Source organism: Neovison vison, chromosome 10 (genome assembly GCF_020171115.1).
Source record: "Neovison vison isolate M4711 chromosome 10, ASM_NN_V1, whole genome shotgun sequence".
Classification (NCBI taxonomy): Eukaryota; Metazoa; Chordata; class Mammalia; order Carnivora; family Mustelidae; genus Neogale; species Neogale vison.
In genome coordinates, this window is record NC_058100.1 from 46,677,270 (window position 1) to 46,799,576 (window position 122,307).

The 122,307-nt window shown below is 40.7% G+C and overlaps 3 protein-coding genes across 7 annotated transcripts; 1 reads left to right on the plus strand and 2 right to left on the minus strand.

Annotated features, from left to right (window-relative positions):
* Positions 1–39,443: 39,443 nt before the first annotated feature.
* LOC122918577 (torsin-1A-interacting protein 2-like) lies at positions 39,444–81,053 on the minus strand. 4 transcript variants are annotated; one of them, XM_044267210.1, is made up of 5 exons: positions 80,981–81,053; positions 52,294–52,472; positions 48,610–49,089; positions 45,674–45,775; positions 39,444–42,739 (listed from the first exon to the last, which is right to left on the minus strand). In XM_044267210.1, exons 2-5 carry the CDS (start codon positions 52,325–52,327, stop codon positions 41,973–41,975), a joined length of 1,383 nt encoding a protein of 460 aa, XP_044123145.1. In that variant the 5' UTR covers positions 52,328–52,472; positions 80,981–81,053; the 3' UTR covers positions 39,444–41,972. The 4 variants fall into 4 exon arrangements, with proteins under 4 accessions (XP_044123145.1, XP_044123143.1, XP_044123144.1 ...); XM_044267208.1 differs by lacking the exon at positions 80,981–81,053 and adding an exon at positions 76,406–76,483; XM_044267209.1 differs by lacking the exon at positions 80,981–81,053 and adding an exon at positions 76,402–76,471.
* Positions 60,892–63,181, minus strand: LOC122918578 (torsin-1A-interacting protein 2). Its single transcript, XM_044267211.1, has one exon. It carries the CDS (start codon positions 62,684–62,686, stop codon positions 62,291–62,293), a length of 396 nt encoding a protein of 131 aa, XP_044123146.1. The 5' UTR covers positions 62,687–63,181; the 3' UTR covers positions 60,892–62,290.
* Positions 80,604–120,919, plus strand: TOR1AIP1 (torsin 1A interacting protein 1). 2 transcript variants are annotated; one of them, XM_044267204.1, is made up of 12 exons: positions 80,604–81,140; positions 82,987–83,064; positions 85,128–85,187; positions 86,094–86,138; positions 96,759–96,800; positions 97,620–97,706; positions 100,297–100,353; positions 103,475–103,516; positions 104,038–104,106; positions 115,154–115,198; positions 115,561–115,617; positions 118,489–120,919. In XM_044267204.1, exons 1-12 carry the CDS (start codon positions 80,663–80,665, stop codon positions 119,271–119,273), a joined length of 1,845 nt encoding a protein of 614 aa, XP_044123139.1. In that variant the 5' UTR covers positions 80,604–80,662; the 3' UTR covers positions 119,274–120,919. The 2 variants fall into 2 exon arrangements, with proteins under 2 accessions (XP_044123139.1, XP_044123140.1); XM_044267205.1 differs by lacking the exon at positions 115,154–115,198.
* Positions 120,920–122,307: the final 1,388 nt, after the last annotated feature.

Sequence of the window (122,307 nt, forward strand, 5' to 3'; positions counted from 1 at the left end):
AGAGGTGGGAGGGACATAATTCCCAGTGTTTCAGCATGGCTGCTGGGAAACGGGGCCACTTGAAGTTAAGACATTTTAGGGACTTCAAAGGCAAAATAGGTCCCAGCTGTTCCTTGGACTAGGCTCTTGTGCTTTTATGGAAAAATGGGTGAACTTTCGGATATTTTGAAATTATAATGGCCATTCTGGAGAACCCCTGTTTTAGATAAGTCCATCTTAAGGGGTACCCTTAAAAAGAGGAGTCTAAGCCTCTCAGACACAATGGAATGCATTCTTTGATTGACATGTAGAATCTTCTAAAAGATAAAAATGACTCTAACAACAATTCTGAAAGAATCCTTACAGTATACAAACTTCTGTCACGGAGCTCATACCCTTAGCTTACTAAACCATCTGTCAGAAATACAGCCTGGATGCAATTATTTTCTTCTGATTTATATACCTGAGACATGTTTATTTTTTTTTAAGATTTTATTTATTTATTTGAGAGATGGGGGGGGAGGGCCCCCCCCGGGACCCTGAGCCAAAATCAAGAGCTGGTCACTTAACTGACCAAGCCACCCAGGCCCCCTGACATGTTTAACAAAAGCTATGAGATCTCTATGCCTACCTACGTGTTACATATTTCTATACTATATGTGTTTTAGGTACATCATATTTTTCTATCTCTAGATGGTATGAAATTTAATTATTAAATTACTTTAAATTCAATTAATTTAATTAAAATTAAATTGAATTAATTAAATTAAAGAGCTCTAAGTAATTGGCCTAAAGAAAATTAAGAATTTATAGAAATCAGGGGTGCCTGGATGGCTCAGTTGGTTAAGTGGCTGCCTTCGGCTCAGGTCATGATCCCAGGGTCCTGGGATCGAGTCCCGCATCGGGCTCTCTGCTGAGCGGGGAGCCTGCTTCCCCCCCCCCCCGCCTGCTTCTCTGCCTACTTGTGATCTCTGTCTGTCAAATAAATAAATAAATAGTCTTTAAAAAAAAAAAAAGAATTTATAGAAATCAGATATACTCTAAAGAACTATAGAAACCATCCCAAATCCTCTTCAGGTTCATATGATCTTAGATAATCTTTCATAAATAAAACCTAAATTTTAAATTGTTGCTTTAATAAAAACGGGCATGTCCCCAGGGTTATTTTATTAGGTTTATTACACTTAATGTAGATAAACAAATTTTTCTTCCTGGGTTTACAAATCAAATAAGTGAATACTACATGTTACAAAATTTGTCAGTAAGAGAAATAAGATGGTGGTTAGCTGTTTGATGAATAATCCAAGTATAAGAATTGAAAGCAAATAATTCAAATAAGTATAAATAAGATCACAGTTTGTATTAAATTAAACTAAATAAAGGATAGCCATTGAATATCTAACTTGTTTCCAAATAAGACAAACATTAAAGGCTAAACGTAAGTTTATCTTCATCATGAGCACACTATAAAAGCACACACGTGAGTTGTGCCTTTCCACAATGTCCATTTTATTCGCTCATAAAGCAAAATGAATCACAATTATAAAGCAGAATCTGGACCCCAAATTCAGTAGCAGTTCACCATGTAATTAAACCTGACCTTTTTGGGTTTGGTTTTGTTTCAGGCACACGGGTCTGTGATTCATCCGTCTTACAGAATGCGCAGAGCTCATCCCAACGCATACCCTCCCCAGTGCCCATCACACAGCCACCCCGTTCCTCCTGATGTGTGGAATGTGAGAAACAAGGCAGAGGAAGAGAGGGGAAAAAAATGAAACAAGATGAAACCAGAGAGGGAGACAAACAGTAAGAGAATCTCGGGAAACAAACTGAGGGTTGCTGGAGTGGAGGGATGTGGAAGGGATGGGGTGGCTCAGGGATAAACTTGACTTCTTACACAGCACACAGAGCAGAGCCCAAGACAAGCCAGGTAACAGAAGGGTGTAGGAAGTTAGGGAACCAAGTGCAAAGTCCGCCTGTGGGTGCGCAGTGGAGATGAGGCCTCGGTCCGGTCCGGGTCAGCACTGGGCACTCACTGCTTCTGATGCTGAGGCAGTGAAGGTTCTCGGCTCTCTTGCAGATCAATGCAGCAGAGCCTTCCAGCTGCTTTTTTTTTTTTTAATGGTCAGACATAGAGCGCTCAGTGTCTGGAGAGGCTGACAGTTTGTTGCAAAAACCTTCCCCTTTTCAAAGGGACTGGATGGGTCTGGGGCCCCTGCGGACCTGCTGTGCCTGTGCTCCCGATCAGCCCTGGGGTGTCGGCAGCTGGTGCTGGTCTCAGCGATATCTCTGGCTGCAGTGCCCGTAACTGCTGCTGTCACGGCTTGACCCCGGCCCCTGCTGGACATCAGACACTCCAGCTTGCTCTCTACAGGCTTTTTAGGATTTACAGAGACCAAAAATATTTGGATCTATTAATAAACATGTTTTATGCCACACTGAGAAAAATGTGTTGTAGGGAAAAATACGTTTCAAACAAAGGTGTAAGTGTCTTTAAAGTTTGCTAATCTACTACGGGATCCTAATATATGGTAGTTCATAACTGCCTGCTTCCTGATTTTCACAATATAAAGTTAACCTTTAAAAATTGTCAGAACACTTAGAATAATAAGCATAAACTAACCTTGCACAAACTCTGTATAGTAGTGCTGAAAGAAAGTAAGCAAAGCAGCAGACGCCCCTTTGGGGAGTAAGAAATGAGGGTGCTCCTAAGAGAACTTTCTCCTACTATGGAAAGATTTACTGTAAACCCTTCGTTTGCAGACTGTAGTCACAGACCACTGATGAATTACGATTATCATTTTTAGGAAAATAGAAAATACACATATAGGTAGGTTATGAAGAAGTACAGCTTCAGGGTTTTTTCTTTTTAAAGATCAGAGAGAGAGAGAGGGAGAGAACACAAGCAGGGGGAGTGGCAGGCAGAGGAAGAGGGAGAACCAAGGACATGCTCCCAGGACCCCGGGATCACGACCTGAGCCAAAGGCAGACACTTACTGACTGAGCCACTCGGGCACCTGATATATCTTCAGTTTCATCTATAATCTATAAAAGGATTTATTATCTCTAGATAAATTAAAGGGAATAATTTCATATTATGCAAAATAGAAGATACATGTCAGTTAAATGTTTATTTCAATGTTACACTTCTGGTTTCCCCTATGGAGGTATATGATGAGCCGTGATACACGCTGAGGAATGATCCAGCGTGTTTGAAAGCCACTGTTCTTCTATCACAATCAGTTGAGCAACAAAGGTTCTGTGCAGCCAGCTGAAATGCGGAATGCAAACACCCAGTCTGCCCTGTATGAACACAGCGACCCCAACTCAAGGCCAAGGTACATTTGCTCTGAGAGCCTCGTACTTAGCTGCTTTGTCTTTTCAGATTCGCAGCCAGGCAACAAACATTACCTAAAAGGACTTGCCACGTTTCTTCAACAGCAGCTTGCAAGGCTGAGAATTCTGGTGGCGGGCCCCCCTCCCCAGACAAAGATCTGCCATCAGCATTAAAGCTGTCACGTTTTGCAAATCTTGATTCTGCTGACTCAACTCGGGGCAACCTCTTCAACAATCACGTGGGGGCCCTGTTGCCCCTGCCTGTTCTGCCATTCTTAGTCCAACAGAACCTTGTGAGAGAATGAGACTGTGAACAAAGTGAATCTCATCATTCATTTCCATAAAGCAGGCAGGTTATCAGAACTGTGTAATGTTAAAGGAATTGACATTCATTTAATGTGATCCATAAGCCATTTTGCTAATCTTTAACCTTTGTACTATAAAAATTGCCTTATATCCTTTCTAGATCAGTTGCACAAGATATTGGACATGACCTTTAAACTGATAAATATGAAATTGTCAGCAAAAGAAGGGAGGAGCTTTTTTGTAATGTATGGTGGTATGTATGTGTATATGAATTTTTTTAAGATTTTTTTTTTTTTAAGTTTATTCATTTGACAGAGAGAGCACAAGCAGAAGGAGCAGCCTCCCTGCTGGAGCCCAACACGGGGCTCGATCCCAGGGTTCTAGGATCATGACCTGAGCTGAAGGCAGATGCTTAAGCCACCCAGGTGCCCTGTATGTATGTACTTATTTAATTTTAAGTAGCTCCATGTCCAACATGGGCCTTGAAACTCCCCATCCCAAGGTCGAGTTTGGCTTGGGCTGTCCCTCTGGAGGGCCCTGCTGCCTCTGGCACCGGATGGGACCTGCAGTTCGTCTTTGCCTGGGAGCTAAAATCCTGCAAGTGTTGGGATAAGCCTAGTTCCGAGCATCGCCCTATGTTATCGTAGATGGCCTCCCCCTCACCAGGCACTACCTACAATTGTGAGAGATTGCTCCAGAGTTCAGAGGTGGAGATTTTTCCATTCCCTTGGCAGGGGTACTCTGTAAATATAGGTCAGAGTCTCTTGCCGGGATGGGACTTTGCTCTTGACTGAAATATGTTACAATGAGGGACAACTAGGAGCCTGATCCTGACCCTGTTTTGGTATTCTGAGGGCTTTTTACAGCTCTGCCTTCACAGGTATAAGCTTACTTTTGAAGTTAGACCCTTGAAATGAGGAAGATGCTTTGTGACGCCAAGATCCTGCTTCTGCGACGTGGCCTTCCCATATCCGTGCTGCTTTCCATGTTTCTGGCTATCCAGAGCCCCATTTTCTAGGCATGCACTATTCATCCCCTTTAGCACACAATAGGCAGTGAGGCCCTCGGGCCCTCCAAGCCACGAGAGCTGTGCCTGGCATCTGTCACTTACAGACCCCAGTGTTGGGTGGGCCGACCATGAAACCCATCCTGAAGCCACACAGGCAGGTTACAGACAGTCCATCTTTGGAGTTAGTTCCTGAGGGGCCTGGGGTTTCTTCTGCAACCTGGGCTCCTGGAAACCTCTTATTAGATGATACCACGCCAGCCTTTTCTGCCAATTCAGTTCATTAATTTTAACTCTGCATTCAGAAGGAATACTGAACACGGGTCAGATGGGGCTGGTGAATATTCATTTGCCTTGTCCCCTAGAGACATTCCTCCAACCCAGCCTCTCAAGACCATTGCCAGATTCTAGGTCCCTCCTATCTGAACTGTGCCATACCTCCGAGGACAGTTCACACCTTCAGCTTGCCAGAGCAGCAAGGGCCCGATACGCAGTGAGAGCTGGGGCCTGTCCCCAGGCTCCTGCATAGCTTCTAGAATGGATTGGACCAACCCTCTGGAAATCGGAGATGGCAGCATTCAACTGGCAACAGTTTATCCCTATGTCGACTGGTTACTTGATGGGGTCCTGATTCCTGGTAAACCCACGTTTCTCAGGTGTCCCTCAGTGAAGAGTACCCCAGCCAGCCGCCCCGCCCAGCCTCATCCTGTCAAAGCAGGCCAGATTCCTCCAGCTTTACCTTTGTTCTGTGTTAATTGGCATGATTTCAAATCCACTTTTTTATGACAAAGACAAGAAGTGTTTTTAGAGGTGGTTTTCCTAGAGGAATGAAGTAAGTCGTGCCAAGATGTCATCGTCTCCTCCTTCTCACTCATGAGAACTCAGTAGCTGAGCTGCTGAGAGACCCCTGTGAGGGACTTACCGATAAACACCTAAGAAGAGGCAAATGTGGCAGGACGCTCCTGCTACAGGTACTGAGATTTGGGAGAATTATCTAAGAGACTTCAGTCTGGACAAAGCTACTCTTTGCTGATCAAAAATAGGTCTCCAGGGGCGCCTGGGTGGCTCAGCCGGTTAAACATCTGCTCAGGTCGTGATCCTGGGATCCTGGGATCGAGCCCCGCATCAGGCTCTCTGCTCAGTGGGGAGTCTGCTTCTCCCTTTCTCTGCCCCTCGCCTTGCTCATGTTCTGTGCTCTCTCTCTCTCAAATAAACAAATAAAAGCTTTAAATATATATATAAAATGTAGTCTTTTACCCCCCCAAAACATGACCAAGGCTAAAGTACAGTTTTAAACTATCCCAAGCACAAGACCTTTTTTTTTTTTTTTTTTTTTTAAGTAGGCTCCACACCCAATGCGGAGTCCAACACAGGGTTTGAACCCACAACCCGGAGATCAAGACCTGCACCAAGATCAAGGGTCCAACACTTAACATACGGATCCGGATCCACCCATGCACCCCAAGATGTGACCTTTTAAATATCAAACTGAAATTTGCTTATTATCCCCGAGGGAGGTAATCTGCGTGAGAGAAAAACCAAGATGTTCTCTTCCCCACGAAAGATGTCCTGAAACATTCTTTTCCTTTGTAAATAGCTTCCTTACAACCCCTCCTTCCTATAAACAAACAAACAATGAACCAACCAACCAACCAACCTTACAGGTGTGCAACGCCCCCCAGCATCTCTCTACTTGCTGGATGGGATGCTATCTGAAATGTGAATTGCTTACTGTAGACAATTAGATCTTCAAATTTACTCGGTTTAATTTTGTTTAACAACAGGTACAGCTCAACTAAATTTGAACTTTATTCCTTTCACTTCCCCTTGCCTGAAACAATAGTGTGATTAATCTGTCATTTGTTTGGAATATGTTATTTCTTTGTTGGCTTATTAAAAGACATTATCCTTAATGCTATTGGCTCATGAAATTCCACAGTGAACCTGTGCTGACTATATTTTTGGCAAAGACAAAATCAGTCTCTGAGTGTTAATTTGCCTCCCGAAACAAAACATTTGGCGATGTCAGCAACCCAACCCAAAGTAATAATTAACATTGGTCAGTGCCGTGGGATATATCGTACTTCACGCCAAATATGAAATTATAAATATAAATGATGAATTATCTTAAATTTGTAATTGACAAAAATCTGCTAGAGCCCATTACTGGGGTTTAGGTTTGCTCTTTGGGTTTGGGTTTTGGGTTTGACAAACTTTAAATTTAATATACTGTTTACCATCTATAGCAACCTCCTGAAATTATAAACAGTTTTTTTTTTTAAGATTTTATTTATTATTCATTTGACAGACAGAGATCACGAGTAGGCAGAGAGGTAAGCAGGGAGAGAGGGGGAAGCAGGCTCCCTGCTGAGCAGAGAGTCCAATGTGGGGCTCAATCCCAGGACTCTGGGATCATGACCTGAGCCGAAAGCAGAGGCTTTAACCCACTGAGCCACCCAGGTGCCCCTAAACAGCTTTTGAATAGGCAAAACTGATAGAGCTGTTTTATAGTTTGGATGCTAATGTTGACCACAATAATTTTTTTTAACAAGACTACATCAGATTTAAAAGCATACAGACAGAAAATCCACACAGACGTGGAAATTCGAAAGACGGGCAAAATGAATTATTTATGTCATCTTGAATTAAGGAGAAGTTAAGGACCTGTGTCTTCAAAGGTAAGGAATGTCATCCTCAGAAAGAATTAAAAAGAGTAAATGGTAAATAAATGTTTACTGGGTGACCAGAAACAATGGGGCAGAGAGAAGATCATGATCTAACAGGCCCTGCTAGGTTCCTCCCTGTCCACCATACCTAGCTCATAATGTAATGTAGTTATCTATGGTGATAGCCCTCGTCCTGAAGTAGGTTCTCCATTTAATTTCTTTTTTAGGTAGTTATGGGAGAGGTAGAGCTTTTCCTGAATCTGCTGGGATTTGATTGCTTTTTATTTATTTATTTATTTTTAAAGATTTTTATTTATTTATTTATTTGACAGAGAGAGAGACCCAGCGAGAGAGGGAACACAAGCAGGGGGAATGGGAGAGGGAGCTATAGGCTTCCCACAAAGCCAGGAGCCCGATGTGGGGCTCCATCCCAGGATTCTGGGATCACGCCCTGATCTGAAGGCAGACGCTTAACGACTGAGCCACCCAGATGGCCCTTGATTGCTTTTTAACTCAAAATAATCTTCATGCCAAAGTGGCCTATCTTAGGGTAGCCCACACTTGGCCCCTACAGTCCCTACTCCAAAGCATCCTTGAAGTTTCACAGATAACCGATTGAACTGGTAGATAGCTTCATCTTGTTGAACCCACAGAAATTATCTTAATACTGCTTTAGTATATTATAAACTATTTGGAACTTTCTATTAAGCATCTCTGTAGGAGTGCCCACAATACTGACTCCATTTTTGGCCCTCCGTCTTGCTCATGATCACATGATGACCTTTCTTTGGGCTATGCGTTCTGGGCCCCTTGGAGATTAGTAGACATACTTTAGAAATATCCACCAAGGCCAGGATAGGGAAGCTTGCTTTGATCTCCCATGAATCTATTAGAGATAACATAATCTTTCCCCGTTCCTGATGCACAGATGGTGCCACAAGATCTAATTAAAGGTTAGCTGTCAATTAGGTGCGTGCAAACTTTAATCTCACTACAGTGCCCTTCTGATGTCTCCTCACTCTGTAAAATTGTTACTGAATGATCTATCACAGCTACTAACTTAGGAAACAAATGGTAAGTCTTGGCATGCTGCCCTGGCCAACTGCTCCATCCTAGAGAATCCCCAAATTCTGGACAAATAAAAACATAGTTCTTGGATGGGTTTGCCAACAATGTTACTGAACAAACTTGGAAAAACCATTGCAACAGAAGCCAGTGACTCAAGAGATGAGGGTTTGGAAAAAGAAAAAGGGAGCAATTTATTTCACGTGCCCCCAATCAGGGGAGGTGGCAGGCTCAGGCCTTAACAACCAATGCCTCCACCACCAAGATAGACACCTAGAGTTTTACAGAGATAAGTTTGGGAAGGGGGACTTGTATATGCAAGACAGCAGCCAGAGAGCATGGTATCATGGGTGGGTATCAGTGTATGTTCAGCCCATAATCGTAGGCAGGGAAGGGATCATGCAGGGTGTGGTCTTCTAGGCATTCAGTCATTGCTATCTGGGAATTTACAGTCTGGTGGGTGGAATGTTCTAGTCATTGCAAAACATCTTCATCAATGTCTTAAGGTCTAAAGTGCGATATGAAATATTCACAATGGGTTTTAGTTAGAACATGAGTTAAGTGGTTTTGTCTATTTGTGGTTCTAATTACTAGGGTCTATAGTTGAGTAAGCGGGTCCATTGACAAAATCTGTAGACTAAAGTCTGGACTTTGCAGAGAATGTGCAGCTGCCACAGAGAGCCATCTGCCTGATTTCTTGTCCGTAAGTTACCTTGAATAAAACTCTGTGCTAAGTGTATGGGGTTATCTGCTTCGTGTTCTGGTCCCAAAGTGCCTTCTCAGCTTGGGGGATACATTACTGTCTCTCCCCCACCTTCTAACAATCTTCATAAGAAAATGTATTTGGAGCACTATTGTAAAAGGCAAGAGGACAATACCAAACATGGCTTCCTCATTAACCCTACAAAATTACTCAAGAGGTGGTTAGAGATAGAACAGGCTATGTATATTGATTTTTGAGCATCCCTGGAGTCTAAAATGTACAAAGCACATGACTTCATCATTCTTTCACTCTCAATTTCATTATTGAGTCTCCATGCACATATAACCAAATTTGGGGGGTTCTTCCTCCTATTGATCTCTTTCATGTCAATTTCTTAGACCAACTAGAAGAGCCTTGAAAAGTAGACGAAATTTTCTCATCCCCAAAATCTGGAATCAAGCCTCCCAGTTTTAAGACTTTTTATTTATTTATTCGACAGAGAGAGATCACAAGTAGGCAGAGAGGCAGGCAGAGAGAGAGAGGAGGAAGCTGGCTCCCTGCTGAGCAGAGAGCTCGATGCGGGACTCGATCCCAGGACCCTGAGATCATGACCCGAGCCAAAGGCAGCGGCTTAACCCACTGAGCCACCCAGGCACCCAAGACTCCCAGTTATCTTTTAATGAAGGATACCCCAGCTAGCCTACTTGGCCCTGCCCTAGCAAGATGGTTCAGATTCCTCCAACTTTGCCTTCAGAGGAAATATGCACATTTGTTGAATTTAGGGCTTGAAATAGGAAATGCCATGGAACCCTATGGCCCATTCCTGAGATCTGGCCTCATCCTAAACTTGGTCTGTTCCATCCCCTGCCTACCATTACCTGTATGACCTACCATGACATATGCACCCTACACACCTTGTCAGCTGACCCTTGGCCGCCATGGTACATTTGTACATTTGCAGGCCTGGCAGAGATTTGTTACGTAAATGTAATGTCACTCTAAACTACAAAGAAAAGAGTGTTTTTATTTCCTTGCCATCAGACCAAGCCCCAAATTTTGCTTTTACGGTGTTAAAAAGAAAACCACAGGCCTAAAATGACATTACTTAAGCCAAGTCCAAAAACCAAGACTTACTACCTAACTGAACTGCAGGTTCACTCCCCAGGAGGGTAAACTTTCATCAGTCGGCAAGGAAAATCTGGGTCAATACCAGCATAGACCACTTCCACTCCACTTGAGGAGGACAACGTTTCCTACACAATGCATTCCTTGCTAACAAATTCCTTCTTTCTTTCTTCCTTCCCTTCCTCTTCCCTTCCCTTTCCCCTTTCTCCTTTCCTTTCCTTTCTTTTCTTTTGCCTTGTCCAAGGAACATTTCTTTTAATAACTTTCTTGTCCCATCCTTCTTCTATAAAAACCTTCCATTCTGTACAACTCCTTGGAGCTCCCTTCTCCTTGCTAGATGGGATGCTGCCCAATTCAGGAATCATATAATAAAGACAATTAGATCTTCAAATTTATTCAGTTGCCATTTTGTCCTTTTAACATCTTTGGTGATGGCGAACTTCTGTCGGCAGTTGGGAATAATGAGAGACACAGGAGTGGTGCTGTCTGTCAAATAAATAAACAAAATCTTAAAAAAAAAAAAAATTCTTTCTAAGAACACTTGTAAGTCCACTGTCTTTCTCACCATTTCTGAGAGCTGTTGGTAAGCCCCTCTCCATTTCAGCTCTGTTATTTTGCATTCAAGCTACCCATCTAATTGGCTTTCCGGTCTAGGTTAATGGGTGAGTCTAGATTGACAGGAGGCTCTAACAGAGCCCTGGTCCTTAGCTCTTGGTTCAGTCCACAATTCCACTTTGGAATCTTTGTCCCAATTTTCCATCTACAGTCTCCCTGAAGGGAGTCCGCTGGTGTAGCCCATATTGGGAATTACTCGTGGTGCCTATGGCCTTCTCTTGGCGAGTCTGCCATGACATTTTAGTTACTGGTGGTATGTTGAGGTGTGCATGTTTGTCTTGTGTTGTGTAAATAAAGGCTAATGCTAGCTGAGATCTCAGAAGTGAAAAAGCCATAAAAATTGGGAGACACAGCTACCCATCTAACTGATAACAATTAGCTAACACTTAGGAGTTATTAGAGGGCCTACCACCTCCAGAAAACTCCCATGTTAGATTAAGTTTATCACGGACTGGATTTGATTGACATTAGGTCATCCACCAACTAAGAAAACTACTATGCAACAAAATGCACTACAAAACATGCGTGATCCCGAGCCCCACAGCAGCTGCTCCTAGTTTTAGTTTGCCTCCGAGAAACCCAAAGACCTAGTTAAAAGAGATGGGATTCGTTATATCCAGAAGTGAGGAAAGGGATTCTTTATATCCAGTACCTTCTGGCACACTTACTTGTTTTATGTCTCAGAATAGAAACATTGTACTGAAAACAACATGGAATTACAGTGGCCATTATGGGTCATTCCAACTAGATAAGATCATTTAAAAAGTGTGGTTGAAAGCCATTCCCAAATTAAATGGAATGGGACACTTGTTTTAACTGGCAAGCAGAAGCCCCCCAAAGGTTTCAAAATTCCAAAAGTTTCATTAAAAGATTCATTGCAAAAAGTGAATGAGAAAGGGAAAGGACACCTAAACAAGACTACAGGACTGACATAACTCCTCCCACTGCTCCCCTCTGTCCTTTGATGCAGGCTTTCCTTCTCCTCCCGTACCTGTGGTTCTTGGTCACACCACTTCGGAGAATGAAGAGGTAGACCAGACAGAGAGGAGGACAGCAAAGCAAGGTTTATTAAGAGATAGTAAAGTTTATGGAATGATAGGGTAAAAAGCTCCCAAAGGGGGAGGGGACCTAAGAGGGCTGCCACTGGAGTTTCTAAGTTTAGAGGTTTATAGTGGGCTGGTTGGAAGGTTATTTTAATCTGATTCATCCTCCATGTGCCTGTCATCCAATTAGGTTTTTGTCATCTATTTGTCACGTGAGAGGATGGGGGTGGGGGTCCTTCCAGGAGGGTGTGAGAGCCTTGTAAGGGTGGTTTCCTCTTAGGGCAGGGGCCCCTTGATCCTGCCTGCCTTTCTTCCAACTATCCTCATCAGTATTCATCCTAGGGATCCTGTCTGAATTGCTTTTCTACTCTTGAGAGGCTGGTAAAGTTAATGTTTGTTTGTTTGACTGTAAGTACGGTCCACAGCAGCATGGAGTCCAACCTGGGGCTTGAGTTCAGGACCCTGAAACTAAGTCAGATGCTTCCCAGACTGAGCCACCCAGGTGTCCCAAAAGTTACCTTTTAAAATAAGATCCTGTGAAGAAAAAAAAGACAAATGAGAAAATTTATTAATTAATTTGTGGCTTGATTAAAATAAGACCCCCTCAGGCTACAGGTGCTCTTCAGATCTATGTTGCTTAGTCAACTTAAAGCATTTCTTAAACTTCAGGAGGATTCTCACAAGGTTGGGGGCGGGGGGGGGGTTGAGACTTTTCTTTTTTAATTTTTAAGTAATCTCCACACCCACCATGGGGTTCAAACATATAACCCAGAGATCTAGAGTCACATCCTGTACTGACGGAGCCAGCCAGGCATACATAGCTGTTTGTCTTGCTTGTTTGTCTCATTTTACACCGTAAGAACATGGCTTGGTTTCTGCCTGCTTGGGATGGGTTCTGTCTGTGGTTGCCTTTGGGAGTGACTCTAGATCTTACAAAGATAGTATCTTTCACACTCTCTTTAAGGACACCTCTCTGGTTCATGAGGTTGTTTGATACTGCCAGAAATATTAACTATTTGTCCTGGTTGAAAACCTGGTAAGATAGTTTAAAGGATTTAATAATTCTATAATCAGAAATCTGGCCAAATCGGAAGCTGATAGTCAGAGCCTTACAGGAGGTTTTATTTTGTTTTGTTTTGTTTTGTTAGGTCTTCTTCCCTAAATTGTATATACCCAGAGGGAAAGAAGGCATTTTCATAGATGGATGGCTAAGTCTGTCCTTTGATACCATTTAGGTGGCAGTCCAGTTCTTTGAGGAATTAAAAAATAGTTGTCCTTGTTTTACAAATCTGGTGTTCAAGCAGGATCAGAGGTGTAGTTCCAGAAACAATTCAAAGACCACATATCCTTTTTACAGATTCAAAAACCTTGCCTTTTTTTAATCTCAAACAGCTTGGAAGTATAAAGATTCTGGTCCTAAGGGAACACAAGTCCCTCTAGGGAAAACTTGCATTATTTTCCCCTGTGCTTTTAAAATGTAAATGTTCAATATTCTGCCTGGGACTCTCCAGGAACTCTATCTAATGCACCTCTTTTAAATGCAAATTACAAGGAGGTAATTCTTATCAAGAAAAAACAAACGGGGGTGGGGGGGATTATTTTGGAACTCAACTTGCCAAGGACAAATAAGACTCTTAAGTGTCTTCTCTACAAATGGAAAAATAAGAAAGCTTTAGCCATCTAAACAGATATTATCCCATCCACCAGGAAAACAAACTCAGATCCAACTTCTGTAACTAGTAAATTTTGTACCTTTTTCAATATGGCAATAATTATAAAACAGAAGCTGTAAATTCTCTATATCTGTATATTCATCTGTGTGTGTATATATATATATGCATTGTAGTTACGTGGTATTTTCTACCTCTAGATGGTATTGCTAAAAGTAATTTGTAAAAGAGTTCTATTTAGTTGGTTTGGAGGCAAATGCTTGTAAGGATTGGGCACTCTGAAACTTCAGGCAGTCACCTGGGTGGCTCAGTTGGTTAAGTGTCTGACTCTTGATTTGGGCTCAGATCACCCTCTGAGTCCTGGGATAGAGCCAAGAGTCAGGCTCCCCACTCAGCGGAGAGTCTTTCTCTCCTTCTTCCTCTGCCCCTCCCTCATTTGAAATCCCCCCCCCTCAAATAAATAAGTAAATAAATCTTCATTAAAAATAAAACTCCAGGGGCACCTGTGTGGCTGAGGTGGTTGAGCATCTGCCTTTGGCTCAGGTCATGATTACCAGGTCCCCACGTCGGGCTCCCAACTCAGCGGAGAGTCTGCTTCTACCTCTCCCTCTGCCTCTTCCCTGCTTGTGCTGTTGTCTCTCTCTCACTCAAATAATCAAAATCTTAAAAAAAGAAGAAGAAGAAGAAGAAAATACACTCCTTGTACTAAGAAGTAAAAAGACATCCTTCTCACCAGAGATAAGAAGGACTATAAAGCTATGAAAACTATAGAAAAAACTTTATGACCTTTTCTCTAATCTACGACCTCAGCCCAAATTCTGCTTAGAATTCCTTATGAATAAAAGCTTCCAAACACGCTTTCTTTATCCTGCCAATGTCTCACAAATTTATTGTCTGTTTGTCTAAAGTGCATAAATACTGCCTACCTTGGTCATTTCTTTAGTTCTCAACTTCATTATCTAGCTTCTGGGGGCTAGATAATAATAAAACTTTGGATTTTTTTTTTCTCCTATTAATCTTATATGCATTTCTTACTCCAACTGGAAGACCATGAAGGGTATAGAAAGAATTTTTCCTTCCCTGCGCCTTAAACTCATCAGCCATACACACACACACACACACTACTTTTTTTCTTTCTCCTTTAAATAGGCTCTAGAACCAAAGTGGGGCTTAAATTCGCGACCCTGAGATCCAGAGTTGCATGCCCTGAGTGAGCCACATGCCCCATCAACTAATCAGGCATGATATGTAAATTACACGGAAAACATTGTCAAATAAGTAATACTAAGCCTTCTTTCCACTGTATTTTTGAGATGTGGCACATGTGGATAAAGTCATTCTGCTTCTACAAAATCCGGTCCCTGTTGCCAGACTTTTGCCATTCTGGTGTCCTGGTAACAGTCTCCTTCTAAATTAGAAAAAATAAGGTACATAATCAATAGCTACAAATTAAACAAATATTTGGAGCTATGGAAACCCCTAGGTGGTCACTTGGTTCTCCCCGGCTCCCTGGCAAATACCGTTTTCCAATTTTTGCATTACGTTACCTTCCAGGGGGCATTAAGATGAACTCAAATTATGAATTGATGTTGGTAGACTTCTATAAAACTGTAGAAATAGTTTACCAGCAATGTTGGATCTACTGGCCCATATTACTGGAAAGATGATTTTTGTTTGTTCCCAGAGGCCTCCTCCCTCTGGACCCCTGAAATACCTATAGCGAGTCTTCATTCCGTTGCCACTTAGCATGGGTTATCAATATGTTCCTGTTATGATGCGTGTGTTTTCTGGATAGATTAAAGCCTTCCCCTACTGCAAGGCTGATGCCCCCACAGTAGCAAAACAACAATAACTTATAAAGTATATTTCCTGCTTGGGGAAATGATCTCCTGTGATTTAGCACCCACTCCCCTGGAAAAATCATCTGACTCTTAACAAAAACCTTGCAAACTTCTTGAAATTCTATCAGGGTGCAACCTCCCACCGACCCTTCTTTTTCTTCTTTTTTCTTTTTTTTAACATTTTATTTCTTTATTTGACAGAGAGAGACACAGTGAGAGAGGGAACACAAGCAGGGGGAGTGGGAGAGGGAGTAGCAGACTCCCCACCGAGCAAAGAGCCCGATGCAGGGTTCAATCCCAGGACTCTCATGACCTGAGCGGAAGGCAGCCTCTTAACCAGCTGAGCCACCTAGGCCCCACTGCTGACCCTTCTTGTCCCCTGCTATGATGCTCAGCTACCGTAACTCTGTAATGTCTTAGCCTCAAGCCAGTCATGCACAGGTCAGAGAGGCCTCTCTGGATTCCAGTTCAAAGCAACCTGTTGGTCACAGCCTGAGTCTGGTGGCTGGTATTCTAGAAACATCATCAAAGGAAGACAGCCTTGAAGCGCACTAAGAAGGGACCTTACCAAGCTCTCCTGCACTGACGCTGCAGCAAAATGTAAAATTGCTGGAGACCTAAATCAAACTGATGAGGAAGAGGAGGAGCGGACTTCCAGGTAGACTCCTTTCAAGACAGGTCCAAAATGACATATCAAGACTTCATACTTTATTTTTTAAATTTGTATTTATTATTTATAATTTTATTATTTAAAAAAATTTTTTTTGAAGTCTTCATACTTTAAACATAAAACCCTTTCTCTTTTTCCTTTCTTTTACTCTGACGTTGCCCTGGAAAGATAACGCCCTTATCTTTCTCTCCCAAGCCATTGCTGGGGGCAGCGCTGGGGGGGGGGGGGGCAGGGATTAGAAAGTGGGCGACCTGTGGAATTTAAAACAACCTTTTATTTTAGCCTAGGAGAAAATCTAACTGTGCCCCTAACTTTTCACAAGCAAAATAAGACCTCTCATTGGTCACCTACCCTTAATTTACATTGTTGAGCTTAAAAGGACCTACCAGGAGGCTTTTCTGATTCAGGATTCACTCCTTTTGGCAGGTCCTTTTGTCCCTAGTTAGAGACAAATGTAGATGAGGCTATGATCAAGACCTTCTCCTTAACTCCTGAAATTACTGCAAAATCTACCGCTAGAGCAATCGCAGCCCAGCAAAGAGCCTCACACTCTCTAGCCAAAGTCATCCTTGATAATCGAAGAGTGTTGCTTGTCTGTTAGCTAAGCAAGAAGTTATCTGCGCTATGGCTAGTACCTTCCAGGCCTGGATTAACACTTCAGAAGAAGTGAAAACTTGATTACATAAAACCAAGGAATAAATCACTTGGTCTAAAAGGGTGACTCCTTCTGTAGAGAGCAAGATGGAATGTCTGATGTCCAGCAGGGGCCGGGGTCAAGCCGTGACAGCAGCAGTTATCGGCACTGCAGCCAGAGATATTGCTGAGACCAGCACCAGCTGCCGACACCCCAGGGCTGATCGAGAGCACAGGCACAGGAGGTCCGCAGGGGCCCCAGACCCATCCAGTCCCTTTGAAAAGGGGAAGGTTTTTGCAACAAACTGTCAGCCTCTCCAGACACTGAGCCCTCTATGTCTGACCATTAAAAGAAAAGCAGCTACCCCTGAAGGCTCTGCCCCATGGATCTGTTAAAGAGCCCAGACCCTTCACTGTCTCAGCGTCAGAAGCAGTGAGTGCCCAGCGCTGACCCAGACCGGACCGAGGCCTCATCTCCACTGCACACCCACAGACGGACTTTGCACTTGGTTCATTAACTTCCTACACCCTTCTGTTACCTTGCTTGTCGCCTGGCTTGTTTTAGATTCTGCTCTGTGTGCTATGTAAGAACTCAAGTTTAGGGGCGCCTGGGTGGCTCAGTGGATTAAGCCGCTGCCTTCGGCTCAGGTCATGATCTCAGTGTCCTGGGATCGAGCCCCACATCGGGCTCTTTGCTTGGCGGGAGCCTGCTTCCCCCTCTCTCTCTCTCTGCCTGACTCTCAGCCTGCTTGTGATCTCTCTCTCTGTCAAATAAATAAATAAAATCTTTAAAAAAAAAAAAAAAAGAACTCAAGTTTAATTACATGGTGAAATGTCATTGAGTTTGGAATCCTGAACCTGCTTTCTACTTGTGGTTCAGTTTCCTTTACGAGTGAAGAAAGCTGCGGACGTTGTGGAAAGACACAGCTCAGGCGTGTGCCTTCCGAGTGTGCACATGACACTTTCCATGAGTCTTTCTTTGATTATTTGATTTTGATTTGCTTGGGTCTTGAGACAATGGCTCTAAAGTGCAGCCCAGGGATGCCTGAGTAGCTTAGTCAGTGAAGCGTGGGCCTTCGGCTCAAGCCCGGATCCCAGGGTCCTGGGATGGAGCCCCGCCTCAGGCTTCTTGTTCAGTGGGGAGCCTGCTGCTTCCTCTGCCTCCCCTCTCCCTGCTCTCTCTCTTTCCCTGAGAAACAAGTAAATAAATAAATAAAATCTTTTAAACAGTTTTTAAAAAGTAAAGTGCACTCCAAATATTAGGAGTAATTCTGTTTATAGTAATCATGATAATCCTGCCTGCACATTGCTTTCTCTCAAAAGCTGTAACCGCCTGATTGCCGTCATTAACCACCAAGTAAATGATCTGAGACGGCAACGTGTAAGGAACAAAGAGAACGACCAACTTAATATGAAACTGAAGCCCTGGGGTGCCTGGGTGGCTCAGTGGGTTAAGCCTCTGCCTTCAGCTCAAGTCATGATCCCAGTGTCCTAGGATTGAGCCTCACATCAAGCCTTGCATCAAGCCCTGCATCGGGCTCTCTGCTCAGCAGGGAGCCTGCTTCCCCCTCTCTCTCTGCCTGCCTCTCTGCCTTGGGATCTCTGTCAACTAAATAAAAAAAAAATGTTAAAAAAAAAGAAAGAAAGAAAGAAAGGAAGGAAGAAAGAAAGAAACTGAAGCCATGACCTGTGAATATCAAGGAAAGAAAGTCATGATCCTGATGGGAGTTGATATTGGGGTCTGACAGTGAATTGTCAAGAAAGAATTCTTGAGACGGTTTTGGTGCAAAACGGTGGTTTCATTAAAGGACGGGGGCGGGACCTGCAGGCAGACACAGCTGCGCGGGGATTGTGAGGAATGACTGATTATATACTTTTTAGTTAGTGGGAGTTAGGGATAGGGTTTAGTCTCTAAGGAATTTGGAAAGAGGGCTCCCGGGGCCTTGAAAGGCGAGCTGTTGCTAAGATAAGGTTATTTACTACTGTCTAGTAAAACATTCGGCATGAGCCCCTTCGGGAGTGTATCACTGGGTGGGCCATACGCTTGGAGGATGACTCCTAACATATATCTTGGTGGTGGGGTGGGGGGCAGGTTTACGGTTGTCAGAGTGAAATTACATTAAGCAGCGCAAAGCCGCAGTAGGTCAAACATGAAAGGAAATCCTTGAGGAAGGTGTAGGAGTGTTAGCGTCCGAGAGCCTCCAGAATCCTGCTTGGAGACCATGCACCACGGCAAAGTCTGGCCTTTGTTCCCTTTTCCCCCATCCATACCACTCAAAAGAACAACAAAAACAGTGAGAACTTCAGTGGTAGCCAAGAGGGGCGCTACGCCTTAAATTTTGACCACGTCTTTCAATTCAGCAGAGAACTGATCAGAAGGGGTGAATTCCTAAAAAGAAAATCACAGACCCAAAATGGCATCACTTAGGCTGAGACTCCAAACTGGGGCTTAATACATCATCTCGTTGGAGTCTCAACCTCCTCCAGAAAAGTAGTTTTAACTGGTTAGTCAGGAACTTTTTTTTTTTTTAAGATTTTATTTATTTAACAGATGGAGATCGCAAGTAGGCAGAGAAGCAGGCAGAGAGAGAGGAGGAAACAGGCTCCCTGCTGAGCAGAGAGCCCGATGCGGGGCTTGATCCCAGGACCCTGAGATCATGACCTGAGCCGAAGGCAGAGGCTTTAACCCACTAAGCCACCTAGGTGCCTGGCACCATGGGTTCTTAAATTCTGCAGGTATTTCTATCACTAATGGGCGTATAATTGCTATTTGCCTTCCTTCTAAAATCACTGTTGTTCACTGTTCGGCCCATATGAAGGAAATGGATGCTAAATCTTTAGGAAACAATAGGGCTGACAGCTGCTAAGTATGAACCCCAGATGAGCCCCCTTATCCTTTCTCCACTCAATTTTCAAACCTACCTTTATCCCCAACTGATATTATTATTGGGCAGGTGCCCCACAATCTGAGAAAGACAGTTGACACAAAAGGGTGTTGAACAGTTATCAGATGGATCACACACTGGGCCAAGCAGAGGCCCTATAGCTCTACTTTTGTTAACCTATTGACTTGCCACCAAATGGGATACAAGCGCTGATAGGAAATAGTTAAGGAACTAAAAAAAAATTGGTTTTGTCTGTCCTACACGCTATTTCTGACCAAAATACTTGTCAAGTTGTGTACGATCTCACCAAAGTTCTGGAAGAAATCAGCATACCTCAGGAAAGTTTTCCAGCACTCCAAATGGATTTGATAGGTTTGCCACCAGTCTCAAGGCTATTCTTGCCGTCTGGATATCGTCTGCCTGTTTAGTGGATGGTCTGACGCTCACCAATCGGACATGCTCCTGCCTCAGCAATGGTAAAGAAATTAGTAACTGAGAGGCACCTGGGTGGCTCAGTGGGCTAAAGCCTCTGCCTTCAGCTCAGGTCATGATCCCAGGATCCTGGGATGGAGCCCCGCATCAGGCTCTCTGCTCGGCGGGAGCCTGCTTCCCCCTCTCTCTCTGCCTGCCTCTCTGCCTACTTGTGATTTCTGTCTGTCAAATAAATAAATAAAATCTTAAACAAAAAAAAAAGAAATTAATAACTGAGATTATTCCTCATGTTGGCATTCCTTTATGGATTGAATTAGACCAAAAAACTCACTTTATGACAGAGATAAACCACTTGCTTACAAAAACTCGGGGTCCTCATGAAAATTTCATACTCCATATCATCCTCAATCATGATGGCGAGTAGAACATAAAAATCTAGACATAAAAGGGACCTCAGGAAAGTTTTGTCAAAAAAATTGGACTAACATTTTAGTCATGTTAATCACTATGTTTAGTGATTTAACATTCAGCAATGCCAGAAGCATTGCTGTTGGCCCTTCTAAGACCCAGAATACTCCAAACAGGAGACACTATTTTGAAACAGTGTTTTGTTCCCCCAATACCTACTGACATGGCTGAACCTGTCGATGTGACTACCTGGTGGATAAAATATAGAAGATGGATAAATGACAAGGTATGATGTCCATGACCAGAAGAACATTTCCCCTGATGAGCTACTTGGGATTTAGACAATCTCTACAGAAGCTCAAGGATTATCCCTTGACTTAATATTGACAACAGTCAAATTTTTTTCCCCTTTGCATTGAAAACAGACCCACCATTGGACTTCTCCTGAGAGATACACCAAGACTATATTGCAACCAAACTCTGTGGTTTAATGCTAAAAATGGCATCTTCATTTTTTTTAAATTAGATTTTAAAACTTGGGTATAGTTGACACACAATGTTACATTAGTTTTTGGTTTACAACTTAGTGATCTGGCAAGTTTATACATTATGCTACATGTACCAAAGTATAGCTACTATCTGTCTTATTACATTGCCAATATGATATCATTGACTATATTCCTTTAGCTCTGCTTTTTATTCCTGTGACTTACTACTCATTCCATAACTGGCGACCTATATTCCCCTCTCTCTTTTATCCATTATGCCCAATGTCTCATCCTCCTCCCCCCGGCCACCATCAGTTTGTTCTCTGTATTTATAGTTCTAATTCTTCTTTTCACTTGTTTATTCATTTTTTAAATATTCCATTTATGAGTGGAATTATATGGTATTTGTTTTTCTCAGTTTGATTTATTTCACTTAGCATTAAAAAAAAAAAAACCTATTTCACTTAGCATAATACCTCTAGGTCCATCCATGTTGTCCCAAGTGGCACAATCTCATTCTTTTTTATGACTATGTAATATTTAAACACACACACACACACACACACACACACATTTTCCTTATCTAATTATCTATTGATGGACACGTTGCTTCCATGTCGCGGCTATTGAAAATAATGCTGCAATAAACATAAGGGTCCATTTATCTTTTTGAGTTAGTATTTTCATTTTTCCTGCATAAATACCCAATAGGGCAATTACTGGATCATATATTTCTATTTTTAATATTTTGAGGAAGCACCATACTGTTTTCCACAGTGACTATACCAATATACATTCCTACAAACAGTTCATGAGAGTTCCTTTTTCTCCACATTTTGCCTACAGTTATTGTTTTTTGTCTTTTTGATTTTAGCCATCCCCACCAATGGTGAACGTGACGCCTTCGACTCTGACAAGAGTAAAAGTAACTGTAGCATAGAAGTTTGCCAAATCACCATCTATTTTACAGATCAGCCCTGTACAATATGGGGTGGCTCGGCTGATGCCTTGTTAGATGGCCCAATGCTACAGATTATATTTGCCTGGATCAAAATTCTGGTCTGATTAGGCCAGGTGACAAAACTAAGCTGTACAGCTGCCTGAACTGAACCACGGGCCTCCTACATCAGATGCTTCTCAACTGGTTTTGCTCTCACAGATTGACAGAAGCACATGAAAAAAAGGAGATGTATGGATGTTAACATTATCAATAGAAAAGGTCATGGAATGCTCTAGACCTTGAAGAGTATAGGCTCCAACCTAACCTTCCATAAACCGCACTAGTTTTTTTTATTCCATGGATCAATCAAGTATATACAGAGTTCCTACCTTTTTTTTTTTTAATTTTATTTATTTGTCAGAGAGAGAGGGAGAGAGAGCGAGCACAGGCAGACAGAGAGGCAGGCAGAGGCAGAGGGAGAAGCAGGCTCCCTGCCGAGCAAGGAGCCCGATGTGGGACTCGATCCCAGGACGCTGAGATCATGACCTGAGCCGAAGGCAGCTGCTTAACCAACTGAGCCACCCAGGCATCCCCAGAGTTCCTACCTTAATGGTCAGGGTGATGTAGAGTTGGATACCTAGCTCCTTCTCTCACTGCATACTCCACTCCAAACGCCAGCCAAATTACAAATGTGGGCTCCTTTATTCATGAAGTTGTACCACATGAATGTGCCATTTGAGAACTTGTAGAAAACTGCTTGTGTATCACAACTCCAAGGTTTGTTTGTTTGTTTTTTTCCCAACCTTAAGGGTCTTACTCCCAATCTTCAGAGATTATGAATTGAAACAAGCCATCCTAAATCTCTCTATGGTAATGGAATAAGAGTCAATACCACCATGCAAACTTTGAAAATACTCTAGTCAGAAGCTAACAGCTTAGCCTCTGCGGTGCTTCAGAGTTGTCACATCTTAGCTACACTAACTGCCCAGCAAGGAGGAGTCGGTGCAATTGTCAGTGAAAACTGTTTCTTCTGTGTAAACTCAACGGGACAATATCTAACTTAAATCTACTACGGGAAAGGATTAAAAATTTTCGTCAGGTAAATGAAATACAGACATTCTATTGGACTAATCTATTTCCAGGGTGGGGGGCGGGGACTGATTTAATGGGGTGTGGGGAAATGTGTTTTGACTTGTTCTTTTCTTTTGTTCATCTTCATTCTAATTGGTGATCTTTTCTCTGTTTGCCAATCTCTTACCACTCAATTACTAGCTCGATTTCTTTCTCCACAGTGACCACCTCTGCTTTCAGTATAGGAAACTTCCAGGAAAGTTTCAGAGGAGAGAACTGTCCAGTCCCAGGGTGGGCTGCCTCAGGAGGTGCCCCAAAGGCATATTGATTATGTTGAGTTCAAATTACTTAAGAAATGGCCAGTGTAGGAAGCGCACTCTGACCTTCCTTTGTTTCTAGGAACCAAGAAATAGATCTCCCATGTGAAAAGTACCCTTCCCCTTCCAAGAGGTAGAAAGAAATAGGGAATTCAGGGCTGAGAAGGCTGTATAAACCAACCTCGTTGCTTTACCAATTTACAACCCAGCCCCAAAACCTGTTTAGAATTTCTTACTATTTGAAGCTCTCAAATGTAAGTTTTCTTTGTCCTATCAATTCTTTACAAATGTATTGTCTCTTTGTCTAAAAAGTATATAAGCTAGATGTCCTGGTTATTTCTTGGTTATTCAACTTAATTCTTAGACAAGCTGGAAGAATATTGGAGGGAAGAGTAAAAATTTTCCTCCCCAACAGGGATAATAGTAAGACACATTTATGAAATAACAGAGAAGAGTGGGGAATTTAGATGGACAGAGACTCAAAAAACAGCCTTTACTTATTTGAAAAATGCTCTCAGAACTGTTACTACATTGGCACTAACTAATGAGGACTTTAGTGCCTATACTCGCAAGAATTTGCAACATGTTCACCGTGGACTAAAACACCACAGGACCAAAACTCTTATCCAATTGCATTTTGGACTCAGAAGTTCCCATAGAACAGATAACAGATAACCCCCAATTCAAACATTCATCTGGGCATCCTATAAAGTCCTACAAAATGCAGAGCCACTAACAGAAAATAAACTAATTACACTTGAACTGCAACACCCCATCCTGGAGTGGGTAAAGCAGACCCCTGACAAACAAGGGGAACTCTTCCTGACAATAAGGTGCTAACATGAAAATGTTATATTTCCAAGCAAGGCATACAGATGGAGGGTTGACCCTCCCAAATAAATAAGGAAATCTCAGCAATGTTGATGGTAGATTTTTCTGGGATATCGAAGCTCAGGCCATTGGGCAGTTGGGACTATCCTGGTCCATGACACTCAACAAGGCATGGTTTACAGATGGGTCAGTCCCCATAATGCCACACGGAGTACACTGACAAGCTGTGGTCTAATGATGGTCTGCTCAGGAGAATCAGTTCAATATGCTGAACTAATAGCCATAAAATTGGCTACAGATCTATTAAGGAGAATCAGAATAAGATAATTTCTTTTCTTAGACTCATGAGCAATCACTAATGAAAGAACTCTTTGGTCAGGAACATGGTCAGAAATCAAGTGGAAAATAGGAAATAGGAAAATATAGGTAAGAACATATGGCAGAAAATATCACTGGCTGAATGCTCAGTTTCTTCACACGAGTCTCTGCAAATCAGAAGAACAAGTCTGAAGTAACCAAGTTTAATAACCAGGTAGACAAACTTACTAGGAAAATGAGTGAGGTGAAGATTCCTGAAGTTTATGTTTAAAAAACACACTGAGGGACACCTGGGTGGCTCAGTGGCTTGAGCCACTGCCTTTGGCTTGAGTCATGATCCAGGGGTCTTGGGATCGAGTCCCACGTCAGGCTCCTTGCTCTGTGGGGAGCCTACTTCTCCCTCTCTCTGCCTGCCTCTCTGCCTACTTGTGCGTGCTCTCTATCTCTGACAAATAAATAAATAAAATCTTTAAACAACAACAACAACAACACACTGATTTGTGGCTGAGGAAACCAATTAAAAATGTAACCATGCATGGGGGCATCTGGGTGTCTCAGTTTCTTAAGCATCCAGCTCTAGATTTCGGCTCAGGTCATGATCTCAAGGTTGTGAAATTGAGCCCCTTGTGGGACTCTGTGCTGGACATGGAGCCTGCTTGAGGTTCTCTTTCTCCCTCTCCCTCTGCCCCTTCCCCCTGCTCACCATATGCATGTGCACATGTACTCTATTTCTTCCAAAAAATACATTATATATAATGTATTTTATGTATACCTTACATAAAATACATTATATATACATATTATAAATTGTATATTATATATATAGATAAACCATACACAAGAAGGGCAAGGGATCATACAACCTGAACAGAGATATGCCAAATGATAGGGTCCTTGCGTGGGCACCTCAGCAAACAGCTCACGCTGGGACACGTACCACTAGAAATGATTAGAGAGAAGAAATATGTACCTACCAAATACCTCCAAATTCAAATTAAGAAATGTGATCGGTACTGAAAATTTAAAGCTTGGAGTCCTTTAATGAATACTCCAGATGTCACGAAACTGACAGACCCCTCCAAAATAAACAAATTGATTCTATAGGAGCCCTGCCTAAATCGGGATAAAGTATACACGTGCCCCATTGTAGACACGTGGTGAGGAATAGGATTACTCAATCCTTACAGGAAAAATGATCAAAAATGCACCATCAGAGCATCAAATATCTAGATGCTTGCTGTGGTATCCCAGCCATCGAAAAATCAGACCACAGCACCCACTTCACAGGAAGGGGAATATAAGAAAGCGCTATGGAACCAGGCCTAATATGAAACTTCCTCTTATCCATAACCCAACTGCTTCTGGATCAACGGAATGGTATAATGCCTTATTTGAGCAGAAGTTCAGGTTGCTTACTGATAATCTAGATCTGAGAGCTTATACCAAAACAATCCGGAAGGTGGCAAGAGCTCTAAACCACAGATATAGAAAGGATGGAAAAATTCCTATTGAATTAGTATTGCAGGCACCCAAGAGAAAAGAATTAGCACTAACTAATTAATCTAAATTAATACCCTAGAATCTAAATTAAAAGGTAAAGAACTGATTGTTCTTAGCAGCACATGCGACTCATAACACCTTTAGGGAGATTAAAGGAGAAAGCATATTACAACAACTAAAGACAATAATTTGATGCCACAATAAAAATTTCAGGTATGGGGGCACCTGGGTGGCTCAGTGGGTTTAGCCGTTGCTTTCGGCTCAGGTCATGATCTCGGGGTCCTGGGATCGAGCCCCACATCGGGCTCTCTGCTCAGCGGGGAACCTGCTTCCCTTCCTCTCTCTTTCTGCCTACTTGTGATCTGTCAGATAAATAAATAAAATTCTAAAAAAAAAAAAATTTCAAGTATGAAAAACCCCATCTTTGACAGTAGATGCCCAATATTTAGCCTAGCAGAATGCAGGGCAACTGTGCTTGGGCCATCATAACAACCGATTTTCTTGGGCAGCAAGAAGAATAACAATAAAGAATAAAAAATGGACACTATTAAAATAGGATACTCCCTTGATGTTGCAGGCAGGAGACTACGCTGCATGGTTAGCTAAGTGGGTCGGCACAGCACGCTCCCTACCACTTGCTATTAGCTGCCATGCCCACTGCGGCTACCGAGACTGGCCATGCCGGCAAGAGCTGTGTTCCACAGTTCCAAAGTGTAATGCCACCTTCGGGTCCAGATTCAAGGCCACTGTCTGTGACATCCTCATTTCCTTCACAGATCACCGTCCTGGTCACCTGATTACCAATGAGGGCTCAGCATCACCGACATCGCCAGCGTTACCAAGCCCAACCTCCCCACTCCCCCCTTCTTTACCAGCACTGCCGACTTGCTGGGGAACCTTCGCTCGGTGGAGAAACCAGATACTTCGGGAAGCTGATGGAGCAGGGCAAACCTCCACTTCAATCTCTGCAAGAATCAACAGGGATCCCGAACGTGGAAAAATGCCTACTGGATTAGTATCGCAGGCATCCACAGTGGTAAGAATAAGCACTAATTAGTTCATCTAAATGAATTCCCCGGAATCTAAATTAAAAGGAAAAGGGTTTTGTGGTTTTGTTTTTGTGTTTGCGTTTGTTTTTGTTGAGAGAGGGAGAGTGCATGAGCATTAAGGGGCAGAGGGAAAAAGAGAGAAAGAATCGTAAGCAGGCTCCATGCTCAGCGTGGAGCCTGATGCGGGACTCAGTCTCAGGACGTGATGTCATGACCTGAGCCGAAATCAGGAGTCAGAGGCTTAACCAACTGAGCCACCCAGGCACCCCCCAGAGGAGAAGTATTGATTAAAAAACATAATGATACATATAGTACTAGGGAAATTATAGCACCTGCTGCTATAGTACCCCCAAAGGATACTGAGGTGTGGGATAAAGATTGGCCTGAAATACTAACTGGCCTTTGGTCGTATGACCCAGCCCAGATACCAAGACGACAGGCAGTGACCTTTGTACTTCTCCCTCATCTTGCTGAAGCAAGAGGAACACTGCACACATGGCAAGAGACTCCATAAAAATGACCCCAACTTAATTCCCAGTTTTCATTATGTTCTAGCATTTCGTTGGTGAAAGAGCAGCGGCTGATTTAGATCTTTAAATATAAATAGGCCAAAAAATGGCTCATATATGCACTTTTTAATCTATATCCACTGTTAGAAAAATAAGAATAGATCCTTAGTCACTATATTGAGACATTAAAAGAGCAGGGACACCCTGTAAAGCGTATGGAGGACTCATAGGAAATGCAGCATAGAACACATATCTGCTGTCATCTACATTTGTTTATGTCCAATTTATACTCTATGACCAAACCAGATTTGCTAAAAGGAAAGAAACACATATGGGTGCCTGCATGGCTCAAATGGTTGAGTGCCTGCCTAAATTTAGCTCAGGTTATGACTCCAGGGTTCTAGGATTGAGTCCTGCATTGGACTCCCCACTCAGCAGAGAACTTGCTTCTCCCTCTCTCCCTGCCTCTCCCCTTACTTGTGTTCTCTCTCTCTCTCAAATGAATAAATAAAATCTTTAAAAAATAAAAATAAAGGAAAGAAACACTTATAGTTCCTTATTGGACTTGTAAGAGTTTTAATTGGAGGAACAATGACAGCCACTTTTTCTCTATTTCAAATTGATCAAATCACATTTGATTTTAAAAATTTTGAAACCTGCGGCGCCTGGGTGGCTCAGTGGGTTAAGCCGCTGCCTTTGGCTCAGGTCGTGATCTCAGGGTCCTGGGATCGAGTCCTGCATCGGGCTCTCTGCTCGGCAGGGAGCCTGCTTCCTCCTCTCTCTCTCTCTACCTGCCTCTCTGCCTACTTGTGAGCTCTCTCTGTCAAATAAATGAATAAGTAAATCTTTAAAAAATATATATATTAAAAAAAATTTTTGAAACCAATCTCAGTTGAACACATATGCATGGCAGCTTTGTCAACGTTGTGTACACAGATGGATAAAATTAGCACTACATCACAAAACAGAAATGAATACCACATGGAAGTAAATAGAGCAATGGAAATTTGACATAAAGCAGTTGGAGAAAATGCTGAAAATAATGAAACACATTCATAAACTATGAATGTTCGTAAGTTCATAAACTATGTTTCTCCAAGTGTGGATTGTCAATATGAAGGTTGCAATTGGCTCCATAGCTCAGGGGTTAGAGCACTGGTCTTGTAATATGAAGGTTAAGCTTGGTTGATATATGAAATTTTTAAAAAGCTGTAATCTCAGGGCAGTGTTGGTCACCTGAGATCATAGACAGCCCAACGAGAAGCAGAGTAGACACCACACATCCCTAGTGGTTCTGATTCCTAGGGCAACTGTGAAATCAGATATTGACACCTGAAGGATGAAACGTGACATTGGGTCCCAACTTTTGCAGTTCCCCAGTATCGAAAGGGAAGGTGGAGTCTACAGGCCACAGAAAGATCCCTTACGAGAGAAGGAAAACACATTCCTGAAGGTATGTTGTTGGAATGGAACCAAAACACCTTTATGACTGTTGGACTTTGGGATACTCATACCTATGAAACAGGGACTGGTGATCATGGCCATGGTGCCTCCTCCACCAGTTAATACATAACACAGAAACTAGACCAGGATAGGAGGCTCTCAGCCAAATCTCATGCTAGCCTATTGGGGTCAGGAAAAAATAAGGAACATAACATGATAGGATGTGTAAAAATAGAACAGGTAATGAACGCATCAGTAGAAGAAAAAATATATTTGAGGTCAATGGGTGATAAAGGAACTATTAAAATAACCAGGGAAATATTTCACATTAGACCTCCTAAAATTAATCTAATAAATATAGGGGTACCTGGCTGGCTGTTGGTGGCATATGTGGCTCTTGATCTCAGGGTCATGAATTCGAGCCCCACATTGGGTATTGACATTAAGGAAGAAAGGAAAAAGGAAGAAACGAAGGAAAGAAGAAAGAAAGGGAGAAAGGAAGGAAGGGAGGTAGGAAGGGAAGAAGGAAGGAAGGAAAAAAGAAAGACATTTTGTTTTTAAAAAGATCTAATAAAGACAAATCATACATTAGAAGTAAAATTGTTTTGCTATTGATTAAGGAAAACTTCAACTTTTAAATTTTTATTTATTTTTAAGTTTTTATTTATTTACTTGACAGACAGAGAGAACACAAGCAAGGGGAGTGGCAGGCAGAGGGAGAAGCAGACACCCCCACTGAGCAGGGAGCCTGATGAAGGGCTTGATCCCATGACCCTGAGAAGGTGATCTGAGCTGAAACCAAGTGTTGGACACATAACAGACTACACCACCCAGGCACCTTGACATCTTCAACTTTTAATATTTGCAGGCTGTGTTCCTAGACTCCCAGGGAAGCTTTCCTTCCACATTTAACAAGATCACAGTGACTTGGCAAAACCTCAAAGCACGGGCTCTCATGTCTCCCCTGAGCACACAGTGTTCATCTACTACGTTAAAGAAAGTAACCAAAAAGGAACATTCTGAACACAAAAGAAAAAGGAAGAAAGTTCCCTGATTTCCCCACGACTGAAGTCATTCAGCCCCGCCGTATACTAGAAACTCAAGGTCTGCAACTTTATGAAATGTCCTTTGTCTAATAGTTTGTAACTTTTTATGTAAAAAATGTGGATAACCCTACCCCCAAATGTTCCTTTCCTGGATTTTTGTGAAGACTGTGTAGCCTGAGCAGCAGCTTGGCTGGGCTTAGGCTCCAACAAAACTCTCTTCTTTTTTTTTTTTTTTTTTTAAGGCATTCTAGAAGGGTTGTTCACTTGGCACTGACAATACAAACACGAAGTAAAAGGTGTCAGGATGTCCTCATCTCCTCTGTCCTCATGGACGAGATCTCGGTCCAACAGCTGCTGAGGGGCCTGCTGGGGTTTGTCCAAAGCGGATGAAGAAGTAACTACGGCAAGGGGACGTGTAGGCGGCAAACACGGAGTTTGTGAGGACCTGCCGGCAGTGTTTGGTCTGGGCAAGCCTCCATTTGTTCATCTGAAATCGCGACCTGAAAACCACGGGTCCTGGGGAGTAAAGGCAGCTCTTTCACGAGCAGGGGCCAAAGCCATGCTGCGGCTCCCGGCAGAATCTCTCACCCATCAACACCATCCCCCTCGTTCTCTAGCAACGTGCGCCAAGCTCGGTCACGAGGGACATTTACTTCTGCACGGGCCGAACCTGCTCCCCCAAGGCCAACTCATGTAAAGGCGCATCTCAGCTAAAGCTGGACTTTATTTCTTTCATCTCCCTTTACAGGGGTGTGATTAATTGATCATTGGTTTGGATTAGGTCTTCATGGTTTATGAAGAGACATCCAACGGGCTTGTGAAATTCACAAATACAGTGCATGGTGTACATTAATTTGCCTCCCCAAAGAAAATAGTCTTCAGCAGGAATATGTGCATTTGTGTTTAGGGCCCAGGATTACTCGGATGCCCTGTGCCATCAGCTGCATCAGTGGCCTGCCCTCACTCAACAACTTTCTCTGTAAATTGGTTTCTGGCTGCTGTGAACGGGGAGGCCCATTCAGGTACCGGGCACACTCCTTGGGTCGGCCAAGGGTAATCAGACCCTCCTCGCCTGTGGAGCCTGGACCATCCCCAGGTATCTGCATAACCTCCTGGCCAATGGATTCCAACCTCCCACCCCCCCTCCCAAAAAAATCCTTCTGTGGTGGTACCTTTAAACTGGTGACAGTCCCATCTGGACTGGCCGCCTGGTGGGATCCCAGACTTACCAATAATCAAGATGCCCAGGTGTCTTTTTTTTTTTTTAAGATTTTATGTATTTATTTATTTGAGAGAGAATGGGGGAGGGGCAAGGAGAGAGAGACTCTGAAGCAGACTCCTCGCTGAGCTTGGAGCTCGACCCCACGACCCTGAGACCACGACCCAAGCCATAATCAAGAGTCAGACACTCTGAGTCTCGAAGGTGCCCCTAGACTCTCAGGTGTCTTTTCGTGAAGGACCCCCAGAGCAGCCCACGAGGCCCCACCCTGGCCAGGTGGTCCAGATTCTTCCAGCAGAGTCTTCTGAGAAAGATGGAATATCTGTGTAGATCAGGGCTGAGAATCAGGCAGGTGGTGTGGACAACCAAGAACCCACTCGGAGTCCTAGATTCTCCATACACTTCCCCAGTTCCAAAATCCTGCCGGCCCTGTCCTGCATAGCCTGCCTATGAGTGACACACATCCCGTTAACTGGATCTGGGCAGCCAAGGCCCTCAGCCTGCGGAACTCAGGCAGTCCCGGCCCTCTGTAGAGGCTCCGTGGCAGAGTAGCCCACTCACTGAATGTCTTCCTAAAGCAGCACAGAGAGAGCACACATGCGAGAGTGAGCGAGGGTACCATCAGGGGCAGAGGGACGTGGGACTCGATCCCAGGACCCTGGGATCATGACTTGAGCTGAAGGCAGATGCTCAACTGACTGAGCTGCCCGGGAGCCCCTAAAGCAACAGCTTTAAAGGGCCAGCGCTCAGGCCCCATGTGGTCTGACTGCTGAATGAGGGTCCCAGGTTTCTGTTGCAATCAAGTTGCTAGGAGTCTCTGAGGTGCTCTCGGAATGCAGTGCTGGCCAGGCAGGCCAGATTCCCCCAGCTCTGCCTCCCACACTATTCTAGATCCCCGGCTGTCCTGACCTGTGCAAACTGTGCGTGCACAGCCCACCCTGTGTCATTGGGCCTTGGGCTACATGGGGCTCTACCCGCCTGGTGGGCTACACCTGGACCCCACCCAGCCCTGCCCTGTTTGGCCTCATGGCAGAGGGAGCCCATGCTCTGAAATCTTTCTGAGACAACAGCTTTAAACGGGTGACAGTTGGTCCCCATATGAACTGGCTGCTTGAGGGGATCCCAGGCTTCTCCAGCATTCAAGGCTCCCAGGCATCCCTTAATGAAGGGTACCCCAGCCATCCTGCCCAGCCTCACCGTGGCAAGGCAGTCCAGATTCCTCCACCACTGCCTCAGGGGAATATTCACATTTGTGTAGGTTAAGCCTTAGGATTAATCGGATGCCGTGTTCTCCCAATACCCTCTTTTGTGACCTGGCCTCACCCGACATGGCTCTCTCCCAGGTCACCGGCTCTCCAGGCCTGCAAGGCCCGCTCATGTGCAGTCCGCACTCTGTCAGCATTTCTCTGGCTGCCGAGGCCCTCTGGCCCCTGGAGCTCAGGCAGGATGCCCACCATCCTTTACAGTGGAGGAAGCCACCTTCAGCAACTACTCTGAGCCCACAGCTGCACACGGTGCCAGTGCGTATGTGGACCTGCTGCCCGATGCGGTTCCAAGCTTCTCTACAACCCAGGGTTCTCAGGTGTCCCCAAATGGAAAATAGAATTTCCTGCCAGCCTGGGCCCTGCCCGGCCCTGCTGAGAAACCTCCAGCTCTGCTTTCGAGGGAAATATTCCAGCATGGGTGGATAGGCCTTGTGCGTCAGACCTCTGCCTTCTACCCACCCCAGCCTCCTCCTCTGACCTGGCCTCACCCAGCCCTGCCCTGCCCCAGGTCACCGGCCCCACTGACTTCCATCCACACAGAGCATACATCCGGGAAGTTGGCCTCGGGCTGACCTGGTCCTGAGAGCTTATGAATCTACCACAAGGCCCCAACGTTGGGGAAATTGCTTCAAGCAAACAGCTACAAATGAGAGACAGTGAATCTCAACATGCATTTGCCGCCCGATGGGGTCACAGGTTTCACAAGGAAACAGGCCTCCCGGCTGTCTCCCCGTCAAGAGCTTCTCTGTCCTGCCTACCCAGCCCCTCCTTCACGAGGCAGCTGTAAAACCTCCATATCGGCCTTTGGTAGGTAAGCCACGTGATTAGGCCAACATTCTGGACCCCTATCAGCCCTCTCCTGGACCGCGGCCTCTCCTGATGCCTGCTCTGTTCCAGGTTCCAGGCAAGCCTCACCTGCACGTCCCCTCAGCCACCACTGGGTAGCCAGGGCCCCCCAGGCATGCGGAGCTAGGACCCAGGCCCAATCACCTGCATTGCCTCGGGGTGGAGGTAGACCACCCCCCATGAAAATCAAGGGGACTGAAGGGGCTACCATCAAGCCCATCAAGCCCCTGGAGGACCGGCTGCCGATGGGGCCCGAACTACAGTGGCCACCAAGCTCCCAGGTGTCTCTTATTGGCAGATGCCCCAGTCAGCCCACCAGATCCAGCCCTGGCAAGGCAGCCCAGATGAGCCCAGCTCTGCTTTCAGGGGACTATACCTGTTTGTGTAGCTTAGGGATCAGGGTCAGGAAGATGCCAGTTATCCCCCATAACGTCCAGGCCTGTCCCAACATTGCAGTGTTTCAAGACACCTGGCTATCTGACCTTCAAGGCCTACTCACATGCAGTCTAACGTCCTTCCCTACAGGGCCGCTCCAGGCCTGCGGAGTTCCACCCCGACCTCAAGCACCGGCTTGGCCTCAGGGTGCAGAAAGCCCACCACCCGAAAATCTTCGAGAGGCACCAGCTTTACACCAGCCGCAGTCAGTACCTGTCTAGACTGGCTGGCTGAGGAGGTGAGGCTCCCACAGCAAGTAGGGCCCCCAGGCGGCTCTGACTGGAAGGTACCCCAGCCCTCCTGCCCTGCCGCCTCGGCCCGCAGCACACATCCCTCCAGCTCGGCCTCCGGAGGGAACAGACACATTGGTGTAGAGTGGGACTTGGAATCAGGCGGACGCCAGGTACTACCAATAACCTGGTCTTGTGACCAAGCCTCTCCCAACACTCGCCTTGGTCCAGGCCCTGGGCCAGCCTGTGCTGTGTGTCCCGTGCATGCGGCGTCCAAATCCGTCAGCCACTCTCCGGCAAGCAGGGCTCTCCACGCCGGTAGAGTAGGGCCCACCCCCAACCGCGTGCATAGCCACAAGGATGGAGAGAACCCACCCCCCAGGGCTCACTGCGGCAGCCGCTGAGATGGGTGAAAATCAATGTCATGTAGCCTGACCGTCCGCGGGGGGCCCTGGCTTCAGCAGCAGGCCGGGCTCTCAGCTGTTCCTCTTTGGAGGCGACCCCGGCTTGTACAACCCACTCCGGCCAGGCAGCTCGGGTGACCCCGGTTAGGTCTTCAGTAGGAAATTGCACATTTGTGTAGGCTGAGCACCGGGCAGTTGCCCTGTCACCCCAGGAGCCCACCCCAGGTCTCTTGCCCGGTTCGGATCCTTAGCTACTGTGATCTGCACCATCCGCGTACGTGCCGCGTGCACCTGTAAGACACCTGGCAGCCCCGCCCTGTGAGCCTGTGCACCCCCGCCCGGCCTCACTTACCATCGCTCTGGGGTGGCTGCGGCAAGAAAATGGGTAACAGTCCGTCCCCATGTGGTCTTATCGCCTGACGGGGTCCCCGGCTTCACAGGTGACTCCTAATGGACCGATACCCTGTCTTGCCTGGCCTGCCGCTTCCTCACAAGGGAGTCAACAGCCTTCAGCTGTGACTTAGGGCGGGGCAGGGGGCCATACTCCACAGTGGTAGGTAAGCCTTGCCCTAAGGCCGAAGTTCCGACCCCTAAGGGCCTTCTCTTGTGACCCGGCCTCTCCTGATAGGTGCCCTGTCCCAGGTCCCTCACAACAACTATCTACTCATCCTGGAGGTGCACATTTCATATCGCATCAGCCGCCCTTGGGCGGTCGGGGGCCCCCACACCTGTGGAGCTACAACCTGTCCCCAACTACTGGCTCAGCCTCAAGGATGGAGGGGGCCCACCACCCCCTAAGGACATCGCTCTGTGGTGGCTGCTGAAATGAGTGACACTCAGGGCCCACATGGACTTCCTGTGACTCCCACATGGACTTCCTGTGACGCCCACATAGACTTCCTGTGACGCCCACATGGACTTCCTGTGACTCCCACATGGACTTCCTGTGACGCCCACATGGACTTCCTGTCTGCTGGCTCCCGGGCTTCTGCAGCAGCTGGGGCTCCCAGGTGGCTCTTAGTGGAGGCTACTCGGCCCGTTTGGTGGATCTGACCCGGCAAGGCATTACAGATGATGCCAGGGAGGCATTCCGCGGGAATAGGGACATTTGCATCGGTTAGGCCGTAGAGTCAGGCAGTTGCCTTGTAACCCCAAGAGCTCTAAATACCTGAATTCTCCTCGCCCGGCCGGCTCACTGGGTACCCCGACCACTGCGATCCACACACGTGCACACTTACACTGTCAGGGGCCTTGGGCAGCCTTGGCGCTCCAGGCCTGGAAGCTTAGGCTGGGCCCCCATCAATTGCATCTCGTCTCGGGTGTCAGGAGCCCATCCTCCAAAATCTTTCTGACTTGGGGCACCACACTGGCCACAGTAAGCCCCTATGTGCAATTTATTATGACTTTTGGGTCCTGGGTGGATCCGTTGTCAAGGTTCACGGGTGTCCCTTAGTGAAGGACACCCAAGCCATCCCGCACACCCTGCCACACCCTGGTAAGACCGTCCAGATTCATGGAGCTCCGCCTTCAGGGGTCATATGCGAATGTGTGTGAGTTGAGGCTCGCAATTAGACAGGGGCCTTGTATTCCCAACAGACTGTCCTCATTACCAGGATTCTCCCAACGTTGCCCATCAAGGGCCGGGCTTCCTGACCTGCAGGGCCCACCCACGGGCAGTCTGCTCTCTTTCAACAGTTTTGAACAAGTGGGGGCCACTCCTAGTCTGTGGAGCTCAGACTGGTCCCCAACCATGTATATAACGTCCTGGGTGTAAGGAGACCACCCTTTCAAAATCCTCTTGAGGCGGCGGCTTTATCCTGGCAACATTCTGTCCTCATTCACGCTGGCTGCAGAATGGAGTCTCTGGATTTTCCAGTTATCAAGGCTCCAAGTGGCTCTCAGTGAAGGAGACCCCCAGTGGGTGGGCCAGGACCAATCCTGGAAGGCCAGTCCAGATTCCTGTAGTTTCATTTTCAAGAGAAGTATGCCCATGTGTGTATGTTAGAGCTTGGAAGTAGGAAGAGACCATGGACTCCCAAGAGCCAGCTCTGGCCCCTTGATTCCCCTGATGTTGCCCAGTCCCAGCCCCTGGTTTTGCTGATCTGTATGATCTGCGTGTGTGCAGTGTCCAGCCCATCAGCCCCCCTGTCCGCATCACGGGTCTCCGGGAGCCATGGCCCAGGCCAGCTAACGTCATGTAGTGTCAGGTGTGGAGTGAGGCCGCCCCCCCATTCAGTGCTCTGAGGCAGCTGCTGAAATGGGTGAGCCTGTCCCTTTCGGACTTCCTGCTGGCTGGGGTCCCAGCCTTCTGCAGCAATCAAGGCTCCAGGTGTCTCTTACTGGAGGATATGTGGGCCAACCGCATTTTCCACTCCCTGCCCTCCACAGCCCTGACAAAGCAGCCCAGAATCCCCAGTGTGGCCTTTGCAGAGAATATATACATTTGTGTAGGTTAGGGTTTAGAATCAGGCAGATGACTTAGACCCATGGTGGCCCGCTGCCGCCCCTGGCCTATCCTTACACTTACCCTGTGCAAGTGCCCGGTGATCTTGACTGCCATGAACTTCGCGTGCACAGTATGTGCCCTGCCATTCACACTTGGGCAGCCAGAACTCTCCAGAACTGTGGAGCTCAGGTTCATCCCTAGTCATCTGCATGGCCTGAAGTGTGGAGGGAACCCACCTGAAAATCACTCTGAGGCATCAGCTAAAATGTGTGGCAGTCCCCTTGTGGACTGGCTGGCTGTCGGGTCCTGGGCCTCTGCTGTGATCAAGGCTCCCAGTTGTCTCTTACTGGAAGATACCCTGACCAGGCCTTGAAATCCAGCCTGGGCAAGGCAATCTACACTCCTCCAGCTTTGCCTTCGGGGGAAATATTCACATTAGATGCCACCGATCCCCAAGAGACCCTCATTGAGATCTTGCTTTCCTGTCACTGCCCAGTTCCAGTGACCCTGGCTGCCCTAATGAGCACAGACCCTATCAGCAGTCCTTCCCAACCATCTGCACAGCCCCCGGGCAGAGGAGAGTGGCCCCTGGGAATCTTTCAGAGGTGACAGCTTTAAACTGGCAACAGTCCCCATGTGGACTGGATGCCTACTGGTATCCTGGGTGTCTCTCGGTGAAAGCCATCCCAGCCAGTGTGCCCACCCCATCTTGGCAAGGCCGTCCAGGGTCCTCCACCTGTGCCCACAGGGCAGTATGTGTGTGAGCGTAGATAAAGGCTCAGAATTAGGCAGAGGCTTTGTGCTCTCAACAACCCACTCTGGGAGCAGCCATCCCCCGGCACTGCGAGGAAGTCCGTTCACACCCCTGCAGCCTGCCTGGGGCAGTGGAGACCCTCCAGCTCTGCAGAATGCTTACTGGTCTTTAACCATCTGTATGGGCTCCATGGTGGAGGGAGCCTGCTCCCTAAAATCTTTCTTAGCCATTTGGTTCATACTGGAGAAAGTCCCCATTTGCTGGCTGCCTGATGTGGTTTCCAGTTTCTCCAGCAAAGCTCCCAGGTGTCTCTTCACGAAGGCTAACCCTACCAACAGCCCTCCTTGGCAAGGCAGGACTGAGTCCTCCAGCCTTATCTTCAGGGGAACTACTGAATTGCAATTGTGTAGCTTAAGGACTTAGAACCAGGCAGATGCCACAGTGCCCCAAGAGCCTGCATTTTAGACCCGGCCTCTCCCAACACTTGCCAGTGGCAAGTTCCGTGGTTTCCTTGACCTGCACCGCCCATACACGCACAGCACAAGCTGCTGGCCAGTCTTGGGCAACTAGAGCCCCTGGGCCTGTGGCGTTCAGGCCCATCCCCCACCACCGGCCCTAACTTGATGTAACATCAAGTCCTTGTTTTGACTGCTTGATGGAATCCAGGGCTTATCAGAAATCTAAGGTCCCAGGAGTCTCTTGGAGGATCTCCCCGCTAGCTTGCCCGGCCCTGCTCTGGCAAGATGGCTCAGATTCCTCCAGCTTTGCCTTCGGGGGGATATGCATATCTGTCGAGGTTAGGTCTTGAAATAAGGCAAATGCTGTGGATGCAAATGCCCCATGGCCGGTGGGAGCCCACCTACAAAAATCGTGGAGGCTGCCTTTTAAAACTGGCAACAGTCAGGGGCACCTGGGTGGCTCAGTGGGTTAAAGCCTCTGCCTTCGGCTCGGGTCATGATCCCAGAGTCCTGGGATCGAGCCCTGCGTCAGGCTCTCTGCTCAGCGGGGAGCCTACTTCCTCCTCTCTCTCTCTGCCTGCCTCTCTGCTTACCTGTGATCTCCGTCTTTCAAATAAATAAATAAGAAAACAAAAACAAACCTGGCAACAGTCATTCCCCGTTGTGGTGGGCTGCCTGATGTGGTCCCAGGCTTCTCCAGAAATCAAGCCCCTTGGGTGTCTGTAATCAGAACATACCCAGGCCAGCTCTGCAGGTTCAACAGGGTCATGAGCTGGAGGGGGATAGGTCCCAGGCTTGCTGAGCCTTACCACAAAGCTTGGAGGCTTTCAAAGGAAATATATTTAAACTATTTTATTAATTTTTTAAAAATACAAACAGAAACAATAGCGCTATTACTTTTAGTGATAGGAAGTCCCTGGAACTTCTCTGCCAATCTTTGAAAACGAACTGGGAAACTTAAATTTACCACAAAGGTGAAAAACCTCCAAAGTTCCGAGACAGTGTCTAGTTCTACACCAGTTTCTTCTAGAAGTCTGGTATCACTCAAGAAGTAATTTGTCTTTTTTTTTTTTTTTTAAAGATTTTATTTATTTATTTATTTGTCATAGAGAGAGAAGCGAGAGCAAGCATAGGCAGACACAGTGGCAGGCAGAGGCAGAGGGAGAAGCAGGCTCCCTGCCAAGCAAGGAGCCCGATACGGGACTCGATCCCATGACGCTGGGATCATGACCCGAGCCAAAGGCAGCCGCTTAATCAACTGAGTCACCCAGGCATCCCAAGAAGTAATTTGTCTTAATGCAGAATGTAATTAGAGTTTTTCTGTGATAATAATTAAACAGTGATGTATGGTATCAGATGCCCACAAGTCCCTGTTCTAAGTAAAAAAAAACAGACTCCAAAAGTAATAAAAGATTAACTACCAGATACACAAAAGAAAATCTGGAAACTTGAAAAACAAAACAACTGAATAAAAATTAACTTAAGAGGACATTAGATAATAAATTTTAATTATTTCACATTTAAAAAATATAAAGTTTTGTTTTAAAAATAATCATTTTATTCATGAACAGAGCCAAAAGTAATATACTGCTTCTTTTTAAAAAGTAAGTTTTGAAATAGTAGATAGAAAACTGACAATAGTTTTAGTTGATTGCACTTAGACAAGGAAGGAAAAGTGTTTAACAAAGCCTGAACATTAAAAAAAAAAAAAAAGTGCCATTTTAAAAGCTTTTGCTAAATTATATTGAAAGGAAGTGATGAAAAACCATATTCAACTGAATGAAGAAACAAAAATTCTTGTTTCATTGGTGATTCGAATCACTGATAGAGGAAATAGCTATACACATTTCATACTGGTTCTTCATAGATCTGAGGTAGCACAGGTCAGCAGGCCAACAGAACAATTCTACAAGGCACTATTGGTTTTGTGTGACAGAACACTAGCTGGCACCTGAGATCTAGAAATACAGAAAAAATTCAAATGTGGTATTATAAATTTTTCTTCAGTTTTCTCTGATTTTATATTGGATTGATACTGATATGATATTTACTAAGCTTTGTCTTTTTGTTGAGGCAGGTCTTTCCTCAAATCTACTTGAGAGATTCCTTCACAAAGTTGCAAATGTAAGTAGTTCTTTCAGGTATGTCTCTACACTCAACTGAACACCACCTTAAGGCCCTGGTTAGAAGAGATTTATATGTTTTTCCTGTGACAGGTATTTTCCAATAGGTTCCTCTCCCTTGTCTCCGTAATCTCCTCTTCAGGATCAATAAAGATCCCTGTATCTTCCTAGTGTTTCAAAAACTCCTTCCATGTCGTAATCATGTGACTTCCTTCATGCTTTAATCGTCAAAATGCTTAAAGCATGAAAGAAGTCACATGATTAACGGATGGAAGCATTCTGGAAACACTAGGAAGACCTATATACATACACACACATATATACTATATATACATACATATTCCGCTCTCACAACAGCAGAGGCCAAAACCTAGTTGTAATATTCCAAGATCATGGTAACAGTCCCCAGGTATGCCGTGTCATGGAACAGACCTTTCCTTAGGTCAAGATAATTTTAGTAGAGTTCTGCCTTCAGAGCTGCAACGCCAATCAACCTCTATCTCCATGAACACTGTTCTCAATCTTTCTTACAATCACAGAACACGGTTCAACAACTAATATTGGTCACTAAAACCTCTTAGAATCTATTTTACCATGTCTGCTTCCTTTTACAAAGTCTAACACCTCTTGCATTTCTTTAACTGTTAGCCTAATGGTATTTCTAACCATCTAGTTGAGAAATGAGCCGCATTATATAATGTTCCATCACTGTGCAACAAGTACAGAGCATGGTGCAGTTAGTTACTGTACCCATATAAAACCTACTGTTCAATTAGTTCCTAAAAATCTGTTCTGCTTAAATGGCACTCAAACTCTCATCCTAGACAATTATAAAATTCCATTCAGGGGAGACAGAAATGATGATCAACAGAAATTAACAACAGCGTCAGAAATATGCTTACCAAATACTAACTTATACATGCTTCTTTTCATCTGTACGTCTTTATCTTTCATAAATAGCATGTCTGTACAATAAACCTATATTTCATCTTCTTCCAACTTATAAGATTTAATACATTCATTATTTTCCTATCTTCTAAGTTTTTTTTTTCACTTAATCAGCAATTTTCAAATTTCGTTATCAGTGGAACTCTTTGTTCCAAAGAAGTCCTATGGAGGGAGACTCCCACTATATAAAGTGGTCAAAAGCAGAACTGCTCTGATCAGTAGGGGAGGGCTGTCAGTAGACAGAGCTTAGAAATCACTGCTCTAAAACATTCAAGAAGCTGAAGAAAAGATATCGCCCACTGGAACTTCTTCATTTCCATGATTATAAACAATCTCCCCCTTGTTTCCACTTTTTAAGAACATTTCTTAAGGACAGCTACTTTTACCTCAGCCCATTAATGGGATAAAAAGCATAGAGTCTTACATATAGCTGAGTATTTGAATTCGTATTTCTTTTCAAACTATTCAAAAATGCAAATTAGTATAAGATGTGATCCCATGACTGGTTATTAGAATCAGTTTAAAATTATTTAAGATGTGATAGAAAAAAGTTTTTAATTACCATTGCTTCATAACTGTAATTGCTCTAGTCCAAGTCCAACACTAGCCAAAAGGCTCGCTATCAAGGAAACAAAAATCACTCTGTAGTCATTCTGAGGTTTTATCTTCTCATGTAATGATTCTGTGGCTATATTTTTGGATTAAAAAAAAAAAGCTTCAGTTATATATTCTATGCATATTTTAAACCCGATTGGCTTGAAAGGCCAGGAAAAGAGGTCACGTTTTGTCAAACTGAGAAAGAAAATACAAAAGTTAAAAAATGAAAAATTTTTTTTTCTAAAATAAGCTCCTTTGTGCTTGCCAGGCTTTTCATCAACCTCCTTCCACAGAAACAGGTTTTTAAACTGACTTTTTAATAAATCCGTGCCTTCTGAAAGCGACTCGGTGCTTAGCTTATAAAAAAACACCCCTGTTCTTCTATGTTCCTCACAGGCTGGACGGGCAGCACCAGGTGTGAAATGCGGCTCCAGAGCCCACTCAGCTTGTCCGAGTCCATGTGGTTGAAGGAGCGGGGAGTGTCGGAGTTGGTAAACCTGGCCCAGAGTAAATCTCTCACTTTTTCCTCAGTTTCCCTTGGGCCAACACTTGCTTCTAATGTTTCCTCCTCCAGCAGAACAGTCAGCACCAGGGCCACGTCTTTGAAGGCGGCGTTCTCATGGTCACAATACTTGTAGAAGATCAGGGTAGAGCCCGCGGGAAAGGATTCGAAGTGGTGTACCACAGCAGCCTTCTGGCCATTCTCGAATCCCGAGCTCAGCTCCACGTCAACCAATTCCTTGACTGTGTCACTGTCCTCCAAGGTTCTTCCAGCCCCGTCGATCTGAATGGCGGAGACTTTCTGGAAGGAGGTGTAGGCATCTGCGACGAGGTGACTCAGGCACTTCAGGGTCTCTCTTCCCTCTTGAGCTGCTGTAAATATGATGGTGGCTGGCTCGGTGGGGTTCGAAGCATTGAGGTGCTTCTGGAGAAATTTACGTCCTCTCTGCCACAAGAAGGAGCTCTGGCCTGGGAATTTATCCTTCAATTGGCTAAACTGAGCCAAAAAGGCCTCTAAAGCTGGATTTTTGGGCACTTGCTGGGCTGGAGAGGAACGGTAGCTATTAACAAAACTTACCAAAACAACAGTCATAACCATGAAGCAAAGAAAGATGGAGCCTGTCAGAAAATAGGATAATAAAATACAAAATTAGAACATCGACCAGAAACAAAACATGTGGTAAACTGAAATGCATTAGAAATACTGTCAGATTTTACTAATTGTGGAGAGTTTCTTTTGCCTATATCCTCTCAAGTTTGAGATATTAAGGTCTACCAAAAATACTTACTCTCTAATTTCTTAAATTATTTGAAGATAAAATATTTTTGTTAAAAGGTGAAAGTTAAGTTTATGTATTTGTTGATATTACTAACGATGTGACTTGGAACTATCGGTACAGTCTTCCACCTTCTCAAAGTACTTGTTACCCACAATAAGCCAATTCGTTCTTTATGGGTCAAAATGTGGAAATGCCACTTGAGAAGTTAAAAAATACTCTGTAATAAAAAGCAGTTTTAGTTTCTTATTTATGAAAAGCCTTTCCTCCGATGGGAATTCCCATTTTGTTAAGGATGGTGAAATATCTGCCAGGGCCCCTAAAGGAAAAATCCTTAAAATTCTATTGCTCTATTTCACTATTAGTTATTATCAAACACTTTTTAAAAACATATTAAAACAAGCCACAGTAATTAGACACCAAAGATAAATAAGAGGCTTCTAAATTGGTAAGGAAGACGTAAAACTTTCACTCTTTGCAGATGACACAATATTTTATATAGAAAACCCTAAAGATACCACCAGAAAACTACTAGAACTCATAACTGAATTCAGTAAAGTTGCTGGATACAAAATCAATGTGCAGAAATCTGGTGCATTTGTATACACTAATAATGAGGCCGCAGAAAGAGAAATCAAGAAAACAATCCCACTTGCACACCAAAAATAATAAGATACTTTGGAATAAACCTAACCAATGAGGTAAAAGACCTGTACTCTGAAAACTAAGGAACACTGATGAAAGAAACTGAAGATGGCACCAAGAAATGGAAAGACATTTCATGCTCATGGACTGGAAGAACAAATATTATTAAAATGGCCAACTGCCCACAGCAATCTACAGATCTAATGCAATCCCTATCATAACATCAACAGTATTTTTCACAGAACTAGAACAAATAATCCTAAAATATGTATGGAACCACAAAAGTTCCCAAAGAGCCAAAGCAATTTTGAAAAAGAAAAGCAAAGCTGGAGGTATTACCATTCCAGACTTGCAGGTATATTATGAAGTGGTAGTGATCAAACAGGACGGTACTGGCTCGAAAACAGCCACGCAGATCAATGGAACAGAACCGAAAACCCAGATATAAACCCATGCCTATATGGTCAATTAGTCTTTGACAAAGAGGAAAGAAAATCCAATGGGGGAAAAAGATGATTTCTCCAACAAATGGTGATGGGAAAACTGGACAGCTACATGCAAAAGAATGAAACTAAATCACTTTCTTACACCATACACAAAATCAAATTCAAAATGGATTAAAGACCTAAATGTGAGACCTGAAACCATAAAATCCTAGAAAAGAACACAGGAAAGTAAGACGTCTGACATCAACCATAGCCACATTTTTCTAGGTATGTCTCCTGAAGCAAAAGATATAAAAGCAAAAATAAACTATTGGGACTACAACAAAATAAAAAGGTTTTACACAGCAAAGGAAACAATCAACAAAACTAAAAGGCAACCTACCTAATGGGAGAAGGTATCTGCCAATGACATGTCCGATAAAGGATTAGTATCAAAAATTTATAAAGGGCTTACACCAATCAACACCCAATAAACAAATAATCAATTTAAACAGTGGGCAGAAGAAATGAACAGACATTTCTCCAAGGAAGACATCCAGATGGCTAACAGACCCATGAAAAGATGTTCAACATCATTCCTCATCAGAGAAATGCAAATCAAAAGTACAAATAGGTATCACCTTACACCTGCCAGAATGGCAAAGGTCAACAACATAAGAAACAACAGGAAAAGATGGCGAGGAGGCGGAGAAAGGGGAAGGGTCTTACACTGTTGCTGGGAATGTAAGCTCCAGTGGTGCAGCGTCCTCAAAAGTTAAAAACAGAGCTACCATTGGAAGGGGAGATGAACCATGAGAGACTATGGACTCTGAAAAACAATCTGAGGGGTTTGAAGTGCCGGGGGGGTGGGAGGTTGGGGTACCAGGTGGTGGGTATTATAGAGGGCACAGCTTGCATGGAGCACTGGGTGTGGTGAAAAAATAATGAATACTGTTTTTCTGAAAATAAATAAATTGGAAAAAAAAAAAACAAAACAGAGCTACCCTACTACTCAGTAACTGTGCTACTGGGTATTTACACAAAAAATACAAAAACACTAACTCAAAGAGATACACACACCCTTATGTTTACTGCAGCATTGCCTACCACAGCCAAATTACAGAAGCAGCCTGAGTGTCCAGCAGCAGAGGAGTGGATAAAGATGTGGTGTGCGTGCATATGTACACACACATAATGGAATATTATTCAGCCAAAAAAAATGAAATCTTGTCATTTGCAACAATATGGATGGAGAGAGAAAGTATAAGGCTAAATGGAGTCAGTCAGAAAAGGGCAAATACCATATGATTTCAGTCATATGTGGAATTTAAGAAACGAGACAAATGAGCAAGGAAGAAAAGAAGAGACAAACCAAAATCACAGACTCTATAGAGAGAACAAACTGATGGTCATCAGAGGGGAGAGGTGGGGGGATGGGCACACAGTGACGGGGATGAAGGAGGGCACGTGCCGCGACGCGCACGGAGTGATGGATGGAGTCGAGGAATCACCAGCCTTACACCTGAGACGAACAGAACACTGTAAGTTAACTGTACTGGAATTGAGACAGAACAGAACACCACACTATAAAACAATGTTAAAACGGTTGGAATCTGTTAGTTTTCTAGTTCGAGTTTTCTCCTTTTCTCTGAGGATTTCTGAATGTGAATCAACACAGCAACAAGACCAATTTTTTTTTCTCCTACCATAACTCAAAAGATCCTTTTTATCCATCTTTCTTATGGTATCCAGTGCATTCTCTTTGTTTTCTTCCAACTCTTGTGCTTCTTGCTGATGACTCTCAGCCTCTGGGGAGAAAAGGAATATTATTTGCAGAAAATATACTAATGGGGTATCATATACTTTATTTATTTTTTTCCCCAATTTATTTATTTTCAGAAAAACAGTATTCATTATTTTTTCACCACACCCAGTGCTCCATGCAAGCTGTGCCCTCTATAATACCCACCACCTGGTACCCCAACCTCCCACCCCCCCGCCACTTCAAACCCCTCAGACTGTTTTTCAGAGTCCATAGTCTCTCATGGTTCACCTCCCCTTCCAATTTACCCAAATTCCCTACTCCTCTCTAACGCCCCTTGTCCTCCATGCTATTGGTTATGCTCCACAAATGAGTGAAACCATATGATAATTGACTCTCTCTGCTTGACTGATTTCACTCAGCATAATCTCATATACTTTAAAACTCTTACCAAACCAAATTATTAGATTGAGAGGATTTCTGTACTTTGTAAAATCTTATACAAAGCTAACTTTTTTCCTGTCTTTTCCTTAAGGCTATTACTTTCACTCTACTTAGAAGAATAAAATCAAGTGCTGTAAATTCATGTAGGGTTCCTGTTGCTACAGTCACTATTCCTCACTGGTCCTCATGTCAAGGACAAAGAAACAAGCATCCTAATATTACAGCCAAACTTATCTACAATGTGTTTCAAGAAAATGTTCAAAATTAAAAAGGGATTTAAGAAGTGTTAGCTGTGGGCACCTGGCTAGCTCAGTTGGGAGGGCATGCAGCCCTTGATCTCAGGGTCATGAGTTCAAGCCCTGCACTGGGTATAGTAGAGCTTACTCAAATAAATAAAGCACAAATAAATAAATAAATAAAACACTTTGAAAAATTAAGTGTTAGCTGAACACAAGACTCATTATCACAGGGCAATGGTACTCTAACTCCAGGGTTCAAGTCATGTGGCAAGACTCCAAGTACACAAAAACAGAGACTTTTTTAAGTTTAGAGATAGGAGAGATTACTGTACAGTTACAAAACCACTTATAAAAGCAAGTTTGAACTTCTTAGTGAAGGAAGTACAAAAAGCAAGGAATACAAAGTAAAGAAAATTGGTGAATTACATAAAAATGTAGGTGTGGGGCGAGATATCAATCTTAAAATGTGTGGGTGAAAAGGAGGGCAGTATTCTGTAGCCCTCTCGGTCACTCTACAGCCGAGATGTGTGCTTACGGTGTACTCCATTAACATAAAGAAATAAGATCATCTCCACCTATAAAGGGACGTGTATTTAGTCAAAGCCCACCCCAAAAAATGGACTTTAAAATATCATATCATAGACTATAAAAGGATCTTTACTGATCCCCTCCTGTAGCCCCACCTTACCTATCATGGCAAAAGGGTCTAGCAATGATAAGGGCTTTGTCCAAGGTCACATAAAGAGATGTGGCTAAGCAGAGATTAGAACAAGGCTTCTCATCTGCTAGGTCAGCTCATTCCATTTTATATATATATATATATATATATATATATATATATATATATATATATAATTATATTAAGTTGCTTCCCGTGCGTAGCCTGCATTTTTAAAACAATATTTTCTTCCTCTACTCAGTGAACCTGCATACTGGTGAAAATCTGATGGAAGATTAATAGTTCATACAAGTCACATTCATTCATTTATGTAACAACTATTCATAAAGTTGCTTCTCTGTGCCCAGTGCCACAGAAACACAATGAATGAAAAAGACATAGTCCTTGCCTTCACTGAAGTTACAAACTATCCTAATGATTAGTGAATGAAACATATTATTTGAGATCTGTCATGACTTATTGGAAACATGAATTTCCAGTCCTTAGTCGAGTCCCTGAGGAACAGAATGTCTTACATTTTATATTCCTTTGCACTTGGCAAATAAGCGTTTTAGACTGAGCTCTTCTGTGTACTTACGAAATACAAATCTGTCCATGCAATTACGGACAGTGAGAGCTAGGAGAGAACAGCTTTTGGATAGCTCTTTTCCAACTTTTTCATCCTACAAATAGGAAACTGAAGTACCAAGGAGTTAAGAGACCTGCCCAGGGTCACCCAGGTTAGCAAGTGGTAGGGCCACAACGAAAACTCATGTCTCTTTTGTGTTCCAGTTAAGGACTTAGCTGCTGCAACTATTATCTTCATAGAAGATAGGATGTTTACTCTCCTTAATATACAAGTGGGGAAAATCATATAGAGAGAAATTAACTGACCTGCTCTAAGTCCTATAAAATATGACTGAATTAAGGGGACTAGACCATTGATGCTGGTTTTTAAATACACCCATCTCTTGATTTATGTAGCATTTAGTTTCAAAAAAAAAAAAAAATTTTAAAATGTTAAGTAAAAATGTGTCCCTAAAAAATAAATAAAAGCCAGAGGTGAAGTTTTAAAAAGTCAATCTCTTTTTAAAAATCATACTACATTACTACAAACAGTAAGTAAATAAAAATAGTTTAAGGGCATGTGGTGGCTCAGTCAGTTAAGCACCTGCCTTGGGCTCAGGTCATGATCCCAGGGTCCTGGGATCGAGCCCCACATCAGGCTCCCTGCTCAGCGGCGAGTCTGCCTCTTCCTCTGACCCTTCCCTCTCTCATGCTCTAACTCTCTCTTTCTCTGAAACAAATAAAAAAATTTTTTTAAAGTTTAAAAAGGCAGTTTATGTGTTGGAAGCTACTTAAGTAGTGCAATGAGTTAGTCAACGAGATGAGAAAGCTCACTATAATCTCAGCTCAGTCATGTCTCTTTAAGTGGCCTTGATCCTATGAAGAGAAGTTCTCTAAAAAGAAGGCCGCTGACCTATGCTGTATCCTCAGCAACAGAACAAGACAAAACAGAAGTCCAATGGGCTTCCTCACCTGGTGCCAGCCGTCGCCTCCTCACAGAAGCCTGGCTCTCTGGCGCTGCAGGGGAATGCTCAGGGCTCGGGGCACCCCGAGGGTCTGCGGCAGGTGGCTCCAGTGAAACTCCAGGTTCGCTGCTCACCTCCTCAGGCAGGGCTGCAGAGCCGCTCTGTAAGACTGCATCTTCTCTTTCTACCATGTCACTTGGAGATCTGGTGGGTTCTGGTAGGTTCTGTTCTTCCTGAAAACTCTGGTTGTTCTCATGCTGTGTTTTAGCCTTTGGATAGTTCCCAAAATTTGTCCCATCTGGACTGTCTGATTGATCATCTGTGTCTGCACTTCCTGTACCTATGGTTTCTACCCCTTGGTGGATGACGTCATTGAGACCAGAGGCAGAGTCTGGGGTCTGAGCTTCTTCAATGGTACTTTCGGGGACTGTGGTCTCCTGCGCCTGAGGACTTATTGATACGTCATTTTTCAAATCCTTTTCAGGGGCTATTGAGATAAAAATTTATAATTTTTATTGAAAAAAATTCCCTATTTTTTTGTAGTTTAACAAGGTCCCTGATTAATAATAAGGAATATGTGTATGGATTTGATGGTTTACAGGCACTCTTCCTAAACATTACTTCTCTTGATTTCTACTCAAGGTGGTTAAGACAGACTTACTATGTGTTAATAAATCTAATAATACTAATGTAGAACTATTTTGAATGACAGAACCAATTTTTGGTTGTATTAAATACATCCTCTTCCCTAACAAAATAATGAACGTAGGCAATAATCGTCAAGAACAATTAAAACCACTATGCAAAAAGCTGATGAGACATTTTATAATGAATGAACCAACTGATCAACCTTAACATCACAGAAAGAGGGAAAAAACAGACATCATTAACCTCCCAAGTCAGTGCAATGGGAAGTACACTATACCACCTATGAAGTATTCTCACCAAATGAACTGGTATCTGATCAAGATTCTAGAGCTAATTACTGGCTTCCATGAAATATTTGGATAGAGGAACATATTAAATCATGCATCCAAAAATTAACATAATTACTATAATAATAAAATCGATTATTGATTAAATATTTTAAAAAATTATGCCTCAGACTTATAATAGGTAAAACCCCAAATGTGAGAAATTCAAAGGAACAAGAGACTTTCTTTTTTTTTTTTTAAAGATTTTATTTATTTATTTGACAGACAGAGATCACAAGCAGGCAGAGAAGCAGGCAGAGAGAGAGGAGGAAACAGGCTCCCTGCTGAGCAGAGAGCCCCATGTGGGGCTCGATCCCAGGACCCTGAGATCATGACCTGAGCCGAAGGCAGAAGCTTTAACCCACTGAGCCACCCAAGTGCCCCGAGACTTTGTTTCTTAAATAAAAGCAAGAAATAAAACTGGGAAGAAAAGGAAAAAATAAAAAAAGAAGGGTGACCTATTAAGGGAAACTTAAACAGAAGAAATATGTCAACCAAATGCGATGTGTGACCACCTGTTTAGATCTAGTGTTGAACACACTGTTGAAGAAATATTTATGAGATAAACAGGTAATCTGAATGCCAGATGTTTGGTGATACTAAGGAATTACTGTTCATCTTTCAAGTGCAATATATTGTGATAATTTTTTTTAAAGATTTTATTCATTTACTTGAGAAAGAGAGCGAGAGTGAGTACAAGCTGGGGGAGCACCAGGCGAGACAGAGGGAGAAGCAGACTCCCTCCCCCCCGCCCCCCTCCCCACCGAGGAAGGGAGCATGATATGGGGCTTGATCCCAGGACCCTGGGACCATGACCTGAGCTGAAGGCAGAAGTTCAAGTGACTGAGCCTCCCAGGCGCCCCGTGATAATTTTTTTAAAGCATCCTTTTTAGAGATAAGAATCGCATATTTAGGGGCACTGGGTGGCTCAGTGGGTTAAGCCTCTGCCTTCGGCCCAGGTCATGATCTCAAGGTCCTGGGATCGAGTCCCATATCAGGCTCTCTGCTCAGCAGGGAGCCAGCTTCCTCCTCTCTCTCTGCCTGCCTCTCTGCCTACTTGTGATCTCTGTCAAATATATAAATAAAATCTTTAAAAAAAAAAACCAGAATCACGTATTTATGACTAAAATTACATGATGTCTAGAATTTGCCTCAATTCAAGAATGTGGGAGAAAGGAGCAAGACTACAGACGAAATAATGTGTTGACAGCAGATGAAGTCATTTGATGGGTACGTGGGACTCATCTCATCTCCGTCTCCATGCTTATGTATGTCTCACATTTTCTATAATAAAGCTTAAAAAGAAAGCAACCTAAAAGATGTATCAATCAAATATAGTGAGTAGTCCACTATTAAAAAAAAAAAAAAAAAAAACCCAAACCCCAACTCTGCAGGAAAAAAAGATTAGGGAGAAAAAAAAAAGATATGAGGTAAGTGGGGAAATGTACATACTGATTAAATATGTTATGATTAAGGAACAACTATTAATATATTTTTCAGGTGTCATATGCTATTTTGGTTATTTTAAAAAAAAATAATCTATCTTTAAGAGATGTAAACTGAAGTACGCACAAACAAAATGATATAATGCCTTGGATTTGCATTTAAATATTCCAAGGCAGGCAACATGATCAGCATTATAGGAATGCCTGGGTGGCTCAGCTAGTTAGGCATCTGCCTTCAGCTCAGGTCATGATCCTGGGGTCCTGAGATCGAGTCCTGCATCCGGCTCCTTGCTTGGTAGGGAGCCTGTTTCTCCCTCTGCCTGCAGCTTCTCCCCCTACTTGTGCGCACACACAGGCTCCCTCTCTGACAAATAAATTTAAAAAAATTTTTTTAATCAGCATTATGTAGGTTATAATTGAAATTTAGATGTTGAGGGGTCGCCTGGGTGGCTCAGTGGGTTAAAACCTTTGCCTTCAGCTCAGGTCATGAACCCAAGGTCCTGGGATCAAGCCCTGCGTTGGGCTCTCTGCTCGGCAGGGAGCCAGCTTCCTCCTCTCTCTCTCTGTCTGCCTCTCTGTCTACTTGTAATCTGTCAAATAAATAAATAAATCTTTAAAAAAAAAAAAAAAGGAAAGAAAGGAATTTAGATGTTGAAATTACCATATTGTTTGCCTGAAACTAGTATTACACTGTATTTCAACTAACTGGAATTTAAATAAAAACTTGAAAAAAAAAAAAGCAATTAGATGTTGAGTATGTGGGAATTCATTATAGTACTAACTTTTATATATTTTAAAATACCCTCAATAAAAGTTTTAAGTAAATATGCCCTCTTCTGAAATATCTACTTACTTTGCCTATTTTATCTTCTACCTATACATACAAGCAAGATAAAGAATTTAAATTTCATCTTTCCCTATAACTTAAAGTAAATGGAACATTTACTTGATTTTTAAAAATATAACTTTCTTTGATTTCTTGATTTTTAAAAATATAACTCCAAAAATTAGTCTACTGTCCCTACTGTATTTTTCCATGGTTTCTATAGGAAATATAGAATCTCTAAAACATTAATCTTCCTCATAATTCGGGTCAGATACTATGGTAGACTTCTAAATACAAAAGAATAAGAATAATCATACCAAACTATCAAACTAATCTTTTTTACTTCCGAACTTCAGGTTTCCATCATCTGAGATCCTCCCTTAGAAAAGATCTAGATTCCCACAGCACAGATCTGGACAAACCAGTGCTGTACAGACTAGTCTTACCCTCTGCAGGATCCCTAAGTCCTCTGTCCGCCATGTTTGTGTTCTAGCTCTTCAGACTTTGGGATACTTTTTGTTAGTGTCTGGTTTTTCTTGTGAAGATGTCTTGTTTTCTTCTTGTCCCAAGTCCCAACAGACTCATGCTTCCCGTGGACCCAGGAAACAAGGCATTTATACAGTGACTAAAATAAAATGAAAAAAATTAAATGACTTTTTATTCATACATGGAATAAATGCCAATTTTAGCTTTATTTATTCAATCTGTTTAGTTTGAGTAATAATTCCTCTTTGAAACCTTTCTAGTGAAGACGAAATGTTTTCTGGCTTTGGTGAGGAGTCAAAGGACTTGTAGTCTTTGACTACAAGTAGAAAAAAGCTTCAGATTATTAAATTTTGCATAGATGCCATAATCTCCTAATACATTCCACTGAGTTGAAAGGATGGAAAATGCTAAATGACCAGAATCTTAAAGAGAATGTCTTTGAAAATGGAATAAAAAGTAATTCTAAGAGTAGACATTTAAGTCACTGCTCAGTTAATCATCACTACAGATTTCCTTTATGTCTTCAATTTCTGTCCCATACAAATCTCTCAGCCCATCAGCAGCTTTCACTTATCATTACTAAATAACAATGCACAGGGAGTACACCTACAAACTAAGGTAGTTGCCTTAGTATCAGGACTAGGAAATACATATTAGGAGTTTTATCATTGTTTTCTCAGAGATTCCCTCACAGTATTCTTTTTAGAACTCTTTAATGCCTTTCCATATGGTGCTCAAAGAAGACTGATGTATAATTATGAGCTGTATACAAAAGGAATCAAAATCAGAGGCAATTCATAATCAATAAAATATTTCTATTATCACATATATTATATATGTAACATATATATAAATATTAAATATAAAAATCATTTTTTTGTCAGGAACAATAATACCTAAAATTACTTAACTTGCCTTATCTGTAAAAATGATTAAGGACTGCTGTGAGGATTAAACACAAAAGTATATGTGAAAGAGGTCTGGAAAGGGTTACATTTTTGACGGCCTAGTTGAGAGGCAGCCAGCTAGCATTGTCTTTTTCACCAGCACTCCTCTGTAAAATTTAATTTTACGAGCTGAATACTTTAGTCCCAAATGCCTGGTATCATGCCTAGGGTAAAGCAGACTCCCTATTTTAATTTAAAAGAATATGGATAAATAAATGTATGACTGTATAGAGCGGAGCCGATTATAAACTGAAAGGAAGGCAGGAGTTAGAGACAGGCCTTCTTTCTGCTGGTGTAGACATTCAGAGAACATGTCTCAGATTTGGAGAGTCCGTGGTCACCCTTTTATCTTCTTCAATCTCCTAAGACTAGGCTTTCGACTCTTACTTTTCATTAGCATGGTATGTTGCAATGAGGGTTTCTCTCCTATCCTAGGTTCATAATAGGAAATAAAAAGTTCCCAGTCCTTTTCTTGTTAAAACACTTTTTTCCTGTTGGCCCAAACCAAGAAAACGATGCGTAAAACTTTCTTATGCACCAGTGACAAAAATTTTAGAAAGCAAAGATGCTATTCATAACAATAAGGAATCTCATAATAAAAATTAAAAGATACCTGGTAATAAATCTAACAACAGATATGCAAGAAATTTAGAATGGGGTGAATTTTATGGTATGTAAATTACACCTCAATAAAGCTGTATTTAAAAAAAAAAAAAAAAAAGAACTTTAGGAAGAAAAGCGTAAAACTTTTATTGAAGGACATAAAAAAGACCTAAGTAGAGAGATACATCATGTGCATAGACAGTAAGACTAAACCAGTGATGTCAATTCTTTCCAAATTAATCTGTATATTCACTGTAAATTGAAACAAAATTGTAAGACAATTTTTGGATTGTTACATGTTTCTTAGAGAATGGACAGCTGACCCTAAAATTCACACAGAGCAGTAAAGGATTAAAAAGAGGTAAGATAATTCTGAAGGAGGGGAGCTATCTTTGCCCCATACATCAAGACTTATTATAAAACTTACAGTAAATAAAAATGATAGGGCAATGGTACAAGAACAAATAGAACATACAGAATAGAGAGCCAGGAAATAAATGCACACATAGATAAAGGAAACTGGCTATAAGCAACAAGAAGGAAAGAATGGATTAATGAGTAGTTTGAGGACAAGTGACAGTTTAAATGGGAAAAAAATAGATTTCACCCGGCCACCTGACACAAAAATCAATTCCAGATTAGAGACCTACACGTAAAGAGAAAAATTTTCCATTTCTTTATAATCTCAAGGTTTTCTTAAAACAAGATATAAAATACACAAACCATAAAGGGGAATTCTGATGTAATCACATTTTAAATGTTCCTTTCTATACAAATCATCAAAATCGAAGTTAAAACATAAATTCACTGACTAGAAAAATATCAGCAACACATATAATCAGCAGGGGATTAATATCCAGAACGCATATAAAGACTCCGAAGAGACAGATAAGGCTCTGAAAAAGCAGACAAAAGAGTTTAACAGTTTTAACAAATGTTAAAATGAAGAGGAAACCTACCATTCTAATGAATCAATAAGAAGAGTGGTCAAGGAAATGCAAAACAAATTAATGACATACAACAGCTTTTTACAACCATTGACTGGCAAAAATTTCAAGTCAGGCAATACCAGGTGTTGGCAAGGATTTGGATATACAGTTCTTAAATGCTACTGGCAACAAGGCAAACTGTTACAAATTTGGAGAGCAATATGGCAATATCTGGTAAAGTTAAGATGTGCATGTTCTACAAACTGTCAACTGCACTTTTAGATTTATGCCTCAGAGAAACTTTCCCGCAAGTGCCCACCGAGGTTGGTGGCAGCATCGCTTAAAATGAGCAAAAATGAGAAAACCACCTAAATGTCCATTAATAAGAAAGCGGATTTAAAAAAACTGTGGTATATTCTTACAAAGTAGTGCATATATGGCAATTAAAACAATGAAGTATAGATCTCAAAAATTTGTAGAAGTACAGCATTATCATTTTTACATACAACTTAAAAAATAAATTTATACTACATAGTGTTTCAAAAGAAGTGAACAAATGTCATAAATAAGAACCACTGATACAAACCACAACACGGATGTTATCTAAAAAGTGTAAGTTAAAGTCACACATAAAGGAGTATTATGCCAAATGATTTCATTTATATGAACTTCCAGAACAGGCAAATCACGGTCTATGGTGACAGAAGATCTATCAGTGGCTCCTGGGGAAGAGTACTGACTGGGAAAGGGCATGAGGAAACCTTTTGGGGTTAAGAAAGTATCTCATATCTTTATTGAGGTGGTGGTTACGTTTATCATCAAACTTAAAATCTGTACATTGCATGTACCCTCAATAAACTTTATTTCCAGAACTGAACATTATTTCCAAACAACTGTATTTCAAAAATACATTGCGTGCTAGCTAGAATGCAGCCAATACACATTCTGTAGAAGGAACCATCACAGATCTTTCTATAATCTTACAAATGCTCAGCATATACCTTTCTTGTCACGAGGCACACATTCCTGCAGCCCATTTCATTCAGGCCCTTTGTAACGTATCACTGTTCATAGCTGAAATGGTATCCCCTCAAGGCTACAAGGAAGAAGTGGTATAAACATGAAGGTTCTCGACACATCCTTGCCAAGAAGTCACATGGTGGGGCAGCTGGGAGATCTTGAGGCCACTATTCCCAAAGCAGGTCACTTTTGGAGCGGTGTCCGATCCATATGAGGAAATGGAACCTCTGGACTGATTAATGGAAGTGAGGCAGAGCCTCATCCTGATGGAAAATGGGAATGTTGGAGACATTTTGCTGCGGCAGGAAAAACCCTTCCATAATCATGTCCACAAAAAGACTCCTTTGATGGTATCGTTTGCAAAAAGAACTGATGAAAACCCATGTGCTTCATATGGCACAAGAGATATTTACTTTCAGCAAATCCCTTACAAGTTTGTGAAATGTTGGTTTTCAGTGCTCCATACATGGATGTTATGATTCATTTTGCCACTTAAGGAAAACACAGCCCCACCAATGGTGACTATCTGCACTTCCCTGCAACCCTGAAACCTGCAGCAAAAGTTATCATTTTACTTTAACAGTCTCTGCATGAGGGCTTTAAATAGGATAAAGCAATAAAGTTTTATTCTCCCTTAACAAAGAACGCCATAGATGGTGCCCTGAAGGATGCTTTCCTTCATTTCCACATCCTGGGACTTCTCTAAATAGGGACACAAATTTGCCTCCCTACTTTTCCTCTGCTGCTGTGATTGCCTTGGGCTCTTTTAAGATGTATCCTTTCTGTTCCATCCATTGTAACAATGGTAATGCTTTGACAACTTGGTATGTGTTCACAGACTAGTACACTGCCTGACCTTTGCATCTTTTAGTGGACTCCAATACACAAGATGAAGTGTGTAAGGGGAACTCGACAAACTGGTGCACTTACATCTTTATGCACAAATGTTACTGATGTTACTGAGTAGTAACATATTTAAAGCAGTTGATTGTCTTTTATTGCTCTGTACCATTGTTTAAGTACATATAAAATAAAAAATTCAACACAGGAACAAAAAGGATACACATCAGCTTCCATGTGATGCTTGCTTCTGCTGATGGAAGGATAGGAACAGGATAAGGACAAGAATGGGTTCCAGCTCTATTTGTCAAGTATCTTTAAAAAAAGAAACTGAGGCAAATGTAGCAAAACATTAATATATTTTAGGTCTGGGTACCTGGTGAATGTTATTTCCTGGACTTTTCCGTATGTTTGATATAGTTAATACTTTTTTAAAATGAGTAATACAATGTATCAGCCTCTGTGAGGAAAAGAATCAACAGGCAGAGCCTATGATGCTTTTGCCTTTGAGCTCGCAAGCAGTGAATTTATGCTGCACAGGCACACTTCAACCACAGCCTTCCGTGCATTTTGTCACAACCAGCTGGGAGGAGACAGGACAAGAAAAAGCTGCCTGTGAGAACAATATCAGGGCTGGGAGAGCAGCAGGACTTCACCCAACTTCTACTCATCCTGAAAACCTCTGGTCCCACCATGGGGACCAGGCAGGAGGGAGGGAGGGGACAGAGACCGAGAGGAGACCTGGGGAATAAGGGGGAGGTACCAGGAAGCAGTGGAATCTGTAACACTTAAGCAGTATTTTTTTTTTAAAGGATTTTACTTAATTTAGAAGGAGGGAGAGCAAGTGAGCACGAGTGGGGGAGGGGCACAGGGAGAGAGAGAATCGCAAGGCGGGGATCAATCTCATGACTCCGAGATCATGACCTGAGCCAAAACCAAGAGTCAGACGCTTAACCAACTGAGCCACCCCAGGTGCTCCTACGTGGTATATTTAAAAAAAGAGAGAGAAAGAGAGAGAATCAGAAGCTTAGCAGCTAAGGACAAAAGAGAATCAGTCAATTCAAGACGGTAATTTAGATATAAATGCCATCATGACTAACATATGAAAGTCAGGGCCCAATAAATACAAATTATCTTTCTTCTATTTTTAAACACTTTTATTTTTTTAAAGATTTTATTTATTTGAAAGAGAGAACAAGACAGCGAGAGCAGAAGCACAAGCAGGGGGTGTGGGAGAGGGAGAAGCAGACTTCCTGTCGAGAGAAGGGAGTCCTATGTGGGGTTCCATGCCAGGACTCTGGGATCATGACCTGAGCCGAAGGCAGATATTTAATAGACTGAGCCACCCAGGCCCTCCTGCTTTTATTTTAGTAAATGGTGTCATTTTAGGCTCTAGGGATAACAAGCAGGTATCCTGGCCCTCAAACCATTTATAATTCTGCTGTAGAGACAACATATAAAACATACACAACAAAAATAATTGGTAACATTTATTGAGTGCCTTGTTTATGCCAACAGCATCCAAAGCACTTTATGTATTAATTCATTTAATCTTCACAACAGTCTTATGAGGTCGGGACTATTAATATTCTTACTATTTTACAGACAAGGAAACTGACAAACACAGAGCTTAAGAACCTTCCCCCAAAACACAACTAGTAAAGGCAGAGTCGGGATTGGAACACAATCTGACTGTGTGACCCAAGCTTTTACCCATGCCACAAAAAAAAAAAAAAAAAAAAAAACCAGAAACAAAAAACGAAACAAAAAATGCCTACTGTAAACATAGTATCAAGCGCCCGGTGTCTAGTTCTGAATTGTGACTCTGGCTCCTTATGACCTGGTTGCTACACGTAATCTTCAAGTTTTCTCAAACTGCTTGTTTTGGTGCTGCGGAAAGTCTCAGGTGATGTAGTAAATCACACAGCAATTACACCTACGACAGTAATGACTGTAAAGGAGCCTGAGAAATGTGATAAGGATTTGCTTGGGGTCCTCCATCCCTGTAGACTTGTCTTTACACCTAAGACATACGGCTCCACTCAGCTACAGACTCCGACCTCAGTTATCTTCACTGAAAGGTACTGGTCCTTCCTTGGAAGGGACTTAAGAAGTTTCCAGTAATTCAGCATCAAGCTCTAACAACTGGCTTTAATCCCTCTTTCTGCCTCATTCTCCTGTACCTTTTCTAGTTCTAAAGACTTACTACGCGCCCCAGGATTGGCATGTATTATCCCATTTCAAACCCCAGAGTAGGAGGTAGGTATTACTGCACTACCTATGTGGCAGATAAAGTAACTGGAGACAGAGAGGTTAAAATGCCCAAAGTCATTGAACAGTACTAGAATTTGAAAACACACACAGGTCAGATGGCTCCAAGACCATTATTTTTCCTATATAATAAGCAGTTTTCAAGCTGTGTTCTCAGGACTTCGCAGACAATCCAGGCCCATCAGGGAAGACTGAAGAAAACAGAACGGGTATGGTTCATCTCACTCTTACAGATAAGTGTATCCTGCTGATTGCCACACATTCTTTGGATTCCATGGAATTCTTTTATGCCTCCCTGCTTGCCTGGGCTTCTTTCTCTTCCTATCACTTAAGAGATAATCTTAACTCAGTTACCCCCAATGCAGGAGAGCCTCCTCTTTAGTAAGGTTACTTCCTTCCCAGGTTACCCCAGCACATGTCTCTGAATACTCCACTCCCAGGTCTGCCATAAAATAACTGGAAGTGGTTTTAACAGTCATTTAAAAAATGGCCACCAATACATGTAAGTAATAGTATCAATTCTGCCACAGTATGAAGATGATTAATACGGCTCATATAATCTAAAATAGCGGATAACCCTCTACAACATTTGTTGTGAGACTTAATTTTAGGAATATATTTATACTTTATAATTCACTATCTGGAACCATGAATTGGAACATTGTGGAGTATTTTAAGCCAATTCAAGTCATACTAAGAAGACCAAAGCAGAAGAGCTACAAAGTCCCCTGGATTTTCTGCTTTGCTCCATTTTATGAACTCTGCCACATTATGTTATTTCTGAGAGCTGACCATGTAACAGGTTATGCGATGATACAATCATGTCTGAAGGGATTCTTAAAGTAATTTTTAATATTTTGGATTCCTTTCTCCTGTCCATATACTCACAAAGCTCAGAATGACACCACACAGAACTACAGCAGTCCTGATTATTTTAATGAGAAACATGTGACTAATAATCTGAACTAGCACAGTCACCTACCGGCAGTCCTCCAGGAAACCTCTTGATGTGGTGGCGGCAAAGTACAAGAACTATCAACACCTTGTGGTATGAGGAGTACTCAGTTCCCATCCTTTGAAGCCAGATAACTAACACCATGGAGGTGCTACTCTTGTACTTCTCGAAGTAGCCATAGAGCACCTGGGTAAGAATCTCCTGCACCCCTACTTAGAAAGGAAGATTCCTGGACCCTGTGAGCAACCTAAGGAATCAAAATTTCTCTAAGATCAAGAAATTTACACGTTTTGACAAACTCATCCAGGTACTGATTTGGAAATCAACAGGACAAATCCGTCTACTTTTTCTTAACTATTTAAAGGAAAGACTGGTTAAAATAATCTTTGGTTAGAACATTTTGCCGAGGGGCACCTGGGTGGCTCAGTGGGTTAAGCCTCTGCCTTCAGCGCAGGTCATAATCTCAGGGTCTTGGGATCGAGCCCCGCATTGGACTCTCTGCTCAGCGGGGAGCCTGCTTCCCCCCCTCTCTCTGCCTGCCTCCCTGCCTACTTGTGACCTCTCTGTCAAATAAATAAAAATCTTAGGGACGCCTGGGTGGCTCAGTTGGTTGGACGACTGCCTTCGGCTCAGGGCGTGATCCTGGAGTCCCGGGATCGAGTCCCACATCGGGCTCCCAGCTCCATGGGGAGTCTGCTTCGCTCTCTGACCTTCTCCTCGCTCATGCTCTCTCTCACTGTCTCTCTCTCTCTCAAATAAATAAATAAAATCTTTAAAAAAAAAAAAATCTTAAAAAAACAAAATATCATTTTGCTGATACTTAAAACTGCACGCATGTAGAGTGTCAATATGTGTTTGAAAAAAACTTAGGGGCCAATAATATTGGTCAAAAGCATTACCTCTAAGTAAATTTTCACTTTTTACAAAGAGCTTTAGTACCGTAAAGGAGTTCTTAACCAAGGGTTAATGATAAACTAACTCGTCTTCACTCAATTTAGCAGTCCACACAGTTTATTCCGCAGTAACATGAGAGAATGTCCATTGCAACAGACATAAGGCAGATACAGGGTAGATCTCTGGGATACATCCTTTATACAGATGAACAAATAACTTTGGGTTTCACAACATGTGGCAGGCATGATTTGTTGCATACCAACAGCCATTCATTCCTCCCTTCTCCCTTCCTAAAAGGGCCATGATTTAATTAGGGGAGACTATGTGCCCTACCCACCCAAGCACTGCTAACCCCATTCCCCTTTGCCAGGTTCCCCCGGCTTATGAACCAGTACTTTCTAATGACACATAAGAAAAAATCTGTGAGGGACTTTGAAGATTTTTTTTCCCAAATAAAAGACACAGACTTGAAAGGCAAAAGCTTTTGCTTCCTACTTCCCAGCCTTTGGGAATGAAATGTCTGAATAGCAACAGCCACACTTAGGCTCACCGAGGAAACAACTATAAGGGCAAAAAGCCACCATGATAAGGATCCCAGTGGCGAAGAACAGAGTGAGCCCGGGACCTTAGAACATTGTTGAGCTGCTACACAAGCAACGGGTTATCTAGGATCTTGGGCGGAATTTAAAAATTGTTCAGTGGCCTCTGAGATATTTTCAACAGATATTCTAAGTTTTCTCCTGTACTCTAAGTTCCATGATTCTCATCAAGTGAAGGCCAGCATGTGGTCAATGTCCAGCAAGACATTCTTAGTTCTCAGAAAGACGCTTCCTTTAGACTGTTGCTCTTGTCTGCGGAGTCAAGCTTGCTAACTCCTTGCCACTTATGTCCTAGCACAAGTACTTGTCCATTTCCAGGGGGTTACATTCTACGTTCACTCACCACTGAAACAGGACAGCCTTCACTTATGTGGTGTCAGGTAAGTAAAGACAGTGGCATTTCTGCATGTTTTTGTGTATCTTATGTAGGTATTACCACTGGCTAATGTACAAGAGGTGGAATTCAGAACAATGCAGTTTCTAATCAAAGTATCTAGCTGTTTTACTGGAATACTCTATAATCCAGCTACAAAGTTGCCTTCCCACAAAAGTTATCACTAAAAGTATCATTATGGTACACACAGTACAGGGCCTCTCCTCCAGGACTATCCTGTCATATATCCATAATAAGGCTGGGGAGCTTTTTAGGATGGGGAAGCTAATTCCAAAACATGGGGAACATAGATTAGACTGGTTCTAGATGAACAGCCCGGCTGGAATACTGATTAAATTCATGCTGAACAAAGTATGTGTAGACATTGGGAATAGATCCAACAATTTAAGCAGTTCCCCAAGGTAGTGACAGTTTAGATCAGACTTAAAAAGGAGACATTTTCCCATTCTCCCTTGGGCTACTTGTACAAACTCTAGAGTCTCCATGATTTTGACTGCTTAAGAAGTTACTTGTTTTGGCCAAGTTTTTTGTTCAAGGTTTTGTCCGTTCTGGTCAAGATTAACTGCAATGCAGGGTTAAAGCCAGCTACTCTAGAGTCATGTATCCTTTTTCTAACCAGTGGAGGACCCAGAAGAAACGGGTGGCAAGCTTTTTCAAAGGTCCATCTGGTAAGATTTTGGGGAGCCCACTCAAGTGGGAAAGACCAAGGCAGAACAAGGCTTCTATTAGCAGGATTATCAGGGTAACATTCAGGGCAATAATCAGCTCTGTTAATGCGGTCTAAGAACACCTGGTAACATTCATTTTCAACAAGTTCAGTTTGGTACAACCAGTGGCCTAGTTCTAAACTAGGGAACCACTGTTGTCCACAGTCCGGGCAATGTGAGTTATCTGAGAACATCTGGACCTAGAGAGGTAACACAGAAACCAATGTAACAGTAAAAGGCAACAATGACAAAGAGAGATACCCAAATAACCAGTCCTAGTACAGGTCTGGTAGAGCAATTTCTCAGTCCAACCAACGATACTTGGCGACCGGAGTTAAATTTGGCTTGCACCTCCGTGCAATTCTTCAAGATTTCGTTGTCTATTTTTCACTCAACTGCAACTCAGTCTCTGAACTCAGGGGCCGATCCGTCTAGTGTGATCAGTCACTCACTAGCTGCACAGATTCAGAATAGCTCCTTCAAATCCCAGCTTCTCGAGAAAAGACAGGGCTCTAGTCTAAATTGGTTATTTTTTCTTGTGTGTTATCAGCTGGTGGTGTCATGCAGAGGCACTTGGCTTACTCTGCTTTGCTGGTAAGTTATTATATCTGCTTGGTGAAACAGAGCAGCTGACAGGTCCAATGGGTCTTTTGTGGGCGCTGGCACTTGCCGTTGTAATACACGTACCCAAGTCTTAAGGCCTTGGCACTTTACAGCGATGTAGGGGGGTCAGGAAAACCTGGTAGAGTCCTCTTGAATGTGGATCCAATGAAGTCTTTCTTGGGAAGACCTTAATCAGGACCCAGTCACAGAGAAGTAGCTGATGCTGAGTTGGTTGAAGCCTCTGGGAATGCTTCACATACCTGTAAATGATAAAACTTCAGACGACTCATATGGGCTTTGAGTTGCTCATATTATTATTAGAAACATGCATTTGGAAATCACTTGGACCAGTCAAGGTGGATGAAAATTGTCTTGTGGGTCTTTTTATGATAATTTCATAGGGGTCCACAACAATTTATCCATTGGCAGTTAATCTTGTGCTTATTTTGGGCACTAGGAACGGTTTTTTGGTTCACTTAGGATTCATACTAGATTGGGTGGCTCAGTCAGTCGGTTAAGCGTCTGACTTCAGCTTAGGTCATGATCTCAGAGTCCTGGGATTGAGCCCCAGGTGGGGTTCCCTGCTCAGTCAGGAGTCTGCATCTCCCTCTCCCTGCTCACGTATGCACTCACACTCTCGAAGCCTCTCTCTGTCAAATAAATAAAATCTTTTAAAAAAACTTCTGTACTAGCTTAAAATCTTTAGGACTGTAGTTCTTTCTTCTAAGTCCTTCTGCACTCCAGTAATCATAAAGTCTGTATAATCATATTTAATCTAGTAAAACTCTGAGATTTCTCGTGTATCTTTTTTTGTGAAATGGGTACCATATATGGTATTCCTGTAATGTGTGGACTAACATTAACAACGGTGACAGCTTTTCTATAATATACTTTAATCCATCCAGGAAAATGCTTACAAAATCATCAGGAAATATTCTTAATAGCTAACTGTAGGAAGTTGGGAGGAAATCTTTCTGAAGGCTAAAAAAGAAACCAAGAGGGGTATGTCTCATTACCTTATCAATCTTCATAGGTTTATGCACATTATATATTTAAGAAAGAAAATAAGGTATAATCTTGAGCAGTAGTTCTGAGCAATTTTTGGAAAATATTTAGAAAATCAGTTGGAATTTGCAGGTGCTATCATCATTTTTATACTCCTTCATGACACTTAATATAGCAAGTAAAAAAAGGTGGGGTTCTAGATCTATGAACAACTACACAGCCACCTCGGGAATGCTACATATCAGAAAATGACATAAACCTTGCTTTTCTCCAGTGCTCTTTTTTGTGAATTCTGAGGCTTGATCCTGTGAAAGCATGCAGAGACACTGGGGAAGGCATGAGTGCTAAAACTGTATAAAGATTTGGCCTGAAAAGCAGAGCAGTGACAGCCTTAGTTGTGGTCAAAGCATTTTCCTTGTAGACCTTCAATAGTAGCTCTGACTGTCAGATTTTAAAATGGAAAAGTTTAAAAGGCAACCAAAGAGCCTCTGACAGTGCTGCAACCCAGAGCTCCTATTCTGATGAGAGCCCAGGCTGAGGTGAGGCAGTCAGTGAAGTGCTGTAAGTATTTTCTGAGGTGAGATAACAATGCATGGGTGTGGGACACCAACTCAGCTCCTCAGGCAAAGTAAACAGAAGGTGTGGCAGGGTTCCTGACTCAATACCTTTGTTAGTGACAATACGGGGCACAAAAGATTTCCCCGAGGGCTGACAAGAGCCACCACAGTAGAAGTTTCAGTTGCTGAATTGGGAAATCTTCCACATTTAGTACATGGCACAGACAGATGATGAATAAAACCCACACAACCATGGGGTTCAACATAAAAGTTAGTAGTAAAGTTATATGGCTAAGTCTAACGTTGAAAAGATAAAGAATTTTGGATTTTTTGAGTGAAAGGGGGATATTCAATTGAAATCACAACAAGATACTATTTCACATCCACCAGACTGGCAAAAATTAACAAGGCTGACAACTGGGGCTGTTTATACTCCAGGCACAACCACCCTCAGGATTCCACATCTCCACTGGCAGTGGCAGAAGGGAGTCCTAAAGCTCCAAATACTCAGAATAAACCCACCTTTCCCCCAACTTTTCTCTCTCCAACTTCAACGTCAACAAAGCATTAGAGCTCCAAATACTCCTCAATTAAGAGAACTCTAGTGTTCCTTATGTTTCAGACAAGACAGCCCAGCCCCCCCCCCCCCCCCCCCCCGTCCTCTAAAAACCACTATGGGCAAGTGTCAAAAGGGGACCCCAAAGCACTAACTGCTCACATTAAGATTACTTGCCACCATCCTCCTCGCTCACTCTTAGCCTTACCACTAACGGATGAGTGAAGAGGGCCTCTTGAAAATGGTCCCGGCGATATCCTCAAACCCCACCCCACCCCCACTCACAGCTTCACTACCCCTTATGGCCAACCAATCTCATCATACTGTATATCTCTGTTTATACTGACCACTAAGCGAAGCCCAGAGCTTCCTGGTTGTACCTCATCCCCTTAATCTCTAATCCCCATATACAGCCAAGAGCAGCCAAGATAACATCCCATTTTCCTTGCCTTATATTTTCCATTTTGATATATTAAATATTTTAGCTCTTTGTTTCTACAAAAATATACACTCCTTGAGAATAGCGCTCTTTGTCTTTATTTACTGTTGTACATGACCAATAAACATAAAAAGAACGAAAAAATATAATGTGAATCCTTATACCATAGAAGCATAAATTAGTACAACCATTTTTGGAATTAATTTGGCATTATCTAGTAAAACTGAACATATACGTGCTTCCTGTAACTCAGTAATTCCACTCAAGTATATACCCTAGAAAATTTGCACATTTGTGCTTAAACGTGAACGAAAATATTCATGGTAGTACTACATGCAGTAACAAAACAGGCAAAATGGCCATGAACACTAAAATGGATAAATAAATCGAGGTACAGGCATATCTCATTTCATTGCACTTTCCTTTACTGTGCTTCTCAGATACCGTATTTTCAAAACATGAAGGTTTGTGGCAACCCTGCATCACCAAGTCTGTCCGCACCATTTCTCCAACAGTATTTGCTTGCTTTGTATCTCTGTGTTACATTTTGGAAATTCTCACAGTATTTCAAACTTTGCCATTATTAATTATATTTGCTATGGTAATCTATGATCAGTGATCTTTGATGTTATGACTGTTACTGTTTTAGGGTATCTGAGACCATACCCATAGAAGACTATAAACTTGATAAATGTCTTGTGTTCTAACTCACTAACTTGCTCCCCTGACTCACTGTTCCCCCATCTGTCCCCCTCTCCTCAGACCTCCCTATTCAGAGACACAACAGTACTGAAATTAGGCCAATTAATAACACTACAATGGGCCCTAAATGTTCAAGTCAGAGAAAGAGCTGCATGCCTCTCACTTTAAATCAAAAGCTAGAAATGATTACACTTAGTGTGAAAAGCATGTCCAAAGCTGACAGCCTGAAAAATAAGGCCTATTGCCCCAAACAGCTGAGCTGTGAATGTGAAGGAAAAATTCTTGAGGGAAATTAAAAGGGCTGCTCCAGTGAACACACACATGATAACAAAGTGAAACAGCCTTCTTGCTGATATGGGGAAAGTTTAAATGGTTTGGTTTGAAGATCACACCAGCCACAACATTCCCCTAAGCCTAAACCTAATCCGGAGCAAAATCCTCTCTTGAATTCTACACAGTCTGAGAGAAGGGAGCAAGCATAGCAGAAAGCAGAAGTCTGAAACCAGCAGAGGTTGGTTCATGAGGTTTAAAGAAAAGAAGCTGTCTCCGTAACATCGTTACAGTGCAAGGTAACACAGCAGGTGCTGATGGAGAAGTTGCAGCACTTGGTCTGGAAGATCTAGCTAATTTACAGAATGAAGGTGGTTACACTAACAGCAGATTTGCAATGTAGATTAAAGCAGCCTTCTACTGGAGTAAGATGCGATCGGGACCTTCAGAGCTAGACAGAAGAAATCAATGCCTGGCTTTAAAGGACAGGCGACTCTTGTTAGAAGCTAATGCAAAGGCGACTTTTAATTTTAAGCAGCCACTGCTCATTCCAAAAATCCCAAGGCCCTTACTAATGATGCTATATCTACTCTGCCTGTGCTCTAGAAATGGAAAACAAAGCCTGAATGACAGCACATCTGTTTACAACATAGTTTACTGAATATTTTTTTTTAAAGAATTTATTTATTTATTTGACAGAGAGAGATCACAAGTAGGCAGAGAGGCAGGCAGAGAGAGGAGGAAGCAGGCTCCCTGCTGAGCAGAGAGCCTGATGAGGGACTCGATCCCAGGACCCTGGGATCATGACCTGAGCCGAAGGCAGTGGCTTAACCCACTGAGCCACCCAGGCGCCCCAGTTTACTGAATATTTTAAACCCACTGTTGAGGTCTACTGCTCAGAAAGAGATTTCTTTCAAAATACTACTGCTCCTTTAACAATGTACCTGGTCACCCAAGGGCTCTGAGGGAGATGTACAAGGAGATTAATGTTGCTTTTGTGCCTTCTAACACAATGTCCATTCTGCAGCCCACGAATCAAGGAATAACTTAGACTTTCAAGTCTTACTACTTCTGAAATACGGCTATGGCTGCCACTGGAGAAGGATTCCTTTCATGGATCTGGGCAAAGTAAACTGAAAACTTTCAGGAAATGATTCACCATTTTAGATGCCATTAAAAATATTCCTGATTCACGGGAAAGGGCCGAAATCAACATTAATAGGATGCTGGTAGAAACAGATTCCAAACCTTATAGATGACTGAGGGGTTCAAAACGTCAGTCGGAGGAAATAACTGCAGATATGATGGAAATTGCAAGAGAACTAGAATTAGGAGTCAAACTGAAGAGGTGAGTGAATTGCTTTAATTTCTTAATAGAACTTCAATGGATGTGAAGTTGATTCTTATGGATGAGCAAAGAAAGTAGGTTCCTGAGATGGTATCTATTCTTGAAGATGCTGTGAAGACTGTTGAAATGACAACAAAAAAAGTTAGAGTATTACATAACTTCGTTGATAAAGCAGTGGCCAGATTTAAGAGGATTGAGTCCAGTTTTAAAGAAGTTCTACTGTGGGAAAGTGCTGTCAAACAGAATCACATGCCATACGGAAATCATTCATAAAAGGAAGAGCCAACTGATGCCCCAAACGTCACTGTTGTTTTATTTTAGGAAATTGCCACAGCCCCCCCAGCCTTCAGCAACCATCACCCTGGACAGTCAGTAGCTATCAACATTAAGCTAAGACCCTCCACTCATTAAAAGCTCAAATAACGGTCAGCATTTTTTAGCAATAAATTATTTTTTAAATTAAGGTATAAACATTTTTTAAAAAACACAACGCTACTGCACAATTAGTGTACTACAGTACAGTGTAAACAGAATTTTTAGGTACTTTGACTTGACTCCCTTTACTGAGATACTTGCCTTACTGCAGTGATGAGGACAAAAAACCCTCATTATGGCTATACAGTGGAATACTGTACATACAGACACAGATGAAACTCAAGAATATTAAGCTAAAAAAATTAAAAGTAGCCGAACACCCCATTCCACCACCCACACAGTTATACAGTTTGCATTTACATTAAATTTCAATATATTATCTAGGAATATTCAATAAAACTATAAAAGAATGAAGGATAAGCAAAGGACAACCATTACCTTTGATGGGAGAGGAAAGGGCATAGGGCTGGGGAGGGCATATTAAAAGCATTTCAAAGATAGTAATTTTGGGGGGAGGGCAGATGGTGTAACTGGGTGATGGACATTAAGAAGGGCACGTGATACAATGAGCACTGGGTGTTAGATGAGACTGATGAATCAGTAAACTCCACCTCTGAAACTAATAATACACTGTATGTTAATTGAATTTAAATTTAAAAAATTTTTTTAAAAGATTAATTTTTTTTTAACTCAGTGAAGGTACGAGGTTCATTGTATCACAAGTTGTAAAGGCTTACAGAAACTCTATTCGATATGTTCTAATTTTAAAAAACAGTAGAGTGGAAATAGCAATGGGCTAGAAAGAGATTTAGCAAAACCAGAATTCCACATTGTGGACAAGGAAGAGCAGCAGTAGTTACTTTGTCCAGAGGGTAAGTAACATACAGAGGATAAAAGCCTACAGGAGGATACAGATACGGGCACCTGGGTGGCTTAGTCTGTTAAACATCTGCCTTCACCTCAGGTCATGGTCCCAAGGTCCTGGGATGGAGCCTCGCTTCGACCTCCCTCTGCCACCCCCTCCTGGTTGTGTTCCCTCCCTCCCTCAAATAATTTTTTTTTTTTATAGGAAGGATACAGATCATTTTTCTCATAAAATTGTAAGCAACTATCTCTTCATAGAAATAAAAGAAGCCTACCTGGTACTGGTGTGGAAAAGAAAGCTCATCTAAGCATATTCCCATAAAGGCATGCATCTGTGTGCAAGGATTTTCACATGGTGCCTTAGTGCTAAATTAGAAAAAAGAACTCTTCTTCCAAGTAAGCTGTAGCCCAGAGAACCTCGCATAGCCCGGTATTCCACAGTAGTCCTTTGTCTGTGAGATAATAAGGCTGACTAACAATAACTAACACCAAGTACCACTACCCATTCTAAGCACTTTACATATATTATCTCATGTAATCCTTACAATAATCAATTTTATAGTTAAGGAAACAGAGGTTGAGCAACTTGCAAAGGTCACAGGTCACTGCAGAGAAATCAGTATCTGAATCCAGGCAGACTGGTTCCAGAGCCTGTATCTTAACTACCAAAGATAGTACCTTTTTTTTTTTAATTACATAAATGATGTTTATTTGATCTTTTTAAAATTAACATATAATGTATTATTTGCTTCAGAGGTACAGGTCTGTGAATCATCAGTTTTACACAGTCCACAGCACTCACCATAGCACATACCCTCCCTAGGGTCCTTCACCCAGCCACCCCCCCCCACCCCCGCAACCTTCAGTTTGTTTCCTGAGATTAAGATTCTCTTAAGGTTTGTCTCCCTCCCTGGTCCCATCTTCTTTCATTTTTTTCCCTCCCTTCCCCCTATGACCTTTTTGAAGCAGAAACAGTTAAGCTTTAAAAAACCCCTTTACAAACTGTTTGCTACTCTTCAATGGTGTGTATGTACCAAGGTGCAGGTGGAGAAAATCACCTACCACAATTTCCGTTTCCAGACAAAAAGATCTAGGATAGGTTTAGGGAGTCCTGAATCCCGTGAAATTACATCAGGATTTTTTATGTACACTTGTGCTTTTTTTCTGGAAAGAGAATAGATACTTTTAAACTCCCAAAAACCATTAGTTGTTAATGGTTCCTAATCATTTTACTACCAAATGTAATTTTTATTCCAGCACATCCCTCCTCAGATCTCATTTTGGAAGGATGTCTAAACAACGAGCATTCTTCCAATAATTTCATTTTCTCATTTTTTTTATTAATCAGATGTCTGCCAATGTCAATCTGCTAATCAAAACTTCAAAGAAGATAATTATTGTTACTAGCCCTAGTTTAGAAATTTTCAGTATTTTAAATTGCAGATAAATATTCAAAATGCCTCTATCATAAAGTTGCAAAGAGTTACATATTCTGGATTTGTTTCCTTCCTCAACACGTTATTAGCTTATGTTAAAAGGAGTTCATTTAAAGTAAATATATGATTACTACTTGGCTTGTAGAAATGCTGAAAATACCTTGACAACCACCATTTCTCTACTGATTAAGTTACCGAGGGAACTAACCATGTAGTTGGCTCAACATCAAGTACTATGGATATACAAAGAAAACTCTTACAGGACTTCCAGATGTCCAGGGAATCCAGATTGGAAACAATGCTTTGGGTAAAGGTCAAAAGTCTTCAGATGGATATTAAAAGACTGTACGTAGAGTTCATAGGAAATTCTGGAAGACCCACAGAAGCAGCAAGGTTTTCAAACCTTTCAACCAGCAACAGTGGGTAAAAACCAAAGTTTAGAGTTTCTCTACTACACAAATGCTATACAAGAGGAAAACAAAAATCAGGTTTTTCTGTGTGTAAGGACTACAATAAAATTAAGATTGATTCTTCCTGAAACTTTGGAGACAATTTAGAAAATAGCACTTTAACTGCAAAATGAAAATGCTATTCTAACCCACTGAAATCTGTATCTACTAATAACGGCAGCTTAATACACATTAAATATTTATCTTCCCTAAATATTCTATTTCATTCTTTGCTATTTCCTGAATGGCTGTTAGTAAGCAAGCTCAAATCTGCCTTTGTCAGACAAAAATTCTCTTGTTCTTTTTATGGTAGGATAATGTAAGTCTCAGACTGAGTCAGGATTGGGGTGACTTCTCCAAGCAAACATATTCCTTAGAATTCAGCCTCCACTAATCTTTATATATGTAAAATCAGAAGAGAGATATACAGAAAAAATATAAAAATATAAATTAAACCATGAGTTCCCATTTTAATTATTTTCTTCCATGGAGTATTACATTCTAAGGTTAACCAATTAAAAAAAAAAAACCACCTCTTTTTTATATGAGACAATTTCTCTGATAAGTTTCATACACAAAGTCAAACCATTCAAGTTTCCTATTTTGTAAGTAGTTTGGAATTTATAGGCAGGGGATTAAGGAGTATGGGGATAAACAGGAATGTTCTTTTTAAATTCTCATAATCTAAAATAATTGTGTTAAATATATCATGAAAATAAATGCTCCTTAGAAAGTCTTCAGACTGTTTTGTGAGAAACTGTTTCTAATTTGGCAGAGCTGGAATCGGTGAGAAAAGACATATGGATGTCCATCTTCAGCACAACTTACCACATACACTGTTCCCTGTTATGAAGAACACATGAGCCAAACAAACAAACAAAAAAACGATCTCGAGTTAGAAAACAGCTGCCTCTCACTCCAGCAACTGACAGACAAAAACAGGCTTATGTGTGGCCTGCAAGCATACCGTAAAACAGAACAGCTGCTTTAGACGTTTATGCGTACATTTCAACTGACCTTGTCGTAATGGCCCAAAAGTTATGGTTCAAATTCAAACACGAGCAGTAAAATCTTTAAGGTTAATACACAACTTCCAATAGTGGGACCTAGGGCCAAGTTCGGGTATTTCTATTCTTATACGTATGCTATTTGTGTCTGTATTTAAAACTAAATTTCTAAGTCTTACCCACTCCTCTGGACCATATTTATTGTCATAATATGCCACTATTATTCTCTATCTCGTAAAAAAACTAAAATCTTAAATAAAAAAACCAAGAAACTAACATTGATACAAGTCAGTTAACTAAACTACAGACTTTTCAAATTTCACCAGTTTCTCCATTGATGTCCTTTCTCTGTTCCAGATCCTATCTGGGATCTCATATCACATTTAGTTGTTAATTCTCCTGAATCTCTAAACTGTGACAGTCTGTAGGCTTTACAGTTTCTTTTGTCTTTTGTGAACTTACTTAGTCTTTGGGACCTTGATACTTCTGAAAAGTAACTGTCACTTATTTTGTAGAATGATCCTCAATTTGGGTTTGTATAATGTTTTCTCGTGACATTTCTCATGCATTTTGGCAGCAGTATCACCAAAGAAATGATGTTGTATCCTTCTAACTGCATCATATCACTGAGTTCATGTTGTCCATGTCCTGCTACTGGTGATGTTAACTTCTATCATTGGGTTAATATGGTATCTCCAATGCCAAGTTACTACTTTTCCTTTCCAGCTGTAATTACCTTGAGAGAGTTTTTCAGAACATTCAGATATCCTCATTTTCCTCAAACTTCCATCCACTAGCATTTTAAGTGAATTTTGTCTGCAGTAAATACTACAAGGGCACCTGGGTGGCTCAGTGGGTTAAGCCTCTGCCTTCGGCTTGGATAATGATCTCGGGGTCCTGGGATCAAGCACCGCACTGGGCTCTCTGCTCAGCAGGGAGCCTGCTTCCTCCACTCTCTCTCTGCCTGCCTCTCTTCCTGCTTGTGATCTCTGTCAAATTAATAAATCTTAAAAAAAAAAAATACTACAGTGCTATATGCCTGATGATTTTCTACTTCCTGCTTTTCATTCATTTCATTCACTGGACTTCTTCAGTTAAGAAAGAGTTGTCCCTTTTCCTGTTTGTTTATTCAACTATACCCATTCAACACGGATACTTAACTTCGTTCCCTGCCTTAAAATTCAATACTACCATTATTCATTTTGTTGCTCAAATTGTTCCAACTTTGGCCATTTGAAGCTCCTTCAAGTTGGTTCCCATGTCCTTTCAACAAGCCTCTAAATTTTTTTGAGCATTTCCTTAATTTCAAGCACAAGATGTTCCAGGCTCCCTGCTTCAGCCCTGGGATCATCAGTGTTTCAAAAAAAATCCTCCGTCCTTTTAGCAAAAGACAGTCCTTAAACCAAAGTTTCACTGTCAAATCAACTATTTGGATAGCCACCACTATTTGTTTCCTTACTAAACTCTTAGCTGGGAATCATTAGCGTCATCTTGGAGCATATTAGACTTGGACCTGACCCCAGACCTACTTTAACCAGAATATTTGAGAGGCCGGTGCAGGCTATGTTTTAAGAGGTTTGCCAAAAGATTCTAATGCTTCACTATGAAGTTTGAGAAACACTACTTTGGAGAAGATTTCTTTTAATAGACCCCATGTTTAATAAACAAAGGAAAATTTACTCTTAGTAACTCACCTTGTATATAAATCATACTTTTACTAACACAGCTAATAAAACCATAGGTGAATGCTTCACTTGTTCAGACAGTCTATACTTCCCTATTCTTCACTATTTTCCTATAAAAAGTTTTTTAAAGTGGTTACAGTAATTATAGATACTGTTACACTTTTATACAAAGAAGTTTTCAGTCAGCCTCCGGGATCATTCCTGCCTACATACGCGACCGAACTGCCATACACTGAAGGTACGAAGATAAAACCCTTGCAGCACGGTACTCTTAAGTCAGACTGCCTGGGCCTGCACAGTTGTTGGTGAACTCCTCTCTATGTTTTCTGTTTTCTTAACCACAAAAAGGAGTAACACTACCTAGAAAGAAGAGGCACTGAGGGTTAAAAAGATAATGTACCACACTTGCCACTATGGGGACACAAAAGAAGCCCTCAAAAACTATTGTTATTTTTTTTTTAAACTATTGTTATTTGAACCTGGGCTAAAATAAAGTTCTGCTGTTTCTTCACTAGGAGATCAGAATAAAGGCAGACCCAGAGAGCTCTATTCATATAAAATTGTCAGAAGTTAACACACTGATCTTTCAAATTTGACTTTTTGTAAAAAGGTTATTATATTTACATTACGTATACCTATGGTGAAGGGCTAAAGGAATATATTAAAAAAAAAACAAAAAAACAATTTAATCTGTTGAGTTAGTGGAATTATAGGTGAATTTTCTTCCTTTCTGTTTTGTTATCAAAATCATGGACCAACTCCCTTAGTGTTAGTAGCCCAATTAGTATTACCAGTTCCCATCTATTGAGTCCTTAAACTATCCTATTTAATACTCCAAATAACTCCATGAATCTCAATTTTGGAGATGAGGAAAAGAGCTCAGAGCAATACAGCAACCTGCCCAAGTCACAGTGACAGAACAGGAATTCAAAACTCAGCTCTGACTCCAAACTCAGTCATGATCAATGATGGGGACAATCATTCTTTATTCACAAAAAGCTTAAGGGGCACCTGGGTGGCTCAGTGGGTTAAGCCTCTGCCTTCTGCTCAGATCATGATCCCAGGGTCTTGGGATCTAGCCCCACATCCGGCTCTCTGCTCAACGGGAAGCCTGCTTCCCCCTCTCTCTGCCTACTTGTGATCTCTGTCTTAAATAAATAAAATCTTAAAAAAAAAAAAAAGGCTTGATTTGCTGTGTAAAACTTCAAAGTGTAGTCACTGTATGGACTTACGTCTTGTGGGACACAATAGTATCATGAGATGTAAAACACTAATGAGATTTTAACACAAATTCTATATGCAAATGAGAAAAAGAAAGCAGATAAGGCTTCTCTGAGCAAACTTCCCATCAGGAAATTCAAATGGAGCTTCAGAGAAAGGTGGAGTTCCACGGTATACAGTAAAAATGATGTCTCAGGCAAAAATGAATTACATACAAGACACAGGACATTACTAAAATACTCCAACATCCTCAAGTATTATTAGCTAAATTTGTAAGTTACTCTATTCATAAGTTACAGGAGCTCTCGGGCTAGTATTTTCTCTATGGTAGCAAGGAAGATACGTGAAACAGAACTTAAGTGAGTCACTCATGGTTATGTGATGAACCAGCAGTGAAACTGGTCATCAGGCTGTGGACTCTGCCTTCAACATAATAAAAAAAATTACTGAGGAGAGCATCTCAAAGTTTCCGTAGCAAATACCAGTTTTTCAAACCGTTGTAATCCACACAGGTGCTTCCAAGGGCATTTTTAGTTCTTCTACAATGAACTTCCTTTTTTTCATTAAATGATTTTCCACTAGCCATGTATATGCTAATCATGTACTTAAAAAATAAAGCTTATAAATATGGGTAGATTCCATGGCCCTAAATATTTTCCCTGCCCCCCAATTCTTTAAAACAGCCCCAATTCTTTAAAAAAGAAAATAGGAACAAGTAAAGGATTTCTCATACAGATCAAAAATAAAATGTTTTAAAACTCAGAGACAAGTAAAACTGAAACAAAAGCAGTATGTAGAATCAGATTAAGAAAACTCCATGTAGAAAGTCTAACAAGCCTGACTGGTAGAACACTATACACTTTCCTGAAAGAAGAAAAAGGGGTAAACTTTCACAACGGGTATTAAATGCAACTGAGAAAAAATATGTATGTACATATATAATATGTAAACGAAATAATACAGGTTCTTACCAAAACTTCAAACTTAGCCTTTTTTAGCACCATTAAGGCTAAAAAAGGTGGTGGTGGGGGGAGAGTACTGTTTTATAGGATAAAGATGACGAATAATGAGACCCTGTTAGGCATGCAGGTAAAGAGTGTAATCTCCATCTGCACTGGCCGATTTCCCGTTTATATTTTGAGACTTAAAGGAATTCTACTTCTCGTCTCCAAGTCCAAATCAAACAATTATCCCCACCTTAATTTGTTTAATGTTTGTAAGATCTGATTCCTCTTTACTCCAAAACAAAAATATGCCCCCAAACTGCTCCGCTTAAGGTTTTTTTGCAGTACGGGGTGGGGGTGGGGAGGGATTATTTCAGAAAAATCTCTCCAAAGGAGATATCAGATCAAATATTAGCACACGGAAAAGTTGTATGTACATTTTACTTACTTACAAATTCTAGCTGGGTCTTAAACTGTGAACTGTCAACATCAGGGGAGCCCTTCGGGTGTTCTTTCCGCTCCACGACGCCGCCGGGCTGCACCCCTGCTTGGACGCGGCCGATCGGAACGTCTTCCCAGCCCCTGTCCACGTGACACGACCTCCGAGGGGAGGGGAGGAGCCCGCGGAATGCTGGGACTGGTAGTCGGCCCGCCCCTCCGCCTTCTCAGGACGCTCCCCCCTTCCTCCATTCTCCTCCCACCCGCCCAAGCCCGGGCCAGAGGTGTGGCGAGTGCGCCCCACAGAGCCGCCCGGGACCAGCGCCCCTGCAATCCCACAGGAAGGCACCCATCTCTGCAAGACGAGCACAGACTCTAGCCCTTATAAATTTACAGGCTGGAACAACCCATGGCACCAACTCTGTGAGGAGCACTCCCCAGTAATGGCAAGCACCAGGCAGACGTGATTTGGAACCTCTGCTAGGTGTGTGTCCGCAAACGAGTTGCTTAATCCAAACCTCAGTTTGCTTGTGTCAAATGGGGGCAAGGCTCTTACATACATACCTCATAAGGTTATAGTGAGCAAACGTGCTAATTAACGAACGTAACGGTATTTGCTAAATAACAGTAGTAAATTTTTAAAAATAGCTATTATCTTGATTAATTATATAAATGTTAAGATTGAGAGACAGCAAGGAATTTACGCTAGAACACATGATCAGCCAGGGGCAGCCAAGGAAGTCTAAAATTCCTGTTCCTGATCAACACCAAAACAACGCAGAAAAAATCCCTCCTAAAGCTCACTCTTCCTTATTTTTTCCTCATAACATTTCTGACCAAGACACTATTTTACTTACTTTGATTTTTATCTCCCACAGACTATAAATTCCATCGCAGGGTTGGTTGTATTTCACTGCTTTATCCCCAGAACCTAGAGCTGGGTTTGTCTAGTACAGAGCAGAAGCTCAAGTATTTATTTGGTTAATGATTCTTCATGTAGTGGTGATTTGGGGTGCCTTCATCTCTCATTCTTTCTGCGGAAATCACAGAAACACTGTGATTTGGGAACATTCCTAGATGCTGCAATTTCTAATTCAACAAAGAATAAGTATTATATCCCTTACTTCAACTTTTTTAAATTTCAGTATAACATTTCCAGCTAGACACTTTCATTTGTATTAACAGTCTTTAAAATATTTTTCCTTTTACTTGTGAGAATGGGGAATGAATGGAGTAAACTACTATTTCTTTAGTTTACTTTCTTAATGTTTTAATCTTTAACTTGTAACAATGTTGCTGTTTTAAGATACAAAGTTCTTTCCCTACTGACCAGAAATGTGATTATGCACAAAGAACTGATAGATGCTTTCTCAGAAAATAACTGGATTTCTGCTTACCCTAAACAAAACACTCTGGTACAAAAATTATATTATTTTTAAATGTTTCTTTTAGAACAGCTGCTTTAGAAATCCAGTGTCAACAACACTAGACTTCTAGACCTAGGCATGAGAGCTAGGTATATAAATTGATGTCAGTCATTTAATCTGAATTTTAATTTTTTGTGTATGTCTTTCTCCAAATAAATGGCAAATTCCCTAAAAATAAAGAATACACATTAATTTAACCCATACATTTACCAAACATCTATTCTGTGACAATATGGATGTTTGATAAATATGTAAATTAAATTCTTTGTTATAATCATTTCTTCTCTTACCTGTTTTTTCCTGTGATCCACTGAATTCCTCTATATATCTCAAATTCCGAAGTAACTGTCTAACCTCCAGAGCTCAGGCTCCATCTTGGGATCAGTGACCCAGCAAGTCCCTTACACTATTGGCTATGAATCTACTGCCTCTAATGTCACTTCTTATGGGCCAGCCTTGTGGTTTGGAAAATATCTACACCAACAAATCTGGTTTGACAAGAGCTTAGCTCTACCTCACAGTTAGTGACGAAGGCTGGTATTTGTAAGGTTGCTAGGTGTGGGAGGCAGGTATGGCAGAGCTAGGAATGTGTATGTTACCTAAACAAAAGAGAGAAAATCCCAAGCAAATATATGTGTTATCATCAAAGTTACCATATCTGTGACTTTATGATTCCCTATTTGTTTTTTTGGAAAGCCAAAGCCATTAGTTTCTTTCCTAAGTCTTTACAAGCATCTAGTGTAACACAGTACTGATTATTCAATAATATGAAGATCATTTTCTTTGATTGTTCAGTAACACCTAGAATCTCTCATCCTTTCTTTCTTAGTATGGCCCCAAACCTAAGTTTAAAAGGCTGTGTCCGAGTTCCTACATAGAAACTGTACTGGTAAGTGTTTGAAAGAGGTACTTACTATGCATCAATGTTCATAATATGAATTTTGTATATTAATACTATAAAGTTTTATATTACTTAATTAAATTATACTTTTATTATGTTAATAATGAGCAATATAATAGGCACCTTACAGAGAAATCATTACTTAAATAAAAGCCAAGTATTACCAAGTATCAATTTTTTCATCATTTTATCAAAGAATTAAGTCCCACAAATTTTCTAAATACTGTATCATTTTATCCAAGCTGACAAAGGAGAATACACTTCTAATTTTCCCTTAAAAAGGTTAAAAAATAAGTAGCACCTCCTTTGTTACTCTTCCTCCAATTTCTTTGGCTATGTTGTATATTGTAAACAAAACTAAACTAAGCTCCTGACAGGCTAAAATCTAGGTAACTCTAAAGCATGTAACCAGGTCTGAAGCCGAAACTTATGAACTATTAGTGAAAACATAATAACACCTGAAGATTAAATTGAACTTTTTACCCAGTAAAGCAACTGAGTCGGTGAAAAGCATTCTAAGGTAATTTAAAATACTTGAAACAAACATCTTCAGTTTTCAGAATCATTCATTGTAACTGGTGCCCGAAATTACAATTTTGTAAAAAAGATTTTATGTACTTATTACTTGAGAGATCACAAGTAGGCTGAGGGACAGGCAGAGAGGGGAAGCAGGCTCCCTGCTGAAGAGAGAGCCTGATGTGGGACTCGATCTCAGGACCCTGGGATTATGACCTGAGCCGAAGGCAGAGGCTTAACCCACTGAGCCAAGCAGCGGCCCCTGAAATTAGATAATTTCTTTACTCACTAAAACCAATTCTGGAAAGCCCTCTAAGAAGACAAGTGTATATGTATGAAGTAACATTACTCTTTCTCCCAAATACTGATCTTCTCTATGTCTAAATTTGGCTAAATATCTGCAGATTACCCGCGTCTGTAAACATGGTACAGAGAGGGGAATCAAGTTAACTCTTACCACGTTCTCTTACTCGGTAAACTAAATACAGGAAACCCTAGCCAAGTTCAGTAGATCACATCATACCCAGAATCAAAAGAACAACAACGGATCACAAGTTACAATTCTATTGCTCTTACTGAATCTGAGTATTTATTTCTCAATGTCCATAACGCGGCACCACTTGGGTTTCTGAACAGTGCTACCGGAACAGAGCCTTCATAGGAAAGCCAGAAAGACGACTGCATAAATTCTGCAAATGGAAATCCACCCGAGTGTGTGTGCGCCTGCAGACACGATTTTGGACTCTGAACAGGTAACTTAAACTTTAAAACTCGCTGCCTTCTTAAGGAGCTCAAAACTGAAAATTTTTCCAAGAAAAGACGGCACTTGCCGACGTATCCTTAAACCATTACTCCTCCCAGAAACACCTGGAAAGGCACGGCGAAGGTAGCAGTCGCTCAAAATCGTTCCAGGAAAACTGCGCAACAGCCTGGGAGCGAGGACAGAAACTTCTGCCCCCGACTTTCGCTCGGCCTTTCCCAGACATTCCGAACCCGGCGCCAGGACCGGCGTCTCCCGCGTGCGGGGAACACTCGCCACGAGCAGCTGGGTTCAGGAAAGGCAATCTGCCCGGCCAGTTGTCCCTTCGTCGTCGTCCCCTCCCTCCCTCCCCCAAGGCCAAGGACAGCGACGTCGTCCTCCCTCTCCTCCTCTTTGGTGCCTTCAGCCAGGAGGCGGGAGTGACCCGCAACAGCTGACCCGGCACAGGCTCTGCCTCTCCCACAGCCCTCAGGACACACCATGGGCCCAGAGGCGGGTTTGCAGCACAGCAGCGACGACGCAGGCGGCGGCCCCGGCGACTCTCAACTGCCTCCCTGACCACCGCGACCACCGCCCAACACGACGCGAAGTCGTCGCCACCAACGACAGGACGATCTACGGACCCCCCAAAGCACCTTCGCGATCGACTCAAGCTACGTCAACAACTATGGCGGGCGACGGGCGGCGGGCGGAGCCGGGGAGGGAAGGGTGGGGGATCTACGTCACACCCCGGGCCCCCCTACGGGAGGGGAGACGCCGGCTCGCCCCTCAAAATGGCGGTGGCAGTGACGCGCCTGCGTACGGAACTCCTTCGCCGTCGCGCCACGGCCGGCGGGAAGTGAGGTTCTCAGAGGAGCCGCCAGAAGTGTACGGCGACTTCGAGCCCCGGGCGGCCAAAGAAAAGTCCCCGGCGAGAAGACGAGTCCCGCTAGAAGAGTTCCGGCCTGATTCTGCAAAAGAGGAAGTGAGAGAAAGCGCCTACTACCTTCGGTCTCGGCCGCGGAGGCAGCCGCGCCGCCAGGGAGCCGAGGAGATGAACACGCGAAGGACTGTCCGCCAGCAGCAGCAGCAGTCACAGCGGCCCCTGCTCCAGCCGTCTCCGGTTACCACCAGGAGAGGGTTACGGGACTCTCATTCCTCCGAAGGTGAGGCCGCCGGAGGGAACAGTCTCAGCCGCGAGCCGGGGAGCGAGCGCAGCGCGCGGGTGCGAGCGGCGGGGGTGCGCGTGCCGGGCGGGCGGGCGGGCGTCCCCGCGCAGCTGATCCCCGCCCGGGCTCCGGTGGCTCCGCGGCGCGGATGGGCGGGCGCCCCCACGCGGGGTCCGCCCCGACCGCAGGCGGGGAAGAGGCGACGGCGGGAGGCTTGGAAAGGCGGTCGGGCGGAGCGACCTGAGCGGGCAGCTGCGCGCATCCCTGGGCATCACCTTGGGGGCTCCGAATCGCCTCTTTCCCGCAGGCCTTCACGGGCGCACGGCGGGTTGGGGAGCGGGCGGGGCAGCGGAGCACTTCGGGCTCGGTTTCACTTCGGTCCCCTCTGTCCTGCGGATGTTGCTACCAAGGCCACTTCCATTTCCTCTAACTCTCAGAGGCCACAAGTCCCCAGCCGAGAGTTAGGGTGCTGATGTAACCCTCCAGTCCTTTCCCATCGCCACCCGGGTCGGGGGAGAGAGGGGGGAAATTTGGTCCGTGGGCGTTTCGAGGGATAGCGCAGTGGGTGAATGGACTGGACACACACACACACCCATATTTACACCGAGGTGGGTTAAGGCAGTTCTACGGCACTAGATCCCTGATGCCTGCTAAACTTGAACTCTTTCTCAAGTATGGTGGTCTCTGCAAAAATGCACCGCGTTGGGGGCCATCGATGTGATCTCATTGGTTAAGTAGCTCGACAAAACGAAATTTTTTTTTTTAAAGATTTTATTTATTTATTTGACAGAGATCACAAGCAGGCAGAGAGGCAGGCAGAGAGAGAGGAGGAAGCAGGCTCCCTGCTGAGCAGAGAGCCCGATGCGGGCCTCGATCCCAGGACCCTGAGATCATGACCTGAGCCGAAGGCAGCGGCTTAACCCACTGAGCCACCCAGGCGCCCAAAACGAAATTCTTAATTAGTTTTCCTCTACATGGGCAGAAAGGATGTTGGCAAAGCGAGTGTGTGGTTTTAGGTAAGTCACAGGGGAAGCAACTCCCTTAAGCCGTCTTCTCCTACCCACACTGAGTCACAGGTGAAGTTGGTGTTGGCCCCCAGTAAGGCACCTATGAGCTAAAATGCCCGGGGTTTGAATCACAATGGAATTACATAGTTAGTGGTAGCCCGTTGCCAGATACGAAGAGGAGGTGGATCGTCAGCTCAGAGCGGAGTACTAGACAACGCCTGTACCTGCTGATGCAAAAAGTGCGGACACATTTGAAGATGCGTTGATTTTGAAAACTTTACGTTAAAGAGATGTAAGCTGTTGTCGGGTGGAGCTACTCAAGACAGTTTAGCCCGCTTAGTTTTATCTCTCTCTCAAGATTAGAAACTTCCTGAAGACAAAGATCCCATCATCTTTGAAGTTAATTTTATCTCCTTCAATATCTGAATACCGCTTTGCACCGGGCCCGCAATAAATAGGTTACATTGTATTGACTCTGCCACAGAGCCTAGTGCAGTTGTACAAGCTAACATCTTTTAATACATAAAGGATTTATTTCTATATTAGTCTATGAGGATCTAAACATTCTTCACACTTCTGCTTTCTTCCACATCATTTCTGAAACTCTGGCCCATCTTACATTTCTAAATTAATATACCTTTTTTGTAAAGCATCAGAGCTGAATAGTTGATTTTTATGCTGCGTTAAAGAGTAGTTATACTCGAATTCCTTTGTTTTGGGAGATCTAATTACACATTTCTAAAGAAATGAATTACTTGCATTTCTGCTTATATATTGCATAATCTCTACCCACGTCATATGTTCTGAATATTGACAAATGTCATGTCTGTTTTTAGAGGATGAACCATCTTCACAAACTATTTTAAGCCAGACAGTCCCAAAGAAAACTATCCAGAGAACACCAGAAATTCCAGGTAAGAAAAGTGATTTTGTTTTTTGCCTTATCTGCCAGTTTCTTTGTATGTACACATTGTAGCCTGGTTCATCAAGGATCCCAAATCATAACTTAACTCAGAGGTTCAGCGAATCTTCTCTATAGATTGTTTCTTGGATTAAACCATACAGGCATATGTCAAGAAAAAATGGGATGGATACTAATTACCAGCCACTTTGCATAGGGTCATTCATTCACATAACTCTGCGGGGTAGATGGACCCATTTTATAGGGAGCTCAGAGAAGCTAAGACTCTTCCCTACAATTACATAATGTATGATGGAACCAAAATTCATGCTCAGGTTTGTCTTCTCCAAAGCCTTTTCATTTTCCCCCAAGTACCTCATTGTCACTCTCCTCTGTAACAATTAGCATCTCAGTGAAGTTCATTAAGTGTATCTTGCATGAATATGTCGCACTACTTTCCATTTAAAATGGACTAACTGGGGGGTGCCTAGCTGGCTCAGTCAGTAAAGCATGAGACTCTTGATCTAAGGGTTTTGAATTTAAGCCCCATGCTGGGCATGTGCCTACTTAATAAAAAAATTAAAAAGTAAAATAAAATGGATTATATAGTCTGGATGATAAAATCATGATATGATATGGTCAGTATTTCACCAAATCTAAAATGTCATCAGTTGTAAGATTCACACAGCATTGTTTTTCAATGCTGTGTGTTTCTCAATTTCAGAGATATTGAAGTTTAAGAATATTTGTGTCTTAGTATCATTGTAACATAGAAGTGGGCTACATTGATAGTCTACTTGAGTTTTAAAAAAACTGAACTATTTTAAAAAGCAGGGGAAAGGATTTAGTTCAGTTATTAATGTTTAGTATCCTTTGGTTTTTAGTTCCATTTATTTTCAGTTTGCTTTTTTTGATATCAGGAAAGTCCCACAACCATAAATAATGGTAACTATGAAATTGACCATCCCTGACCTTTTTTTTCTTTTTTTTTTTAACTCATATCTTGACTTGTTTCCTTATCCATTGCTCTGATAAGATAATGCTTTGGGGTGCCTGGGTGGCTCAGTCAGTTGAGCGTCAGACTCATGACCTGAGCTTGATTTTAGCTCAGGTCATGATCTCAGGGTCTTGGGATTGAGCCCCCCCCCATCAGCCTCCGCACTCAGCGTGGAGTCTGTTTCAGAGTCTCTCCCTCTTCCTCTGCTCCCCCTCCTATGCATGCACATACTTTCTCTCTCTCAAATAAATAAATAAATCTTTTTTAAAAAAAGATTATGCTTTATAATTTATTCTGTTTAAAATAAGGTTCAAGTTTAGTTCCAAATAAACATACCCCAGGGGCACCTGGGTGGCTCAGTGGGTTAAGCCGCTGCCTTCGGCCAAATAAACATACCCTTTATATTTAATGCCTATGTTACTATGTTAAGATTATAAACTCTCTTGGGAAAATGCTTTGAGGGGCACCTGGGTGGCTCAGTCAGTTAAGCGTCCAATCTTGGTTTTAGCTTGGGTCATGATCTCTTGTGTGGTGAGATCAAGCCCCGTATAGGGCTTCTGGCTCAGCAGGGAGTCTGCTTAAAGATTCGCTCCCTCTGTCCCTTCCCTCATTTGCACACATGCATGCTCTCTCCCTCCTCCTCTCTCAAATAAATAAATAAATCTTTAAATCTAAAAAAAAAAAAGACTAAAAGAAAAAAAAAAAGAAGACTAAAGACCTAAACCAAGGGGCCACCTTCTAAAGCAGCCTAATAAAGACAACTACATCGTTTGTCGTCCTGTTTTTGTAAGTCATGGTAAACATCAATTATATTAATTTAGAACAGGTACAGAGTTTGAACTCTTCTTATTTGGTATTCTTTTCTTTTTATATAACTGTGGTCTGTTCAGAAAAACTGCTTATTTTTCCATCATGTTCATAAAGTTTTTATGGCAGGAAACTTGTCTGTAGTTCACTATTATATTCCCATACTTAATGAAAGGCTCAGAAAAACCTTTGTGAAATAAATAGATGATTGTATAATAAATTTGTATGTTTGACATTTCATATTTTTTTAAATGTGTTTTCTTCTATATTAGTGATGAGTGAAGATCCTATAATCAGCCTGCGTAGACCCCCTCTAAGAAGTCCAAGATCTGGTAAGAGATTATTTTGTCTGTTGGTTTAACTGTTTTATAAATGTAGTTTTATTTTTAAATAGGTTAGTATGTGTATTCATATGGTTCAAAATTTTAAAGTTAGTAAAATACACGATGAAAAGTCTCCCTACCTTCTCTGCCCTTTACTACTAAGTCTCCTCATCAGAGGCAACCAATGTCTTCAGTTTCTTGGGTCTTTTTTAGAGATATTTTATGAAGATACAAGGAAATTCATATATTAATGATATTTTCCTCCCTTCTTAACACAAATGTTAGCCCAGTGAATACTCTTATGCACCTTCCTATTGTCTGTTTTTATTTTTACTTACTTTCCATTTACATATATAAAGGGCTTCCTCATTCTTTTTAAGAGTTTGTTCTTATATGTTGCTATGATTCTTTTTGTTAGCATGATGATTTTAAACTAGGATTGGGAACTTTTTATTCTTCCCAGCAGAGGGCTACTAAAAAAATCAAGACTGAGGCTTTATAGCTCAGGGCTATAAAATTTTTCTGCCTCATTTTTATTTCTTTTTGACTAAGACCTCTAAAAATGTTGCCCTTAAGTTGATTTCATGACTATGAAAGAAAACCAGTAAAGTTATTCCAAGCAGTTTACTTCTTCATTTTCAGAGTTTATTAGTCAATAAGGGTGCTTTATCATGGGAACTAAAAAAGAACCTTATTTATCTTCCCATTGGGTTTTTACTTCTCAGTCCTTTTCTTTAAGAAAAAGTTAGGATGGTTTGCATTTTTGGGGGGGTATTTTTGATGGATGGATAACTGTTATTTTAAGTATTATAATGATAAAGATCTGTTAAGGTTTTGATGATGAACCTGTGGTAAAGTACCATATGATGCATTTCCTTTTAAGCTCTAATCATTTTCTTGCTATCTCTCTTGCAGATTCGGCATACAAAACAAATGGAAATACTAAAATGAGTGAATTAGGTTTGTTTACCTCTAATTTTTATAGGTTTTTTTTGAGGGTTTTGGTTATCAGAATACAGGAATATACACATTTAGTCACAGACTTGAGAATATTATTTTGTTCATTATCTCAGCTTGTGGGACACTGTCCCTATGGCCTTGATCTTTCTTAATTGTCCTGGTTTTTAGTCTCTGAAATTACATCATTTGTCATATTATTTAAATTCATAAATGAAGATGTAATAACATACATTTTAATTTTTATTAGACTTTGTTAAACTCAGACTCCTGGGAGAAAAGGGATATCAACTTTGGCATTCACATTTTTTCCTGATTTAGAAAGTAAATTCAAGATGTCTTTTGCAGTAAGTTCAGCATCCTTTCCGATGTTTGCTGAACTGGTTTAAATGCTTTTCAGTGTTTGCTTTGGTGTAGGACATGAGATACCAAGAGTGAACCTACATTGATTGTGGTTGGACTTAGTTTTAAATTTAGAGATGAGTCAAAAAGGAAGGAAGTCTCCCCCCCCCCTTTTTTTTTTTTTTAAGAACTAGTTGCAACTTCTTTGAAATTCATCTTTCACTTAGGCTCAGGCTGATTTCTTAAAGATTTCAGGATTTAGTGTCTGGCTACTGAAAACATTCTTTACATCATGCAACTTACCCACCAGAGTTTCTCAAATGCTTTATTTAAATCCCCCCCCCAAAATTTTTTTAAGTTATAATCTCTTTTTTTTTTAAAGATTTTATTTATTTATTTGACAGAGAGAGATTACAAGTAGGCAGAGAGGCAGGCAGAGAGAGAGAGGAGGAAGCAGGCTCCCTGCTGAGCAGAGAGCCCGATTCGGGACTCGATCCCAGGACTCTGAGATCATGACCTGAGCCGAAGGCAGCGGCTTAACCCACTGAGCCACCCAGGCGCCCCTTAAGTTATAATCTCTTAATTGGAAGAGACGTTGGAGCTGAAATAATTCAGCACTTTTACTTTCTATTGTAGATTTTAAAATTATTTTTATACATACTTTATAATAATAACTAAGTTTTTAAAAACTGCTTTCCGGTTTAAAGAAAAAGTTCTACCGGACTGCCAGAGAATGGCATCTTCTGATTCTTTTTTATGGTAATATTCTTAGAGTATTAAAAGTGGCTATTCATGGAGCTTCAATATTATTGATATCCCCAAACTGTTTTTTATACTCTCCTGCCTGCTGCCCCATTCTGACCCTTTCCTCAAAAGCATGGTTGACATTGAATAATCTTAGAGGTACCTCTCTTAAAGGTATCTGTATGGGGAGTCAGTTTCTGAGTAAAATCTTACCTGCAATTCTGTTTTTGTAGAGTCTATGAGCTAAGAAAAGAGACTTTGTGTGGCTGGCAGAGTCTCAAATATTTACTATTTGGCTCTTTATGGAAAAAGTTCACCACTTTCTGGTTTATATCAGTGGCAGGAATAGAGACTACAAATCACCCAAAGTGACATTTGTTTAAGAGTAAATTCAGACAGTTACATACTTGCCTGGACGTAGATTTATTGTAGCGCCCCATTATTAGTCTCTGTGGACACCACAAGAAGACAGGAGATACAACGGCTCCTGTATTCTAGCTCATCTTCTCTTTGGGAAAGCATGAGAGTTTGATTTATGAAATCTATCTTTGTCCTCAGACAAAGCACAAAATAAAAGTTTTATTTCCTTGCATATTCTTCACTTCTCACACCAACACATTCAATAGGTCTCTAGGAATAGAAAGTCTGTAGTACAAATATACCTGGAACTTTGTATTTTCCTTAAAAACTGTAGCCAAGCAAAAGAAGGTGATACAGTTAGTAGTTGGTTTCCACCAGACTAGATGGTTGTAAGTGATCTGTTCTTATAACAAGCAAGTTCCTAGGACTTCTGAAAGTACCTTTCCCTAATTGGTTGAGATTATTGGAAAAGTAGTACCTCCTTAACAGCTCCTTTTAATTATTGCCTTTTGTCTACTAAATGGCACAGCTTTTACGATTTTTTTCCCTCTTGGTCCCGCTTTATTTGGAATCGGGGGTGGGGAGGGCTCTAGGCCTGCTGGGCCTGCAGCAGTGCTCACACTGGGCTGATGTGCCTGTCGACCCTAGAGCCCACTGTGCCACTCAAGGCAGTATACTGCTCCATGCTGTGTCTGTAGTACCACAGGCAGCCCATGTGGCCCACGAACAATGACCCACTGGGCTAATGGCCCATAGCTCCTTCGGCGATAACTGGTTGAGGGCAACCCCTTTGGTCTTGGCCATGAACACTTCTTGGAGCTCTTGTGGTCCTGATGGAATGGCATCCCTTTGCAGACCAGGTAGTAGGTAATGTCAGTGGCCAGAATGTCTAGGTTAAGACCTGTACCATGTTCTCACAGTGGATCTGAGGGACACCAGTGGTAGGGAATGGTGAGTTCTGGAGATCCTGGGGGGTGAAGTTGCCAGCCCCAGGCCCAAGCTCTACTCCCCTCAGCCAGGATGTCCCCACCTATGGGCAGATGTACTCAGACCTAGCCTATTCTCTCTGTTTTGCCACAACTTTATAATATTTTAACTATTTTTTTAAAATTAAGGGTATTACTGCTCCAAATAAGAGTTTAATTTCTCAAAGATTCTGTGTAAGCATAGTGAAGAATAATACCTTTAAAAAAAATAAATGTTTTTAAATTTAACTGTCTACATGTAGAAGCCAAGGAGTTTAAAAAAGAGGAAGATGAATACAAAAGAGGGAAATGAAATTAAAACTTTTGTATAGTCCTAAATGCTGCTGATTCATCATCAGTTGTATTTAAATATTTATATATTCTTTGCAGCTTAGATTAAAAAGATGAAAACGGAATGTTTAAAACCTTGCATGAAACGTAATCATTAAGCACTAATTTCACACTATTTTCCTGAGTTGTTAAGTAATGTTGTCATGGTGTGAGAAATATTTTTTTTTAAGATTTTATTTATTTATTTGACAGACAGAGATCACAAGTAGGCAGAGAGGCAGGCAGAGAGAGAGGAGGAAGCAGACTCCCTGCTGAGCAGAGCGCCCGATTGTGGGGCTTGATCCCAGGACCCTGGGATCATGACCCGAGCCAAAGGCAGGTGCTTTAACCCACTGAGCCACCCAGGCGCCCCATAGTGTGAGAAATATTAACGAAAGCCTTAACTTAAAAATTTATTCTGTGATATAAAAATCTATTCATTTATTAAACATTTTATTTTTAATAACCTTCTCTATATCAGTGACTGGCCTAAATGCTAGAACCATAACGAGCCATGGGATTTTTTTTCTCTAGCCCTTATACTCATGATCTAATGGAAAAGAAAAACCTGTTGGGAAAATTATTGTAATTTTGTAAGTGTTAAAATGGTGCTTTGTGTATGTGATAGCGTGGAGGAGAGGTTGGGAAGGTTTCATGAGGGAAATAGCATTTGACCTGAATTTTGAAGGGTCAGTAGCAAGCAGAGTGGGGAAAGAGATTCGCAGGTACTTGTTAATGTCTTGTAATAGACATCTCTGTTTATCTTCGGAGTCTGTGCAGTATGAGAAATTAAACCCTTTTGCATTAGAGACAATAGTCTCAGGTTAGCTGTGACTCTGAGATATGTTAACTAACTTCTAGGATGACATTCTAACAGTAGACTTGGAATTCTTGACCTTCATTTACTAAAATGAAAACCATGTTAAGCATCTGCCTTTGGTTTGGATCCTGGTCCCGGGGTTCTGGGACGGCGCTCTGCATCAGGCTCCCTGCTCAATAGGAAGCCTGCTTCTCCTCCTCCCACTCCCCCTGCTTACATTCCCTCTCTCATTGTCTCTCTCTCTCTGTCAAATGAATGAATAGAATCTTAAAAATATAAAGTTAGGGAAACTTAGTTTTAAAAAAATTGTAAATATAGTCAAGACAATGGGTAGACTGACATAGTGATGATTATTACCAAATCAAATAAATGTATAGGTTTTGTTATTATTTAGAACATCTAATTCATGACATATCTTTGGATTATGCATAAGGCGCAAGGATATTAGTGATATTATCAAGATAACCGTGTTTAGCAAGTTACTGTTATATCTTGAATACTATTGATAAATATTGTTAGAAACATAAAATTCTATAGAAAGGGCTTTTAAAGACTAGAATCAAAGTTTTTAAAGTGTTCAAAAATCAATAAAATCCATGATATATTGAATACTTCAAATATAATGATAGAAAAAATGGGAGCTCCCTTATATAAATTGGTTAAAAAAATTCTTAAATTATCCCGCAGACTGATTAGATAATACATACATAAACAAAACAGAGGAAATTGAATTTTCAGCAACCTGTATATGAGGGATTGATTATTAGGTGAATTGGCTCTAAAGAAATTGACCTGGAGTTTAAAAAGTACATGGAAATAAATTAGGATCGAAAAGGGAAGGATAACTGCACTATACATTCCCCTCACACACACACACACACTGGTAGCTCAGTGAAGGAATATACAGATTCTAAAATCAATTCAGCCTTAAATTTTGCTATACCAAATAATTTTTTAATTATATAAAACATAATGCCCTAATATAAATGTGACTTCAGCAAAACTGCTTTGTAAATGAGTTACACTTAGAAGTTGTTGGAACCTGAGAAGAGTTCAGCACTCTGTCTTTTCTTTATCATTAATTTATTTAAAAAATTGAGATACTTCTGGTTTCCCTCCTTGTCCACATGTAAGAAGCTTGGAAGTCCCCATGCCAACCTAACAATAAATAAACACAACTGAAAAATCAAAAGCTCTTTTTGGATCTGTGAGAAAGGAGAGAATGCAGGGCAAATCCTTGCCTCCCAGAGTAGAGAGACAAATACAGGATATCTTGGCTTCCGAAGAGCAAAGACTGAAAAGTGGAGACCTCTGCAGGAACCAGTTCTGGGGTAGAAAAACCTGAGCTATAACTGATCAATTGTAGGAGGCTCCATGTGAAGTCTGAGAGTGAAAAATGCCAAGGGGACCCAGTTATCATGGTGCCCCCACTGTACTGTGAGGTTTACCTCCAGGAGCTCAACCAAATCCCCATAGTAAATATCAGAGAAAAATTCTCTCATGCTTTGGCAGGGAGAGGGGGGAAAGGAATCATTTGGAAATATGTCCAATTAACAAGGCCTGCCTTCAGGGCAGTCTGGTTAATCAGAGCCTGACCTACTGGAGTATTATCAGCATGCACCTGGGGGGAAGGAAAATACCATACTGCAGGCCACTCTAGACAACCTGTCCCACCTAAGGAGGAAAGAAAAACAATGAGAACCACTTGTGAAGTTCACAGTTCAGAGGCATAAACTTACTGAAAGACTAAGAATTACAGGACTCTGGAGCCCTTTCCCTCCCCCTAGACCTTATCACTGCATTACTGAAGGCTTGTTTACAGCAGTTCCTTTTACCCAGTCCACCATGTTCTGCTGTCAGGACAGAATCTTGAGATTAAGATTTGGTGTCAAGACATACACAAAGGTGGGTGCCTGATTTCAGCTCAGGTCGTAATCTCGGGGTGGTGAGATCGAGCCCTGCATTAGGCTCTGAACTGGTTATGGAACCTGCTTAAAGATTCTCTCTCTCCCTCTTCCTCTGCCCCTCCCGCATGCATGTGCGTGCATTTGTTCTCTCTCTCTCAAAGAAAAAAAAGGAAAAAGACCTATCAAAGGGCAAAAAATAATTTGAAGAGCCCACCAACATCAGAACCAGATACGACAGGAATGTTAAGAGTTATAAGACCAGAAATCTAAAACAGCTATGATTGATTTTGCTAGAGAGTCTAACGAGTAGAGTAGACAGCATGCACAAACGGACAGTGTAAACAGAAACAGAAATCCTAAGAATCAGAAAGAATTGCTAGAGATAAACAAACTCTAATAGAAATGAAGACTGCCTTTGACGGACATCGTAGATTGGATATGGCTGAGGAAAAGAAAGTTCTGTGCTAGAGGGCATATTGATAGACTACTCAAATAAATGATAATGTGATATGATAGAGGTGTTAACTATGCTGTGATCGTGGTAATGCAATATATAAATGTATTAAGTCAGTACGTTGTAGACAGACTTACACAATGTTTATGTGTCAGTTACATCTTAATTTTAAAAACCAGAATTCTCAACCCAAAAGAAGTATCAAGGACTGAAAAAAACACCACCCAAGGACTATATAGCTATAAAATGTTTAACACACATAATGGGAGTGGCAAAAGAAGAAAAAAGGACACAAGAAATACTTGCGACAATAATGATTAAGAATTTCTTCAAGTTAATGTCAGACGCCAAATCACAGATTCAGGAAGCGAAGAGAACACCAAGCAGAATAAATGCCAAAAAAAAAAAGAGAGAGAGAGTGAGAGAGAGAAATACACCTAGGTGTTTATCATTTTCAAACTACAGAAAATCAAAGACAAAACCTTAAAAAAGCTAGAAGAACTGACCTATAAAGGAAAAAAAGATAAGAATTACATTCAAATTTCCTTCAGAAACCATACAAGCAAGGAAGGAGTAGAGTGAATGATTTCAAGTGTAGAGAGTAAAAGACCAAGCCTAGTACCTTGCAAAATTACCATCAAAGGTAAAGCCTTTAGCCAGGCTAACCAAGGAAAAAAGAAAAAAGAAGAGATAAAACTAAGAAAAAATGTCACAAATTACTATATATAGAAGCAGAGGAATTGCTTCCCAGCTCATCCTGTGAGACCAGTATTCCCTTAATACCAAGCCTAGACAGATACAAGAAAACAAAACTACAGATCAGTATCTCATGAACATAGAAGCAATAGTCTTCCACAAAATATTAACAAAATGAGTCCAAACTACAAAAAGAATTGGGCATGTGACTGGTTCAAGTCAGTAAAGCTTGTGACTCGATCTGCGGATTGTACCCACATTGGGTGTAGAGATACACTACAACCAAGTAGAATTTGTCCCAGGCTGGTTCCACATTTGAAAGTCTATCACATCAACAAACTAAAAAAGAAAAATGACGTGATCCTGTTGATATATGTAGAAAAAGCATGTGACAGAATCCAACACCCATTCATGATAAGCAGGAATAGCGGGGATCTTTCTCAGTTTCACAGTACTACAAAAAATCTAAACAGCTAACATCAAAATGGTGAGAAACTGGAAGCTTTTGTATTATTACAAGTGCTAAAAAGAAAGAAGCTGTCAAGCCATGAAAAGACATAAAGGAACCTAAATGCATACTTAGGCAGAGATGGTCCTACTCACCATTCCTTATCAACATTGTGCTGGAAGTTCTGGCAAATGTAGTAAGACAAAAGGAAACAAAAGGTATACAGGTTGGGAAGAAAGAAAGAAAACTGTCTCTGTTCAATGGTAATAGAATCATCAATGTAGAAAATCTAAAAGAATGGACAAAAATAGGAACTAGTAATTAATTATATAGCAAGGTTGCAGTAATTATATAGCAAGGTAGCTTTTTATACCAAAGCTAATCACTTCTACATACCAGCAAAGAACGAGAGAAATTTGAAATTAAAAACACTACAATTTACAATAGCATGCCCTCCCCAAATGACATACTTAGCTATAAATCCAAGATTTGTACAAGATTTATATGAGAAAAACTATAAAACTGTTTAATAAAATAGCAGAATTTCAAAAAAAATGGAAATATTCCACATTCACGAATAGGAAGACTCAGTGCTGTCAAGATATGGCTTCTTTTCTACTTAATCTATAGATTCAGTGTATTTGCAATGAAAATCTCAACTTATCTGAAGTTACAAACCTCTGCTCTGCAAAAGATGGTAAGGAGACAATAAGAACAAAAGGCACAGACTGAGCGCAAATACTTGCAAATGACACATCTAATAAAGGACAACTATCCAAAATACACAAAGAACTGTTAGCACTCAACAATAAAAACACAACCTGATTGAAAAATGAGCTAAAGACTTAACAGACACCTCAATGGCAGATACACAGATGGCAAGTAAGTGTATGAAAAGATACTCTACATTATATGTCATCAGGGAAGTGCAGTTTAAAACAATATACCGCTACGTATCTCTTACAATAGCCAACGTCCAAAAAACTGGCAGTGCCAAATGCTAACAGGAATGTGGAGCAAGAGGAACGCATTCATTGTTAGTGGGGATATGAAATGGTACATACACTTTGAAGACAGCTGGATGGTTTCTTACAAAACTAACCACATTCTTACTATATAATCCAGCAATTACATACCTTGGTATTTACCCAGAGGAGTTGAAAACTTAATGTTGACACAAAAACCTGCACACACATATATAGCATCTTTATTCCTAATTGCCAAAACTTGGAATTAACCAACTTATCTTTCAGTAGGTGAATGGATAAATGAACTGGCACGTCCAGACAATGGAGTGTTATTCAGTGCTAAAAAGAAATGAGCTATCAAGCCATGAAAAGACATGCAAGAACCAATTATGACTTTCTGGAAAAGGCAACACTATTGAGACAGTAAAAAGATTTGTGGTCATCAAGGATTTGGTGGTGGCAGTGGTGGTGGTAGGGGAAGGATGAATAGGATGGAGCTCAGGATTTTTTTAGGGCATGAAAATACTCTTTATGATGCCGTAATGACGGATACATGTCATTATACATTTGTCTAAACCCACAGAATGTGCAGCACCCAGGAGTGCACTGTAATGTAAATTAGGGCCTTTGGGGGATTTTGGTGTCTCGATGTAGATCCATCAGTGGCACCACTTCTCAACCAATAGACTGCTCTAATGGGGGATGTTGATAATGGAGGAAGGAGGCTATGCATGTTGGGTCAGGGACCATATAGGAAATCTACCTACCTTCCCCTCAGTTTTACTGTGAATCTTAAACTGCTCTTTAAAATAAAAGAATTAATTTAAAAAGTAATGATCATTGCTGACCGTATGCCATTATAAACTAGACTGATGCAGTGGTAGATGGGCAGTAGACTAGAAATCAAAAGAGCCCTGTGTTCAAGTCTTTTTTTTCATCATCTGTTCTGACACCCTTAGAAAAGTCATTTAATATCTATGAGCATTACCTAGGAAATTATTCCCTTATGACCTTGTGAGAATCCGATAGCAGACATGAAGGTTTTTAGAAAATTAACTAGCAGCATGTAAATATCAAGGGCTTAACTATTATGAAGATAATGATGTAATGACTGATTTTTTAAGAAAACATCTGTTTGCATGCTGTGGGGTAAGTTATATGAATACAGAAAGTAAACTGCTGTACAAAAGACAAGTACAGTAATACATGCCTAGAAAACTCCAAAAGGGAATGATACCTTTTTATACGAATGGAAATACTCATAAAAAAATTTTAAGAGAATAGCACTAAGGCATATTTGGCTTTCCATTTTTCGTCTTGGAAAAGAAAATTGAAAAGACAGTCTACCTAAAGATCCTAGGTTAAAGTGGAATCTAATATACCAGATTCTAGCTTTTTAAGAGTAACAGTTACTATGTGCAGTTACAGTTAGTTATACCAAAAATTTTACAAATATATTTTATATATTGATGTACGTTTGCCACTATTATAGTAGGAATAGTTTGACCAGTGTTATATTAATATAATTAAACTGACCTGAACAGAAAGATTCCTAAATTCACCATAAAATTTGTTGACACTTGTCTTTCACAGTAGTTTTCCCTTTTGGAAAGCAAATACAGGTTAAGATAATTAGAGGGAAAAGAAACAGATTTCGGCTTTGTGAGCAATCTGATTCATGCTACTTCTCAAATTCTCAAATGCAATATTTTAGCCCAATTAATGCAAGGCCACATTTGGATTTATCTCCCTTCAATTAAAAACCTTTCAGAATACCCCATATAAAAATACTACCTTTAGAGAGGGGGGTTGGGAGAAGGGGGATAGGGTTATGGACATTGGGGAGGGTATGTGCTTTTGGGAAAATTGGAAGGGGAGGTGAACCATGAAAGACTATGGACTCTGAAAAACAATCTGAGGGATTTGAAGTGGCGGAGGGGTGGGAGGTTGGGGTACCAGGTGGTGGGTATTATAGAGGGCACGGCTTGCATGGAGCACTGGGTGTGGTGAAAAAATAATGAATACTGCTTTTCTGAAAATAAATAAATTGGGAAAAAAATACTACATTTAAAATTTGTTTGATACATTGTGTCATTTGTCTTTGTCCAGATTCTCTGCCTCTGAGAAATAGTGGTGTTCATGAGCTTGCTGGAGCTAGACAAGTTTCTTTCCCTCTTTGTTTTTGGCTATATCAGTGCAATAAAGAATTGGTTTGTCAGTTCTACCAGAATGGTGGGTGTCTTAAGAGTGTGTAGGGACTCTAGCAAATAGGAGAATGAGAATATAGTTAACCTATATAGGGACTGGAATATTTGTCCACAGAGAATTTAATGTTTCCTGCAACAGGTTACATTTTAGAGTTCAGATGGACCTGGCTGCTAAAGGAAAAATAAACTTTCTGATTCTAGTTTCTGTCAGACTTATTTCTCACATAACCTAGAGGTAAATGATACATATATTTTTAAGATTTGATAGAAAAAAAGGTGGTTGGTCTGTCTTTGTGTTCCCTTTCCTAAATTACATGCTCTTACTTATTTCTGAGCTTTAGCTTTTGGTATTACATGTGACATGTCTGCTTTTCTTTTCTAGAAGCCACCAGTATCCAACAGAAAGTCAATTTTTCTGAAGGAGGTATTTTCTTCTAAAATATTCTAAATCTTTTTTTTTTTTTTTTTTTTTTGCCCATTAACATGAGGTGCAGTTTTGATAGTACTTTAGAAAGAGTAGAAAATAGTGTTTTTTCTTCGGGAAAAGAAAAAAATCCATGCTTATCTGAACTCATAATTGGGCAGGTAAAATAGGATAAGAGTGAGGGATGATAGTCTTTATATGCATTTTAAGCATCTTTTGTCTGAGTTGTTAATTTTAAGCAAAGTTAATAAAAAAAGATTCTGGCATATGCTGGCCTCTGACTATGGTATTAAAATAATCATTTTTCCAAAATCAGCCTGTAAATAGTACAATAAAATTTAGTCCTATTTTAGAACCCACATAATCTAAGGTTACCTGCTTACTAGATTTTGTATATAAATGTATGTGTACATCCCCCTTTCAGAAACACAGAGGGACATATGTATACACGTGTGTGCCTATATAAATCTTACCTATATTTACACACTATATATAGTTCCCCCCATAATGTAGAACTTTTCCACTACTTAATGCTCAATTGTTTACTCTTTGACTCTATAGTAAAGCCTCAGAATATAATCTTAGAGATATTACTCTGAATATTTGTTTGAGAGATAATTATGTGCCTCAGAGAACATTAATGAGCTCAATTTTAGCTTGTAGGAAAATTTGTGATCCAGAATAGTAAGCATAATAAATAACAATTCTATATCTGATAATTCGAGAGGTCTCATTTTAATGCTGAATTACTTGTTTTTTAATCTAGATCATTAAAGTATTGAGTAAAGACTCACTAGTGTATGATTTACTTCTTTTTAGGAGAAACTGAACAGGATGATCAAGACAGCTCTGACAGTGATATTACTACTGTTAAGGTCAGATCCGGGGATTCTCTTGATTCTGGAGGTAACATTGCTTTATATACATATGACTTTATCTTAGGAGCTGTCTTTTTAGTTAAAATATAAAGGTATTTGTGAATTTGCTTTAAAAAAAATACTTCAAAGTGTTTTATTAAAAGTTGTGAACTTTTTAATATTTATTAAAATTACTGATTTCATGTGTGCATCTAATTAGTACTGTAATGCCATGTAACAGCTAAATAAATAAGTCACTTTTTAGCCTACTTTGATATTAATGGAATAGAAGATACTTTTTGTGCTCAAAAGAAGAGTTATTTGTAGTTTTTTAAAATCATATTATAGAGAGGGATGCCCAGGATGGCTTAGTAGGTTAAGCGTCTGCCTTCAGCTCTGGTCGTGATCTCAGGGTCCTGGAATTGAGCCCCATGTCAGGTTTCCCTCTTAGCAGGGAGTCTGCTTGTCCCTCCACCTCTGGCCCTCCCTCCTCTTGCATACTCCTGTGTGTGTGTGTGTGTATGCACACATTCTCTCTCTCCCTCTCAAAGAAATCTTTAAAAAATTTTTTTTTACATCTTATAGAGAAACTGATCTCATTGGCATTGGTACTCATTACACCAACAGAAATGTTAGTTAGCTTGTAGGAAGTTTTAATATACCTAGGTAATTGCTTTTATCTCTGGATTGTTCAAATTCACGCCAGGTCAATAATAACAGTTTATGATTGTTCACGTGAATTTGTGTAGTAAAGGAAAGAACTGACTGAAGAGAAAAAAATACCAATTGAGTTTTAAGAGGCTGCGGAACCAATTTGTAAACTCTGCAGATAATGAATTTATATTTTAGTCCTATGAAAGAGTAATTTTTTACTTTCCCCTCACTACCTTTTGAGAATTTCTGTAATTCCTGTTTTACTTCATCGTTCCATTTTAAAAATAAGCTCATAAGCTGGCATATGGGCATTTGGTATTCTCTCTATTTTCCACGCTTCCTCATTTTCCCCCATTCTTTCTTGATACAGAAATCCCAAAGGAGGTATGCACCATTCTAGCATAGTGGTTAAGAACATGGGCTCTGGAGCCTGATTCCCGGGGTTCCAGTCCTCCTCTACTAGGTTGGTGCCCTCAGGCCATTGTTGAACTTCTGTGTTCCTCAGTTTCCTCATCTGGGTTTTTAAGAGGTTAAATTAAGTCACATGTGCAAGCATCTAGAAAGTACCTGTCACATAGTAAGCACTGAAATTCATCGTTCTTACTAGTTTTGGTATAAGTATACACAAAGCTCTAAAAATTAGAGACTGATTAAGCCATTCATATAGCCAGTAATTTGACGCCATTGCTACTAGCATATAGCTCTTCGAAACTACGTAAACCACAGGCTCTGTGATCCCTTTAGAATTCTAGTAAATTCTTAATGAAGCATATACCCGCATGTGGAAGAAAACTCTAGCTAAAGAACAAAAAGGGGAGCATATTAAAAAGAATACATATTTTCCTCGATTATTTCCTGGGCTAATTATCACAGAAGAGGTACAAGAAGAAGCAAATGAGCCAAGGGGGAAAAAAGAGAGAGGCAAACAAAGAAACAGACTCTTAACTATAGAGGACAACCCGACCAATAGAGGAGGGTGGGTGGGGAATGGGTAATGCAGGTGATGGGATTAAGGAGTGCCTTTGGTTAAGTAACTTAATCCTACATCTGAAACTAGTACTATACCATATGTTAATTAACTGGAATTTAAATAAAAACAAAACAAAACCAGATCCATTGGCGTGCAGGAAGAAAATACTAGAATTTCATGTATATTTATATTTCATCCATTTAAAATGTCTTTTTATCTTATAATAAATGCAACACATTAGTTAATATATTATTTTAGTAATATGTTTTAGAGATTGATGCTTGGAATTTTTTAGTAATAGAATATGGTAAGAAAAATATTTAGCCACCACCTTGAAAATGTCAAATGCTCCTGCTTCCAAGATAACAATCTGATTGCTTTTGAACAGGTTTAGTTATGATTCCCCTCTTTATATGAAAACAAGTTTTTAGGGGCGCCTGGGTGGCTCGGTGGGTTAAAGCCTCTACCTTCAGCTCAGGTCATGATCTCAGCGTCCTGGGATCAAGCCCCACATCGGGCTCTCCGCTCAGCAGAGCCTGCTTCCTCCTCTCTCTCTCTCTGCCTACTTGTGATCTTTGTCTGTCAAATAAATAAATAAATCTTAAAAAAAAAAAAAAGAAAAGAAAAGTTTTTAAAGAAGAGTAGACTAAAATATATAATGTATTGGCCACTTACAAGAAAAATTTGAGGCAAAATGGGTAGTAATGATTTCGAGAAGATCCATGACTAAATGTTCCCAATTCAAAGCTTTTATTATCTCCCTTACCTCATGCCATGTTCCGTATCTTACATTTTTCTCTTAGGAAGTGGTTAGGGAAAGTTAATTTTTTAGATCCAACATGACTCTTTTTAGAAACTTTTAAAAAATAAATTGTGTGCCCAAGTGTTGAATTCCCTGGGGTTTTATTGAATATCTTTGCTTCTTTATTACTCATTGTTCTCCTATAAAATAAGCACTTAAAAAGTACACTATACTTATCGTGTACTATATTTATTTTTGTTGCTGTTTTTTTAGATCAGACCACCAGATCATCAGCTCAATATCCAGAATCATTTTGGCAGCCATCCCAAAGTAAGTAAAACCGTGTCTTCAGTTCTTAAAAGTCTATCTGTGTGTGTGGTCAAATGCTGTTCTTTTTTAAAGATCCTCTTTTCCAGTTTAACATGCAGTGTTCAAAAAGAGATCTAGTGAATGCTAAAAAACTCATTCAGCATCTTGAATTTGCTTCAGTTATGTACTTAAGCTTGAATTTAAAAAACAAGCATCTACATTCCATGACTTGTTGAATGTCCTTGCTTCCCAAATAAATTTCTTGACTATATTCAGTTTAGTTTAATTAATGTAGTTTGAGTCTCCTTATGTGTACATATTGTAATAAGGATATAAAATTTTATATGTAGTATGATTTGAGCTCTGTTGCAAAAGTTTAGAAGATTGAATAAGTAATAAACCAAGGTATAATAAAAAGTTAATGATAAACTAGGTGGTAGGTATATAAAAATCTTATAGCCTCACTTACAATCTTAAAAATTTTCACAATGTGTTGAGAAAATTTAACAAAAGAAAAGATTAGAAAGTAATACAGTAAAATGCTAATAACAGTGATTTGTTCAGGATGGTAGAGTAATTGGTGACATTTTTCTTTTCCTTCTGTATTTTGCAGATTATATACCATGGATATGTATTTCTTAGATTAAGCAGAAATGATAGTTTCTTCCCTTCCATTTATAAATCAAGTCCCAGAATATAATTATTAATCAGCCTGCAATATCCTTGTATATAAAATTTTCAAGGACTTTTTTTCCTTTCCACATCACCTTTTTTTTTAAGATTTTATTTATTTATTTGACAGAAATCACAAGTAGGCAGAGAGGCAGGCAGAGGTGGGGGGGGGAAGCAGGCTCCCTGCTGAGCAGAGAGCCTAATGTGGGGCTCAATCCCAGGACCCTGGGATCATGACCCGAGCCAAAGGCAGAGGCTATAATCCACTGAGCCACCCAGGTGCCCCTCTACATCACCTTTTTAAAAATACGAGACTGTCTTATTTATTTACTTACTAAATAAATAAATAAAGACTTTTATTTATTTATTTTTTGCAGAAAGAGAAGCCGGCTTCCTGCTGAGCAAGGAGCTAGATATGGGACTTGATCCCAGGACCCTGGAATCATGACCTGAGCCAAAGGCAGAGACACTTAACTGACTGAGCCACCCAGGTGTCCCATGAGACTGTTTTTAAAGAAAAAGTCTTTAGAAACTCTTTTGTAATTACTGTGTTCGTAGAATTCCATTTTATTTCACTTTTTATATATTTAGTTTTTGGAAGGTTTTGGGTTTGAACTTAAAACTGCAATAAAACAGAAGCCACTGAGACAGGAAAATAAATTGTTTGTGTAAAATTACTTGCTGAATCATCTGGTATCTTTGCCCTTTGTTATTCTAGATCTTTGATCTTTGGACGCTCTTAAAAGTATCTCCATATAGGGTCCCTGGGTGGCTCAGTGGTTTAAGCCTATGCCTTCGGCTCAGGTCATGGTCTCAGGTTCCTTGAATCGAGTCCCACATCGGGCTCTCTGCTCAGCGGGGAGCCTGCTTTCCCGCTCTCTCCATCTGTCTCTGTGCCTACTTATGATCTCTCTCTCTCTCTCTCTCTCCTCTGTCAAGTAAATAAATAAAGTCTTTAAAATAAAAAGTATGTCTGTATATAAATTATGCTACATGCATGCAGTGGAATACTTTTTAGTTATGAAAAATGAATACTTAGTATACTAATGAATAGGTGATTGAGATATATATCCTCAAATCTAAGATGCCATTATTTTCTGTGTCACCAGTTAAATTGTGACATATCCTTGATTATAAGATGCAGATCTAGGGATACCTGGGTGGCTCAGTCAGTTAAACATCTGCCTTCAGCTCAGGTCATGATCCCAGGGTCCTGGGATCGAGTCCTGCATTAGGCTCCTTGCTCGGCAGGGAACCGGCTTCCCCCTCCCCCTCTGCCTGCCTCTCTGCCTGCTTGTGATCTCTGTCTGTCAAATAAGTAAATAAAATCTTAAAAAAAAAAATAGATACAGATCTAAGTCAGAGACTTTTTTTTGAAAAAGTACTTCTTGGGGTGCCTTGGGTGGCTCAGTCTGTTAAGGGTCTGATCTTGGTTTCGGTTCAGGTCATTCCAGTTGTGGGAATGAGCACCATGTTGGGCTCTGCACTCAGTGCAGAGTTTGAGATTCTCTCCCTCTCCTGCTCCCTCTCCCTCCCCTTCTGCCCTCCCACTTCCCACGCTGCTCCCTCTCTGCTCCCTCAAATGCACATAGGCTCGCTCAAATAAATAAATCCTTAAAAGACATTTTAAAAAGCATGTGTCTGCTTTTTTAAAAAAGCATTTTGTTGGTATAGACTGAAAATAAATCTGAAAGAATGTTCATACATCTTACTATGGTATTCCTGCCCATAGTATGTACTTAATAAATATTTATGAATTTTTAAGTTATACATTTCTAAAATGTTTTATTTCTTTTACAGCTAGCATATATTGCATTTGTATGCTGAAAAAAATTGACAAATTTACTGTGACATTTGTATCAATCTGTAGAAATAACTCATTTCTTTAGGGCAGATTTGGATATTTATTTTGTTATAGTTGTTTGAAATACCATTTCTAGTTGTCCCATTGTATCATTTTACAGTTGTTTTTAGGTACCATCCCAAAACAAAAAATAGCATCTTTCTCTCCATAACTGCTTTGCAATGCCCACAACATTGCTTATATAGTATATATTAACATCTATGGACTGCCTGGGTTTATATCTCAGCTCTGCTCCCTCTAGATATGTAGTCTTGGTTGAATGATTAGTTTCAATGTCCTGATTTGTAATTAGGAATAATGGGATCAACCACATAAAATGTGAAAATTAAGTAAAATTATACTTCATACCTAGTAAACATTCACTGCATGCAGCCATTATTTCGATGGTATTGATCCCAAAGTTGACTTACTAATATTAAATTCTTGAATACTTTCAAGTTTAGAAAAGGGGAAAAATGGATATATCGCATGTTTGGGACTGATGAAACAAAGGTTTGATTTTGGGGGGATTTTTTTGGTTTATAATATCCATATTATATAACTAAAATGTCTGTGCCGTTCTTATTTCCATATGTTGTATGACCTTCTCTTTCTGGTCTGTTTTAGGTCGAGACTTCATAACTGTTGATAAGCATCCTTCTGTGCTAAGTATGTGGTTGGTTGTCTGTTCTTTTATCAGTCAAGTAATTTTGGCTTTGTCAAATTTAGATTTGAATAGCATTTTAAGTAATTTTATCTTCTTTGCCTTTTAATCCCACCACACATTGGTACTGAATGTGTAATTACTCTGTGATGCAGAAATGTGTTTAGGACTATTTTACCTGAAGTAACTTATTTACAAGAATAAATGGTGAACTTTTTCTTCTTAAGTAATACTGAAATCAAGTTCATTTATTACTGAATTCAGTCATTCTCAGACCAGAACAAAGGACTTGTATATAGGTTTGTCTATTAGGTGATTATATATTTATTTGCTGCCTATTTTAAGTAGTGGTTCATCCTTCGTGGTGTGATCTTTTAACATTATCTTTTACTTCTGAACCTATTGATTTTGTTATTTTCCTCCCCAAATTTGTTTTGCCTCAGTGATAAATTTACCTTGTAAATTTGTATGGTATACATTTTCAAAGTATGTGAAATGATAATCTTGATATATGTATTTGCTTCAGGCTCGGGATATCAAAAAAAACCTCAGGAATGGTTTGAACAAGCTGCAAGAATAAGGGCTAGGACACAAAGTAAGTTGATAAATCTCCGCCTATCCCTGAAGTAATTGTAAGTTTATTTGTTGTCTTCATTATTCAACATACAAAACTACTTAGTTCTTCAGATTGGGATTTAGACTGTGATTTCATTAATAAAGAACAGCTATGATTACTGGTTATTTCCATCTGCTTGGAGGAGCAGAAGATGGTGTGGGAAAGCCGGTGGATGATGGGTCCAGACTTCACAAGTTGTCAGTTCTGTCTACTCTCCTGACAGTACCTGGTTTTTATTTGTAGTGGACTTTGTTTACTTTTATATAAATAACCACTTAGAGCAACTCTGCCTGCCCATTGTATTAAGTAATAAAGATTGAAACCTACAAATAGTATATTCATGTTTAGGTTTAAATGTCACAAAATTTGAGAAATACCATAGATAGATATGATGAAATAATCATGCTTTAATTATAATTAAATAATCATAATTTCTATAGCTGTGTCTGGATTAAATCTTGACTGTGTTAAAAAAAAAATAAGTCACCCTTAACCTTTTATACCTTCTTTATTCATCTAACCACAATAAATCTCAAGGTCATCAGGTACTCCCTTAATTTTTGTTTAGATAATATGAAAATTCTCATCACATATTTCTTGCTCAAGAAATGACTAGCTGTAGGGGGGCATCTGGCTGGCTCAGTTGGTGGAGTGTGTGACTCTTGATCTTGGGGTTGTGAGTTCAAGGCCCACACTGAATGGAGAAATTACTTAAAAATAAAGTCTTAAAAAAAAAAACCAAAAAATGAAAGGAAATGACAAACTATAATAGGACAAGATTACCTTGTAGTAAACAAACCTCTGTGGCCTTGCTTTTCCATCATCAGCAAAGTCGTGACAGTCACAGCTCAGTTTTTCCCACCAGTGAATTTATATCCCACATGTGAGTTCTTCAGCTGTCTAAAATTTAAAAAGCATTCTATTCTTGCTTTATTGTTGGCTGTCATTCCATATTGTATGTACCTTGCTATCAGAAAACCATTTCTTGGGGCGCCTGGATGGTTCAGTTTTAAAGTGTCTGCCTTTGACCCAGGTCATGATTCCAGGGTCTTGGGATCGAGCCCCATGTCAGGCTCCCTGCTCAGTGGGAAGCCTGCTTCTCCCTCTCCCACTCCTCCTGCTTATGTTCCTGCTCTTGCTGTCTGTCTCTCTCTCTCTCTCACTCTCAAAATCTTTAAAAACAAAAAACATTTCTTCTTACAGTTTGCTCTTTATGACCTATTATAATAAGAAAGACAAATATTAATTATTTAGCTTACTAGGATTCTGTTCATAATGAGTATCAAAAATTAAAACTTAGGGGTGCCTGAGTGGCTCAGTTGGTTAAGTGTCTGATTCGTGACTTCAGCTCAGGTCATGATCTCAAGAGTTGTGAAACTGAGCTCCAAGTCAGGTTCTGTGTTGCGTGCGGAGCCTGCTTTAGATTCTCTCCCTCTACTACTCCCTTCCCTGCCTTCTCTTAAAAAAAAAAAAAAAAAAATTAAAACTTACTTTATAGATCTGAGAAATATATTCTTAGAAGTAAAAATGGCTGGGGCGCCTAGGTGGCTCAGTGAGTTAAAGCCTCTGCCTTTGGCTCAGGTCATGATCCCAGGGTCCTGGGATCAAGCCCCGTATCGGCTCTCTGCTCAGTGGGGAGCCTGCTTCCCCCCCCCCCGCCCTGCCTGCCTCTCTGCCTACTTGTGTTCTCTGTCTAACTTGTGATCTCTGTCTGTGATATAAATAAATAAAATCTTAAAAAAAAAAAAAAAGTAAAAATGGTTGAGTTTAAATATATACACTATATAAATCTGGGAGATCTGGTGTGTTAGTTCTTAACTGTGTAGTCTGTATAATTTATAGCAGATACATTTCTTCCAAGTAAGTGAAGTATAGTACACATTGTTACCAAAAAATGTTTCTATAATTTTTATTTCCTCTGATAAGACACTGTGCAAATGCAGTGCAGAAAGGAAAATAATGATGTTGAAGATCCTGATTGGAATGTAGAAATAGATCTTTTTAGTTGCTAAATTGATAGCTAAGTCTTGGTACTTTATCTGTTTGCATCCCTACTTTATCTTAACTTAGTGTACTTATTATGGCTTAAGTAACTGTATACTGATTAATAGCCATCTACCATATATAGTTTTGAAAGTTATATAGAAATTGTGTACCAGAAGTAGGATGCAGATACCAGAGTTTTTTAGACATTTAACCGCATGAGGACTTTAAGATAAGAACAGTGAACACGAAGAAGATATTTTCAATGAAAGTGGAAAACTGCAGTGATTGTCATACAGTCTTATAGACCCTTTCAATCCAAAATCATTTTAAAAAATTGTTTGCTTAGCATTCTGAATTTCACATTTGATTAAGTTTACATTTCTGCCTGCTTTAGTGCTAAAAAAAATTAATTTTCAGGGCACCTGGGTGGCTCAGTGGGTTAAGCCGCTGCCTTCGGCTCAGGTCATGATCTCAGAGTCCTGGGATCGAGTCCCGCATCGAGCTCTCTGCTCAGCAGGGAGCCTGCTTCCCTCTCTCTCTCTCTCTGCCTGCCTCTCTGTCTACTTGTGATTTCTCTCTGTCAAATAAATAAATAAAATCTTTAAAAAAAAATTAATTTTCAGATTTAGGTGTTCAGGAATCTGGGATTTTAAATTCTTTTTTTTTTTTTTTTTTTTTTAAAGATCCCGTTCATTTATTTGACAGAGATCACAAGTAGGCAGAGAGGCAGGCAGAGACAGAGGAGGAAGCAGGCTCCCTGCCGAGCAGAGAGCCCAATGCGGGGCTCCATCCCAGGATCCTGAGATCACGACTTGAGCTGAAGGCAGAGGCTTAACCCACCGAGCCACCCAGGCACCCTGGGATTTTAAATCCTTACTGTCATCCTGTGTTAGCATTACTTCCCTGGGTAGACAGGTCCCAGTTTGGGTTTCTGCCTATGTCCTACCCTTTTGGGGAAGATGGTACCACTATCTTTATTTTTCCTATTTCCCAGATGATAAAATGGTGAGAATAGGGAAGAGTTTCTATGCAGGGGTCAGACGTCTGAATCAGTGCTTCATCAGTATACGTGCTTTGGAACTTCTCTAAAAGTAGCGCAGAGACACGAAAGAGAGTTTGGAGTTAGAGCTGCAGTCCCAACTCTCTTACTTACTGATAGAGTGATCTTGGTAAAGCTCCGTAACCTTCGTGAACCTCCATTTTCTTTCCTTTAGAGATAATAGTGCCTATAATTAGGTTATTCTAATTAGCTTAAGATGTATGTGAACACAATTTTTAAGTCTAAATAATAAATGAATAATTACTGGTGTTACTGTTAACAATATATTGTGTAATAATAATAACTATAAAAGAGTCATGTCCTCTGCTCTTGACATTTATAGAGTGACTGATGGTTACTGTACTCTTCAAACTGGAAAATCTTGAGCTTTATCCTTTGTGTGTGTGTTTTTAAGGAATTTCTGTCACTGGTTTTTTTTTTAATATTTCATTTATTTGTTTGAGAGAGAGACAGAACACAAGCGAGGAGAAGGTCAGAGGGAGAAGCAGACTCCCCGTGGAGCTGGGAGCCCGATGCAGGACTCCATCCCAGGACTCCAGGATCATGACCTGAGCCGAAGGCAGTCGCCTACCCAACTGAGCCACCCAGGCGCCCCTCTGTCACTGTTTCTAATAATATTTTTTTTTTAAGATTTTATTTATTTACTTGACAGACAGAGATCACAGGCAGGCAAAGAGGCAGGCAGAGAGAGAGGAGGAAGCAGGCTCACTGCCAAGCAGAGCCCGATGGTGGGGCTTGATCCCAGGACTCTGAGATCACAACCCGAGCCGAAGGCAGCGGCTCAACCCACTGAGCCACCCAGGCGCCCCTCTAATAATATTTTTTAATAAGAGGGATAGTGATGCTCTGCCTGAGCAGTAGATACCTTATTAAGTTTGTTCCTGTTCTGTGAAGTTTATATTGCATGTTATATAATAACTGTTCTTTAGCTGTCCATCATTAAAATCATTATAGAAGACAACTTAACAATTTTCATACATTATCTCATTTGAACTTTGCAACCATGGAATAAGATATTCAAAATAAACATTTTTTTCTTAAGATTTTATTTATTTGACAGACAAAGATCATAAGTAGGCAGAGAGGCAGGCAGAGAGAGAGGAGGAGGCAGGCTCCCCCGCCAGGCAGAGAGCCTGATGTGGGGCTCAATCCCAGGACCCTGGGATCATGACTTGAGCCGAAGGCAGAGGCTTTAATCCACTGAGCCACCCAGACACCCCAAGATGAACATTTTCTTGATGGCTTTTTTTTTCTAAGACAATTGTATTATGTTTCACATGTCCTTTCACTGCAGTTTCCTCTACTGACATCCTCATAACTTTTTTAGTCATTTTATTAAAGTATGATTGCATACATAAAGTACCTAAGTACATAAAGTATGCATGCATAAAGTATGATTGTATACATTTAATGTATACAACTCAGTGAGCTTGGAGATAAATATACATCTGGGAAACCGTCACCATCTGGGAAACTATGCCGTAAGTATATCATCTCCAAAAGTTTCCTCACACCCTCTTTATTTATTATTATGTGTGTGTATGATAAGAACACTTAACATTAGATCTACCCTCTTGGCAAATTTTAAATATACAGTACAGTATTGTTAACTATAGGTGCTCTGCTTTATAGTAGAGTTTTAGGACTTACTCATCTTGTATAACTGAAGCTTTGTTCCCTTTAATACCTCCTCATTTTCTCCTTCCCCCAGAAACCACCATTTACTCTCTGCTCCTGTGTATTTGACTATTTTAGATTCCTCATAAAATGAATTGTTTGTCAGAACCTACCACTCTGTTGTTTTATATGATGCAAAACATTGTAGATTTTATATGTATTATTAACACTATTAAAAATTAGAGGATATGGGACACCTGGGTGGCTCAGTTGGTTAAGGTCATGGTCCCGCAGTCCTGGGATCAAGTCCCATATTCGTGCTTCTCCTGCTTTGCGGGGACCCTGCTTCTTCCTCTCCCTCTGCCTCTCCCTCTGCTTGTGCTCTCTCTCTCTGTCAAATAAATAAATAAAATCTTTAAAAAAAAATAGAGGATAATGTGAAAAAGATATTTGTATTTACTTACAGGTATAATGATTCATACAGGGGCACCTGGGTGGCTCTGTGGGTTAAAGCCTCTGCCTTCGGCTCAGGTCATGATCCCTGGGTCTGGGGATCAAGCCCCACATCGGGCTCTCTGCCTGGCGGGGAGCCTGCTTCCTCCTCTCTCTTTGCCTGCCTCTCTGCCTACTTGTGGTCTCTGTCTGTCAAATAAATAAATAAAATCTTTTTTTTTTTTTAAAGATTATTTATTTATTTATTTGACAGAGAGAAATCACAAGTAGACAGAGAGGCAGGCAGAGAGAGAGAGGGAAGCAGGCTCCCTGCTGAGCAGAGAGCCCAATGCGGGACTCGATCCCAGGACCCTGAGATCATGACCTGAGCCGAAGGCAGCGGCTTAACCCACTGAGCCACCCAGGCGCCCCAATAAATAAAATCTTAAAAAAAAAATAATAATGATTCATACATTGATAATGAAGAAGCAGCAGTATGATTGTTTTATGGTAGCCTGGTGTAACTGATTCCTTCCTAGTAGCCTAACCTATATACTAATAAAGGGATCGTTATAACATTTTTATAGCATACAGTATTACAGTCATATTCATAATACAGTATTGGAAACACTGCTTTTTAAAACACATTTACCTTTGATGATAGGCCAATAGGTAGTTTCTCCAGTTACTAGAGAGAGAGGTATACAGTATCCTATTTTTTTGAAAACAAAGTTATGAAACAGTAAGAAAACTGACGTTATGAATTTTATATGAAGTATCACTCCTTTTATGCCTCTAAAAGGATAGGCCATCCTCTCCCACACAAGTCTTGCACACATGTTCTACACAGTGACTACTTAGGAGAAGACAGTGACGCAGAAACATCTCCCACAGTTCTTGTCGTACAGTTAGTTAGATTTTCACACCAAGACATTCATACACATAAAACAGATAAGTTCACTGACTGTGCGGCGTGTTGGTTATTTATTGTTCATTAGGTGGAAGTGCATCACCATAAAGGTCTTCAGCCTCGTCTTTGTATCAAGTAGGCTGAGGCAGAAAAGGAAGGGTTGATCTTGCTGTCTTCAGGGGGCAGAGGCTGAAAAGGTGGGGAATGTAGAAGGGGAGGCAGAAAAGGCAGGCACATACCAAAATACTTAATTTCTGTCTGATTTTTTTTTTTGCCTTCTCATATTTCAAGAAATGTGTCTATATGGCACCAACTTTCTTCCACCATTTCCTTTAGTTCCAGTGCCTCTATCATAAAAAAGAGTGCATGTTGTAAAAGAAGGCAAAGGCAGTCTTGAATAATTGGAAGCCTTCTGCCAGATTATCTAACGTCAGTTTGTTTTCTGACACTTCTTCTCGGTCTTCTGCCTTCTTCCTCAGTGCAGGCCCACTGATCTCCATCAGGTCATCTTTTAATTCCTCTGGTGTGCTGTTTGCTCATGAGTGTCTCTAAGATGCATATCTTTGTTTTTAATTCCAGTATAATTAACATACAGTGTGATATTAGTTTCATATATACAGTATAGTGACTCCGCAGTTACTCAGAGCTTCTCACAGAAAGTGTACTCTTAATCCCCTTCACCTGTTATCCCCTCCTCCCACCTACCTCCCCTCATACACACACACCAGATCTTCCTTATCCATTCATCTGTCAGTGGACACTTGGCTTGCTCCCACAATTTGGCTATTGTAAATAATGCTGCAGTAAACATAATGATGAGTGTATCTTTTCAAATTAGTGTTTTCATATTCTTCGGTTAAACACCCCATAGTGGAATTACTGGATCACAGGGTAGTTCTCTTTTTAGTTTTTGGAAGAACCTCCATACTGTTTTTGCACAGCAGCTGCACTAATTTGATTCCCACCATTAATACAACGAGGTTTGTTTTTTCTCCTCATCTGTGCCAACACTTGCTTCTTGTGTTTTTTATTTTCTCCATTCCAACAGGTGCGAGGTGATATCTCATTGTGGTTTTGATTTGCATTTTCCTAACGATGCATGATATTTGAGCATCTTTTCATGTGTCTGTTGCCATCTGTGTCTTCTTTGTAGAAATATCTAGTTCATATCTTGTGTCCATTTTTAATTGGGTTATTTGTTTTTGTGTGTGTTGAGTCATAGTTCTTTCTCTATTTTGGGTACTAATCCTTTATCAAACATGTCATTTGCAAATATTTTCTCCTATTATGTGGGTTGTCTTTAGTTTTGTTCATGATTTCCTTTGCTGTATAGAATTTTTATTTTGGTGGAGTCCCAATAATTTATTTTTGCTTTTGTTTCCCTTGCCTCAGGAGGCCTGTCTAGAAAAGAAGTTGCAGTAGCCGATGTCAGAGACATTATCACCTGTGCTGTTTTTTAGGATTTTTGTGGTTTCAGCTCTTACATTTATTTAGGTCCTTCATTCATTTTGAGTTTCTTTTTGCAGATGGTTTAAGAGAGGGGTCCAGTTTTATTCTTTTGCATGTAGCTGTCCAGTTTTTCCAACACTATTCATTGAAGAGACTGTCTTTTTCCCATTGCGTATTCTTTCCTCCTTTGCTGAAGATTGACTGTGTAATAATGAGTTTGTTTCTGGGCTCTTTATTCTGTTCCACTGACCTTTATATCTGTTTTTGTGTCAATACCATACTGTTTTGATTACGACAGCTTTTTAGTATAGCTTGAAATACAAGATCTCTATCTTGAAACCCTTCACCCCTTACCTTTTCTGCCACATCCATGATTTCTTTCATGATTTCCTTGATTGACTGTATTGTAAATCCTCTGAGGTCATACACATCTGGACACAGTTTTCTCTGGCAGGAATTTATTGTTTTGGGTTTGGTGGCTTTTTCTGTAACACCTATGGCATTATTAAAGAATATTCTACTGTCAATTTTATGCAACTACTAATACTGCATCTTTATGTTCATTTACATTTCTTTCAGCTGCAAATGGTACCATGTACAGTCTGTGTGCATAAATTCCGATAAATTTTGACTTTTGTCATTTGTGTGTATTTTATGATAGCAAATGATAGAAGAGTATCTACATATGTTATGTGTTCACAAAATATCTTTTTCTTAATATTTGAAAATACCTCTAGGCTATCCATTTCTACTGTGAGTTTTTTCAACTTGTTCTAAGCCATTAAAATTTTTTCCAATCTATTTATTTTAAAAAATAAACATATGGGGGCACCTGGGTGGCTCAGTTGGTTGAGCGTCTTCCTTCAGCTCAGGTCATGGTCCCAGGGTCCTGGGATCGAGCCCCGTATCAAGCTCCCTGTTCAGCAGGGAGCCTGCTTCTCCCTCTGTCTCTCCTCCTATTTGTGCTCTTTTTCTCTCTCTCTCAAATAAATAAAGTCTTTTTAAAAAATACACTTATAAGTGGACCTGCACAGTTCAAACCTATATTGTTCAAGAATTAAGTGTGTATGCCACATTTTTTATCTATTCATCCATCAGTGGACATTTAGGTTGCTTCCATGGCTTGGCTATTGTGAATATTACTGCAGTGCACCTGGGCACACAGATATCTCTTCAAGACCCTAATTTCATTTCCTTTGGGTATACCAAAAGTGGGATTGCTGGATCATATGAGAATTTCATTCTTCAGTTTCTGAGGCACCTTTGTATTCTTTTCCATAGTGGCTATAGCAATTTAAATTCCTACCTACAGTGTACAAGGGTTCCCTTTTCTCTACATCCTCTGTACATACCTTGCTCTTGTTTTTTGGATAATAGCCATCTTAACAGGTGTGAGGTGAATCTTACTGCTATTTTGATCATGTAGCTCATCCTAGTTTTTAAGTGTGCTATAATCCCATGGTCTGTTTTTGCTTTTGTTTCCTGTGTTTTGGTGTCATATATAGGAAATCATTGCCAAGACCAATGTCAGGAAGCTTTTTCCCTGTCTTTTTTTTCTGAGAGTTTTATGGTTTGGGGGTCTTTTTTTTTTTTTTTTTTTTTTTCCTTAAGTTTTCTTTTTTTAAGCAATCTCCACACCCAACATGGGGCTCAAACTCACGAACCCAAGATCACCCTCCTCAACTGAGCCATCAAGGCTCAGTTACTTGATTCTAATGTTTAAGTCTTGAATCCATTTTGATTTTTTGTGTATGGTGTAAGAGTCCAGTTCATTCTTTCGCTTGTGGATATCCAGTTTTCCCAGCACCATTTATTTTAGGAGACTGTTCTTTCCCCCATCATTTACTGTTGGTACCCTTGTTAAAGATCACATGATCATATATGCATGGTTTTATTTCTGTACTCTGTTCTCTGCTGTTGGTCTCTCTGTCTGTTTTTATGCCAGTGCCATACTGTTTTGATTACTCTGGTGTTATAATGTATTTTGAAGTCAGGAAGTGTGATGCCCCCAGCTTTGTTGTTCTTTCTCAAAATTTCTTTAAACTATTTGGAATCTTTTGTGTTTCCATACAGATTTTAGGATTGTTTTCTATTTCTGTAAAAGATGTCATTGGAATTTTGATTGAATTATCCTGAATCTGTATATTGCTTTGGTTAGAATAGACATTATGAGAATATTAATTCTCCAATCCATGAACATGGGTATCTCCATTTAGTTGTGTCTACTTCAATTTTTACTTGAAGATATACTTATCTGAAGAGAGAGCATGAGAGGGGAAAGGGTCAAGGGAGAAGCAGACTCCCTGCTGAGCTGGGAATCTGATGTGGGACTCAATCTGGAGCTCAGGGATCATGACCTGAGCCAAAGGCAGTCACTTAACCAACTGAGCCACCCATGCGCCCCGTCTGCTTTAATTTTTTATTAGTGTTTTATAGTTTTCGGTGTACAAGTCTTTCACTACCTTGTTTAAGTTTATTCCCAAGTGTTTTATTCTTTTTGAAATAGGATTATTTTCTTTGTTTTTTTAATTTTAAAATTTAAAATATTCTGAGTTATGTAACTATTACATTTGTTACATAATAACTGTATAACTAATGTTATAAGTATAGTATTATTATAGTTATATATTATATGGTAGTTAGGTATTACATAAAAATATATCTCATTTGATCTTTTTATATAATAATGTATAGTGCAGTATTTTAGTTTTATATTATTTTAATTATGTATTATTATAATATCATACATTGTTTCATTTGATCTTTGCGACCATAGAGTAAGGTATTCAAGAGAAACATCATTTGATGGAATTTGTTTGTTTTAGTAATAGAGTTCTTAACTTTGGTGACCTAACTTGGAAGTTTCTGAATAATGTAATTTCCTAGGCTAAACCAGTAATTATAGAACAATATGCCTTTAGAATGCAGGTTGATGTCATTGTGTTTCATTTGAGGTTTTTTTGTCATATGACCAAAAATAAGACTATTTCTGTATCTTAGCAGTGCTAATTTTATACCTCTAGTTTAGTCCATTATTTCTCAAATGAAAGCTCTTGGCAAACACCTGGAAGGTCGTTTATAGATACATAAGTTATAAAACTCCAGGCAAATGATGGGTAGCAGTATTGGTAAATATAGGTCATACAAATTAGTAACTCAGCTTCTTCACCTTCTGAACCCTGTCTTTCCATTTCTTCTTTCTTTTATGTTAAAATCTGTGGTCATACCAAGAAGTATGGAGGGGGAAAGTAAAGAGTTAGGATAGTTTTTGTTTGCTAAACTAATGATAGAAATAGAGATTTGGTGGAGTCATAATAAAATTATTTTTAAAATCTGTGGTTTAACCATAAACCTAAATAAAACTGAATTGTGTCTCAATAGAAATGGTGAAAGATTTTTAATATAATGTTTAAAAATATTACTCATATTTGAAATGATCAGAGGCACCAGAGTAAATATTTGTATCAGTCTGAGGTAGAGAATAGAATTAACATTGTATTTTACCTAAAACCCTTGTCCAGTTAGCTCAGTAATCCATAATCCATATTTTGTCCTTTTTTCCCCTCTTACAGCATCATCATCAGGCAAGAGCTCAATATATGGCAATTTTTCAGATGGTATAACATGTTTTTGTTTTAGTTGTGCTTATTTTCTTTCTTCTCTTAACTTTGTGCCATAAGTTTCACTACTTCCATTAATTATAATTTGGGTCAAATACTTTAAGGCTTTCTAACAAAACAAATGTACTTTATGCTTTATACTAGACCGCATGGCATGCTGTGAATAATTATGAAAGAAATAACTCTTGAGTCTCAAGGAGCTGTCAGTCTAACGGGCATCTAGATCTTCCCACATTTTCTTCTATTTCTGGCTGATTTCTGCCTTATATTCTCTTGGTGGAATTTGTATTTTCTTTCTCTGTTGGAAATACTTAAATTATAAACCATAAATTGATAGTCTTTATTATTCCTATCATTAGATGACAGCATTCAGAAATCAGAGCTTGGAAACCAGTCTCCTTCAACCTCTAGCCAACGTAAGTTTGTGTATTCAGTTTCTATTAAACAAGTTTCTAAAATTGGTCATACATAATTGTTTCAAACTTTTTTGACAGCAAAAAATAATGCTATTTGAAGAGTTATATTCTAAGCACTTCGGAGGAAAAAGTGTGTATTTTACTAGCAGTGAAATTCTTTAAGGACAAACTATATGAAACAACATCTGGTTTTCCCTTTCACTTAATTAGCCATAAGACCAAAGTAAAAGCAAAACTACTAATACCAATAGCCAGGTGAACCTTGCTGTGTCAAAAGAAAGATGGCACATGGCATGATGTAATAGGATTACCACGGGTGTTAGAGTTCACAGACCTGTATTTGGATTAGATTGGACCCCTTAACCTTCTGTCACAGCCTTCCAGCAAGTTTCTTTAATTCTCTAAGCCTATTTATTATCCCGAAGAGTACTAAGAAAATAACAGTGACTCTCACTTTGGTCTCAGTATTACTTTCCACTGGCAAGATTAGTACCTTTAAACAACTTTTCTTATGTAATATGGGCTATACCTATCCATATTTACCTAGAAATTAAAATTGAAAAACTTCAAAAATACCTACTTATTTTTAAATAATTTAGTAAGAATAATGACAGATTGCTTATATTTAGTAAGAATAATGACAGACATAGAGATTTTCTAATCTCTTCAATGTCTGGGTTAATAAAATAGAGCTGGATTCTCATATCAGCTTCTGTATTCAGTCTGTTAAATATATTGTTTTGGTTGCGGTATATAGAAAAATCCAGCTTTATACAGATAATGTAGATTTTTCTAATAGTCTAAATATAGTTTGGGATATTCTCTTTCGATACTGTCCAAAACTCAAAAAGTTACTTAATATGTAAGATCTGAAGCCAAATTAATGATTTTTTTGTGTTCTATTACATTAAAATTGGCCTTTCTTGCACTTGGAATAGAATATCATGCACTGATCATTGGGAAAATAGTGGTTCACTAAATTATGTCGATCTTCCGAATGTTGACACATTTCTAAGACAGTATAAAAAGATCACATTTGTTAATATCACCACCAATCTCGAGAGAAAAAGTCTTTAAGGGTTCAGGAGCTGTCGAGTTTATAGTGTCAGATACAGTATTTCCACAAGCCTGATTTTCACTTTAAACTGTGAATTTTATAATTGGCAACAAATATTGTCAGTTGTTTTCCTAGAAACAGCAGACTCACTTTGTTCATTTTCAAGAAAATGTCTGGCAAATAAATACTCAAGTCTGACTAACCATAGTTTGTCCCTTGTTTTTGAAAGTACTAGTTCAGCTCAATTCAGTTGCACAAAATTCTTTTCCCTGAGAAAACTACTGTACTGTGCCAGGTATCAGAAGCACTTTATGTACATTTCCCAGTTCTTCGCATACTTTATTGAGATTTGCATTCAAGGGTTGAATTTTAATATAATAAATAATTTTAACTGCTTTATGAAGCAGTTTCACTGATAGCCTTAAATGCATGGCGGTGAGTACAAAGACTACATTAGCACTGCCCTGTGATCTATGCTAAGGTATCATTTGTTTTTCCCACCATGGCTTTGCACCATCAGTGCAAACGTCAGCATGGTGGGAAAAGTCAGAGAACATCTTAGTGTTACGAGACTAATTTTTTAACCTCAAGGACCCTCTTGGAAGGATCTAGAGGTACCCAGCAATCACAGTTTGACAACCATTGCTCTAAAAGGTTCATAGTACAAATAAAATAGAATGTGTAAAAGTATTGTTCCTATTCTACTTAAATGAAGTGTCATATGAGAAAGTATTTATAAACTGAAAAGTGCTAGATAAATGTAAATTGATATTATTATTGCCAGTAATAATTAGGAATGAATTGCATAATCAATTTTACTGGTATTAACTTGCATTCCACAAAAGGTGGGCATCAGTGCAATTAAAGGGACAGCTAGCTACTATAAAATATGGAAGACTTTCACTTACAGTGCATCATTTTTTAACCCCTTTATATACTTCAGAAACATTGCATGTCTGGATAATAAGCTGTATGAAGTTGGGGTGTCTAAATTTAAAACTATATTATCAAGTGACTTTTATTATTGTTTGCCTCCCAAATATTAGCAGTAGTAGTAATAGTTCTGCCTTAAAAATAATACTATTTCCGACTTGCTTATGCCATTTCATATCTTTGAATTCTGCTTTTTCCTTTTAAGGCTTTTTATTATTTTGACATTGAAGAGGCACATGCATACTTATATGCCTAAAACCTATAGGTGTGAAATTTTCTTAAATACATGTGAGGAACATTTCTTTTTTTTTTTTTTTTAGATTTTATTTATTTATTTGACAGAGAGAGAGAGATCACAGGAAGGCAGAGAGAGGTGGGGAAAGCAGGCTTCCTGCTGAGCAGAGAGCCCGATGCAGGGCTCCATCCCAGGACCCTGACATCATGACCTGAGCTGAAGGCAGAGGCTTAACCCACTGAGCCACCCAGGCACCCGAGGAATATTTCTTTAAGAAAGTAAATTCTGGGGCACCTGGGTGGCTCAGTGGGTTAGGCCTCTGCCTTAAGCTCGGGTCATGATCTCACGGTCCTGGGATCAAGCCCCGCATCCAGCTCTCTGCTCAGCAGGGAGCCTGCTTCCCCCTCTCTCTCTGCCTGCCTACTTGTGAGCTCTCTCTCTCCGTCAAATAAATAAAATCTTAAAAAAAAAAAAAAGTAAATTACTAGCTCCATTCTTTAAATTCCTTACTCTTTTATCTAATGTTTATGAAGAGTAATACTGATTTTAAGTCACTTGTCCTTGAATCTAAGAAAATGGTATTTGAATCTGTCATTTCTTACTTTTCTTTTTTTTCTTCTTTTTTTTTTTTTCCTGTCCTGAGCAGAAGTGACTGGACAACCCAAAAGTGCATCTTATAGCAAGATGTGGTGGTGGCTACTTGTTCTGATAGTTTCTTTGGCTCTTGGGAGTTACTTGTTCCCTCATCGTCCTGAGGCGGAAACCACTGCTGTTCAAGAGTTCCAGAACCAGATGAAACAACTTATGAATAAGTATCAAGGTCAAGATGAGAAGCTATGGAAAAGGAGCCTTACATTCCTGGAGAAACATCTGAACAGCTCCCAGCCCCGGCCTCAGCCTGCTATCTTGCTGCTCACTGCTGCTCGGGATGCGGAAGAAGCACTCAGATGTCTGAGTGAACAAATTGCCGATGCCTACTCTTCTTTCCGGAGTGTCCGTGCCATCCGGATTGATGGGACAGGCAAAGCCACTCAGGACAGTGATGTTGTCAAACAAGAGGTAGATTGGGAACTGAGCAATGGATTCCAGAACGGCCAGAATGCTGCCGTGGTACACCGCTTTGAGTCACTGCCTGCAGGCTCCACTTTGATCTTCTATAAATATTGTGACCATGAAAATGCAGCCTTCAAAGATGTAGCCTTAGTCCTGACTGTCTTGTTGGAGGAAGAGACGCTGGGAACCAGTCTAGGCCTAAAGGAAATTGAAGAAAAAGTGAGAGATTTCCTCAAAGTCAAGTTCACCAGCTCGGACACACCCAACTCCTACAAACATATGGACCCAGACAAACTGAGCGGGCTCTGGAGCCGTATTTCTCACTTGGTCCTGCCTGTCCAACCTGAAAATGCCCTGAAAAGTGGCATCTGCTTATAAGTCTGAGAGAAGACAAATCATGTCTCAAGTTCTGAGAATTTTTCAGACTTTCTAGCTAGAGACGGGATTCAGAGCTCTTTTTGAAGGAACTGGTTTCTTTTTAAAGGAAGTCAAATTCTTAAGTAAACATGGAACATCTAAATCATTTATTCAACCTAATTATCTGTTACCTGAGAGAATCATTTCTCTGTTTCCATTGAGATCTGTGTTAACGATCTCTGAGGACTATAAATCATATGGGATCCCATAGAGGATCTGTTTAGGTTCAGGGTTGCAACATTATTGCTATGGTATGACCAGACCAGGCTGGGGGGGGGTGGGGGTTTGGGTCCTTCCTATGAATCCTCTCAATTTTTTAAGTTAGATTTTTCACAGAGTTTGCTATTAGTAAGGCAGCTCTCTAAATGCAACTGTGGGTTTTCCCATTTTGTTCTCTTTTACATCATTAGGTGTGAGTTCCTTAGCTTCCCCTTGTAGGAACAAGAGTAATGAAAGGTCACCAGAGTGTGTTTTGGGATTTTTTTTTTTTCTTTGTTTTTGGAGGGCGGGAGAAGGAGACAAGGCAAAAGAGAAACTGTCGAATGAGGAAGGAAAGGGGGGAAAAATCTTCAAGACGAAATTTAAAATAAGCCACTGAGACTTAGGTCTCTCAGACATAGCCATATGAACTCCATTCTCGGTGAATTCTGTTCGGGTTTATTTTTCACATATCCTTTTCTTCCTTTAAGAAATTTTTGGTCCTCCAAAGGATTTTGAAGCATGTATATTATAAGGTTTAGCATATTTGTTCATTTGTCTCTGAAGGGTGTGGTCAGTTCAGAGCAGTTTATTTTGGACATATCCTGAAGCCTTTGTTTTGAACTCAGAAATGCAATTGCAGGAATTGGTAAACCATTGGTCCACCAGCTTTCCTAGACTGCTGAAGAAGGACTTGATTCTCTACGTGCAGTCCTAAGTCCTTTAATGACACTCTTATGACAAATGTAAAGATTTACTGTACACGTGATAAATTTTATTAAGAGTGCCTCAAGCCAAAATGAAAGTAAACTTGGCCATATGTGAAGAATGTTGAAATGTACTATTGTGCATTCCTGTGCTACTGTTGTGTTTCAGGTGTCACTTAGCTTCTGTAACTGAGATTTCTCAAAATGTGTCAACCGCTTTGCTTTTCTTAAAATCTTAAGATTCCGGATCCACCATGGTTTTGTTTAGTTTCTTATTGTCTACAAAACTTAAAATGAAAATAACTGTTTTTAGAATACTAGTGGCAGTCATTGACTTAACCATTTACCTGTTGAAGACCTCATGCCTAGTAGTGGGGTGTGGTCTGGTTTCCCCCAGCTACAGGACAACCAGTATTCCTAAATTTATACCCTTTATTGAAATTTGCTCCTGACTGTAGAAGTCAGGCCATCTGATTTATAGAGGATTCCAAAACAAGAGTTTTTGAAAAGGCTTATTTTATACACCTATATTATATGGAGAAACAAATGTTTTTATTAAATGTTTCGCTGACCAAAATAATTTTAAAGAAATTAACGTTACTTATATCTTTCAGGAAAAATAATTGTAGCAGCTGATCTGTAAATGACTTTAGAAGCTATTTTAGTAATTTAAATAAATTTACTTTCTTGGTTTGTACTCTATGTCTTGTAAACTTAATGATTCATAAACTTTTGGGGTTTTTGTCAGTTAATCCTAGAGCTTTCTTGACACTTGAACAATTTTAGTAACTTCCGCTTACGGAAACAAAGGCCAAAGAACTGGAGCTATTCACAAGTGTATTGGTTAAAGATGTAATCACCGTGGTTTTCTGTTCCGTGCAGGTGTTTGAAGTATCACTATGTTGGAATTAATTTAGGTTTTCCTGGCTTGGCAAAAGTATCTACAACAGTGTTGCTCAAATTTTTTCTAATTGTTTACCCCCTGGAACCACACATATACCACACATATACACTGTACCTGTTCATGGACTATTTATTTTTGTCCTTTATTCATAAGAAGATAAAATTTTTTGCCCTCCAAGAACCAATATTTGTCCCCGCTGAGAATGTAAGCTCAAGAACACCTGTATTTGATTTAATTTATGTATGTATGTGTGTATTTATCTACTCATTACGTAGACTCCATGCCCACTATGGAGCCCAATGTCAGGCTTGAACTTAGAACCCTGAGATCAAGATCTGAGCTGAGATCAAGAGTCAGATGCCACCTGGGCATCCCGAGAACATCTGTATTTTGGATGCTGCCTGAAACGTTCTGTTTTCTGTTTATGTTATCACCCTTTTGGGAGGGAAAATTTAGTAAGTCATCAGCTTGAAAATAGGAGCTAGGGTTTCTAGCAATTAAGCACATTGTGACTTTGGGTGGCAACACTGGCCCAGGGAAAACCACAACACAGTACTGGTCTTAGAAATTTCTAGAAATTAATTTGCTTCCCTTCCTTTAATGACTTTCTTATCTTTAGGGAATTTTTCTAGCTCTCCAGTTCTCAAAACAAAGGTAGGAAGTAAACTTGATTCTTATTCTATGAAGAGAACTGTAACTTCTTTGCATAGTTCATGCCCTTAGTTAATACCTAAAGACACAAAATCCAGTTTCCCTTTGATCTTAGGTCTTTGGAAAGTGGCCTTTATGTTGGCAATGTAAGGAAGCATTTCTAGTGACTGGATAATGGACAGTTCTGCTACATTGTCTCTATCAAGGTCATAGAGTAAAATCTTACAATATGAGGATTCTACTGGCATTTTCTACCTGGGAAGAAGATATGAGTCCTGAGTTGGAAAACAAGCCAAGAAGGTTGTCATCAACTAAAAGGAAACTCCTGCCTTGAATATCTTTCTCTCTTTGGCCTGGATTTAGAGAAGTCCTGACATGCTTGCAGCCTCTTGGGGATTGTAAGGAAGATAGCCCGTCACCTGAGCATATATAGGCAGAAACCCTTCACCATTTACATATTGTACCCTTGTCTTTTGCCCATTCCTAGACACATCTGGAATATTTCCTCCTCTCTTGCCCTCTCCCTTTCCCCAAT

Coding starts and splice junctions, on each gene's coding strand:
- LOC122918577 (XM_044267210.1), bottom strand. CDS start 52,327: ATGGCGGACAGAGGACTTAGGGATCCTGCAGAGG. Junction 49,090..52,293: donor ACTTAGGGATCCTGCAGAGG/GTAAGACTAGTC, acceptor TTATCTCAATAG/CCCCTGAAAAGGATTTGAAA. Junction 42,740..45,673: donor AAAGGATCTTTTGAGTTATG/GTAGGAGAAAAA, acceptor ATTTTCTGACAG/GCTCCATCTTTCTTTGCTTC.
- LOC122918578 (XM_044267211.1), bottom strand. CDS start 62,686: ATGTTCTCAGATAACTCACATTGCCCGGACTGTGGACAACAGTGGTTC.
- TOR1AIP1 (XM_044267204.1), top strand. CDS start 80,663: ATGGCGGGCGACGGGCGGCGGGCGGAGCCGGGGAGGGAAGGGTGGGGG. Junction 104,107..115,153: donor AATAAGGGCTAGGACACAAA/GTAAGTTGATAA, acceptor CCCCTCTTACAG/CATCATCATCAGGCAAGAGC. Junction 115,199..115,560: donor ATATGGCAATTTTTCAGATG/GTATAACATGTT, acceptor TCCTATCATTAG/ATGACAGCATTCAGAAATCA.